This window comes from Schistocerca piceifrons, chromosome 11, assembly GCF_021461385.2.
Source record: "Schistocerca piceifrons isolate TAMUIC-IGC-003096 chromosome 11, iqSchPice1.1, whole genome shotgun sequence".
Taxonomy (NCBI): domain Eukaryota; kingdom Metazoa; phylum Arthropoda; class Insecta; order Orthoptera; family Acrididae; genus Schistocerca; species Schistocerca piceifrons.
Window position 1 is genome coordinate 69,909,977 of NC_060148.1, and position 144,179 is coordinate 70,054,155.

A 144,179-nucleotide genomic window follows, 5' to 3' on the forward strand; every position below is an offset into this window, starting at 1 on the left:
ATTTATAAGCACAGCGTCATTGTAATTGTCCGTTTATATAATACTGACGTATTACAGAGCGGTGAACTGGAAAGAATTTCTGTTACGATGATGACGTGAAGGCTTTTCTTAGCTGTTGTTAAATCGGAAAAACGTACCATTTCTTACCGTGTTTGCTGTGGATGTTGTTTCAGTCTGTTCCCCTAAGTAAATAAATAAAAAAATAAAACAGAAGATGTACCTCGAGCTGGCAAATCACTTCATCGTCTCGCTAGTAGGGAGACCTCCGGGTTGAAAACGGAGATTTAGCGGTTGAGAAAAGTTTGCTACCGTTACTAACTAGAGACGCTTCCTTAGTTCTGATATAAAGAAGTACACATAGCGATAGGTGAATGACATACACAGAATCGAATGACGTCGTTAAATATACTGACACGAAGCGCCATTTTTTTTTCTTTCGTGGGGTTTGTTCATGCAGGAACAAAGAGGTACTATAGTTTTTTTTGACCAGAAGACAACATAGCTTCAATTGTTACCAATTCTGACTGAACTGGAAGCACCTAAATACTGCGTCAAAAACCATATCTGCACTGGCTCCAAAACTTTACGAGTAGCCGGAAGTTTCGATGTTTACATCGAAGCATCGGTCTGAGCCAAACAAGACTCGTAGTATGCATCATTCATAGAAATGTTCTCGAGTACGGCAAACGCTTTACTACATAAAATTCATTGTATCACTGACAAATTAAAAATTCTAATAGAACAGAACAACTCTTGTACAGCAGCTGTGTTTCCCGTAATCGGGTCACAGTTTTCAAAGATTACGTACATGTACGATGCCCGCCAATTCTAGTACAGTTTTCTAGTATGGACTATTTAACCGCAGCAGAGAGTGGAGAACACATTTGGTAAAAGCAGATATTAATTATATATTTCTTCTGTGCCGTCATCAAGGCAACTTTGATACTGATACGTGGCCGGAATGTGTAAGATGTTGCAGCAATACATCGCGGATGAAGGTGCAACTACAAAGTTAACACTTTGGCAGCAGAAGTTGCGCGATACGATTGTTGTGGTAGAAAACGAGGCGATGGAAATTTGTGGGTTTGGCACTTGTAACCCGCCGTGTTTCAAACGACCGGCTAGTTTATTCGTTATAAAAGTTTATTAAAGCTGTAGCAGAACAAAAAGTACGCCTTTTAAACACGTAAACTTGATAATAGGAGGAATCTTTCAAAACGCTAAACGTATCATCTTAGTGAGGAGAGTATGAGGGCAAGCTCTGGCGACGGTATGGGCTGAACACGTGGGGTTTGAGAGTTGGTCGTAATAAACAGGACGCGAGTGCCAATGTTGTAACGTCCCGGTTGTCTATCATGGAACGCGATGTGTATGGAACACAAGTAAATTCCCTAAAGTAGGTGTCTACAGCTGCATACGCGTTTTCACGGCTGGGTTGACAGTGGTGAGTTGTCGGTACTGCTTAAGGTGCAAGTGCTTGCCGACCACGACAGACACACGTGAAACAAAAGTCGTTGCAGTTTGCCCACTGACGGAGCGCTGAGGAATGTCTGGACAGTCTCTTTCCGAAGAGAGAATTTCAAGCCAAACGACCGCACACGCTACGCGGCCAACGTATTCCAAAATCCTTGGATTGGATGAAAGTAGGGATGAAGGCTATGTCGGTCGTCAGATCTAAAACTCTACGAGTGGCGAAGATATTTGACACGACAGAAAGTTAATCTCTGACCCACTATTATGAATTTATTCTACAGGTAACGTTTTCTGGTACATCTCGCTTATTATCTCGATAATGTGTCGATATCTGTACTGGATGAAACACAAGTCATAGCTCTTTATTCCGTGTAAAAATCGGAGATTACGGATGCTACTTCTTGAAGCACAGTGCCACACGTAAGATGGCTATGTGCTTCCCGCCAAACCGCTATTCAGTCTTCCGCGGAAGCGGCCAGCTAAATGAGGCGCAGTGCAGCAAGAACAGGAATTCCTCGAATTGTTGCAGTTTTGTCGTTTGTTAAAATAAAGAGTTGTCAGGACAGTGTTTGAAAAGTTTGCTGTCGTTCCACCTGGCCAAACGTAACAAGGATAGTTATCGCATTAACATTGCGAATCTTGGGGAAATTAGGTTAATTGAAATACAAGAGGAGATGTTGAAGTCAGTGTTTGATTGCACGCATTGATAATGTAATTGTCTAGTCCACTGGGTTTCGAACATCAGCATAGCAGGGGTAGAGGCAGGCGCTGAGCATATGTGTGTCTGTATGGTCGAACGTATGAAACGTGGTGTGTGTCCACAGCTTCACACTCGCCAGCGAGGAGCGGATGACAGAGTCAAGCACCGTAAAATGAAGCTTTCACTGTCTTCGATGTCGCGATCGGCGCTGATCAGCGGCAAGACACAACAATATCGCTGACGCAAGCTTTTTCCTGTTTGCCGCCTCTTCGGTGGATTGATTGTTGGCTTGAATGCGCTGTGTCTCCTCTCATGTGCAGTGTGTAAAGGCCCTCAGCGGATCGTTTTCCATCTGTTACCATTTAACGAATGCAGTTTGTGGGAACAGAAGGTGAACAGCTGAACACAGTGCGACGAAGTAACACAGATTCTCACACTGGGTTTAAATTTCACACTGATAAAAAACAAACGATGCTGTCAACTGTTTTATTACATGTTTACAAGCCAGTGGCTGGTAACATATCCGATCATTCTACGTACATGATTAAGACTTCGCCTTGACTAGAGGAATTCTTCTAGGCATTATACGTCTTCAAAATCATGGAGTGTAGACACGTCCCACCCCTTTCCGCTACGCCTATTCCGCAAAGCGCATACCCAGGTGAGCATAATAAAACGGCATCACATGAGTTAACTGGCTTGGATAAAAACGTTTCGACGGTATTTTTAGACGATTTCTATGCGTGTTTTCCGGAAGTATTTCTCACACAATCGCCTCCTTCTCAATAGTGTAGGGTAACATCAGCTGGAGGCAGCTGTGGCAAGAAGGCCAGGCCATCCATGAATGTGCGGAGTCCGAAACAACACAGTCCGGATGCTTACAATGGCACAACTGGCCAGCGACCAGGAGAGCGATTCACACGTGGGAAAGGACACGTGTCTCTCGCAACTGGAGGGATACTAGAGGTTCTGCTGTGGGTAGAAATTAAAAATTAAATCGGTGCATCAACTACGGATTCACTCTGATTTCGACGATGAACATTTTTTTCCCGTTTTAATTTACTTCAGAAACCGTCAAATCTCGCGGGAGAGCTAAAACCGCCAACGTCCCGCGATGTTGACAGCAACAGCAACAGTCGCTCGGGCGGCGCCAAAGCTCTCTCAGTTGCAGGAGGCGGAAGATTAACGAAAAAATAAATGCAGCTTGAACATTACCACTATCTGCATTTGTGATTAACGTCGAAATGTGGTTCAGAAATGGTTCAAATGGCTCTGAGCACTATGGGACTTAACTTCTGAGGTCATCATCCATGCCCGAGGCAAGATTCGAACCTGCAACCGTAGCGGTCGCGCGGTTCCAGACTGAAGCGCCTAGAACCGCACGGCCACACCGGCCGGCCGTCGAAATGTGCTCGTAATCAGTACAGTTAAGTTATGCGGATCTGATGCTGGTTTCGTGATTTTATGTGTCGCGTGATTGCGTTCCATTGACGTGGCGGAATATAGGCGGACGATGGGCGTTGGAGTCGCTCAATGACATATGTGTAGCGTATGTGAAAAAGTGAATAATTTAAGCGGTGCTGGCTGAGCGAAGTTTGCCTTCCAGCAACGTTATACGGGGTGAAAGGAAACAATTTCACCAAACGTGCAGGGTGGAGTGACGTGGGAAACATAGAAATTTGAGTAACGCAACTAAGGGTCGCAAATGCGTATTTTCGGCGCTACAGGAACGTAATTAAAATCTGACATAGGACGTCTTGACTCAAAATGAATGGTAATTGACAGAAAATCTACCTGGAACACAGACTTTCGACTAACCAGTCTTTAGGTTGAGAACAAGAAAAAGTTAAAACATCACATGTACGTTTATCATACTTAGCCGACCTACCAGACAGTACTTCTTTAGAAATGAAGACAGTAATATGTCCATGTTTAATGTTTCAAGATGTCTAAGAAAGGTCAAAGCAAATGAAAAATGAGCCACTACTTAATTAACGTAAGTATGTCGTAACAGATAACGATAGTCGCCTTCTCACGAGTCCATAGAACGCGCTGGAAACGGCAAAATGACGGAATGCGTTGGTAGCGATATACAACTTCAAAATTCAGTAGACGGTAGGTACGTGAAAGAAAATGCGATACGTTTAATCAAGGTGCTACTATGTAAGATGTAAAATACATTTCTTGATTACAAAAAGTCCTCGACCGAAGTAGTAAATGTATAAATGTCGTGACAAAAGCGTCTGTCACATTATTATGGGGTAACATATTACGAGTCCCTACAGCATCGGTATTAATGAAACGAGAGACAATGCATGACTGGGCACTTCCCAATGCACTGACAATGAAACACAACTTTTAATGGCGTTGGTCGTATTGCTCCTATCATAGAGACGAATTAATTTTATAGTTTCTGGGATGTGAAAGTGAAGACTCAGAGACCGGTGAATACTATGACATCAACTACTCTCTGTACCTCGATGTATACCTGCGACACAGTAACCTATGGTGCCCAGTTACCTCATTTGTTCTATTTCTGTACGGTTTTGACTGTACTGAAATTTGGCTGAAGTCCTCTATGTAGGTATCTAACACCAGCTGCAAGTTTCCATGTTTGTACTGAGCAGTCAAAATGAACGGTACGGCAAAGGCGGATCTCAACATTCAGATGAAATTTTGGAAACCGTTTCTCACTAATCATGTACTTGCATGTTAAACGTTAATCGTCTTTGCTAGGGTCAACAAACGTCGACGTCCCGAGCTTCATAATTTTTACACGCATGGTTTCTGCAATCCAGCTGTCCTTGACGAAGCGAACTTATCAGTCTCTGTGTAATATGAACAGGAGACATCAACAAATAGTGCAGAGTACGGATTACTGACAGACGCGCGATGGGCACTGCTGCAAACACATTTCACCAAAAGGCGTTAAGCGTTTAGGCACGGCGACAAAACTTCTCAAAGACTAAAGACCCATCCAGACCGCTGTGCACAGAGTCAGGGGGTGTCTTGTCACCGGCCACTGTTTGCCGTGGCCCTTGGCCCTAAGCGAGAGGCAGGCTGTGGTTATAAGCACATTTCCAGGATCGATATTACAGAGTTTGCGTAATAAGACAGAACAGCCATTGGCAGATCGGTTTGCTAAGACGGCCCTATGTACTACGCAGTAGCAGTCCTACTATTTGACGTTCACAGAAACAGAGTACCAGATACGCTTCCCTACGTCATTATTTCACTGAGAAAGCGGTGATTCAAATACTAGATAAGAATTCTATCATCGCAAATGTCCCGCAGATGGGTTTCTCTCATATTGGGCAATGACTTCGAGACAGTCTCGTAGATATACAAGTCGCGCCGATTTGTGGTACAGCTTTGCGATGTCGACTGTTGAAACACGACGGATAGCACGTTTAATAAGAGGAAATAAAAATGACAACTTTGTTTTCTTAGTTATCAAAAAAATTGCGGGTTTGTTTTAACATATAGCAAGAATGTGAAACCGACTACGGTAGAATATCGAGACGTGAGACGCTGCAGGAATAATACTAGCATGTTGCCAACAGAGAGCACGTGATCCGTTCGTCGAGGCGAACACAAAGCCACGAGGAGCGTCAAGTCTTGCGCTTGTAGGCCGGTGAGTTAAAACACGATCGGACAGATGTCTACCATTTACACGCTTTCAAAGTGTGTTAATATCTGTACCAACAAAAAGAGTCGTAATAAATGGGAAAAAAATAATCTGTTCAGAAAAGCGTGATCTTTTTAGTGTACTTAATGTATTGTTCTAGTGAGAAGCTAAAAGGCCCTGCTCACTCGATCCCAGGGCTAACATATGTGGCAGTGCAGAACTGTTCGTAAGGAATGAGACGCCGGTCTGGATGTTAGGACGTCGCCATAGGGTATCAGCAAGAGACGCCTGCCGTTGCCTTTAGTTAATGAAGTACTATCCAAGAAAATAAAAATAAAAATAAACTGCACAGATACTCACTAAACTCTTGATAGTACGAGATAAAATAATAAAAACTTTTTCTTTTCGCGTCGGAATGGAAAATGCCATAACAAGGACAACATATCAAGCAGTCAGCTCCTAGAAAACGAGTAAGGCCAGAATAATTACATGTAGGCGACAGAGTAGGAAACGGTTACATACAATCGGCTGAGATGTTTTTAGAGTGTATCGAAGCCAGAGCCAGACGAAAAGTAAGCCCTCGAAATTCCTTAACTTCCGACAACGACGGAGCTCCTCGGATGGTAAATGTATTGTCCTTGTGTGGCCAATAATAGACCAAGGTCTGTCGCTTCCAGAATACTTGCGAACTATAATAACCAGTTTTTAGGCTAGCAAATTCGTCTCAGATGCTGGTTTGACGGCGGTGAGTTTTCTGCTCTGCTAATGGTGCATTTGCTTGCCGTGGGCCAAAAAAAAAAAAAAAAAAAAAAAACACATGGGAAAACAGTGAAGATATTACGAAACCTCAATATGTTTAGGACGACATTGCGAGAAAACAGTTAGTAATAAATGTAAAAATTCGCTGCATTGTTTTAGGCAATATTAATTACGTTATTTATATTCAGTTACAACCAAGGGACATCAGTTCCGTGAAAAGACAGGCCGCAGAGATGACAATGTGCGGCAGCGACTTCTACCGCCACGCCGGCTGTTGTCTTAGCGTCGAGGAGCTACAAAGGATCTCCGAGACCTGATGACGTTTAAAGCATGGTGGAAGCAGCGTCGCAGACATCGTCACTTTGTTTACCGTTTTAGTGAGTTTGATGGGGGAGGGAACCAAACAGCCGGGTCGTCGGATTAGGGAAGGTCGGGGAAGGAAGTCGGCAGTGCCCTTTCAAAGAAACCATCTCGGCATTGACCTGAAGCGATTCAGGAAAATACGGAAAACCTAAATGAGGATGGACGCATGCGGGTTATAACCGTGGTCCTCCCGAGTGCGAGTCCAGTGTGCTAACCGGTGCATCACCTCGTTCTGTCTACCGTTTTAAGCACATTCATTTTATCGAGGAATGAGTGCGGATCTCTTGAGATTGCGGGCAGCACGTCATGTGTAACGGTGCCGGATGACAAAACATCGCTCGAACAACACTGCTCACGTTTGCTTTTTCTCACATACGTCACTGAATGACTTGTAGAAGAGATGTCCGCCTATGTTAATCCACGCCACTCGAACGCCAGCACGGGTTCCACAAAATCGTAAAAGCAGCGTCGGATTCACAATGACACGGTACTGACTTTGAACTCATTTAATCGCGATCGCAGACCGTAGAAATATAGAAGGTTGAGTTTATTTTTCCGTTAATTCTCCGTCTCCTGCGGCCCACAGAGCTTTGTCGCTGCTTCAGCGACTGATTGTTGCTGCTGGCGCTCCACAATATTGGCAGTTCATAACATTCTCGCGAATGATGGCGGTTTTATGGACAAAATGAAAACGGGAAAAAATTATAACATATGCACAATCACCAGTCAAACTTTACGTTTATCCAAGTTGTAAGCGAGTAAACTTTTAAACTGTAAATTACCTGGGTGGGGCACGCCTAACTGTATCTAGTCTATATAAACCATCATTTAGAGTTAGGTCTTCTACACACAAACTCGAAAAGGTATCGTTCCGTCCAATCAAAATTACTCGTCGTATTCTTGAATGAAAAATGCTACTGACTTCTACTAATGACTTGTGGTGTCATACTTGCATAACACTTCCACCTTTCGACAGCAAACGATTGTGTACTACTTTAAACACTCTGTCCGCACATAAAGGCACTTCAATATTTCGCAGTAGTAATGGGCGAACTATAAAGATTTATCGCTTCTTAATTATCATGTCGGCATTCTCATATGTAATGTGAGCTTCGAGCACTGGTTTGTTAGCATGCAGTGTTAACGTTTTATTGCTGTGAAATAGCGGTTAAAACTCGATTCAAGACGTGGAAAGTGAATCGCAAAAGTCGTCGTTCGTTCCAACAGGAACTACCTACCGTATTGATCACTAGAAAATGATATTAACTGATATAAGCCACAATAATCTACATAATCGTTCTCTTTCCAAATCTAATTGGTTTGTAGGCTCATCATCGTAGAATGAGGAAAGACAGGAACTAACGAATAAGTACCCGACAAAAATTGAATGTAAAATTGGTAATAATCATTCCGGTCGTAACATAGTATTATAAAGATGGTTTAAATTGATTATATTGATACCTACAAAATATACTGGTGTTCGAATGTGATGATATGCTCGATAAGGCGAAATAAATGATTAGATACAGCGAAACACGAGGCGCGTGCTCCAGGGAGACAGGGGTGCCATGTGACGTCACACGTCCGTCTGGGCTGCCGCTACGTCTGTAGCGGACATCAGCCGCTGTGGCCGCCATTAAGACTTGACGGACGTCTCAGCTGCCACTGCGGCTCTATGGTGGCAGACATCTGTAGCCGAGTCTTAGTATTTTGTGCTCGTTGATCTTGGTTGCCGCCAAAATTGCAGCATTCATTCACACTATGCAGTGCGTAATTCGGTTCGCCCTTTTACTAAATGTTCAGTTTATAAAGTTAAATATGAATTACATGCAGAGGTAATTGTAAAATCATTCCTGTGTCGCAAAAGGAATTACTGTGGCAGGAGGAATTATTTCCTGGATGATTACATGATAGACGAAAGACTGCTGTCTCGTGTGAGCATTTTGCTCATTCCTTACCTCAGAAAAATACGAGAGTGGTAGTAGAAACAGTCAACTTCGTCATGAATTACTGGCTCGGTAATGTGTAGTTCATAAGAAATAGTGTAATTTAGTTGCATGTGACATGAAACTTGGCAAGGACGATAACTTTAGTGAATTTGTCTTTGGAGGGCCCAACTTAAAACCTGGGTTTGTGTAATTGATGTTAACTCAATCGCTTCACAAAGCTCATCGTTCAAAATTGTCACCGCATTAAACTAACAGAAACGTACTGTTTGATTCCTAGTGGCCCCGTCCGTTACTTCTTTGTTTTCATTGCTTTAACAGAATCCCAGTTACTCCGGAGTAACCATGGACGTAACTGCCTTCATCCCGTGGCGCTAGCAGTAACAATCGACCGCTGATGCAGCGACAGAGCTCTGTGGTCTCCGGGAGACGGAGAATTAACGGAAAGATAAACTCGGCTTCTACATTACTATGATCTGCATTTCCGATTAATGTCTGAATGTGCTTACAATCAGTACAGTGTCAGTATGCGAATCTGGAACTGGTTTCGTGATTTTGTGGATCGCGTGCTGGCTTTCCAGAGACGTGGCGGAACATAAGGGGGACAACCTGGCTGGGTGTCATTCAGTGACATACGTGTAACGAACGTATGAAGTGAATAACTTATACAGTGCCGTTTGAGCGAGTTTTGCCATCCAGCACCGATATACAGGGCGTGGAGAAACCATTTGACCAAGATTGCAGGGCGGAAGGACAGCATGTAGCATAGGCATTTGTGTATGGCAACTAAAAGTCGTAGATGTATATTTTCAGTGGTGCAGGAACGTAATTGAAATCTGACATACGGAGGTCCTTGTTCAAAATGATAGGTAATTTACAGAAAATGTATACGTAAACAGAACGTTCGGACTAAGCAGTCGTCACGATGGGAACAAGATAAATTTAAAGCATCACTAACACGTCTAGTACTTCTTCAGGAATGAGGACAACCACATGTCCATGTTTCTTGTTTGAATATATCTCAAAAAGGTCAAAATTAGTGAGAAATGAGGCACCACTTACTTAACATGAGTATGTATAGAAAATGTTCAGACTGACCACCGTTTTCATGCTGGCATTGTGGTTCAAAGATTTAATTGCGACCTGTATTTTCTATACTCAGATTCCTTCATTTGATACTGTCTTCGTCAGACTGGTTTTCCGCGCCCTGTCTATGCCAGACGATGCATTACACTCTGTTGTTCGAATTCTCACGAGTCCAGTACACTTAATCTTTGGTAGAAAGTGCTAAGAACGACAAAATGGCGGGAATACGTTGGTAGCGACTAGTAACTTTAAAATTCAGTAGACAGTAACTACGTAAAGGGAAATGTGACACTTATAACGAAGCACTACTGAATTAGACGTGAAATACGTTTCTTGATTACAAAAAGTCCTGTAGTAGAGTGGTGGACGCAGAAATGTCGTGACAAGAGTGTCTGTCACGGTATTGTAGGGCAATACGTCACGCACATCCCTAAAAATGTATATTACCAACAAATCAGAGATCCAAACAGTAGATGTGCTTGTCCCGCACTGGGGAATGATTTAGAAAGAGTACATAGATATACAAATGGCACTTACTTGCGGGACAACTCTGCGATGCGACACGAGGGACAGCTCATTCAATAAGAGGAAATCAAAATGATAACTTTTGTTTCACGTGATAATAAAAAAAATTGTCAGAGCGTTTTAATATATGGCAAGAATATGAAGGACACTAAGGCAGAATTTCGAGGTTGGTCGAAGGTACGGAAAATGGTGCGAGTCCAAAGTTTTACACTGGCCAGCGAGCGGCAAATAACGCATTCAGGCACCGCGAATGAAGCTTTGGTGGCGTTCGATCACGCGACCGGCTCTGCCCAGCAACAGGACAAAAGAATATGGATGACACAAAGTTGTAATTCTAATTTTCTACCGCCTTCTCAGTCAACTGCTGTTTGTCTCGAACGTGATCTTTATTCTCACAGATGCAGTGTGTCAAGGTCCTGGATAGATCTTTTTTTCAGTTGCCAGTTATTAATGGAACATGTATAAGTAGAGAAGCAACTGCTGGACACATTGCCCCAAGAAAGGAAACAGTTTCTCACACGGCGTTTAAATTCCGCATCGGCACAAAACAGGTGATACTGTCGACTGTTTTTATTACATCTTCACAATCGAGGCCTGTTGACAAAATACACGCTGATAATACATAATTATACGATTAAGATTTCGCCTTGACTCAAGACGAATCTTTCTAGCCGTTAAAAGTCTTCATAACCTTGGAGCCTAAATACGTTACACCTCTTACCACGCATTGTGTGTCATCCAGGTGAGCATAGTTGAATCACATGCGTTACCTGGCACGGATAAAAATATTTTGACGGTATTTTTTGACGATTTCCATCCGTTTTCTTGTAGATTTTCTCACAAAAGCTCCTCCCCCTCCTCCTCAGAAGTTTAGGATACCATCAGCTGGAGGCAGCTGTGACAGAAGGCCACCCATGAAATGTGCGGACTGCGAAACTGCAGTGTCCGGATGCATTAAAACAGTGCAACTGGCCAGCGACTAGGAGTGTGATTATGACATGTGGGAATGGTTACGCATCTCGTAAATGGCAGGCGACGCGACGTTCTTCTGTGGGCATATTCGAAAAACTTTTCCCGCTTTCCTTTAGGCCAGTAAACCGCCGTCACTCGCGAGGGAGTGGACCTGCCGACCTTTCGGAGCGCCAGCAGCGACAGTCAGCAGCTGAGGCATTGGCAAAGCTCTGTCGGCCGCAGGAGACGGAGAACTGGCGGAAAAATGTATTCGGCTTAACTGTGTATAGAAGAGTGGCAGGGGTAAAATACAGGGAGCGAAAGGCTCTTTACAATTTGTACAGAAACCAGATGGCAGTTATAACAGTCGAGGGGCATGAAAGGGAAGCAGTGGTTGGGAAGGGAATGGGAAAGGGTTGTAGCCTCTCCCCCATGATATTCAATCTGTATATTGAGCAAGCAGTGAAGGAAACAAAAGAAAAATACAGATTCCTAGTAGTATGGACTTTTCGGACACGTCGAGGAGCGGACACCAAACTTCGTACGAGAACCTTGAAATGATAAATTTCTTCTCTATTGTCATCAAGGCGACTTTCATACTGAGCTGATACGTGGCTGGAATGTTTAAGAAATCACAGTACTACTTCGCAGAGGAAGAAGCAAACTACAACGAAAACTCTTTGGCAACAATGGCTGTGCGATTCGATTGTCGATGCAGAAAACAAAGCGAGGGAAATTTGTGTGTTCTCCTGGCGATCGTTTAGATGTAAGCCATTTATACGTTTTGATAGTAAAAGCAGTAGCAGTACACCATTTAGATGCTAAAACTTCATAATAGGACAAATCTTTTGCAATACTAAACGTATAGTCTTAGTAAGAATACTGTAAGGCCGAGCTCTGTGGAAGGCAGGGGCTGCACGTGTGGCGCTGCAGAGTCGGCCGAGATAAACAGGGCGAGTGTGTCCGTGTTGTGACGTCACGGTTGTGTACCACGTAACGAGGCCTGCCGCGATGGGTACAGAACGTGCGTACACTTTCCAAAGTAGGTGTCTACATCTGCATATTATCCGTTTCCCGGGCTGCGTGGGCGGCAGTGAATTACCAGCACTGCTTACTATGCAAGTGCTTGCAGACCGTCTCAAACACACGTGAAACAAAAGTCGTTACAGTCTGCACCGTGGCGGAGCACTGAGGAATGTTTGGACACACTCTTTAAAAAGGGAGAATTTTAACCCAACTGACTCCACAAGCTACGCACCAAACCTGTTTCAAAATCGTTGCATAGGTAGAAAGTACGAATGCGTGTCGGTCGTCAGGTCTAAAACGCTACGAATGGCGAAGATTTTGAGACGACAGGATGTTAATCTCTAACTCGGTATATTAATGTCTTCCATCAGTGACGTATTCGGTACATCACGCTTCATATCTCGATACTGTGTCGGTATCTGTACTGGATTATGCAGGGATCATAGCCTCGTATTCTGTGTAAATTCGGACATCACGGATGTTAGTTCTTAAAGCATAATAACACACCTCACACGTACTCCCGATGAAACGGCCAGAAAACTATATGCTTCACGCCAAACCAATTGTGTGGAAGCGGCCAGCAAAATGAGCCACATTCCAACAAGAACAGGAATTCGTCGTATTACTGTATTCTGTCGTTTGTGAAAATAAAGAATTGTCAGGTCAGTGTTTGGAACTTTTGATGTCGTTTCACGTAGCCAACTGCAATAAAGACAGTTATCGGATTAACACTGCGAATCTTGGGGAAATTAGCTCAACTTCATTACTACGTGTGTGATACTAATACAACAAGGAGATCAGTTGTTGAAGTCAGTCCTTGATTCTACCTATAAATACTGCAGAATGAAATTTCTATAAATACTGCACTGCCTTGGTTTCGAACCTCAACACAGTAAGGATAGATGCACGTGCCTTAATATGTGTATCTCTATGGCCTAAGGTATGAAACGTGGTGTGCCGGCCGGAGTGACCGAGCGTTTCTAGGCGCTACAGTCTGGAATCGCGACCGCTACGGTCGCAGGTTCGAATCCTGACTCGGGCGTGGATGTTTGTGATGTCCTTAGGTTAGTTAGGTTTAAGTAGTTCTAAGTTCTAGGGGACTGATGACCTCAGCAGTTGAGTCCCATAGTGCTCAGAGCCATTTGAACCATTTTGAAACGTGGTGTGTGTCCGCATGCGCCAAAGAGGAGCGTATAACGCAGTCAGGCACCGTAAAATAAAGCCTTGGTGACTTACGTTCTCACGATCATTGCTCTCCGGCGACATGACAGAGTAATATCGCGGACAGAAGATTTTCTGTTTTTATCGCCTTTCCAGTAAATTAGTTGTGACCTTCACTGCGGTTCTCGTCTTCACATATGCAGTGTGTAAAAGCCGACGATAGATCTTTTTTCTTATCCGTTACCAGATCCAAACGCAATCTGTAGAAACGGAAGGACAACAGCTGGACACATTGTACGAAGTAAAACACGTTTGGGTTCGATTCCCGGCGGGGTCAGGGATTTTCTCTGCCTCGTGATGACTGGATGTTGTGTGATGTCCTTAGGTTAGTTAGGTTTAAGTAGTTCTAAGTTCTAGGGGACTGATGACCATAGATGTTAAGTCCCATAGTGCTCAGAGCCATTTGAACCATTTTTGCCGGCCGAAGTGGCCGCGCGGTTCTGGCGCTGCAGTCTGGAACCGCGAGACCGCTACGGTCGCAGGTTCGAATCCTGCCTCGGGCATGGATGTGTGTGATGTCCTTAGGTTAGTTAGGTTTAACTAGTTCTAAGTTCTAGGGGACTAATGACCTCAGCAGTTGAGTCCCATAGTGCTCAGAGCCATTTGAACCATTTGAAAACACGTTTTGACACTGCGATTATAATCCGCGTCGATACGAAACACACGACGCTGCCAACTTCTTTATTATGTCTTGACAATCGATGGGTGGTGACTACATATCTGCTAATCCTATGTACGTGTTTAAGGTTTCGCCTTGACTCGAGAGGAATTTTTCTAGCCATCATACGTCTTCAAAACCGTGGAGCTCCATCCCTTATCGCTACGCATACTCCGCACAACGCACGTCATGCAAGTGAGCATAATAAAAGTATCACATGCGGTAATTGACTTGGATAAAAACGTTTCGACGTTATTTTTTGACGATTAGTATACGTGTTTTCCGGAAGATTTACTCACAGAATCTCCTCCTTCTCAGGAGTGTTGGGTAAGATCAGCTGAGACAGAAGGTTATCCATGTAGGTGCGGAGTGCGAAACAGCACACTCTGAATGCATTACAATGGTACAACTACCAGCGACTAGGAGTGTGATTCACGTGTGGGAATGGACACGCATCTCGCAATTGGCGGGCAACGCAAGATTCTGCTGTTCCTAAATATTTAAACATTAAGTCGCTGCGCCAATTAGGGATTCACTATCGTTTCGATGACGAACACTTGCATATATATTTTCCTCCCGTTTTCGTTTATCTCAGAAAACCGCCATTACTCGTGGGAGAGCTAAAATTTACACTGATGATCGTGGTAGTAGCAACAATCAGTCACTGAGGCAGCGACAAAGCTCTGTCGGCTGCAGGAGACGGAAGACTAGCAGAGAAAGAAATTCAGCTTCTACATTCCTACTGTCTACTTTTTAAAATTTTTGTCTACTTTTTAAAATTTTAAATAATTACACTCTGCACAGTGTAATTATGAGGAGCTGATGCTGGTTTGACGGTTTGTGTGTCGCGTGCCAGCGTTCCAGTGACGTAGCAAAATATAGGTGGACGATCGGCGTGGGAGTCGTTGAATGACATATGCGCAGCGTATGTAAAACATTAAAAATTTAAGCAGTGCTGATTCAGCGAAGTTTGCCATCCCGTATCGTTGTACAGGGTACATAGAAAATATATGATGAAAAGCGTAGCCTGGAAACGCTGCAAGAAACACAGAAATTTGAGAATAGCATTTAGGCGTCGCAATTTGCACATTTTCGGCGGTACCGGAACGTAATTAAAATCTCCCACACGGGCATCTTGGCACCAAATGATGGCTAATTTACCGAAAATGTATACCTATGAAATGACTGATAAAAATAAATGCAGCGGACACAAGAAGACTTGGTTGCCAAGTGACGTCACACGTCAGTGTGGCCTGCTGCCGTCTCTAAACGCCGCTCAGCCGCTGTCGTCACCGTTAAGACGTCACGGAAGACTCAGCTGTCACGACAGCCGTGTGATGGCAGACATCTATAGCCAAGTCTTTCTATTTTTTTGCTCGTTTATCGTTGTTGCCGAGAAAACTGCCGCATTCATTCACGCAATGTAGTAGGCCTACGTAATTCAGTTTGGAAGGTCACATATGAATTACATGTAGAGGTAATGACAAAATCATTCATGTGTGGCAACAGGAAATGCTCTGGCTGGAGGTATTGTTTCCCGGGTGATAGCGTTCTAGACACAAGACTACTATCTCATGTGAGCGTTACGTAAGGAAGATACAACAGTAGGAATAGTAACAGTCAACTTCGTCATGAATTACAGGCTTAATTATGTGTAGCTAATTAGAAATAGTCTGATTCAGTTGTGTGTAAAATGAAATGTGGCAAGGACGATAACTTTTAGTGAGTTTGTCTGTTGCGAGCGTAACTTGAAACTTTGATTTTTTTAATAGATAAAACACTTTATCTTTTAAAATTCTCGTCGCATTAAACTAAAAGAAAGGTACTGTCTGACTGCTAGCTGCCGCGTTCGTTACTTGTTTCTGTTTTCATTTCTTTAATAGAATCGCAGTTACTCCAGAGAAAGTCAGAATCTAACTGCCATCTTTCCGTGGCGCCTACAGCAACAATCGACCGCCGATGCAACGACAGAGCTCTGTGGTCTGCGAGAGATGGAGAATTAACGGAGAGATAAACTCGGCTTCTATATTACTACGATCTGCATTTGCAGAACGTGTATACGTAAACAGAATATTTGAAGAACAGGATAAATTTAAAGTATCACACGTGTATCGGACTTGGCTGACGCACCATGTTTCAATTTTCAAAATCTCATAAAAGAGCAAAAATGAATGACGGATAAGCATCCACTTAATTAACATAATTATCTGTAGCAAATGTTCAAACCGACCACCGTTGTCATGCTGACATAGCGCCTTAAATATTCACGTGCGGCCTCTGGCTTCTACATTGAGATTCTTTCATTTGATGCCGTCCTTGTGCCCTACACTTTTGGTCAAATTGTGTTTCCGCACCCTGCATATGCCAGACGACGCGTCACAGAGGGTTGGTCGAATTCTCTAGAGTCTAGTACACTTAATCTTTGATGGAAAGTGTGGAAAACGGTAAAATGACGGAATGCGTTGGAAGCAATTTGTAACTTTAAAATTCAGTGGATGATAATTATGATACGTTTAAGAAAGGCGCTAAGGAAATAGATGTGGAATACGTTTCCTGATTACAAAATGTCCTCAGGTAAAGTAGTAAATGTACAAGTGTCGTGACAAGCGTATCAGTCGCGCTGTTATGGGGCAACACGTGAGACCGCACAGAGTCAATATCAATGAAAGTAAAGACTATGCACCGTCGGTCAAGTGCCAAAGCATTGAAAACGAAGCAAAATTTTTAACTGCGTAGGTCATATTGCTACCATCAACATGAGTAATGGCGGTACTCTTTTTTATATTCTGTGGTTCGGTATTGATGACTCAGAGGCTGTTGAATACGGCGATATTAACTTCTCTTGGTATTTCAATAAACATCTGAAACATGTGGACAACAATCTATGGAACCACGTAGACCTCGACCAGAATTTAATATTTTCTATGATTTAACACCTAGCCTGGTTACTGAGCAGGTAAGGTGAACGGTGCGACAGATATGACGTTCACACGGGACACAACATTGACAAGACGAAACTTTGGGCAACTGCTTTTCTCTAGGCATGTTTGCTTATGAAACGTTAGTCCGAAGAAGCCTCTATTTTGCGAGCTTCATAACATTTACGCTCATAGCCTCTGCATTGCAACTATCCTCGGTACAGCGAACTTTTCGGTGTTTCCGTAATATCGAGAGGAGACATTAACAAATGGTGGAGGATACGGACTTGTTACGGACGCCAGTGAAAACATGGGGAGCAAGAGGAGGTTGCACATAAACGGATGTTCAAAAGTATCCACGTCCGTTAAAGCGTTGGAAGGTGCTGTATTGAGCGACAAAAGTTACGTTTACTGGTGCACGGCTGTGAACTAAGTGTAGATACAGGTTGCGCACTTATTTCTGTTGCGGCTTTGTGGTACCAAGTATTCAAACACGATAGAGAATGGCCAGCATACTTGACAACAGGTTACAAAAAGGATAGCTTTACGTGTTTCCACATTGTCAAGAAGACGGGTACTGGCCTGTTTTTATACACGACCGGAATGTACAGGAGACCACAGCACCACTTCCGGGAAGAAGATGTCACAGCGATGTAAACATGTCGTCTACTCGGCTCGCGCGATCCTTTTGCACAATCACCAGACAGAGCGATTAATAATTATATTAGCTGGCAGCTGTAGCTAGCAGAGTTGAAACCAGTCGGAAAGATGTCCGCCGTTTACGTTTTCAAGGTGTATTAAGCGTATAGTAGAGCAAAAATGAGACACATTGAAATAGAAAAAAATTGTTTCTTCAGTACTTTAGTAATAAGAATGTGAGGCCAGGGTCACTAGATTACAGGCGTGGCTTGTTTGCCAGTGCAGGATCGTCGGTAATGAATGACTCGCGAGTGTCGATGTTGCGACGTCTCCACAGTGTATCAGCAAGAGACGCCCTCCCCAGACCTGAATATGTGTAACATAACTGAAGCGAAGGGAACAGTCAAGTCTGGGAAGAACGCCATATTTCTAACATTTTCCCTCGTTTGCCACTTGCCTCATCTAAGTGTAATACTTTGCCTAGCGTTTTACGTAAAAATATTTAGAGTACTGTTACCAACAAAAAATATAGGAATACAGACTTTTGTATAAGAAAAGGGCTTCACATTTTTCTGTCGTCAGAGATGCCGCAAAAATCAGATTTCCCAAAAAAAAATTCAATTTGTGCAGCGGCTATTCTACGGGGCAGTTGGTCGAATCATTTGCGTCCGGACGTGGGGGAGCAGCGTCGCAGACGTCGACACCTCGTCTGGCAGCACGACGACAGGACATGAATCTTTCTAAAGTAATCCTGAACAGATATAAAAGTTTAACTCGACAAGAGCACGGACAGCGTCTGACGCAAGAATGCCGTCGCGAGCGACTCCGTTCCCCGTTGTAACGGAATTTTAGGCGCACAGCTGTTTCCGCAACAGTATATTGTAAACACTGCGTCATTTGAATTGTCCGTTCATCTGATTCTGACGAATTGCAGGGCGGTGAACTGGAAGGAACTGCGATTACGATGAGAAGTTGAAGGTTTTTCTTAACTGTAGATTAATCGGAAGAACGGAACATTTCTTATCGTATCTTCTGTGGATTAGGGGAGACCACACTATGCTGATTCAGTCTATTCACCTATGCGATGAAATAAAAAAAATTAAACAGATTTACCCCTAGTTCGCAAATGCCTTCATCGCCTCGCTAGTACGGACGACCTCCAGATTCAGCCGTTGACAAAAGTTTGCTACCGACGCTTCCTCCTTTCCCAAACAGAGCAGGGCACACAGCAAGAGGTGAATAACGTACACAGAAATGAATGACTTCGTTAAATATACTGATGTCCGCTGTCTTTTTTTTTCCTTTCTGCTCTCACTATAAAGCTACGGCACAAGAGTAACACACACTGTGTGACGTGGTGGTTGTACGTGCAGGAACGGTAAAGTATAATCTGCCGGAACCAAGAGGTGCTATCAGTTTCTTCTGACCAGTAGACAAAGTAGCTTCAAATGTCACCAATACTGACTAAACTGAAAGCAGCAAAATACTTCCTCCAGAAGCACATCTTCACTGGCTCCAAAACTTTAATAGCAACTGGAAGTTTCGATGTTTACGTCGAGGCATCGGTCTGAAAGAAACAGAAGTGCCGTAGTATGCATTATTCGTGCAAATCTCCGGGGTACAACAAACGCTTTGTTACGCAAAAGTCAGTGTATCAATGACAAATTAAAACTTCTAGTAGTAGACAGTGGTTCTAGTACGGCAACTGTGTTTCCCGTAATTGGGTCACAGTTTTCAAAGATTACGTACGTGTATGACTGGCGCCAGTTTCTACTACAGTCTTCTAGTAAGGACCATTTAAACACGACGGAGAGTGCACAACGCGTTTTGTAGAAGCAGATATTAATGAGTAATTTACTCTGACTCTTCATCAAGGCAACTCTGATATTGATTTGATACGTGGCCGGAATGTGTGATATGTCGCGGAACTACTTTGCGGAGGAAGATGCAACTACAACGTTAACACGGAGGAATCTTTTGGAACACTGAACGTATCATGTTGGTGAACAGAGGATAAGGTAGGGGCTGCATATGTAGGTTGTGACAATCTCTCGTAATAAACAGGACGGGAGTGTAGAGGTTACAACGTCACGGTTGTGTACGCCATGCGTATGGAACATATGTAAATTTTCCACAGTATGACTACACATCTGCATATGCGTTTCTAGGGCTGGGCTGACCGGTGAGCTCCCGCGCTTGCCGACCATCAGAAAGACACAGTTTTCCCACTGACGGATCACTCAGGAATGTTTGGACACTCTTTCAAAACCGAGAATTTCAACCCAAATGACAACAGCACACGCTACGCGGCAAACATTTCCCAAAATCCTTGGGTTGGATGAAAGCAGGGATGTTGGCTGTGTCGGTCGTCATTTCTGAAACTCTACGAATGGAGAAAATTTTTGACACGACAGAGCGTTAATCTCTAACCCACTATTATGAATTTACTCTACAAGCAACGTTTTCTTCTTATCTCGATATTGGTTCGTCATTTGTACTATATAAAGCACAAGTCGTAGGTTTTTATTCCGTGTAAATATAGGACGTTACGGATGTCACTTCTTAAAGCATAATGCCACACATGAGACTTAGTCGTGAGGAAATGGCCAGAAAACTATATGATTCCCGCCAACCGATTCTGTGGAAGAGGCCAGCTGAGTGAGCCACAGTCCAACAAGAAGAGAAATTCGTCGCATTCCTGTAATTCTGCCATTTGTGAAAATAAAGAGTTGGTAGGACAGTTTTTGAAACGTTTGCTGTCGTTCCACATGGCCAAACGTAACAAGGACAGTTATCGCATTAACGTCGCGAATCTTGCAGAAAGTAGAGTAATTGAATTACCAAATGAGTGATACTAATGCAACAAGATCAGTTGTTGAAGTCAGTACTTGATTGCAGTTGCAGATAGTGCAACCGTCTAATCCATTTGGTTTCGAACCACAACACGGGAAGGATAGATGCAGGCGCCGTGTATATGTGTATCTCTACGGTCGAACACATGAAGCCCGGTGTGTGTTCACAGATTCACGTACGCCAGCGGGGAGCACATAACGAAGTCAGGCATCGTAAACCAAAGTTTTGGCGGACTTCATTCTCGCGATAGGCGCCACCCAGCTACACGACAGAATAATAACGCTGAGGCAAGCTTTTTCCATTTCTTTGCCTTCTCAGTGAATTAATAGTTGACTTGAATGCAGTCTTCCTCCTATCATGAGCAGCGTGTAAAGGCATTCGAGAAATCCTTTCTTATCTGTTACCATTTAACACATCGATACAAAGAAATGATGCTGTAAACTTTTTAATTACGTCATCGTAAGCGATGCCTGATGACAACATATTCGCTAATTCTACGTACACGACTAAGATTTCTCCTTGGCTCTAGAGCAATTTTTCTGTCCATTATACATCTTCAAAACCATGGAGTGTAAATACGTTCCAGCTCTTACCGTTCCACGTATTCCGCACGACGCGTGTGATCCACGCGAGCGTAATAAAACAGCATCAGTGAGTTATTTGGCTTCGATAAAAACGTTTTGACGGTACTTCTTTACGATTTCCTTACATGTTTACCGGGAGATTCTTTCACTCAATCGCCTCCTTCTCGGGGGTGTAGCGTAACATCAGCTGGAGGCAGCTGTGACAGGCCATCCATGAATGTGCCGAGTACGAAACAGCACAGTTCGGATGCGTTACAGTGGTACAACTGGCCGGCGACTAGGGCTGTGATTCACATGTGGGGAAGGACACACACCTACGCGAGTTCTTGCTGTGGGTAGACATGCGTCAAGTAGGGATTCACTCTCATTTCGATGATGAACACTTGCATCTGAATTCTTCTCCCGTTTTCGCTTATTTCACAAAACCGCCATTACTCGCGGGAGAGTTAAAACCGCCAACATTCCGCGGTGCTGGCAGCAACAATCGGTCTCTGACGCAGCGACAAAGCTCTGTCGGTTGCAGGAGACGGAAAATTAACAGAAAAATAAATCCAGCTTCTACATTACTACTGTATGTATTTGTGACTAACGTCTAAATGTGCTGACAATCAGTACAGAGTAATTATGCAGATCTGATGCTGGTTTCGTGATTTTGTGTGTCGCGTGCTGGCTTTCCAGTGACGCGACGCAATATGGGCGGGCGACCGGGGTGGGAGTCACTCAGTGACATATGTGTAGCGTACGTTAAAAGTGAACAATTTAAGCAGTGCTGGTTGAGCAGGGTTTCGCCATCCAGCATCGTTATGCAGGGAAAACGGAGAAAAAACGTCCTACGAACAGGTGTCCAGAAATGCACCATCGCCACGGTAGATGACACTGACGAACGGGAATTCCTCCGACAACGTGCTGCGTTTTCCTTGTATATAACAGGCCGTGTGATTGACGCAGCCTGTTGTATACACGAAGCATTTCCCAACAATTTTAGTAAGTAGTCTCAGTGCATTAGAATAGGTAGACAGAGGCTACCACTCACAAATAAGCACACAGTTATAAATGAAGGAGACGTTAGGAAAGAGAAATACTGGCTGTACCATATCAGATTTAATGACATTTAATATTGTCATACCAGGTAGAGTCCATTGTTATTGCTGGGTTTAATGCAGTGTAGTGTGGAAACAGTTATTTGCGAAAAATACTGAAGGAGGCTACAGCGAGGATTCTGAAAAGGGAGACTGTTCATTGTTTCTCCTGGCCAGATTCCTCTCGGCTGCCGAACACAGCTCTAGACCTGCAGGGATGTTGGTTGGGTCCCACCAAAGAAGTATCCTGTTCTTGAGTATGGGGAGCGTCGTTCCATTGCAAACGAAACAGACGAAGAGCACTGGTCCTTGCACCATCGTAACTAGATGCATATAGTACACTACCTGCGCTATTCCCTGAGCTTGGTGGAACCCAGTTCTAATAATAATTCCTGTTCCACTTAATATAATGGCCTTAACTGACATAAAAAGACATTCCTTCTTTGAGGCAAATTTCTTGTTATCAACAATTTCGAGTTGCCGCATGGAGCACCGATTACGTAGGTACATGTATCCAAGCAGTCCGAGACAAACCAAATTGAATGCCACAGACACTGAAATCCCTGCAAGGACTACCATACGACTGTAGATCAGGTAATATTTACTCGTCTTTTCCAAAGCAACAGCTGCCACACATACTATACTCCACGGTATAAGCACACACAGCACCTCACGACAGAATAACTGGCTTACTTCAGCAGGTAGTAGCTGGTTAGGAAGCCTGAGATGGCGAACACAAGAATACATCTGGTAGCAGAATGAGTTCAGCCAGATACAGCTGAGAAGTGTGAGGGCGCTGTCTATCAGCACTGCTGTAGGTAAGTCAGGGACGCCTGCCATACGATACACGACCTCAGAACACAGGATCTGGACTATGCACGTGATCTGAAAGGACAAGAGTATCTTTCCAGGCAAGTTGCGTAACTGGGGAAGATACATGTATACTCCGGCAGTCGAAAAACGGAAAATGATATTTATCAGTATAAATGAGATTTCTAAAGGCTTCAAGCTGTCTATTTTGAAATCCTTGTATTTCAAGGTGGCGTTGTTTAAACTGTTCTTGTAGTTTAGTGTTTCTTCTGTTAGCTTTTGATAGAGCATCCTGTTAGTACTACGGAATACTCCAAATCCGAACCTAGTGAACGTACAATTATGGGAAGTCCGAATGACGGAAAAGTCGCGACACTTTAGCAACAGAATAGCTCTGGAAACAGAGCAGATGGCGTCTGTAGCGTTCGACTGCAGACATGATTGATCGTCAGGACTATTGAAATAGCAGCGAGCATCGTGCACCGACTGTATCATACTAAACGGGACGTCCTGACAAATGCCGTACGAGTTGACAGCCATCCAGGCCAGCAGACAGAGGTTGACGTCCACCCTCTGCGTGTAGGCCAGGTAGCTGGTGACGGGTATGTGGGGCGACCTCTGCACCACGTCGTCCCACAGCTGCTCGCGGCACCGCTCGCGCTGCTTCACGGCTTCCAGTGGCAGGTCTTCCAGCGGACACGTGGGGTGGTCCAGGGCGTTCACCAACAGCTGCACGCAGTCAGTGTCCACGGAGAGCGTATCGTGGCTTCTGTCCTCCAGCTGCCACTCCCCGTCTGCAAGAAAACGACAGCAAGTAGGTGGTGGCCGTACACTGCAGGCAGCTGAATCCAAAGTCTTCTCTGGATGACGAGCCTGGGCGTCGTTTACCCACATTACCCAGGTTCAGTTACCCAGAACTATGTAAGGCGGCATGTCAACACAAAGTAGGAGTATTAAGAAAGACAGATATCGTGTTACTATGCACGTCTATTTCATCTACAGGGTGTCCAAGAAGTCCCTGTATCGCTCTTGACATAGTAAAAATGAGGAAGTAAATAGGTTTTATTGATAGTCCTGCACTGAAGATGGCAAAAAAACAATGTTATCAGAATTATATTTTTGTTTCAGCACTGCAGTCTTTGAGTTCCGAATCCATGGACCAACAGTTATCTTGTAAAGGAGAGATTAGTGGAGGATTCGTGGGTGCATGAACATCCGCAGATAGGAAAACCTATGTAAGGTATGATGAGACCATTTGCCTCAGTCCCCCTCGTAAAGTAGCCATGCCTGATTGAGATAAATGTCCTGTATTTTTAGGCTGTCTCAAAAACATACCACATATTGGAAGCAATAAAAAGTGACAGGAAACGTGTGTCACCCACTCTTAATCAGATTAGCAGTCTCCAATGAAAATAATTTGCAAAAGAGCAGTTGGACTTCAAGCATCTTCTTCAACAATGCACGACCACACTGAAAAAATATGAATACGAAAGGATTTAGGCCCATGTTTGTTACTGAATTATCTGACAATGGTGTAGAGCAACGATTTGTAACCTACTGTACTTTGTTGTGGCGACTTGTGCCATGTCTCGCTCAAGAGTGTTGTTTACTTATAAATGTGCCATATACCACTGTTTGCTCAGGAAAAATATTGTTTTCTTGTCTAAGGGAAGTACCCATTATCAGCAAGAGTTGCAAGGGAACCTACCTCACCTTATGTGGGTCATTGTGTGATCAGAATACCTGTCAGGACCACATTCTCTTGAAGTTTGCATGAATGGGAACTTCCATTTCTCTGTACAACAGAAGTTTTCAGTATCTCAGCTCCATGACAAGGCAGTCACGGATCTTGTGTGGTTGTAGAAGGAAGGAGCTTGAGTCTCGTTTCGTTGTTCAGATGTGTGGGTTTCTTAATGAACAACTTATTCTCGGATTCTATTTGGTTCTGCAACATTTAAAGACATATTAAAATGGTTACCACGAAATCCCAACATTACCACCTCAACAACCTTTTGAAATCATCATGACAAACTTTTGATCTTACCACACAAGTAACTGAATATGAAGAATAATAAAGCCGCATGTGGCTCAACGTTGAAAGATTAATGGAAAATTGACACAAGTGTTGAGGAAGTCTTTCTAAGCAGAATTACTAGAACGATCCGCAATAAAGCAAGGGGGACAGCGAGACACATAGATATCTGAGGAAGGTGTGATCGTCCATACACTGATCCGTTGGATACGTATTTTTTTATATCTAACTACGTCCATATAGAATATACTCTTTTGACATAACTCCATTGGCGTCCTGTACAAAGAAATTGGATGCAGGCTGAATTCTCGACTTTGTGATATTTCACTTTCCTCCGTGAACTTAGTGACCCCACCACGCAGCGTAAAAAAAAGTGATGGAGCATATTTGTCACCAGTTTATTTCGTTAGCACGAGATTGTCGAGAAAAAGCACAACAAAATACAGTAACTGACGATTTTGGAAGTACCTTTACCACAATGAACGATTTACTGTTAATACTCTGTTTGCATACATTCTAAAGCACGGAGAAAAATGTAATTACTTCGTCTCACTCGTACCTAGTGTAATGATAATAATGCAGCAATAAATGCAATTGGGACATACATGCCTCATCTGCTGAGTGGATGAATGTGGGATTACAACTCCAGAGATTTGGGATTCAGCCATTGCTCCAGAGATTCCTTCTGTCACTTATCTCTTCTTTCACCTCTGACATTGATTTATGGAAATCGAAAATGTTGGAACTGTAGAATTGTTCAGAGACCCAATAATTAACTGTGTCCCACAATTATTAACTGGGTAAGTTAGTTCAGAAGTAGGAAGACGGCGAGTGACGACAACCTGCAGTAGGACAGTGGCTGACGAAGCACTGTGGTGACCAAACCAGGCCTCAGCTTGATGACGGTTTTACCTACTGCATTCTGAGAAGTCCTGATGGTCGTTTTGCTCGAGCACTATTCCTGTTCGGAGTACAAATCAAAGGAGAATGATACTGATATGCTACACATCATCCAATGTATACAGGGTGAGTCATCTAACGTTACTGCTGGATATATTTCGTAAACCACATCAAATACTGACGAACCGATTCCACAGACCGAACGTGAGGAGAGGGGCTAGTGTAACTGTTTAACACAAACCATAGAAAAATGCACGGAAGTAGGTTTTTTTACACAAACGTAAGTTTTTTTTAAATGGAGCCACGTTAGTTTTGTTAGCACATCTGAACATATAAACAAATACGTAATCAGTGCCGTTTGTTGCATTGTAAAATGTTAATTACATCCGGAGATATTGTAACCTAAAGTTGACGCTTGAAACCTCCGACATTCAGTTGCGTCTTGTAACAAACACGGGCCACGGTCGGCGAGCAGCATCTGCAGGGACATGTTTACGATGACGACCGTGTTTACGAGTGTGGCTGTAGCGCACTGTTGTGGTTTGGTATAGCTGTCGCAATGTCCGCATGTAGCGCTTGCTGCTATTGTTATTCTGCATTCGTCTCCGCACGCAGACCAACTGTAGTACACCGTGTTACCAGACGTCTGTGATAGTGTAGTGTTGTAGGAACTGTGACCATGGTGTATTCGAACTCTGAAAAGGCGGAGATGATACTCATCTATGGCGAGTGTCGACGAAATGCAGCTGAAGCTTGCAGGGTGTATGCAGAACGGTACCAGGACAGAGAGCATCCAACGCGCCGCACATTGCAAAACATCTACCGCCAACTGTATGCAACAGGTATGGTCGTACCACGCAAACGGGTCTGTAACAGGCCCATCACAGGAGAAGCGGGTGCAGTTGGTGTGTTAGCTGCTGTTGCCATGAACCCACACATGAGTACACGGGACATTGCGAGAGCCGGTGGACTGAGTCAAAGTAGTGTCATGCGCATACTGCATCGTCACCGCTTTCACCCGTTTCATGTGTCGCTACATCAGCAATTACATGGTGATGACTTTAGTCATCGAGTGCAATTCTGTCAATGGGCATTAACAGAGAATGCGTTGCAGTTCTACCTGTTTACCGATGAAGCGGGTTTCACAAACCACTGGGCAGTGAATCTACAGAACATGCATTACTGGTCCGTGGACAATCCTTGCTGGCTCAGACAGGTAGAGCGACAGCGACCGTGGACTGTAAATGTATGGTGCGGAATCATTGGCGACCACCTCATTGGTCCTCACCTCACTGCAGGGGCCCAAACAGCTGCAACATACATCGCGTTTCTACAGAGTGATCTGCCAACGTTGCTCGAAAATGTCCCACTGGAAACGCGTCGACGTATGTGGAATCAGCATGATGGTGCACCTGCACATACCGCAATTAACACTAGGCTGACCCTTGACGGGATGTTCGACGGGGGTTTCATAGGACGTGGAGGACGCATAAATTGGCCAGCCCGTTCTCCTGATCTTACACCTCTGGACTTCTTTCTGTGGGGTACGTTAAAGGAGAATGTGTACCGCGATGTGCTTGCAACCCCAGAGGATATGAAACAACGTATTGTGGCAGCCTGCGGCAGCATTACACCAGATGTACTGCGGCGTGTACGACATTCATTACGCCAGAGATTGCAATTGTGTGCGGCAAATGATGGCCACCACATTGAACATCTATTGGCCTGACATGTCGGGACGCACTCTATTCCACTCCGTAATTGAAAACGGAAACCACGTGTGTGCGTGTACTTCACCCCTCATGGTAATGTACATGTGCGTCAGTGAAAAAGACCAATAAAAAGGTGTTAGCATGTGGACGTAATGTGCTGTTCCAGTCTCTTCTGTACCTAAGGTCCATCACCGTTCCCTTTGGATCCCTACGTAATTCGGTGCTCTCCGATACACACGATCGAACAGCGGAGGAGTGTTACTCAAGCGTCAACTTTAGGTTACAATATCTCTGGATGTAATTAACATTTTACAATGCTACAAACGGCACTGATTACGTATTTGTTTATATGTTCAGATGTGCTAACAAAACTAACGTGGCTCCATTTAAAAAAACGTATGTTTGTGCATTTTTTTATGGTTTGTATTAACCAATTACACTAGCCCCTCTCCTCACGTTCGGTCTGTGGAATCGATTCGTCAGTATTTGATCTGGTTTACGAAATATATCCAGCGGTAATGTTAGGTGACTCACCCTGTATAGTTCATTGGCGTGTTCAGCGCAAATGTATACCCAGTAAGACGAATAAGTTCTGAAAGATTCTTATACACCGGCACGTTCTGTGAAAGGCCGAATGCACGACTTTGTCGTAAACACTCCATTTTCTTTGTTATTCATTCCTCTCCCACCACATTATCGCGTGGTGCGCAAGCTTCGGACACTTTGCTGCTCTTCAGCCTATCGAAGTTAGGCCAGTATAGTTTTTATGGGAGAATGAATAAAATGATAGGTTTCAAAAAAATAAAAGACATAGCGTTTCTACATAAACACATGTACATTGAAGTTGATGATGGTGCTATGGTGAAGATAAGGCTCTTGCTTCTGGCAAGTCACTGGCAGTCAGTTCCCAATAACTACTACGAGGGTAATACAGTATGATGCAGGTGCCGGCCAGAAAGGGTGTATGTATTCAAGGTGTTGGAGTGGGCTGGGAAGTATGATTGACAAGTTGATGTGGGTAGAAGGAGGTTGAGGGAGGGATGACAGTGGTCAGGAGGCTGGAAGCGGGATCATCTACATATTGAAGAGGCGTAGACGCTAGGATTATAGCTGGTTGGAGGAGTAAGTGTCTACATACTATTCTGGAACAGGAAGAACTAGCCAGCTGAAGTTCCGCTCGAATAGGATACAGAAGTGTGGCAAGTGGAGGGTGGATATGACATGTTGGTATAGGCGCGCCAGAAGCCTAGGTATCCAGAGGATAGGCGAGAAAAAGTGCTTTTGTTCCCCAAGTTTATGGGACGTTTACAATTTGTGACAAAGTCTGATGAACTTCAGAAGAGAGGGCAATCTAATCAGCTGATAGAGGTTGCGTCTGAGACTGCAGATATGATACAGAATGCAAGGTGTTCTAAGACTGTAAGGAATGGTAAATTTTTGAGAGTGCTGAGATCCAAGCTATATTGGCGAAAGTAACACTGGGGCCACTAAGGCTTTTGGAAAGACGAAGGAAGAGACAAGATCAGGGGTTAACGTCCTGTTGGTGAAACAGCTATTAGAGCATAACCCAGAATTGGGAAGAACGGGGAAGCAGGACAACTGGGTCCATCCATAGGAACCGTCGTGTCATTCACCTTACGCTGTGTAGGGACATCACAGAGAAACTAAATTTGGTCGAAAATCAAGTTTGTAGCCACCAGCTTACCACAGCATCGCCTCGTTCAGTGGGTTTTTTCCAAGTACAGAGGATGGCTGGATGATGGAATCCCCACATTGTAGAGTTTGCTGTTTTCTTAATTTGAGTTTGTTGTAGGATGGGGTTCCGTGATTATTCCAAGATATAAGAAAGTGAGAGTCCTCTGCCCATGTCAGCAGAGAGGAATGGAGCAGCAAGTCCACCGCCTTACTGCAAGCGCTTATCTTCCTCCACGTAATTGGGCACTGTCCTTGCATTGTGAGAGAACTGTGACTCGAAGTTATCTGTTGAGTGTACATGACTATAATGGATGCGTTAAGAGCTTAACATCCACTTCCGACACACATGTTGTTGTGTCATGGTTTTAATAAATTTACAAGTACATTAATGAAACAGTCAATGAAAAGAACGCCTTGTTGTTTGGAAAGCGATAAACTTATTTTTAACTCCTCGCGGCTGTGACTGTGGGAGCACGTATTAATTGGGGTTCAAATACGCAGGAGCTGCTGAAAACACTGAGCGGCATTACAGTGCAAGTCTGCAGACGATGAGCACTGAACGTTTACTACAACTGTGCCAAATATGTGTCTGTTGTTGGCCCTCGACTCTCTGTACGTGCATGCTTGGCCTAGGCTTGACTGAGTGACGTTACGCCGACACTGCACTCTGAAGGCAGAAAATTCGTCGCTTCCATGCAGTCGTCATGGAACTGTTGATACCCTCGTAGACAGAACAGAGGCTGGACTCTGGCAGAACTCGTACCAGGCACTGGCACAACTGGAAATACTTGTCGTGTGTGGCGCCTCGAAGCTACAGGAGGCGTGGCTTACTGCTTCTTTCTCATAGGCGGTGGCGATGCTGCTTACGTGTACAGCATCTCTGCGGTGGTCGATTGTCGATTTGCTGCAGGCGAGTATCGTCGACACCACATGTGTCACCCTCAACAGTGTCACAGGCATCAGTGTATCATGATACACTGAGGAGAGGTAATGTAATGTAGAACACTGACACGAGGTCTGGTGATGAGAAACTTTATGCTTCAATTCCTCCTCCCATTACTGGGGAAATACCAGCAATGCAAATTTCTTCCATCACCTGGATTCGAACCAGCTTACTTTTGAAGAGAGTACCACCACACAGTCATGTTTATGTGTGCCATGGTGGAAGTTAGGGAGAGAGAAATGATTGGTGGTATTTATTGTAATAATTCCTTGGGTTTTTAACAAAAGTGTTTTTGATGTAGCAGAGGCTACACCAAGAGGTGAAGTTATCGAGGCAGATGGAGATATGCTGTTGAGTAAGATTTACAGTGACAAAAGAAGCATGGTGTGCCAGGCAAGGAGCTATACAGTAAACATAATTCATTGGGACACCTGGCACTTGCCAGTTTCCTCCCACAGATCTGAATGTGCGACTATTGCGGAATATTTCGCCAGTGGAGGAGTCATCATACCACTTTTCAATTGTAGGCCACATGTCCTGTGGACAGACACCAGTGGTTCCCATTACCTTCTGCATTCTCATGCCTTTGAGCACTGCTGACTCTTCAGGGTTTTAGGAGCAGTGGAAAAAAGTGCCTTGAAGCTCTATCCTCCCATCCATCATTACTGACGATTTTTGTTCTAAATTTAAGCAGTAGCGAGGTTCGAACCTGGGTTCCATGACGTTTTGATTAGTATACAAAGACACTACCCTTAAATCGTAGGGGAGCCGTCGGATGTAAACTAGCGTACAGTATGATATCACACAACTTGACTAGAGCTAGTAGGAAATAACAGTTTTGCTTCTCTCTCTCTCTCTCTCTCTCTCTTTTTTTTTTAAGGAGGTCGAAAGTAATGGAGTCATGAGCAGCCTCTCATAAGAATTTCCTGAAATTGTAAGACGTCGTGGTCTCCTTCATTGCTTCCATATTCCGCCCCCACAATCATATTCTGCACATCAAGGCGCTTCATTCGAGCCCAAACTCGATAAGATAAAGTCAGTATTGTATGAATTCATGTAAACGATATGCAGATAACTAATAAATCGCAAGTGCGCACCGTGGTTGAAATACCCGAGGCTGGCGTACACACACACACATTCCAGACTCGACGGTCACAGGAGCTTCTAGCTCGAGAGAGGCAACTGCACCCCAGGAGGCCGGTCACAAGCTATCTACGTCGGCCAGTGACCGCCTGTAGAGCAGACAGCGTTAGCCCTAGTGAAAGGACGACCCCGTGTTCGGCTTAAAAGCAAATTCCGCTACATTGTGTGGGAGCGGCCAGCCTACGCATTCTTTACACATAGCACGCAGTTTCAGAGATTTTCACAGGGAGACAGCAAACGCCAAACACCGATACTACAGATTTCCGGATTGGTCACCTTAAACAAAACGTCATTCTCCCGTTTTAGAAGAGCAATGCTGACTGGCAGAGGATATTTCTGACGCCTTGAGCTGAAGGAGTAATGGAAGAGATCGAAAGATATACCCCTTCACGTCTGGCGTGCAGAGGGGCCGTTCCGTTGTCGCTCTTGGAGCGAGAACACATAACGAGAGCGTGCGCGCTCGTACGTGTACTCAAAGAACGAGGAACAAGTCTCTCCTCAGTACTTCACTGGGAGAGCACCTCTGTCGAGAGCGAATCGAAGTGCAACTGTGTATTGAGTCCTTGCGATTAAATGTTGTTCACTGTGTTGGCCGCCACACTTATTGTGCGGTGAGAACGGACTGAGTAATAGTTAAACGCCTGCGAGCGAATTTTTGAGTGGCATCGCGGTGGACTGGTTATCTGACCTGTGTACCACGCCAATAGCTAGACTAGGGGCGAATAGGAGTCCTCGACTTCATCAAGGCGTAGGGAGAGTTTGATTGGCGAAGGTCAATCCAGATAGAACGAGAGTTGTCTTATTTGTCGGCAGCGAGCGGCGCAGACAGCAGTCATCGCAGCTACAGCTCTTGCGACCCCCACATTTCCTCCACAACAGTACCCTTCACTGCATATCACACGTGACAGCCTCCACTGTACCTAGCAGCATTCTAACCGATAATTATTCAAGTTGAGTAGGTGCGGCTCTCAGCCATTCTGCCAAGTCAATAACAATCTTAAACTTTGTATAGAAATTTCATTACCGAATCCTATCCTTAAGAGGTAACTTCACATTCTGAAAAGAACCCACAAATAACGTGTTCAATTCATAACTAAAAGTGCTATTGTGATTTCTCAGAATTTTTGCAAAATAAATAATAATTTTCGTTACTTTCATGTATATCTTACACTAACTAGCACTACTCCAGTACCCAAGTATCCCACTAGTTACGTAAGACATTTTGTGAATTTTTGTGTCATTTCCTTACAGTGGACGACTCCGGAAGGTATTTATTGCTGAAAGTTATTCAGGCATTTCTCTTTAGAACTTTAGGAGTGTCTGTCTGACTTCTGTAGTAGTGTGGGGGTGGAAATTGCATCTTGCAGGGGCCAAAGGGTAAAGGGTACATCTCAGATTAATCTGTTGCGCAGGATGACAGAATAGCACCAACCCACACGCTCACAAAATGTGTGGCTTTATAGTCTTGTGTTGTAAATGCTATATTTAATTCGTTTTGTGGCGTTATAGACAGGTATTTTAAACTGGGACCAAGAGATATGGTGGTCGTATTTGTGTGACATTGTATGTACCGAATTGTCGAGCAGTCATTAGATACAGTGAGTATATCTTTAAGATATGAAGCACTGAGTCTGCCTTGTTGAGGTTGTTTGGTAATGTGTGGTTGTTATGGATGAGAGGAGAATGAATCCTTTTTCAATAGATTGTTCAGTTTATGGAAAATGTGGCAGTGTTTTTGTTCATGTGTATCACCAATCCCAGGGTTTCTGATCTGCAGAGTGAGGTGCTGGTATCAGGATGTCTCACAAGCACCCATTGGCAGTACCATCTGATTCTATGTTGTAGCAATTATCTGTGCTTTGTAGAGTGTATAGTGACTGGGACTGTGTTACGAAACTGTAACAATTTTCATTAAAGTATAGTTGTAGCATTGAGATTACATGTGACCGATGAAGATCTCGTTGGAGCTGAGGGAGCAGACATGTGGATGGAATGCTATGCTGCTGCTTTGTCTTGATGTTTTATGTGGCGAAACAAGGTTACGTATAGGTTTTAAGCTGATGTTTTGGTGTGGCTGAAGATAAAGTTGGATTGCTTTTTGGAACAAGTGACTTGGATGTTAAAAGTGGAAGGTGACTGTTGGTGTTGTCGTCATCTGTTGGACGAGAGTAGAAGGCGAGTGAATGTTGTGGAAAAACTGGATGTCTTTCATGTTAGGGATGCGACACAAAAAACTGTTGAGATGATGACGGTGAGCTCGACTGATGGTGTAGAACACTGTGGATCTGAACTCAATATATTTGATGGTGAGGATGCAATGCATGTAGTTGTTGGGATGCAGAATGTAAGTATAGTATCGTGAATAATGCGTTTACATTATATTTATTAGATCATTCGAGTTGAGGCTGTGTAGATGATGCAGTTGTGCAAGGATTGTACATTTGGGCCCAGTTAACATGGGTGGTTTTACGAACTTCCAGTATGCTGCTGTAGTTTGGGTCAGCAACTTCTGGTAATCAGTGAACGAAAAACCGTTCCGAGGTTTTGTTCATTCGATGAGTTATCTGCATGCACTGTAAATGTTCATTGCACGTTTTTGACATCTTCGGAAATGCCATTTTCGACTATGTTATGGTGATTTGAAAATGGGTCTCGGTCCGAAACAAATCATCGAATGAATAAAAAATAAAAATTTGCAACTTGGACTGGTCTTGTTTGTAATTGGGATAGGCCAGGTGGTTCTGCGATACCGGGTCAGATAGTCGTCACACAGGAAGTATTTTTGACATCTGTAGCCTCGGATTTGCGATTTAGTTGATTTTACACAATGGCAGCGACAGCAAATCAGGACTCAGTTCCTGATACGTTGGTCTGTTGTGGGCAAGCATCTAGTTCTGCTGGACAGTGATGCGTTAAACAGCCGACAGTAAAGCACCACGGTTTTAATAGTGGCGAGGGCAACTCTTTCAGACAGGGCCGTTGTAGCAGCCCGCTGGATGTCGCAAGCCATCTCCAACATCGCCACGTGCTCAGAAGAGATTCGCACCCGTTTCTTCTTTCTCTCCCCCTCCCCCTCCCCCCCCCCCTCCCTATCTCGACCGAACTGCCACGCCACGATCTCTCCGATCTCTCTGGATTATCATGACAACATTCCCCTGAAGATATCTTCAATGTCGGGCTTAAAGTTAGCTTCCAGACAAACGGTTAGTTGTCCACAACTCTGTAAGGTCTTGTCGCTGCTCATTCTTTAATATCTTGTCGCCACTCGTGAGGAATTGAAACATCAACTACAGCTCACACGTTTGTTCTCGGTGTCCATAACAGTTTCAGTCATAGTTATAGAGTTGCTGCCGAGTGCAGCTGAGTCTAGAAACAGATGGGGTAAAAGTCTGCCTGTTTAGTAACTTGTTAACAATGCGTATTTCCGTTTATGTGCCACTATTATTCTTATGAGTGTCTGGAGTAAATTATCGGCTGCAGCCGAAATTTTGTAAAGACCGTTCTTCGCAGTATTACAGTCCGTGGTTCTAATATACGCATATTCTTATGATGACTTACTTCTTTATGTGTTGTAACCCTTTTCGACCACCTTAGTTTTTTAATTAGTTGGTTTACTACCAATTAGAACCCTGCAAGTTCGATTGCCTGAAGCGGTCAAGAGTGACAACGGCAGGCATAAATAATTTTTCCGCTGAGGGAGCACAAGCTCACTGTCCCCCCTTCCTCTCATTTAAATGGAGGTACTCCCTACCGAACAAGAAGCTGTCAGAGAGTTACAAAGAAAGAAATGGACGATTACAGCTCGTTTCATGTCTGGTGCACGATAGATAGATGATCGAGTAAGAGATAAAGTCCAGCAACGAGAGTAAAACAATAAATTTAAAGAATATAGTGATTCGAACAAATAGAGTTCTTTAGCAAACAGGTGCGATAGCTGAAAATACAGTGTTTCCTCAGTCCTACTACAGTTCATAGTATTAACACTTGTAAGGATAATATTAGCAGTGTATCTGATACAATTAACTGTTCAGTTACAAATCGAAATATTGTCCGTCAAAGAAAATTAGTAAATACGAACAGTATCATGCCAGGATCATAGATGAGAAATGTAGAACACTACACGTTACAGTATTGACTAAACATTAGCTTGTCTGAAGCCGTTAAGTTGCAGAAACCATTCGCCATTTTTAAAACAAGCCTTAGACTAGGTCTGAAAAAAAAACTACGTGTACAGAAGTTTAGAGCGTTTATAGAAGATAAGAAGGAACACTTTTTTATATGAGGCACGTGTCGCACATGTATGAAGGTCTTATCTGCACTGGCGTTCAGAGACGGAGTTCAAAGTGCTGTGGGATGGGCCCTGTTTTAGAGGTGTTGCGTGCCTCCTACGGGAGGGAGACGAGTTGTTCAGTGTACCAGACACTGGCAGACTCCCCAGGTGAGGTGGTCGCCTGTTAGGCTGAGGATGCAAACATTATTTGTGAGACACCCACTTGTTTCGAGTGTGTTGCACAATCATTAGCAGCCAGATGGCACTTGAGTAACGTCTCCAAAACATCACACAGCCTCTGTACATCGCCGGCATCGAAACCTTCACGGGCCACGAGCAGCTGGGGGTACACCTTTGACCTTTGTGTCACGTAAACTTGTCATAGATCCAGACGGAGAGTTGCCGGGGAATCTGAACACTGACTTTGGAAAGAGCACCAGAGATTACCTTGCGTGGCATGCAAAATCACGCAAGAGCTAAAACTACATATTCAGAAGGATATTTGAATTTCATTCCTCGAACAACTTGAACACTTGTCAGCGCATAACCGTGAAGTGGCCGGGCCCCAGTATTAAACTTACCTACAATCTTTCCGTAGGATGAATCGATGCGCTCAGCTGCATGGTACCAGTAGAAACGATGGAAGGCGTACAGTTCGTCAGCGAGGCTGAACATTTGCGACGCCTCTGGCTGCCGCTCCTTGCACAGCGCACTGTAGTCGTCGTCAAAGGAGGGGCTCCACGGCTGATAGCGCAGCAGGCGTTCACTCAACAGCGGCCGCCTGTAGCACACAAGCTGCCAGGTTAAAAGTTGAAAACCTAGCATGTATAGTTTATGCAAGAACGTACAAGTATCCAAAAATGTGTGTGAAATCTTACGGGACTTAACTGCTAGGGTCATCAGTCCCTAAGCTTACACACTACTTAACCTAAATTATCCTAAGGACAAACACACACACACCCATGGCCGAGGGAGGACTCGAACCTCCGCCGGGACCAGCCGCACCCCATGACTGCAGCGCCTCACACCGCTCGGCTAATCCCGTGCGGCTAAAAGTATCCAGAACGGATTTCCACTCAGCAGTGCATAAGATACTTCCTGGTAGATGAGTACTGTGTGCCAGACTGGGACACAAACCTGGAACTTTTTCATTCTTTAAAGGATGCATAGAAAGACAGCAAACAAACGCAAACCCATTGGTGCATTTCAGCGCATCGAGATTTCATCTTTAGATTTCAGAGCACTAGAGTGAGATACCGATTGTAACTATTTCTTGCAGATCATCCACTCCGTTCTGTGCTACTATACCGTTTTAACTGGTTTCAGACACATCAAACAGCAGAACTGCAGCGCTTTCCGCAGAATACCTCTTTTCTTTAAAGAAGAATTTCGTATTCATTGCAAGAGAGTGAACATGTGATATTTATGTTAAGGATATGAATGAATTGTTCAAATTTGTTATAGATGATTTTAGACGCTGACATGTACACATGTCTGTCATGAGCTGAAGCACACATTACCACTTGGAAATGGCTCAATAGGCCGAAACTGCAATAGTAAAACAAATAATTTTTAAAGTCAATGGCGAATATGACGCCCTTAAAAAGATAGACATAGAGCTGGGCAGGCAGGAACCGAGAACCGCCGTCACAGCCTTACTTCCGCCAGTACCTCAGCCGCTGCCTTCCAGCCGTCACAGAAGCTCCCCTGCACGGCTGGCTGGACCAGCGCTCCCGGAAGGATGGGCACTGCAGTGACCAGAGGCCTCGGGAGTTGCTTCCTGGGAGAATCCTCACTCTGCAGTGGAGAGTGCAGTCACTTGAAACGTCGGGGATCCGACACACGGCTCTGACCTGCCAGGGAGTTTCCTATCTGCTTTAGGTGAAGTGACATCTGCGATAATTTTCCGTAAAGACTGTTGTTGTTGTGGTCTTCAGTCCTGAGACTGGTTTGATGCAGCTCTCCATGCTACTCTATCCTGTGCAAGCTTCTTCATCTCCCAGTACCTACTGCAACCTACATCCTTCTGAATCTGCTTAGTGTATTCATCTCTTGGTCTCCCCCTATGATTTTTACCCTGCACGCTGCCCTCCAATACTAAATTGGTGATCCCTTGATGCCTCAGAACATGTCCTACCAACCGATCCCTTCTTCTGGTCAAGTTGTGCCACAAACTTCTCTTCTCCCCAATCCTATTCAATACTTCATCATTAGTTATGTGATCTACCCATCTAATCTTCAGCATTCTTCTGTAGCACCACATTTCGAAAGCTTCTATTCTCTTCTTGTCCAAACTATTTACCGTCCATGTTTCACTTCCATACATGGCTACATTCCATACCAATACTTTCAGAAAATACTTACATCTATACTCGATGTTAACAAATTTCGCTTCTTCAGAAACGCTTTCCTTGCCATTGCCAGTCTACATTTTATATCCTCTCTACTTCGTCCATCATCAGTTATTTTGCTCCCCAAATAGCAAAACTCCTTTACTACTTTAAGTGTCTCATTTCCTAATCTAATACCCTCAGCATCACCCGACTTAACTCGATTACATTCCATTATCCTCGTTTTGCTTTTGTTGATGTTCATCTTATATCCTCCCTTCAAGACACCATCCATTCCGTTCAACTGCTCTTCCAAGTCCTTTGCTGTCTCTGACAAAATTACAATGTCATCGGCGAACCTCAAAGTTTTTATTTCTTCTCCATGGATTTTAATACCTACTCCAAATATTTCTTTTGTTTCCTTTACTGCTTGCTCAATATAGAGATTGAATAACATCGGGGAGAGGCTACAACCCTGTCTTACTCCCTTCCCAACCACTGCTTCCCTTTCATGTCCCTCAACTCTTATAACTGCCATCTGGTTTCTGTACAAGTTGTAAATAGCCTTTCGCTCCCTGTATTTTACCCCTGCCACCTTTAGAATTTGAAAGAGAGTATTCCAGTCAACATTGTCAAAAGCTTTCTCTAAGTCTACAAATGCTAGAAACGTAGGTTTGCCTTCCCTTAATCTTTCTTCTAAGATAAGTCGTAAGGTCAGTATTGCCTCACGTGTTCCAGTATTTCTACGGAATCCAAACTGATCTTCCCCGAGGTCGGCTTCTACTAGTTTTTCCATTCGTCTGTAAAGAATTCGTGTTAGTACTTTGCAGCTGTGGCTTATTAAACTGATGGTTCGGTAATTTTCACATCTGTCAACACCTGCTTTCTTTGGGATTGGAATTATTATATTCTTCTTGAAGTCTGAGGGTATTTCGCCTGTTTCGTACATCTTGCTCACCAGATGGTAGAGTTTTGTCAGGACTGGCTCTCCCAAGGCCGTCAGTAGTTCCAATGGAATTTTGTCTACTCCGGGGGCCTTGTTTCGACTCAGGTCCTTCAGTGCTCTGTCAAACTCTTCACGCAGTATCGTATCTCCCATTTCATCTTCATCTACATCCTCTTCCATTTCCATAATATTGTCCTCAAGTGCATCGCCCTTGTATAGACCCTCTATATACTCCTTCCACCTTTCTGCTTTCCCTTCTTTGCTTAGAACTGGGTTTCCATCTGAGCTCTTGATGTTCATACATGTGGTTCTCTTATCTCCAAAGGTCTCTTTAATTTTCCTGTAGGCAGTATCTATCTTACCCCTAGTGAGACAAGCCTCTACATCCTTACATTTGTCCTCTAGCCATCCCTGCTTAGCCATTTTGCAGTTCCTGTCAATCTCATTTTTGAGACATTTGTATTCCTTTTTGCCTGCTTCATTTACTGCATTTTTATATTTTCTCCTTTCATCAATTAAATTCAATATTTCTTCTGTTACTCAAGGATTTCTACTAACCCTCTTCTTTTTACCTACTTGATCGTCTGCTGCCTTCACTACTTCATCCCTCAGAGCTACCCATTCTTCTTCTACTGTATTTCTTTCCCCCATTCCGTTCAATTGTTCCCTTATGCTCTCCCTGAAACTCTGTACAACCTCTGGTTCTTTCAGTTTATCCAGGTCCCATCTCTTTAAATTCCCACCATTTTGCAGTTTCTTCAGTTTTAATCTACAGGTCATAACCAACAGATTGTGGTCAGAGTCCACATCTGCCCCTGGAAATGTCTTACAATTTAAAACCTGGTTCCTAAACCTCTGTCTTACCATTATATAATCTATCTAATACCTTTTAGTATCTCCAGGGTTCTTCCATGTATACAACCTTCTATCATGATTCTTAAACCAAGTGTTAGTTATGATTAAGTTGTGCTCTGTGCAAAATTCTATCAGGCGGCTTCCTCTTTCATTTCTTAGCCCCAATCTATATTCACCTACTACGTTTCCTTCTCTCCCTTTTCCTACACTCGAATTCCAGTCACCCATGACTATTAAATTTTCGTCTCCCTTCACTATCTGAATAATTTCTTTTATTTCATCATACATTTCTTCAATTTCTTCGTCATCTGCAGAGCTAGTTGGCACATAAACTTGTACTACTGTAGTAGGTGTGGGCTTCGTATCTATCTTGGCCACAATAATGCGTTCACTATGCTGTTTGTAGTAGCTTACCCGGATTCCTATTTTCCTATTCATTATTAATCCTACTCCTGCATTACCCCTATTTGACTTTGTGTTTATAACCCTGTAGTCACCTGACCAGAAGTCTTGTTCATCCTGCCACCGAACTTCACTAATTCCCACTATATCTAACTTTAACCTATCCATTTCCCTTTTTAAATTTTCTAACCTACCTGCCCGATTAAGGGATCTGACATTCCACGCTCCGATCCGTAGAACGCCAGTCTTATTTCCCCTGATAACGACATCCTCTTGAGTAGTCCCCGCCCGGAGATCCGAATGGGGGACTATTTTACCTCCGGAATATTTTACCCAAGAGGACGCCATCATCATTTAATCATACAGTAAAGCTGCATGCCCTCGGGAAAAATTACGGCCGTAGTTTCCCCTTGCTTTCAGCAACTACTGAAAAGGCTGCTGCCCCTCTTCAGGAACCACACGTTTGTCTGGCCTCTCAACAGATACCCCTCCATTGTGGTTGTACCTACGGTACGGCTATCTGTATCGCTGAGGCACGCAAGCCTCCCCACCAACGACTGTATGACAGCTGAAAGCGGAACTCCCACAGGAAGAAGAGCTCTATGGACAAACGTGAGTGTACCGTCAAGCAGGTCCACTTATTCAGTCCCTTTCAGCCAATCCAACGGCCAAGGACAGCGCGATACGATGACTTAAGCTATTTCACAACCGTGTTTGCAAATACCAAACATGTGTTTTCATTTCACAATAGGTCTTTCGTTTTACTCGTTATACCCTTGTCAGTTGTGGCATTTTTATAATGTTTCTGCTTACATCCGGCAGTGTGCATCCCACCATCTCACACTGTTATGCTCGACGTGCAGAAGTACATGTCTGCTGACGTAAAACTTGACAAAATGACGCTTCACTACTGCATACAAATGTTTGTTTACTTGGCTCTGAAACATTCGCTCCGACTCGCTTCGTGATTGGTTGGTGCGGGTGTCTAGTTTGGCAGTGAAAATTATCATACAGAAATTGTTGGCCGTAAAACTCTGTCCTAAGGTCAGTGTTCGGTACATCGATTCGATGCATCTGTGTCAGGTACATCTTATGATGCGAATGGAGCCCTCAGAATCGGGTATGAGACAATTTTTCCTGATTAATCTACGACTGCATTCCCTATAGCCCATCAACGATGGAAAGTTTCTGTACTGCCAGATACAATGCAGAACAATCAGTACTCCCTGTACTCCTTGTAGTATGGTCCTTGGTTATCACTGTTACTTGACAACGACGTTGCCAATTAAAGCATGAAGCTGCATCATAATGAGTTCCGTGTGATGTCTGGGTCCCCAGTTTGACCGGAAAGCAGTCCCTCCCATAAGGCATGTGGTGCCATGGTGCTAAGGCTCGCAAATCATTTCCACGTGTGCCCGCATCTCGTGGTCGTGCGGTAGCGTTCTCGCTTCCCACGCCCGGGTTCCCGGGTTCGATTCCCGGCGGGGTCAGGGATTTTCTCTGCCTCGTGATGGCTGGGTGTTGTGTGCTGTCCTTAGGTTAGTTAGGTTTAAGTAGTTCTAAGTTCTAGGGGACTGATGACCGTAGCAGTTAAGTCCCATAGTGCTCAGAGCCATTTGAGCCATCATTTCCACGTGACGTACAGCAGCACGCTGTTCTGCTTGGAGGTACAGTACCACACCTACTACACTGACAAGCTGGGACTCAGAACCCGTGCCGTGATGAAAATCATCATTTCTACGCCCCAGATGCAGGATGTACGTGCATATTGACAATGATCTGAATAAACATTATACCGAGATTTGGTTGGGGAAGATTTTCGAGAAAGGGCTGTTTTTAACATAATGGAGCCGTTCATTCCATAAGGCAACGAAAGAACGGATTTAAATGCAGCAAGGAAGTGAACAAACAATATCCACTGAAACAAGCTCTAAAGAAAATCTCGAAACTTCTGGACAGTTGGGAATGTACTACACAGCTATAATGATACCATATTCAGTTTAGGAGCAAGTGCGTTGCAACACAAAGTGGCAAATCAACAGAGGACGCAATAAATACTCGCCACATGGAGCTGGAGTGTCGACAAGCGGGGCAGACCGCTGCGACGGAAGTCAATCGTCGACAATTTGCGTGCAGAGGCAGGGTCTGTGTGCTATAGGCGGCTTTGGCCTGTAGTGCTGGAGCCATTACCAAGGCTATCATGCGAGTCCAGTAATGAAGTGGATTGGAGGAATTTAGAAATGACCGACTGTAAATGGCGATACGTGAACTACAGAAGAGACACGAAATGGCGCGCTGCCTGGACTAGGAGGGCGGTACCTAAGCTGCACCACTGCCGCTGGAGCTCTGTGGCCCCTCATGCGTCTTTGGTCATCGCCTTTGTACTGACATCCAACAGAAGGTAAACACGCTGGGTCGTATGAACAAACAAGACGACGTTCTCTAGGGAAGATTCTCGGAGCAAAAGGAAAATCTCTGAGAAAGCTCTTACGAGCAAAACATTCGAAGCCATAATCTGTGACGAGAGGGTTCCTTTTTCTCACTACCTCTGCTCCCTGCTGAGTTCTCGGTGTGCGTGGTCTGCCGTGTCCGGCACAGAAAGCACGTGCAGTGTCACGTGTCATTCAGCTCCCTCAAACGGGCGACCTGTCTGGAACCGGCACCAGTGTGTTGCACTACGTTTCATTTTGTTTATTTTATATGCGCCAACAAATTATTAAGACAATTACGTACAGCTTACGAAAATGCATTTTCTTGAGATGTTACCGAATTTACAACATACGGAAAACTTTTCAGTTACAGAAGTTAGGCGAACATTATGCGAACGAAATCTTAAGATTACATGACTTTTTATCTACTCCAAGCCGGAACTCTGTCAGAGTTCTCTAACACGAGATAATTTTGGTTACCATGGTGAACAACTGGAAGTGTCAGTGACACCGTTGTTTGGTGTAGGCCTACACCGAAGTTTTCTCGTACGTTAGTCTGAAAACTTAGGTCTACTAAAAAGCAGTAAGAATGTTTTAATTTTTACTTCTTTTGAAAGGTCGTCCCCTCTTCTTTGGTGATTTTCTGGAGGGAAGTTCACCAGGCAAGTAATGTTCTTATTGTGAAACCCATATAAACTTCTACAGTGTCTCTGTTCAGCATTTTCTTGGGCTACATATATCTTTCATTGCCTTCGAAGCAGCATGAATTCTGCCATTACTGTCAAAAAGTATGTAAAACTTAACCTGAACAGAACTTACTCAGCTCAAAGAATGCTAAAGAGCTCGTTTCAATGTTTTCCGATTGTGAGAAGCTCCTCTAGTTTTATTCATACGTAATCGGAGAACATTCTTTGTCTTAAGCAACATCCCTCACCTTTTTACTCGCGATGAGCACGTTCACGGGTGGAGTATATTCTCTGACTCGCTTTACTCATGTTAACCTCAAAATGTCCTCCCAAAATTTCCAGTACGAAGTATATCCTCCGTTTTACTGACACGCCCCACTACACTCCGCCAGCACCTCAGCTCTCACATGGACTCTCCCAGTGGTTCTTCGCCGATCATCTCCCACCCTTCGTCGTCGTCTTCATTGCTTCACCACTCACAGAGAGCCGTAGTCTGGCAGCCCCATCGCCACTGCCTCCGTCAAATGCTCCACCACCGTCGCCGCCACCTGCGCCACCGTCGACTCCTTCTCCAGCAGCGTCGCTGGCTCTGTCGCCATCACCGTCGCCAGCCCTCATCCGCGGCCCGCCCCATCGCCCCCACCACTGCCGGAGCCAGAAGTTCCAACCACATCCACATTCGTCACCGCCGTCATAAACTCCTGTCAATGTCCTTATCTACACACAACTGGGGCCACCTATTACACTACAAGCCCCATGCATGCAGTCACAAGACTCAAACAAATGAAATAGAATAGATAAAACATCACGATCCCAAATGAAACCAAGCCAAAAGTGTTTTCACTAAATTTACGGACATGAAACCAATAATTCCTTTCAACTATCGTCTTTTGTATCTACATCTACATACATAATCCGCAAGCCACCGTGCGGTGCGTGGCGGAGGGTACCCTGTTCCACAACTAGTCGTTGCCTCTCCTGTTCCGCTCGCTGACAGAGCGAGAACAGACGCCTGTCTATATGCCTCCTTAGGAGCCGTGATTCCTCGTATCTTGTCTTCGTGGTCCCTACCAGAAATGTATGCTGGCGTCATTAGGATCGTTCTGCAGCCAGGTTCTCTACACTTGTTTTCTTCGAAATGAGTGTCTTCTTCCCTGCCGCTGCTCACATCTGTTACTTTCCCCTCTTTGGGGAAGTGTGAGGGGGAGTTTGTAGCCTTTCGGCTTTTACTCCCCTGTGAACGTGTGTGTGTGATCTTTCTATAGTTTTTTGGTGTCTGTGACTTGTTGTGAGTGAGTCTGGTACTTGCCTGAGGTAGGCGAAGAGATTGGTGTTATGTGGGAAGGAACTGGATTAGGGATTGGGTATTGGGATTTTCTCTTCGACTTAATCGTCGAAGATCGTCATAGGGCGCTTATGCTTATCGCGGGACACGTCATACCGACCTAGGGAGTGGATGAGTGCGTTTCCGGATCTGGAAGAACCCTCATAGAATCTGCTGCTGAACTCCAGAAGCATATACGTAACACTTGCATGCTGATCGAACCTCCGGTAAGAAATCTACCTGCTCCCCCTGAATTGTTTCGATGCCTTCTTTCAATCCGACCTGGTGCAGATCCCAAACACTCGAGCAATGCTGAACGAGAAGTCGCTCTGGCGTCCTACACGGGGTCTCCCTCACACACGAACCACACTTTCACAAAACTCTCCCAATAAACCCAAGTCGACCGTTCGCCTTTCCTACCAGAATCCTCACACGTTTATTCAATTTCATCTCGCTTCGCAACATTACGTCCAGATATTTCAACGAAGTGACTGTGGTAAGCAGGACACTTGGAGTGCCGTATCCGGATATTGCGGGTTCGTTTTTGCTACTCATCCGCTTTCGTCTACAGCAAGAGCCGCCTGCCATTCATCACACCAACTAGAAATTTTGTCATCTTGTGTCAACCTGCAGTCACTCAACTTATTCCATGTGCTCGTTCTTCCGTTATCACCCCGCAATGGGACACCGTGTCAAATGCTTTCGAGAAATCTAGAAATATGGGATCTGCCTGTTGCCCTTCATCCATAGCTCTCAGTACATCATGCGAGAAAAGGAAAAGGTGAGTTTCACAGAAGCGATGCTTACCAAAACCGTGTTGATTTGTGCACATAAGCTCCTTAGTCTAAAGAAAGTTGATTATGTTCAAACTGAGAATATGTTCAAGGATTCTGCAGGAAACAGGTGTTAGGGATATTAGTCTGCAATTTTCTGGGTCCGTTCTTTTACCTTTCTTTACTTGCACTTTTTTCCATTCGCTTGGTTCTTAGCGCTGATCGCAAGATTCGCGGTAAATGCAAGCTAAGTAAGGGGCCAATGCCGTACACTACTTTTTGTAAAACCAAACTGGCATTCCACCTAGGCATTGCCACTTATTTATTTTCAGCTGTTTCAGCTGTTTCTCTACGCCAGGGGTACTCATTACTATGATTTCCACACGGGACTCTGTGCGATGGTCAAACGACGGCACGTTTGTACCATTCTCCTGCGTGAACGATTTCTTAAACGAGGAATTTTTAACTTCGGCCTTCCTTTTGGAGTATTCTAGCGCCAAAGCAGACTGGTCAACGTGTGACTGAATAGAAGCGTTGGATCCGCTTAACGATTTTGCAGAGGACCAAAACTTTTTCCGGTTCTCCGGTGGTAGCTGTTGTATGATTCGCGCAGAGATCTTTTCACAGACGCACGAATATCTACAAATCTTGCTGTCCTCATTTGCGCGTTCTCTTTTGAACCGAGAATGTAACAGCCTTTCGTTCCTCAGCATTTTCCGAATTTTGTTATTAAAGCACGATGAGTCTTTTCCGCCCGTACTCCACTTAGTAGGCGCATACTTTTCCGGATCACGATTTACAATCTCTTTAAACTTTAGCCATAATTCCTCTATGACCATAATTCTGGAATTAAATGATTGTATTTTATTGTCTAAGTGAGACGCTGACAACTGCATATCAACTCTCCTAGCGTTCTTGACTGATTTACTCACTTTCGTAACCATAGTCGCTATGATGACATCATGTTCACTAATCCCCGTCTCTATGCTGACGCCATCGATAAGGTCCTGCCTGTTTGTGCTGGCTGACGAACTAGCTGCTCAACACAGTTTTCGGAAAATGTATTCAAAAGTCCTTCACAAGACTGTCTGTCTGCACGACCTGCAGTGAAGCCATAGACGTCCCAGTCTATACTCGGTAGGTTAAGGTCACCGCCAGCTTGTGTCGCGTGATCTTGATATTTATGCAGTGCTGACTATTTACCTTCATTGAATGGCTCCAGCGGAGTCGGGTGGGTGGTAAAAACATCCAACAACTAATATGGTTTCACCTAGTCCTGTTATGTGCGACCACGTAACTTCACTATTGCACTCAAATTCAACCTCAGTAAAGAGAATATTTTTTGTCAACTGCAATAAACACTTCCCCTCCTACCGCGTCGAATATGTCTTTCCGATAAACATTCCAAGACTCGCTAAATATCTCAGAGTTTTTTTACTTAGGGTCTTAGCCAGCTCTCAATTCAAGAATAATTTGAGGCTGAGAACGTTCATGGAGGAGAGCAAATTTGGGAACTATGTTACAAATACTTCGACAGTTGACTGATAAAAGTTTCAGAGTCGAACTAACTTTACTCTGAAAGCTATCTGATTTCCCTAAAGGTGTACCAACTGGCGAGTGTTCATGAGAGTACCTCAAACTACTGGCTAGCCTGAAACCCCCCACGTGCACTCCACAAGTACTCTGCTATCCGATCAGCTGCTTCCTTTGTGTAGTGCACCCCTGTCTTGAAATCTACCCATCTCCGATTTTCAGTTCACCTTCCCAACCACTGTTACCTTCATTCCCACTGCCTGACACAATGTCGATAGTTTTATCCCGTCACACTATGTGCATGTGTCCGTACACAGTGAACCGGTAACCCACTCACAGTTCTGATGACAGATGTGGAGTAGCAAACCGAAAATCCCCACTCAATAAACATCGTGGAGTAACAATACCGTTCCTCAAAAACAGCTCCAGTTGGCTGCAAATCATGTTCAATCATCCTGCATAATACTTTATCCTGCGTGTGTATTGTACCACCCTGACCGTGATCTGTGCTACTGCCTGTCTCTGTCATCATCCTATAGCACATAATTTCGTTCCTCACACTGACCACTGCCTGTCCACAGCTGTTTACCTACATCAATTCTCATGATGAACTTAATTGTGGATGTCGGTTGATCACCTTCGTTTCAGAAGACCTAGTCCATTTCCCAGACACACTCATCCCAAAGTAGCTCCCCTACCGACATCTTCAGATATAACTGCAGAAGTCTTTCATCCTATTGATAGCAATCACGACTGAGTCTAATTGTCCATTCTAATCCATGTTTTCCACCTCCATAGCTACCTCACAATAAGCCACCTAAAAGAGTCCAACAACAAAGCCACAAGACCTGGGGTGCCTGCTGGGAGCTTGCCCATTCCCACACAGGAAGCCACCTGGTCACCCTCCATAGTGCCAACGTATCTCCTACAATACTCTATTCCACGGCCCCATATGTCAACCACTCGAGAGACTATTCCGCTTTCCTCCCGCTCGCAACCTCCAGTATTTACGCTCTATGCTACGGACTGATTTAAACACACCAACCACAGGACAAAATATAAGAACGATGGCTATCCGCTTCCTGCCCTCTGCTGACGTCTTCCCATCTTCCCTCATCGCTGCTTGGATTTTTCCTCCATCTATTGAGATGAACATGACTTGTGGCCTCTTTTCCTCACCGACTGGATGCCAGTATCTGGACTAGAGTCGCAACTAGACGGTATTACCGTAATTTCTCCCGAAGTGTTTTTTTTTTTTTTTTTTTTTGTCCCGAATAAGACGAGGACACGCTCACTTTTCGTGTCAGGTTCCACATCATTGTTTTCACAAATTATGAAAACTTCGGAAGTATGTGTAACCATCAATACTTCCTCTAGTAAATGCAGTAGCATCGTTTTTTGTGTCAGTTTTCTCCGCTGGTCTGTTACGTAATACGTGGCACATTTTAAGACACAATGCGAATCAAAAAATCGAAGGCTAAACGGAGTCAAAAACCTTTGTAAATCACGAGTTTCTGTAACCATGTCCTTCACTACTGCCTATTAGTGCTAGTTCTTTACTCCATTCTGAATTAAATGACCCCTATGTTTTCTATAACTTTAATGAATACTTTAATGGATAAAAGTGAGATAAACTCCAATAAACCATAGTGAGTGCGACAGACATTTGAGTGTACACTGGTTTATACCTGATTATCAAGTCCCCTGGCCCGTCCTTGTCTTCTTCCACCTCGTAGTGCTCCACCTGTTTGCTGACTAATTGCATGTCATGTAACCATCCGGTTAATTTCGTGCGCAGCATGTCTTTCACACGTTTCATGTCCTTAATCCAACCGTGGAGTTGCTGATCACTTGCGTGGTTACCCTGAGACACACAGAAAATAGTTCAAATTACGTTCATAACATCCACAAGCAGCAGCCTGTCTTAGTATACAGTTACATGTAGCACTATTACTTGACACTGAAATTACTGCCAGCACATGACTGTAGTACATTCAGTTTTGTACAGGCATAAAAACATTACTGCACAGCAGATGCCTAGTGGGGTTTTATTAAATAAATACATTTCTCAAACTGTGACATCCGATAAGAGAGGTGCAGATATTTCTTGGTAGTTGACATTACAGACGTCTGAATGTATCAATGTATACTCCCGTGACGATGTATCCAACTGAAATGCTCTGGAGCTGCCAGCAGCGTCGAGTTCCTACGTGTAAAGCCACATGGCGTGGCTGGAACTCTGACGAGATTCTATTCAAACTTTTGAACGATTTTCGAAAATAGAATGGCCAGACTGTTGACAAATCCGTCAAAATCCTACTCGTTACCAACGCTGTGAGAAACCTGAACACATGTTATGACCTTCTACAAACGCAACGATAGACATCAGCCGCTCTATATCTGAACCATTATCTCAGTTAATTGTGCACACACGAAATGTCAGTTCGACTCAAAATTTTGTAGCGTTTGTCTGTTGCCTGGCTGATCGCTTTTGCCGAAAATTTGCGTTTGTTGCTCGTCATCTAACACAATGTCGTCTGTATCTGAACACGTCTCGAATATTGCAGATTTGATGGTATGTATTGACTGTCCAAGTGTTAAAATCATTTTTTCTGGATCATTTTCGGGTACGAAGTTCACATTTGTGTCACATATTAAGGTCTATGCTCCTTTGGCGTTGTACAAATTGTAGGCTTCTAAGTCAATGCAGTAAAGATATGGCCATTTAATTACACATTTTCATACTTGAAAAGTCACTCACAAAAATCTATAAGGCGCTCCCTGTTGATTTAGAATCATGACATTTTGGAAGAAGCCAGATTTCACAGTGCAAATAAAGGAAAAAAATCTTAAAATCCATAATTGGTAACTATTTAACCCTAGAAAATACTTTTCGTATTATTTTTTATCAGTCTGTCTATTTATGTGTCCATCTGCTGGGAATCTTTTTCTCTGGATCAGTTCTGGGTATCATGTTCAAATTATGTCACATACAAAGGTATCGGACCCTTGGCGGCGTAAAAATTGTAAGCTTATAGCTGACTCCAGTCAACAGATACGGACGGCCGTTTATGTCTCGTGTTTTGATAATCGAAAACTCACTCATCGAAACCTGTAGGGCGCTCTCCATTGACTTGGAATCATGAGATTTGGCTACAACTAAGTTTTCCGGTACAAGTAAAGCAAAAAATCTGAAACTTGTTAACTTGTAATTATATCACATAAAAATGTTTTCGATTTGGACATACATTGTATTCATCACGAAAGTATAACATACGAACATTATTGCATGCAAAAACAAATTGTATGTTGTATTCATGATTTAGTACGTAAACAGAAATGTGTTATTAAATCTTCTCTCCCTACATACATAAACTAAAGTCCTCTGCTTGCTTGTTCTTGATTGTTTGGGCTGGGCTGAGGAAATAACGTGGAATTTTTGAACCGATCTTGGTATTCCTGGGACCAGAATCTTGCTAGTAAAGTTAAAAAAGTGTCGATAACAGGCAAAAATTATTGGGAATCTTGATTCCCAGGATGGAGAGTTTGTACAGAACACTGAAACAGGTGACAGTAGTTCCACAATAGATTATATTGAGATAGGGAACCAACACTCGAAAGTGCATATTTATTGTGTTAAGGACATACACAGCATACACCACCTAACAACAATGTAGCTCATAGCAATTCTTCTAAGCAACGACTGTCAGTCTCAATGAATGCATGTATTGCAATGATGCCTGCAGTTCTTCACACTCTGGCAAAGGTCTCGGACGTCCGCTGTGCACTCGAACGGTAGCAGCTGATAAACAGTGTACACACCTGACCACCAAACGGACCTACTGTGCACAACTCGGCTCGTAGCACTCGAGCACCGCAGTGGCGCATTAACCTGTGCCGCAAGCACACCACTGACCCTGCTGTCAGCTGTCCATCGCATCAGATAGCTTGTGTCGTGTTCATGGCGAGGTGTGTTGCTGTGTACAGTGCACAATGAGTAATCAAAGATGAAATGTGCAAGCACTGCGACGAACGGATTTTGAGCCCTATGTCTGCTTGTGTCAATCCAGTATCGTTCACAGAGCTGTACTGTCCAACTTCATACAGTTTGTATTGTTTGTGGATGAGGCCTCATTCATCCGTGATGTTGTTTTCAAAAGCCAAACAGGCAGATCTAGAATGAGGACAACACCCACGCCACCCATATGGGAGGCCAACAGCAAAGATTCTCAGTCAAGGTATTTTAGGGCATTATCCAAGATCATTCCACTTTGATGTTAATGTTTGCAAGCACCAAGCACCTAAAGAATACTCACACTCATTGTAGTACTGGATAGGGGGGTCTTATCTGATGGCCATGGGATCGCTGGATCTTACAACCCTCGACTTCATTCTCTGCGGTTATGCCAAGATGTAGGTGTACGAAACACCTGTAGATACAGCTGAAGACCTGCTTGCCAGGGTCCAAGCTGCCCGCCTCCTGGTACAACATTGTTGCTCACGGGCGAGGCCTCCACGACGAGTGCGGCCGCTTCATGTTTACAGATGATTGAAGATGTAGCTGTTGTCACACGCGTCGACTCAGTCTGTGTTTCGACAAGTTTCTACACAGTTGTCACTTCTGCCCAGCTGCTCAGAACAATAAAGTGTGACATGTCTTGGAAGACAGTAGCGTGATTGACTCGATTCCACTATCGCAGTAGCCGCCACGATACAGGAATGACCTGTGAGGATATGCTGACGTCACTCCGAAACTGTGATCACAGAGAGAGCGTCATGCACGTCAAAGGTCGTGAGGTGGTGGCAAGAATGTGGGATATTTTCAAGAACACTGCCATCCTGAATTTGGAATCATTCAACTGTATGTCAGTCAGACACCTTAGGCAAGTGTACGGTGGTGGAGAAAAAACGGATTTACTTGTGTTGCAGATATGTGCAAATATTATTTTCTTAATAAAATTTTTGTATTTATTTAGATACTCTCGAGCTCATTTTTTACAGTTCTTTTGTCAGCTACGTTTATTTACCAGGTGACATTTACACTCTTTTTGGAGAACTGTCGAGATGATTTCCGAAGTTTCTGCAATGTGTCACTCAAAACGTAACCGATCAGCAGCTACTTGCAGCCAGCATATTCCATTTCGCGCATTTCTGTCACAGCACAATCCCACTCGTTTAATATGTGGAAGTTCTTCTTCTTACGAGAAATAAACCCGTTTGTGCTGCCTTGCGTCCACGCTTGGTAAGTAGTGAGAGTAGTAGCAAGTTGTGAGGGGCGTGTTCAAATGTGTACCAACACGCTGGGCACTGTCGCAATGCGCTATGTGTAAGTAATGTTAGTGGGGAGAGAAAAAGCGTGATGGATTGCGACTTGAATTGCTGATCAGCGCGCGCTGCGTGGCTGAAGGGGTTTGTAAACAGCCCTGCGGAGGGCGACCCGAGTCTCGCTCCCTCTCCGACTGCCAGCCAGCCCTGATATCGGAGTCAAGCGCTCGTGCGGTATCCGTGACGACGATGGTGACTGCAGTCATGGCCACGCACGTTGGATAACAATGATGACGCCGCACTGCTGTCACTGTTTACCGACGACGGTGTGACGTCATTCATCATGGTCAGCTTGGCTGAGGATGAAAGCAACTATACATATTTTCTACAGTGTTTTTGTTTATACACTACTGGCCATTAAAATTGCCACGCCACGAAGATGACGTGCTACAGACGCGAAATGTAACCGACAGGAAGAAGATGCTGTGATATGCAAATGATTAGCTTTTCAGAGCATTCACACAAGATGCTAACATGAGGAAAGTTTCCAACCGATTTCTCATACACAAACAGCAGTTGACCGGCGTTGCCTGGTGAAGCGGTGTTATGATGCCTCGTGTAAGGAGGAGAAATGCGCACCATCACGTTTCCGACTTTGATAAAGGTCTGATTGTAGCCTATCGCGATTGCGGTTTATCGTATCGCGACATTGCTGCTCGCGTTGGTCGAGATCCAATGACTGTCAGCAGAATATGGAATCGGTGGGTTCAGGAAGGTAATACGGAACGCCGTGCTGTATCCCAACGGTCTCGTATCACTAGCAGTCGAGATGACAGGTTCAAATGGTATAAATGGCTCTGAGCACTATGGGACTCAACATCTTAGGTCATAAGTCCCCTAGAACTTAGAACTACTTAAACCTAACTAACCTAAGGACATCACACACACCCATGCCCGAGGCAGGATTCGAACCTGCGACCGTAGCAGTCCCGCGGTTCCGGACTGCAGCGCCAGAACCGCACGGCCACGGCGGCCGGCCGAGATGACAGGCATCTTATCCGCATGGCTGTAATGGATCGTGCAGCCATGTCCAGATGGGGACGTTCGCAAGACAACAATCATCTGCACGAACAGTTCGATGACGTTTGCAGCAGTATAGACTATCAGCTCGGACACCGCGGCTGCGGTTACCCTTGACGCTGCATCACAGACAGGAGCGCCTGCTATGGTGTAGTCAACGACGAACCTGGGTGCACGAATGGCAAAACGTCATTTTTTCGGATGAATCCAGGTTCTGTTTACAGCATCACGATGGTCGCATTCGTGTTTGACGACATCGCGGTGAACGCACATGGGAAGCGCGTATTCGTCATCGCCATACTGGCGTATCACCCGGCGTGATGGTATTGGGTGCCATTGGTTACACGTCTCGGTCATCTCTTGTTCGCAATGACGGCACTTTGAACAGTCGACGTTACATTGCAGATGTCTTAGGACCCGTGGCTCTACCTTCATTCGATCCCTGCGAAATCCTACATTTCAGCAGGACAATTCCTGACCGCATGTTGCAGGCCCTGTACGGGCCTTTCTGGATACAGAAAATGTTCGACTGCTGCCCTGGCCAGCACATTCTCCAGATCTCTCACCAATTGAATACGTCTGGTCAATGGTGGCCGAGCAACTGGCTCGTCACAATACGCCAGTCACTACTCTTGATGAACTGTGGTATCGTGTTGAAGCTGCATGGGCAGCTGTACCTGTACACGCCATCAAAGCTCTGTTTGACACAATGCCCAGACGTATCAAGGCCGTTATTACGGCCAGAGGTGGTTGTTCTGGGTACTCATTTCTCAGGATCTATGCACCGAAATTCCATGAAAATGTAATCACTGTCAGTTCTAGAATAATATATTTGTCCAATGAATACCCGTCTATCATCTGCATTTCTTCTTGGTGTAGCAATTTTAATGGCTAGTAGTGTAAGTTATTCTTATGGGTTCTACTTCTTCTTTTCTAGGTGTGAGCAGGCGTTACTCGCTGTGGGATCTGAACCCAGCAGCTGATAATGATGATGACGATGATGATGATCTCTGGGGGACGACTTCGATCGTTCAGAGGCAGATATCGCTTATTCTACAGTATTAAATTTTTTGTTTGTTATTTTTGAGATGCTCTAGTTTGTACCCAATGCGATTATCGCTGTTTTGACGCGACCACCAGCTACTAGTTCTTTTGCACCTGTGTTTTCGTTTGGGCTTGTCCATATTCTTTCAGACACATTCCCCTGCCGACGTCATGCAGCTCCTCTAGTACCCATGCTGGATATGCCCTTAATGACAAACATGCCTGCTGACGATGAGTTGCTGGAAGTGTATTCCAGTAATGAACACAACAACAGTTCTGTGTGTAAGTACTCAGAATTTATTATTATTATACGAATACGGATTTTTATTTCTCCTTCCTTAGATACTTATCAACTGCGTCTCTTTCTCCTTCTCGTGTGCAGAGTTATTAGGAGTTCGACGTGTTGTCGCGGAGAAGAGCATTGTCCAAGTTAGGGGGAGAGCTGTCGTGACATCATGGGGTGAGTCGATACCAGAGTGGTCATACTGAGTCACTTTTCTGAGGTGCAGGAAAGGGAGTCCTGTAAGACACTCAGCTGTATACCCTACCTTGATTTATGTTCATAAGGTTTTGATCAACTTATTGTGGGGTTCAGTTACATCTCTGTTCAAAAGTATATACCGCTAACAAAAAGCATGTCCTAATGCCCGGAATAATGATGAGAGGAATTTAAATTGATTTCCATGGTTGCTTCTCGCTAGCGATAGAAATTAACCAAAAAATTCAGGGCATACAGATACACAACAAACACCAGATGTCCACTGGCGTTCTAACTTCTCGTTTATGGCCGAATGTAGGAGAGCCATAAGAAGAAGACAAACATTAACACGCTGTGTGGCACATCGACAAAGAAGTCGAGCGTAAATTAGGTGGTCCCCTCTTCTTGTCCATATTAACCGAGAAACATCCAAAAAGTGTAGACCTGCTGCTTATCTCTGAAGACGATAAGCAACACAACGTTTGGATAAAATGCATGTCCCACCTACGTTCCTCTGAAATGAAAACAAAAAAGGTGCAAGATATTTTTGCTGTAGATGTCTCTAGTCGTTTACCAAGAGCATGTATCTTGAAAGGCACTTGATTGACTGCTAGAGCCAGGAAACAATAGGTGTGGAAATGCTTATCAAGGATAAACGGTTCTCGAAGTTTAAGAATGCCTGTCACCAACACTTCTGTCCCTTCGTCGTTTACGTCGATTTAGAGCGCCTCCTAGCTCCTGTGGTACAGTGTGAACATGGTGCCTCTGCCTCCCATATCACTGTCACAAAATGATGCATACGATATGTGGCTAGCCATCAAGTTCCGTGCACTAAAATTAAAATCTTATGTCAAGGGGATAGTGCGAAATGGCTGCTCACTGAGCTTGAAAGTCTTGTCCGGGATGTTTATAACATTTATAGTGAAAACGTCCTCATGACCAACGTGAAGGAAATGATGCACTGTACAAGCAGGCAGCTGATCGCTATACCTGGGGACTGTGACTGGACAGAGGTGAGGAAGCTCCCTGTAGAGACTGTGGCCACGTAACGGGGAAGTCCCAGAGTGCAGCTGACAACCCATGTAACTGTAAGTACCAACTGCCACAGCACACAGCCATCTTTTCCACAATTTCAGTGAGCATGATGCCCACTTTCTAGTTCAGCACTTTGACGAGTCTGGGTAGTAGGATGATGAGATCAGTGTCATTGCTGACATCGTTCACAAATACATGCCGCTTCCTGGATTCACAACGGTTCATGCTCACGTCTCTTTAGAAATTTGCTGAACCAACGCGTCCTGGAGATATTCTTAGCAAAGGGAGCCACATATCTCGATGATGTAGAGTTTCAAGAGTTTCAACTTGTGACGGAGAAGGGGTCTTTCCATACGAATATCTGGACTCTCTAGTAAACTAAGAGGCATTTCCATAATGAATGGAAAGAACGGGCACTTGGTGAATGAACAGCAGGACTTCGGCATCTCTGATTTATCAGAACATGTAAAATGATGAACACCATGTACATCTGACCGGCAACATCTTCGAGAAGTTCTGTAGCATATGGCTGAGATTTCGTGGGATGCCATGTTAAGAAAGACACAAGCCAGCAGCGAATTCTTGACCAACGTTGAGATGCATGTCTTCCTGGAACATGCGGTCCACAAGTGACTTTGCCAATGTGTGCGCAGGTATGCCAAGGCAAATAACTTGCAAATAATCGAGGGGGAGTACAGGTTGTCTGACGATTTCAGTTTCATCCTTTACCTGGATGTAAACTGTCTCTCAAAGCAAACCATGCAACAAAGTCTCCCTTTTCAAGGGCTCTCATGGATGTCCAAAGCGGAAATCACCAGACTGAGGAAAGAGATCAAATATATGGCCGCTGATGCTGTTGAGGGATATGTCCTAGAGGTAGAGCTGGACTATCCCACAAGTCTGCATGACAGACACGGTGATTTGCACAGCCTGAAAAACTTTCACGTTCAGGGACTTCAATAGGAGCCTCCTCTAGGGCATTGGCGCTGCGCCACAAATGCTTATCAGGAGACATTTCGATTGAGGTTATATACTGAGGTATATACTGCAATTCCAGCTGGAAGCAGGGGTGTCCTATCACGATCACAAGTGGTTCATCGGGGGGCATAGGTGTGGAAATCTGCTGCACCCAGACTATTTACTGATGTGTCTGGGTGGGTTTATTTGTTAGTAAAAAGGTAAAAAGGTGTTCCATTTGACTGGGTGTGTGTGGAATACTTTGATGAGCTGTTTGTCACAGTTCTGAGTGCATGTTTGAGATTATGAATGTTTCATTGTACACTGGGTGCGTCCATGTGTGTGTGTGTGTGTGTGTGTGTGTGTGTGTGTGTGCGTGAGAGAGAGAGAGAGAGAGAGAGAGAGAGAGAGAGAGTTATATTCCGTGTGGAACATGTACAATATGTTTATGGTGCGTGCGTGTGTGTGTGTGTGTGTGTGTTTGTGTGTGTGTGTGTATTGTTTTTGAGCTGCCATTGCTGTTGCTGTTCTAAGTACAGGGTGTTTCAAAAATGACCGGTATATTTGAAACGGCAATAAAAACTAAACGAGCAGCGATAGAAATACACCGTTTGTTGCAATATGCTTGGGACAACAGTACATTTTCAGGCAGACAAACTTTCGAAATTACAGTAGTTACAATTTTCAACAACAGATGGCGCTGCGGTCTGGGAAACTCTATAGTACGATATTTTCCACATATCCACCATGCGTAGCAATAATATGGCGTAGTCTCTGAATGAAATTACCCGAAACCTTTGACAACGTGTCTGGTGGAATGGCTTCACATGCAGATGAGATGTACTGCTTCAGCTGTTCAATTGTTTCTGGATTCTGGCGGTACACCTGGTCTTTCAAGTGTCCCCTCAGAAAGAAGTCACAGGGGTTCATGTCTGGCGAATAGGGAGGCCAATCCACGCCGCCTCCTGTATGTTTCGGATAGCCCAAAGCAATCACACGATCATCGAAATATTCATCCAGGAAATTAAAGACGTCGGCCGTGCGATGTGGCCGGGCACCATCTTGCATAAACCACGAGGTGTTCGCAGTGTCGTCTAAGGCAGTTTGTACCGCCACAAATTCACGAAGAATGTCCAGGCAGCGTGATGCAGTACTTGTTTCAGATCTGAAAAATGGGCCAATGATTCCTTTGGAAGAAATAGCGGCCCAGACCAGTACTTTTTGAGGATGCAGGGACGATGGGACTGCAACATGGGGCTTTTCGGTTCCCCATATGCGCCAGTTCTGTTTATTGACGAAGCCGTCCAGGTAAAAATAAGCTTCGTCAGTAAACCAAATGCTGCCCACATGCATATCGCCGTCATCAATCCTGTGCACTATATCGTTAGCGAATGTCTCTCGTGCAGCAATTGTAGCGGCGCTGAGGGGTTGCCGCATTTGAATTTTGTATGGATAGAGGTGTAAACTCTGGCGCATGAGACGATACGTGGACGTTGGCGTCATTTGGACCGCAGCTGCAACACGGCGAACGGAAACCCGAGGCCGCTGTTGGATCACCTGCTGCACTAGCTGCGCGTTGCCCTCTGTGGTTGCCGTACGCGGTCGCCCTACCTTTCCAGCACGTTCATCCGTCACGTTCCCAGTCCGTTGAAATTTTTCAAACAGATCCTTTATTGTATCGCTTTTCGGTCCTTTGGTTACATTAAACCTCCGTTGAAAACTTCGTTTTGTTGCAACAACACTGTGTTCTAGGCGGTGGAATTCCAACACCAGAAAAATCCTCTGTTCTAAGGAAGAAACCATGTTGTCTACAGCACACTTGCACGTTGTGAACAGCACACGCTTACAGCAGAAAGACGACGTACAGAATGGCGCACCCACAGACTGCATTGTCTTCTATATCTTTCACATCACTTGCAGCGCCATCTGTTGTTGAAAATTGTAACCACTGTAATTTCGAAAGTTTGTCCGCCTGAAAATGTACTGTTGTCCCAAGCATATTGCAACAAACGGTGTATTTCTATCGCTGCTCGTTTAGTTTTTATTGCCGTTTCAAATATACCGGTCATTTTTGAAACACCCTGTATGTACACACTGAAAACTTCTCTCTCTCTCTCTCTATGAGTTACTAATAAGTGTTTAATAGACATTGGAAATTAAAAAATTACCTTATTCACAAAAGAATGTGTATATTGTAATGAATCAATTACGAAATAACAAAACTGTTACGTATATAACAAATACGAGAAAAAATGGAAATTTAAAAGCTTTCAGTTGTTTTCACAATACAGTTGTTCTTCTTTTTCATATTTTTTGAATGAAATACCTCCTTTATCAGTTTTATATTGATGGCAGGAGCCAGAGAAAAATAAATCCTTTTCGAATACAATATTTTTTAAATTTACATACATACATACATGGCCGACCGGTTCTAGACGGGATCGCGATTTATCGCCTCCAATTCGTATTTGCGTAAGTAGAGCTTTGAGGATGTGCGCCAGGAATACTGCACGCGTTTACGTGTGTGTGTGTGTGGGACGTGCGTCATGTCCTCGCTGTGACAGCATGCAGTTAGCGGTCAGCGGGCAGCTAACATCCCGTTTGCGGTCTGAGCCGCTTCGCGCTTCCGACAGCCCGGCTGTGGGCGTCACAGCAACACAGGGCGAGGGAGGCCAGCGAGCGACACGGGCCGAGTCCACACAGTAGGGGGTGCAGCGTACGGACCGACCCAAAATCACTGTAGTGGTGACACGTGGCTGCAGTCGACTCTTACCGATACGTCGATAAGCAGTACAGAAAACGTAAAATAAAATGCAGAATTTCCCTCGTTGTGCAGGAGCAGTGAATTGGAAGGTGCTGCACACTTTTGTATCGGCACCTTCCAATACGTTGAATCCGTCGTCCTTGCTATGGCGCCACTGCGCTTTCTACCATCTAGACCTAATCTATGCCGGCCGGGGTGGCCGAGCGGTTCTAAACGCTTCAGTCTGGAACCGCGCGACTGCTACGGTCGCAGGTTCGAATCCTGCCTCTGGCATGGATGTGTGTGATGTCCTTAGGTTAGTTAGGTTTAAGTACTTCTAAGTTCTAGGGGACTCATGACCTCAGAAGTTAAGTCCCATAGTGCCCAGAGCCATTTGAACTATTCTGACCATACATACATACATACATACATATTTGTGCACAGTATTATGTGAGAGCCCAGTTACCAGGGGCACAGGGTCAAAATCGTAAGCTGCGTCGCTACCTGGGCCACAGCACGCTTTGCCGAACTACTCTGCAGGGCTGTAGTGAGGAACCACGAGAGGAATTATCTCGAATACGAATACCTCGGGACTGCTGCAGTGTCTGAAGACTCAAGTTTAATTCAGAAAGCAAAGTGTGTCTTTAAATCGAAACTATCTGTACAACATTGGTTTCACGGAATAACTTTTTGCAATTACACTTTTCCTAAGCAGGTGCAGTGTATGATCAACGAAGCGTATCTGCACCGCAAATGTAATAAAGAAGTCGTCCTTTAAACATTCTCGCAAGCTGTGAGGTACTAACTCTACAAAATATTGGATACGTATCAGGTAAATTGCCCTTCCTGCAGTGAAATGCATGGATGATGGTAACGAAAACAAGATGCAATGACAGGACATGACACGATGTCGGCAGAAACCATCCTTAAATGCGGAACCCGCAACTATCAATCTTTGAAATTACCATCCAGCAAACATCCGTAATATTTATAGGAAAAAGATTTAATCTACTCAGAACCTTTTCAGTTCACTAAAACAGGTATCGCCTAATTCTCTTCTCAAACGATCGAAATTGAGGCTCACATGATACTTTAGGGACTGGCACGTTGCTACATACGCCACCAAAAGTTACACAAAGACACAGATCATATTGCGTCCTTTTGCTTTCCATGTATACTACTTTCAGAATCCAAACAGTCATAATGTGCAGTGGCCATTCTATGTGTTAAGGTTGGGTTGTTTGGGGAAGGAGACCAGACAGCGAGGTCATCGGCCTCATCGGATTAGGGAAAGATGGGGAAGGAAGTCGGCCGTGCCCTAAATCAGAATGGCCGGACACGGGATTGAACCGTCGTCCTCACGAAATGCGAGTCCAGTGTATGTGTTCACATAGCTTTTATCCTCGGTAGTGGGAAAATCACTGGTGGTAGTGTTCATAAATCACAGACAGAGAATTCAGACTCGATAATGGTTCGAGTTACGCCACGAGACACGTGCAGAAAGGCTAACGACTGAGATGGATGCTCTCAGAAAGCAGCATCCGGTTTCAGGTTAGTCTGGCACAGATTTTCATTGGCCTTGACGCATTCACCAGATATTCCGCTTGTGACTGTAGCAGCACAGTGCCTTTAACAAAGCCACTCGCTGGCGCAACACGCGCTAACTGGTGGACCTCAACTGCAGGTTGATGCTGATGGAGACTTTAAATGCCACACTGAGACTCTAGACCACTCTCCACTGAATATGAAGCTAACATGCTTCAGCTTGTAAAGCAGGATTGGATGCAAAGTTATCTGAATCTGTAAGAGAAGTAGCTAGCAAATACGAGAAAAGAAAGATACAGACGATTTTCTTCGATCTCTAACCATTCCGAGCTTAGCCTCCCTGTATCATAGCCCCAAAAGGCTCACAGAAGTAGAGGTTGGTTCAGAATTCTTCCAGAAGGTTAGTATTAGAACTGGAGAGCCAAAGATAGCTACAGTGTGAAGAAGGTAAACTCGGAAACACTCTCCAAGAACTGACCAGGTGGTGTGTGTCATTTTCTCACCTCCTGTACGTATAATACAGTTTATAAGAGGAGGAAAAAACTCCACTTACCATACGTTCGAATGCGAGGGGAACCAACAGCTGTGACAAATGCGTCGCACCGTGTGAGAGCAGCTGCGCGAAGTCCCGCCAGTAGCTGGAGAGGCGTTCCCGGAAAACAGCCGCCTGGACCTGCAGTTCTGCACAAGACGGGAGACGACGGACTGATGAACAAGCCAGTGGATCAGACTTCTGTAGGAAGCACAGCTTTCCCTCTCTGCCCCCACAAAGTGTATGCAGGTAGCATTTACCTTTTGAAACTAGATCAGTATGCAATGTCAGTAATCGTATGAGTTACAGCACGGACACCTTGACCGGACGTTACAAAGCTCATATTCCAGCGACAGATTTAAAGAGCACATCAAGCAAAGAGAGAGGAGTACCATCACCTAACGTAGATCCAGTAATAAAAATTAAGAAGTATCAAAATACCTGAAGAAGTGGAAATATACAACTATTTCAAAAATCACCCACACGGCTTGCCCAACAATAAGATAGATTTAAGAAATAAGAGACCTCGAGATAAATTCCAGTCAGTTTTACGTGCTAATAATAGAAAGCAACATAAATGAGAATGTATAATTTAGCTATTTAACTTTGACTTACTGACAAGCATAGGACGTAACGATTTGCACAGGATCGTGTCTATGCTGGTTTTATAATATGAGTAGTCTTTACGACGTTTCCTGTGAGTTGTATGATATGTATGGAAATGAGAAAGAATTATGTCCACTCATACACGTTTTTATAATTAGGGTGTATTTATTTTAACATAAGTAATATATTTGAATAATTCAGTAAAAAAATGAATAAGGTGTTTTGCAAGTGTAGCTGAAAAAGCCATTCTCGGCCTAAACGTTCTAAGGGCCATGGAAATGTATGGCCACATTTGTACTGGTACAGTACCTTACATATTAACAGTACATTTTGCAATTACATGGTGATACACATAATGTTCTGTAATTTGTGAGAAGTATCTCATCACATGTCTTTACGTCATTTTTGTACTCCTTTTTCTTTTTATTTGTCCAGTGGATCAATTCATGTACGAAACTTGTTGTGAAGGCGATTTATGCCTTTGTGATGTTAATATGGTACAAAAAATACACATGTATATATATATATATATATATATATATATATATATATATATATATATATATATATGATTATTACTGCCATGTTTTTATGAGCAGCCAAGCTACTGTAAGCCTTTGACGATGGATACCATATGTACTATTACGCACTATCACAATAAAGAAATGTCTTATCTTATTTCTTTACACCAAATGCTTGTATCGTAAACAGAATGCCAAATTTTGTTAACAAATGTAAACACGATATTAAGATACTCTGGTATAAAACGTTTACTGTGGCATGTACAATCACTGCTAAGAGCAAAGAAGAAACGACTTGTGAATATGTTCCCCACCAACCGCCTCAGTTGTCATATGAACAACATGAACAGTGGTTAGAGGGGATTCATGTTAGTGATGTTAACATCAGTAACAATAAATTTACCTGATGCCATTGCTATGATCCTTACGCTCATCTAAAGTTGATGTACAGTCGCAGTTAGGAGACTCAGCATGCAGAGACAACAGTGAGATATACACACGTCAGAAGATTTGTAAATTTTGACACCTCCAGTGGCCCGATGCAAGTGATGTGCTGTTTTTAGCATTTTTTGTAATATAACTGCCTCATGTGTGGGAGGATAGTGGCGTTCTATACATGCCATCTGCACTTCACTTTTAGGTTATTGCTGTATACCTGTATAAAGGGCATAGGATCGAAAATGCAGTCGTGAAAACAAATAATGTTACAGTTAATGGCAGACACAACGTCTTTAAGAAAAATACTGCATTATTTTTATGCCCGTGCCAGATTTTTGGCATTTCGTTCTTATGCGAGCCTATTTTCAGTACAAAAAAGACATTGCTACAGATGGAGAATGATGTGTGTACACGATGTTTGTTCTGTTCCTAATGCTATTGGAATTACTCATCGCAAATCGCAAAAGAGAAAGTCCAAAGAACGTGCATCTTAATGACTTTGTAAAAAAAACGAATCATCGGCATGAGGGACTTGAGAGCATCGTACCGACACATTACACTGGCATCTGGCTGTAGGGCAACGACTGCAGAATGTATAGCCACGGGTTGGGAGAAGTTCACCAGCCATCACAGACAGACCGATGTAACCTGGGTTGAGATCTGTGGCTACCACTGACACCACACCACAAGCAGCACAGTGTAGGGCGCTCTGTGGTGTTCAGCGGCGGGAGTCGCTTTTGCCTGTGGCGGTCAGGTCGACGCTGCTCTGTCCTCAGGTGGCCTCGTGAGACGTCACGGGAAGCAGCGGCCGTCGAGGGGCCTACCTCTCCAGCCCACAGAAACAGACAGGGGTCAGGAAGACTCGCGATCAAATCATGTGGAAGGCATGTGGAAGAGTTCTTAGGAATTTCGAAAATTGTTCAGAAATTTGGAAGCCAAATTATTATTCGAACTGGTTCTCCAGATAAACAATCAGTATCTCTTGAAAATATCATTCACATAGTTCTGTATGTTCAAGGACACATAAGTGCGAGGACATCCACACAATTACCTAAAGCGCTCTCACACTCAAGTTGCTGACAAGAATATGTATATAACAGGAAAAAGTAGATTGAGGAAGTGCTAGATGACGATCAATTTGGTTTTAGGAAAGATAAAGGCATCAGCGAAGGACTTCTCAGTTGGCGATTGATGATTAAAGCGAGACTTAAGGAAAATCTAGGCATGTCCGTAGGATTTGTAGTTAGATAAAAATCGTACAATAATTTAAAATGTTGCAGGATTTCCGAAACTCTAAGGAAAGTAGGTGTAACCTCTAGGGAAAGAAGGGTTACGTGCAATTTGTACATCAAACAAGAGGATAAAGTAGGAAGACCAATAACAAACAGATTAGGTTAGGAAAGGTAAAAGACATACATCTAATCGCCCCTACGATTCAATCTGTACATCGAAGAAGCAATGACGGAATTAAAAATGGGGTTCAGAAATGGAATTAAAATTCATGTTGAAAGGTTATCAGTGACAGGAATAGCTGATGTCATTGCTGTTCTCAATGGAAGTCAGAGGTAACAGTAGGAGATGTTGAGTAGAATGAACACTCTAATGGGTAGACTCTATGAATTAAGACTAAACCAAAGAAAGATTAAATTAATGATGTCTAGCAGAAATCGGATCAGTGTTCAACTTGTCAGAATTGTAGACGAGGATCAAGACGAACTGAAAGAATTCTGCTACCTTGAGGACAAAGTAGCCAGCTGAAGTGGCCGTGCGGTTCTAGGCGGTGCAGTCTGGAACCGCGAGACTGCTACGGTCGCAGGTTCGAATCCTGCCTTGGGCATGGATGTGTGTGATGTCCTTAGGTTAGTTAGGTTTAACTAGTTCTAAGTTCTAGGGGACTAACGACCTCAGAAGTTGAGTCCCATAGTGCTCAGAGCCATTTTAACCAAGGACAAACTAACTCATAATGGAAAAATGAAAGAGAACATAAAAGAGTAGAGAAGAACATTCAAAGAGGATGTTCACGGCCAAACGAAGTCAACTAACATCAACTGTCAGTTTTGTAACAACGAAATCAAACAATCATTGATAAAATTATTTAATAGGACAGATAAAAGAATCGACTCACGAAGCAGCGGTAGAACACACATAGAAACTGTTGTGATTGGCAAGCTTTCGGAGCCAGTGGCTCCTTCTGCAGGTAAAAGGGTTGAAACGGAAGGAAGAAGGGTTAAGGAAAAGGACTGGACAGGTCTAGGAAAAGGGGGAAAAGGGGAGACTTACCGTACAAGATGAGAAGGAATGTTGGGGACCGCATCCAGGGAGCTTAAAGGTGGAAGATAGGGTAATATACAAGACAGAGATTACTGCTAAAACATTGATCTCGAGTTAACAAGAGTGTGTCCTCCTATAATAGCCCTGTAACTGGCAAAACATACTCTATCAAAGGGAGAGCCAGCTGCGAAAAGATACAAGTCATATTCCAGCTACTACGTAAACACTGTTTAGCCTTCTACATAGGCATGACTACCATCACATTATCAATTAGGATGAATGGGCATAGGCTGAGGGTATATACTGGTAACTCACAATATCCTGTTGCAGAGCATGGTCTACGACGTGACATTCGTGACACCAGCGCCTGTTTCACCACCTGGATTCCTCCCCCAGGCACCAGTATCTCAGGACTCCGTAGGTGAGAGCTAACTCTAAACGTGTCCTTGGTTCTCGCCATCCAGCTTTTTATCACTGTAACTACTCTTTGCTTCACTCCGTTTCAGTTTCCTGCATCTTTCATTGTCATTCCCATCTATTTTTCACCGCCCCATCCCACCGTTGTTATGTACAATGTGCTTACCTTCTCACTCTTAATAACTTGTGATCAATGTTTTAGCAGTAATCTCTGTCATGCATATCACCTTGTCTTAAGCTCTTAGGTTTTCAAATCTCGTCCGATGCAGTCCTTTAACAATTAGTCTTCCCTTCTCATCTCGTACAGTAAGTTTCCCCTGACCCACAGTTCTGGGCGACTTTCCCAAAATCTACGCCTTAAGTTTTGAGCACAGTATTCTGTGAAAGTGAAACATGGACAGTGGGAAAACCGGGACGGAAGAGAATCGAAGCGTTTGAGATGTGGTGCTAGAGAAGAATGTCGAAAATTAGATGGACTGATAAAAGAAAAAATGATGAGGTTCTCAGCAGAATCGGTGAAGAATGGAACATACCAAACGCTTTGGTAGGAAGATGGGACAGTATTTTGTTCTTGGTCATGCAACCTTATTGTTTCCTCTTGGTTCTTGTACGTATTACCCGTCTTTCTTTGCAACTTACTCTTATTTTTCTCAATATTCCGAACATTTTGCAGAATTTTACATTTCCGGATGCTTTTCCTTTCAGGGCCTATGAATGTGTCCATTTTATTTTCCAAGTTTTGCTTCCCGCATCAGTTACAATGTCAGACGTGCCGCCCTCTTGTGCTATTAGCCTTCTGACAGTCAAAATGATCGTCATCTATCATATCCTCTATCATCTTTTCCATTCCTCTGTATATATTATTCCTGTCGACAAATTCCATACATGAGGTGTTATGCTCATTGTGCGGTAGGCCTCGCAACTATCTGCTTATACCTTCAGGGTTGTATCTAATGCTATAGCGCCATTCTCGTATATTCTAGACGCCAACATCAATAATTCTTGGTTGACACTTTCGCCAATTATTTGCTGATCAATTGCTGTGTTTTTTTCTGTTTCCCAAGGTTTCTTTTCCGTTAGCTCCTTATATCTATCTTTGTTTGTCCAATTCCTACGATGCCCTTTTCATAGGTGTCCATTTCTGTTCAAATGAACTGCCTGTGTGGTATTCATCAACGTAATATCTACAGCCCAAGAGAAATTCAAATGAAGTTCGTGATTGCTTTGCACTTTTGTGTCCCACTCCTTTCCGCATTTTGTTCTTCCAGACCATTCTCTTAAACTTCAATCCACTCTTCATCGCAATTCAACTGACATCTGAGCTTATGTCTGGGCCTAGGTGTGCCACACAGTCGAAGAGCAGGATTTACAAAACGATAGATTTCGACTTCTAGCCGTAGATAATCGGACAATTCTTCCCATAAATACAGATGTACGAGTATTAACAACAGTCTCGCCAGGACGTAACCTCAGATGGAACTTTCCTGTGCCTCGATCCTTTTCGAAGCATACCTCCCGTGGGGAAGCGAGAGTTTTCTGTAGCTACCGACGGTTGCGAGTTAAAACAAAGAGCGACAGAGGGAGAGAGAAAGGGACTCCCCTCTCTTCCACTCCGCTCCAAGGCCAAACGTTGTGTGCAATCATGACTGTTTGTACTGAAGCAATAATGTTATGTAATTGCAGTACGTAAAGTTTTGATATTTTTATCATTGTGTAATTTGTTAAAAGAAAGGTGAACAAACATGTAAAAGTAATGCATCCACAGTTTGAAACAGTTACACTGTTTTACATCTAAGTCAACTTGAAGATGCAGAGCTACAATTTTTGTAGTATGTGTATTCTGATATAAAGCACAACATGTGGAATTTATGAAACCCCATACATTAATTTCTGTCATCAGTGATAATACCTGCTACAGTTGCAAAATTGTACATCAGCAGTTGATTTTATCACTGGGATGTGTATCAACAGTTGTGCATGTCCCATCAAGAGAAACGTGTGTTCTTATGTGTCTCCACTGTTGTTGTTGTTGTTGTTGTTGTTAGCAGAAGTAGTATAATTATCACCACCGTAAGCTGCCCGTGTCCTTCGCATGTCGTAATGTTGGCCCATTGAGATGTCAGGTTATACACTCCTGGAAATGGAAAAAAGAACACATTGACACCGGTGTGTCAGACCCACCATACTTGCTCCGGACACTGCGAGAGGGCTGTACAAGCAATGATCACACGCACGGCACAGCGGACACACCAGGAACCGCGGTGTTGGCCGTCGAATGGCGCTAGCTGCGCAGCATTTGTGCACCGCCGCCGTCAGTGTCAGCCAGTTTGCCGTGGCATACGGAGCTCCATCGCAGTCTTTAACACTGGCAGCATGCCGCGACAGCGTGGACGTGAACCGTATGTGCAGTTGACGGACTTTGAGCGAGGGCGTATAGTGGGCATGCGGGAGGCCGGGTGGACGTACCGCCCAATTGCTCAACACGTGGGGCGTGAGGTCTCCACAGTACATCGATGTTGTCGCCAGTGGTCGGCGGAAGGTGCACGTGCCCGTCGACCTGGGACCGGACCGCAGCGACGCACGGATGCACGCCAAGACCGTAGGATCCTACGCAGTGCCGTAGGGGACCGCACCGCCACTTCCCAGCAAATTAGGGGCACTGTTGCTCCTGGGGTTTCGGCGAGGACCATTCGCAACCGTCTCCATGAAGCTGGGCTACGGTCCCGCACACCGTTAGGCCGTCTTCCGCTCACGCCCCAACATCGTGCAGCCCGCCTCCAGTGGTGTCGCGACAGGCGTGAATGGAGGGACGAATGGAGACGTGTCGTCTTCAGCGATGAGAGTCGCTTCTGCCTTGGTGCCAATGATGGTCGTATGCGTGTTTGGCGCCGTGCAGGTGAGCGCCACAATCAGGACTGCATACGACCGAGGCACACAGGGCCAACATCCGGCATCATGGTGTGGGGAGCGATCTCCTACACTGGCCGTACACCACTGGTGATCGTCGAGGGGACACTGAATAGTGCACGGTACATCCAAACCGTCATCGAACCCATCGTTCTACCATTCCTAGACCGGCAAGGGAACTTGCTGTTCCAACAGGACAATGCACGTCCGAATGTATCCCGTGCCACCCAACGTGCTCTAGAAGGTGTAAGTCAACTACCCTGGCCAGCAAGATCTCCGGATCTGTCCCCCATTGAGCATGTTTGAGACTGGATGAAGCGTCGTCTCACGCGGTCTGCACGTCCAGCACGAACGCTGGTCCAACTGAGGCGCCAGGTGGAAATGGCATGGCAAGCCGTTCCACAGGACTACATCCAGCATCTCTACGATCGTCTCCATGGGAGAATAGCAGCCTGCATTGCTGCGAAAGGTGGATATACACTGTACTAGTGCCGACATTGTGCGTGCTCTGTTGCCTGTGTCTATGTGCCTGTGGTTCTGTCAGTGTGATCATGTGATGTATCTGACCCCAGGAATGTGTCAATAAAGTTTCCCCTTCCTGGTACAATGAATTCACGGTGTTCTTAATTCAATTTCCAGGAGTGTATATAAGAGAGTGCACTAATGCCTTAATTTTATCAGGTGGAATAAACGCATAAAGAAGTAAATAAATGTACACAATGTGCCAAATTCCGCTACTTTTTATAACGCACTTTACACTATTTCTAAGGACACGGGCTCTGTCGTTTCTTGCAACTCTTAGTGTCTGTTTGCTGGGGTTGGCATCGTGTAGTGGATCCCCGTACGCTCTGTAGCATATGGCATTAAAGGTCTAAAAATTTCGTAAAAGTTACAGTACCTTCCTGCATTGTCACTTTTATCGCAACGACAATGAACGGGAGTCTTAAAACGTCACGTGTCTCAGATCTGTGCTGAAGTTTAGTGAGCGAGCAGTCTAGATCGCATCACATCGCATAGTGATTTTTTAATCGGGACCTGTGCGCTACCTTCATGCTGAGTGCCCTGGGGACGCTCCCAAGACAGCAGCCGTGTTCACAGGCCACGTGGACACGCTCCTGGCTGGACGGCCGAACACTCAGCCGTCCTGCCGCATCCCGACATGCCCGCTAAGCCATCCGGTCTCAGCCTCACAGCAAATGTCTGGCTCCAGCGTGTGGACAGCGGCGGTCTCAACGTCCCTGCGGTCTGGCGGCTCTACGGGACCTGTTGAGTGACGTCAGCTGAACACGACACAACTGGAGAGACTCGTGGACTCTCTTTGTCGGCCAACTCAGGCCCTTGTCGAGGCTAGAGGCGGTGTGCTCTACTCCTGTGTCAGCATGATCTCTCCTTATCTGACATCGAATGAAATCTGTTCTCAACCTTCATGTTTATTACTTGTAACCTTCCACATAAACATAACTAACTCGACCTTCTTTTGTAAGGAGAAAAACGTACACTTGCAAGATCTCAACCCTAGATACCAAACACCAGCCCACTCTTAAAATAAATGGCCATACTTAAGATAATACTCATTTCAGACGTCTTGAGTGCAGAGTTTTTAGAGTTCTGTAGGTGCAGCTTGACTTCCACTGGCTGCGCCCCACTGCAGCTGCCTGATGCACGAGTGCAGAGCACTGTGCAGCGGGGTGACGTCCAGAGCCCTCAGACCCGCTTCACGTCGCAAGTGTGGGAAGACGTGTGTGGAGCCGGTCACGTCTGCCCCATGTGCTTCGAAACTTTGTTCTTCGAGTAGAACACATGTTATTTAACATGAAAAACGGGTAAGCAATATGAGCAGATAGTATTTCAATGCCATGCGCATATATTGTCAACACTGTTTAGCAATATTTTAGGACATATTCTGCAGCAGTTTTTCATAAAACACATGCACACACACACACACAGGTCTCTGTTACGGACAGAGGCAAGGTGAAATCTGACAATATTACTTCTTCAAAGCAAGCTTCCTAAACAGTCAGTTGGTGATTTTACGTCTCCGTCGCATTGTGCCAATGAAGTTGTTTGACGACAATGATCGTGGTGAAAGGGTATCGTCATCATTGTCACCGCCATCCTCTCATAAAGAATAGTCTAACGTCAATCAACTATTCTTCTCTCCATTTAACGGGTCTTCTGTATGACTGCCGCAACTAAATCGCAAGGTACAAATAGTAGCACAAAGAAACGCTCATAGAGTTTCTTTTGCCTCGTGTAAGAGTTAGTCGAATAGCCACATATAACGGCGCTTACCGGTCACAACTGTCGCGAGCTTTGACGTTTAAACGTGGCAATTTGACCGTCACTGTATACTGCTCCTGGACGTGCCACACTGTCGCTTGTCGGTTCACCGGCACTATAAACGCGAACCTCTTACTCACCGTACCGCACAGTAGTTCGAGCTCCGACAATGGGCGAACGCAGCGGAGCGTGCCAGAAACAAGTGGTACACGAGCGTTGAAAAGCTATGTGGTCAGAAGGTCTTAACTGCGTACGGTCATAATCGTGGCGCAAATCTCCGCGCGACATAGACAGCTGGGGCTCACACCTGGCAAGTGTGCGTTTTGTATGTGAGACCAGGTTGGTGATCTTCTCTTGTTAGATGCAATCGGTTGTGATTAGGTAGCTGTTTCTTTTCTCCAGTGTGATTATTATTTACTTCTGATGTTTTTATTTCTATGCACTGTTATTAGGACTGAATTTTCAAATGTGGTGCAACTCCATCATCATGTGTTCATAAGCATCGACGAGAGTTTTTATAGAATACCTAAATGAGCACATTACACTTTATTTAACAATAACGAACTTCCAAATAATATACTCACCAGGTTCATTCCTCCACTTAAACTGAAGATGACGCCGCCTCTCACATCTCACCCTGCCGACCACGGCTCTTGTGATGCGCCGAACAGCATGCACTGACTGGGACAGGATATGATGCCTCAGATCAGCCGCTTGCAGCGTTGTCATGTTCCATTCCATGTTGTTCAACCTTTCAAAATAAAATGGAGTCAGCTTATGTGACAGATGATACTCTGAAACTTGACTGTATTTTGTAGAATAGAATAGTGAAAACTAAACTCAACTTGCCTCTCTCCAGCTTTTACGTTTCCCATTGATAGAGGTCGCCAGCCCATTAGAGACGAATCGAGGTGTCAGACAGGAATTCTGGCGTAAATTAAGGCTGGCGAACTGATCATTTCTGATGAAATACAAGAATTCACATACAAACATGCAGCCAGAACTATGATTGGACAAGCACGGCAGACCGCCTTCAAAGGCACGGAGTGGGCACTCCCCCACAACATGGCTCACCGTCTGCTACTTGGCGCCATAGTCACGAGCAGCACTTCCACTATAATACCACGTTTTCAAGACGCTGCCATGTCTCTCCTGTGCCGTTTGGATGAGGTTGAATCTTGGTCTTTCGTGACAAGAAAGACCATACTGCGCTACCTTACTCAGTTGGACTGAATACTTATTGCACCCTGTCTTAGGAATTAGTACCTTGGCATCCTTGATTGTGAGGTTAGCAGGGACAAAATGTGACAGAACATGCAACCCCTAAGTGGGAGCTGTTGTAGCAATGTCATTAATAGTCAACATGGCTCCTTACGTCTTAACTGTATGAGTGCCATTCTCCCACGCTTTAGCACAATATGCGACAGCTCAATAACCAAGAGAAATTGCAGCGTTGTTTTGTTTGTCTACATTTGCTCCACAGTTTTTTGCAGGAATGTAGTGCAGTTGATTTAGAATAGAACCAAACGACTTTCACAGGTCCGCGCAGTGCTGCATAAATGACAGTGACAGGAAGAGGGAGGCACCAAGGAATTAAGGAAGTAGCTGCAGGAAATTTTGGTCCTATTCAGGGGCACATATGACTGCCTGTGTATCATGGAGGTAGAACTCTGTGGTCTCAGTTCCACTTGTGTTTTGCTGGAGTCTCTGTCTGTAAAAGTACTCCCTCAGTTTGGTGTCAACTCGGAGGCTCGTCGACACAATCAGTAAGTAGCCAGTTCCACACGATGAATGTGATCACTAGGCGACAACTACGAACAACAATAAACAACTACCTGGGACCTTGGAGTGCGAAGAAATTGCCTAAGGGGACACGTGAAACGGAATCTGGATCAGTGGAGTGGGCTTGTGTTCACCGGCGAGTACAGATTTCGAACGTCGACTGGGGATCGTCGTACAAGGCTGTGTAGGTGACCAGGCACCGGTGCAGGTCTCTATCCATGGGTTCTGCTGTGGGGCGGGACGGTCGTATTTTGGGGCTGCTGTTATGGTAATATCAACAGTAGCAGAAAACAGTATAACGGGAGTAGGATTCTTTAGGAAGGTAGAGCAGAGAGTGTGTTACAGTGAACAGTTCAGTGATACAGTTACGCTTATCACAATCGACAGCAAACCAACACCGACAACGATAGTTCAGATACTACATGCCGACGTCGGAAGCTTAAGATGACAGAAAAAGTATATGAAGGTACTGAAAGGGTAATACAGTACGTAAAGGGAGATGAAACTCCAATACTCATGGGCGACTGGAATGCAGTTGTAGGGGAAAACGTGGAAGAAATGGTTACTGGAGAATGTGGGGTTGGGATAGGGAATGAGAGAGAAGAAAGACTAACTCAGTTCTGTAATAAATTTCGGCTAGTAATAGCGAATACTCTTAGTCGCAAGAGGAGGATGTATAATTGGAAAAGGCTGGGTGATATGGGGAACTACAGTTAGATTACATCATGGTCCGACAGAGATTCCGAAAAGATATAGTGGATTGTAAGGCATACGCAGGAGCAGATATAGACTCATATCACAATATAGTAATGATAAACAGTACATTGCAGTTTAAGAGATAAGTCAGAAAGAATCGATACGTAAATGTGTCAGTTACAGAAGTTCTAAGGAATGACGAGATACTCTTGAAGATCTGCAAGGCAATGGATACAGCAACAAGGAATATCCCAGTAGGCAGTCCACTTGAAGAGGAATGGGTATCTCTGAAAATGACAATAACAAAAGTTGGAAAGAGAAACATAGGTACAAAGAAAGTAACTGCGAAGAAACCATGGGAATTAAAATAAGTAACTGAAGTATTTATTTTATTACCCATGATGAAAGAGGGAAGTTCAAAAATGTTCAGGGAAATTCAGGAATACAGAAATGCTAGTCATTGAGGGATGAAATAGACAGGATGTGTAGGAAAGCTAAGACGAAATGGCTGCCTGAAAAATGTGAAGAAATCGAAAAAGAAATGATTGTTGGAAGGACTGAGTCAGCGCATAAGAATGTCAAAGCAACCTTGAGTGAAATTGTTAGCAAAGGGTGCTAACATGAAGAGTGCAGTGGGAATTTCACCGTCAAAAAAGGAGGAGGAAGTGGATATATGGAAAGAGTACATTGAAGGCCTCCATGAGGAGGGAAGATTTGTCTGATGTGATAGAAGAAGAAAGAAGAGTCGATTTAGAAGAGATAGGAGATCCAGTAATAGAATCAGAATTTAAAAGAGCTTTGGAGGACTTAAGCTCAAATAAGGCAGAAGGGATAGATAACTTTCCATCAGGGTGTCTAAAATCATTGGGGGGAACTGGCGACAAAGCGACTATTCACGTTGGTGTGTAAAATGTATGAGACCGCCGACATACCATCTAGTTTTCGGAAAAATATCATCCACACAATTCCTAAGACTGCAAGAGCTGACAAGTGCGACAGTTATCGAACAGCCTGCTTAACAGCTCATGCATCCAAATTGCTGACCAGAATAATATATTGGAGAATGGAAAAGAAAATTGAGGATGAGTTAGATGACTATCAGTTTGGCCTTAGGAAAGGTAAATGCAACAGAGAGGCAATTCCGACGTTGCTGTCGGTGATAGAAGCAAGACTAAAGAACGATAAAGTTACGTTTATAGGATTTGTCGACCTGGAAAAGGCGTTGAGTAATGTAAAATGGCGCGACGTGTTAGAAATTCTGAACAATCGGGGGTAAGCTGTAGGGAGCGACGGGTAATACACAATATGTACAAAAGCCAAGAGGGAATAATAAGAATGGATCACCAAGAATGAGGTGCTCGGATTAAAGAGGATGTAGGCAGGGATGTAGTGTTTCCCCCGTATTTCCAGTATGTACATCGATGAAGCAATGATGGAAATACAAGAAAGGTTCAGGAGTGGGATTAAAATTCAAGTTGAAAGGGCATGAATGATACGATTCGCTGATGACATTGCTATCCTGAAAGTGAAAGTGAAGAAGAATTACATGATGGACTGAATGGAATGGACAGTCTAATGAGTACAAAATATGGATTGAGAATAAATGGAAGAAAGACGAATGGAGTTGGAAGTAGCAGAAATGAGAACAGAGATAAACAAAACATCAGGATTAATTGTCACGAAGTATATCAAATTAAGGAATTCTACTACTAAGGCAGCAAAATAACCGATGACAGATGGAGCTAGGAGGACATCGAAAGCAGATATGCACCTGCGTAAAAGGCATTCCTGACCAAGAGAAGTATATTAGTATCAAACATAGGCCTTAATTTGAGGAAGAATTTTCTGAGAATGTACATTTGGAGCAGAGCCTTGAATGGTAGAGAAACATGGACTGTGGGACAACCGGAACAGGAGAGAATCACAGCATTTGAGATGATGTACTACAGACGAATGCTGAAAATTAGGTCAACTTACAAAGTAAGGAATGAGGAGGTTCTGCGCAGAATGGAAGAGGAAAGGAATATGTGGAAGGGACACGATGATAGGACATCTGCTAAGACATCAGGGAATGACTTCCATGGTACGAAATTGGAGAATACATCCAGCAAATAATTGAGGACGTAGGTCGCAAGTGCTGCTCTGAGGTGAAGAGGTTGGCATAGGAGAGGAATTCGTGGTGGACCACATCAAAAGAATCAGAAGACTGATGACTCAAAAAAAAAAAAAAAAAAGGAAAGGTGTCTAACGTTTCGTCTCCAAATGCTGGAGACATCTTCAGAGGCTAAAAAGGCTCAGGCAGCAGTTTGAAACTTCTACAAACTCTACAAGCTGAACTGTTTGTCCGGATCCCTGTGACGTCATCAGACGGCTGCTTAAGAGCGCAGAGTCACGAGTGCGTGCGTTGTCGAGCTTCTGCTGGGGAACACTTGGCGCTGGTTTCTGTATTCAGCACTGAGGCCAGCAACTAGTCTAATTTCTCTCATTCTTCTTTCCGTTAAAGTGGCTTTCGTGCTTTGGAATTTGAATGCCTTCTCTGTAAATTCAAGCACAGTAATATTGGTTCCGTATCGCAGAGACGAATTTTTAGTTTCCCTGGTCCCAGTGGATGTTCTGCAACTGCCGATTTATTGCTATTTCGCAGATGACAACTGCTCTTCTGTTCCTTAAGCAAGAAATCTTTACTTCTCTTTGCACTACACATGTGTGCTTGACTGTGTACGCAAGACAATTTATATATTCCTCCTGTGCCAAGTGCTGGCCGTACATTCTTTACAGTGTTCAAAACATTCACGCTCCTTCGTAATTGGTATAAACACTGCATCAATACTATGTATTCCTCGTACTCTGATCATGTGAACCATGACTGCTTTTACGAATGGGAGTAAATCTTTGTTTCTTCTTCGTGAGAAGCTCCATACCTTTATTGACTTATTGCCCTATTTATCTCTTTCTCAGATTAATCATTTATTCTGAAAGTAGTGTTTAAATGGTCGGAGCGTTCCTCCAACTACTCTGGTGACACATTATTTAAGCCCAGCCCACCAATGTTCTCATCACTGCTCTTTTCAGTTTGGGACAATGACTGGAATTCTTGTGAATGTATCAACATGTGTCAGTGAGGTTTTTGCAGACCTTCTGTGCCTAACATATGTGGATTTTCTAAGTAGCCGTACATTCTAAAATATTTCAACTTCTTTCTCTTTTTCTATACTGGATTTTATATTATAACTAATATCATTCGGAAAGTTTAGAAATTCTGAGTTCTTTTTGTCCATGAGGCTATATAACGAAGTATGAGTGTCATCAACATAACAAAACCAACGATAGGGATTTTTCTTGCTCGGCTGATGAGCTGTTCCTTCCAGTTTCACAGCAGGACTTCTTTGGTTTTAATTTGTGGTACCCTTACAACACAGCAGTTCGTCTATGCTGTTCTACACCCCGTTTTGCTGCCTTCAAGGTAAGCCATTCTTGGCTAACTTTTTTTCCAAAATAATGCCCTCTCGCATATGGGGAGAGTTTCTACTATTTGTTTTTAGACTTGCCAAACCCTACCTTGGCCAGCAAGGTTGCCAGACTTCTTCCCAATTGAGAATAATTGGAGCAATATAGGCAGGGACGTCCTACCAGGTCGGGATTTTGACGATCTACCGCAGCATTTGGACAAAATATGGCATGATGTTGCTCAGGGAGACATCCAACAACTCTGTCAATCAATGTCAAGATGAAAAATTGCTTACATAAGGACGCATTATTGACTTCCTTAACTTGTTAAGCTTCCCTCTTGAATAAGTCATCCACTTGTTTGTCTGCTCATGTACAGCACAACTACAACTGTCTGTATCTTTCGGATATTTCCTTCACGGAGTGTTCCTTTTTTTGTCTAGGAGTGTAAATTCCATATGTGACATCGTTTTATTAAGAGCAACTATAGTAAGCAGTAATAGAACTTCTAAGTGGGCTAATATCTGATGGACATGAAGAATTCTATTTTTTGTATAATGAACTGAACCTTTTTTATACGTCTTTTTTTGCTACAGAGGTCTGTAGAAGACTGGTCAGGTATTTGGCAGTCACGCTTGTCGAGCAGTCCACAGCGCTAACAACTGGTCTTAATGGAATGACGGGTTTGTGAATTTTTGGTATACCACACAATCTTGATGGGACCAGTTCTGATTTAGTAAGACATTTCTAGTTGGTGAGAGAAATCGAAGAGGCTTTTACTAGCTGATGCGTTACCCTAAGTACTGATCTTGGGAGATTGCTTTTAATCTCACTGTACCTTCATGGTTGTAATACAACGCAAGTTTTTCTGCAGTAGGTTCATTATTTCATGAGCATTGTAGCGTTGCCCTTATCTGCTGGAAGCTTTAGAATACATCAAAATTGAAATCTCGGATAGGTCTCTTTCCACAAGTTAGTGTTGTGTCATTGTTTATTGCCTTTGGTGGTGCCTCCACATTTAGGAGACGAAGTCTTAGGCACAGAAATATGCCATGGTCAGTGGCCGAATACCTATTAAGCAAAATTCACCAGTAGGTTGTATTTAAATTAGTTATCAGTACGAATACAGGTGTTAGTGTTTGTAGGAATTACGAAGGAAACGAGGAGTGTAGAAATGGGGTGGCCAAGATATTGGCTCACGGGCCATGCCCGGGCACAAGTGCATTTGGCTCATTATATACATCTCCCCAATTAACATTTATTAAATTTTCTCTGAATTGCTCAATAAACACTGGGTTGAGCAACCTTACAGTTTTATTTCATGGTTTCTGAACTGTACACTTTGCTGTGTTTTCTAATTTAATCAATTGTACATAATGGGCTGATAATCCATTTATCAATGGAGAAGCATTTGTTAGTTTTACACCCTCTTGCTGTACAAATACATTATCTATTAGAGCGCTACTGCCTTGAGCTATACGTGTAGGGAAATTGATAGCTGATTCTATGTTATATGCAATTAATAACACTTACACTTTTCCGATCTGAACTGGTTAGAAAGTTTACTTAGAAATCATCACAGATTAACAACTTCCTGTTTTTGGCTGACAGCGTAATAGGTCATCTACATATGCTAACAGATCATTTACTTTATTTTTTATTCCCCTGATATTCTGATGTAAGTTGATACTACCGTTAGCTTCATCCCTATTTACTGTACATGAAGCTTCTGTTATTCTATTTTTCTTGAGTGTTGCCTGTTTGGACTTTGACCTTAACATAAAAAACCTGTCTACCTGGTCCCATTAACCACAGGGGCCACCTTCTTGTGACTGAGCCTCCCCCTTACAGTGTCTGCTAATAGAGAAGCTGACTCATCTTTCCCCTTCCTATTTAGGTGCAGGCCATGCGTAGTGTGTCCTCACCTACCAGTAATGTCAACAGGAACATCGCATATGTGAGGTTTTGGGGGTATCTGGAACATCCCGTTCCTCCACTACTTCAGATAGCAAACCAGAGTGTTAACACGCCTTACAGCAGTGTTTACGCAGGACCGAACATGGCGCTGAAAGACCTCCACAGACACCACATTTGTGTGGCCAGTTCATGTTCCTATTTCATCCAAGTCTCTCGCAATAGTACAGCTTGGATTCATACCGCAGGCTGTTTCCTGCTGCCCCAACTGTAATTTCCTGGTCTCCCTAGCATTTGTTTTCACAAAACTTGTGAGCTGGTACGCTGCACCTAACTCCTCCTGAAGGTCCTGGCCTTGACTGTTAACTAGAAGCAATATTCTTCTTTTCCTATTCTGATTTGATCCCTATATGTCTTTTTTCTTGAAGCTAATATTCTGCTTCAAAATACATTCAACTACATCTGGATGAGGGCCTTCCTCCACTACTTCAGATAGCAAGCCAAACTGATTTACTAACTGAATTTCGAAGTTTTTTCAACAGTTTCTCTTTTTGCTTCTACCTTTCCCGTCCCTGTTTCTTCCCTTAGCCTACATAATTCCAAGTCCTCATTTACTAATTCAGCCTCAAGGGCACAAATTTTTGCCTCCTTTTCAGCGAGTTTTCTGTCCTTTCTACATAACGTACGTTGCCATGGAGAGCGTCTTATCTACCCAGTTTCCTCGCCGCTACATTCGCCCCAATAAACCATAACCTACACAGTCTACACATCCCCGCCTTCTGATTTCTACAGCAAACATCGCATTTGCTAGAGATGTTTTGACAGAAAAATTTACACAAAGGAAGAGGAGAACTTGGCACAAGAGCACTGATGTTACGTAACCTGTATTAATACGCAATGAAGCGCTAATGTAAACAAACTTTTAAAAATCTCAAAAACTTTATAATACTACCCTTGTAATTCTTTCTAGGTCACAACGTATTCTTCAAACTCCGTATTTCCTTTAACACCAGTGATAGGGAACTTCACAGTCTTTGTCAGAATGTGTCCGTTCCAGAAACGCGATTTTCTTTTTCAATCCATCCCCATCAAATGAGGAAAAAGTTACCTTGCAGTGCAATACTGTGGGCAGTGTGCAGTGAAGACTAGTTAAAATGTGAAATCTGCACTAGAGTACACATGTTTTCATTTTCGTTCCTGCATTCCTTTTTCCGTCAAAAAATTAAACGCTAGCAAGTTTTAAGTCGTTCCAGGTATGTCTCTCGACAAAACCTACGTACTTTGCAGTACGATATGAAGTCTCCATAGGAATTGTTCAGTTTCACTGAAAACCGTTGCAGCTGAAAACGGAAGATGCGTGTGACTTCAGCAATTATACTATGCTTTCTTCCAATTTCGCCGTGTACCAGAGGCCTGCAAATTTAGCACAAAGTGCTTTTTGATGTACAAAACAAGGAATCTCGTCTGTCGACATTCGTGATTTTATCCTGTTTCATTGTCAATCAAATCTTTAAACTCTTTCTGCATATTCCAGAATCCGAATCAAGAGCAGTTCTCCACATGAGTAACCTAGAGGCAGATATCCTACGATTTGTGAGGCAACTTAAATCACTTAATAACAGCAAGTCTTCCGGTCCGTACTGTATACCAATTACGTTTCCTTCAGAGTATGCTGATGCAACAGCTCCATACATAACGACCTTATACAACCGTCCGCTGGACGAAAGATCCGTATGAAAAGATTGGAAAGCTGCACAGGTTACACCAATATTCAAGAACGGTGGAAGGAGTAATCCAGTAAATTACAGGTTCATATTATTAACTTCGATATCCAGTAGGATTTTGGAACATATATTGCGTGTGAGGACTATTAACTACCTCGAAGAAAACGGTCTATTGACACACAGCAAAGACGGATTCAGAAAACATCATTCTTGTGAAGCGCGAAGTGTTGAGTGCTATCGACAAGGATTTCGAAAAGGCCTTTGACACTGTACCACACAAGCGGCTTGTACTGAAATTGGGTGCTTATGGAATATCAGCTAAGTTAGCTAACTGGGTTCGTGATATCCTGTCAGAGAGGTCACAGTTCCTTATAACTGACAGTCATCGAGTGAAACAGAAGTGATTTCTGGCATTCCTCAACGTAGTGTTATAGGCCCACTGCTGTTCCTTATCTATATAAATGATTTCGTAACAATCTGAGGAACAATCTGAGATCCAAAAATGCAAAACGATTTAGAAAATATATCTGTATACACTCCTGGAAATTGAAATAAGAACACCGTGAATTCATTGTCCCAGGAAGGGGAAACTTTATTGACACATTCCTGGGGTCAGATACATCACATGATCACACTGACAGAACCACAGGCACATAGACACAGGCAACAGAGCATGCACAATGTCGGCACTAGTACATTGTATATCCACCTTTCGCAGCAATGCAGGCTGCTATTCTCCCATGGAGACGATCGTAGAGATGCTGGATGTAGTCCTGTGGAACGGCTTACCATGCCATTTCCACCTGGCGCCTCAGTTGGACCAGCGTTCGTGCTGGACGTGCAGACCGCGTGAGACGACGCTTCATCCAGTCCCAAACATGCTCAATGGGGGACAGATCCGGAGATCTTGCTGGCCAGGGTAGTTGACTTACACCTTCTAGAGCACGTTGGGTGGCACGGGATACATGCGGACGTGCATTGTCCTGTTGGAACAGCAAGTTCCCTTGCCGGTCTAGGAATGGTAGAACGATGGGTTCGATGACGGTTTGGATGTACCGTGCACTATTCAGTGTCCCCTCGACGATCACCAGTGGTGTACGGCCAGTGTAGGAGATCGCTCCCCACACCATGATGCCGGGTGTTGGCCCTGTGTGCCTCGGTCGTATGCAGCCCTGATTGTGGCGCTCACCTGCACGGCGCCAAACACGCATACGACCATCATTGGCACCAAGGCAGAAGCGACTCTCATCGCTGAAGACGACACGTCTCCATTCGTCCCTCCATTCACGCCTGTCGCGACACCACTGGAGGCGGGCTGCACGATGTTGGGGCGTGAGCGGAAGACGGCCTAACTGTGTGCGGGACCATAGCCCAGCTTCATGGAGACGGTTGCGAATGGTCCTCGCCGAAACCCCAGGAGCAACAGTGTCCCTAATTTGCTGGGAAGTGGCGGTGCGGTCCCCTACGGCATTGCGTAGGATCCTACGGTCTTGGCGTGCATCCGTGCGTCGCTGCGGTCCGGTCCCAGGTCGACGGGCACGTGCACCTTCCGCCGACCACTGGCGACAACATCGATGTACTGTGGAGACCTCACGCCCCACGTGTTGAGCAATTCGGCGGTACGTCCACCCGGCCTCCCGCATGCCCACTATACGCCCTCGCTCAAAGTCCGTCAACTGCACATATGGTTCACGTCCACGCTGTCGCGGCATGCTACCAGTGTTAAAGACTGCGATGGAGCTCCGTATGCCACGGCAAACTGGCTGACACTGACGGCGGCGGTGCACAAATGCTGCGCAACCAGCGCCATTCGACGGCCAACACCGCGGTTCCTGGTATGTCCGCTGTGCCGTGCGTGTTGTAAGTAGGCCGTTTAGGTTTTTTAATTGGTAATGCCACCTCTGTACGAAAATCGCTGGCTGTGCTGTGTGCAGTCTGTGGCCAGTTTGCATTGTTGTCTGCCATTGTAGTGTTGGACAGCGGCAGCTGGATGTGAACAGCGCGTAGCGTTGCGCTAAAAATATTTTATGTCAGTTTAAGCACAGTCATATATAAATTGTTCAAAGGGGACGTTTCATACGTCGACCCTTAGCCTAGGATACCTCACTGGAATCTTCTGATTTTTCTTGTAGTTTGTGTAATTAGTGTAGATTTTGTTTATTGCTAGCGCGTAATTGTAGAGAGAATCTCCTTTGTAGTTGTAGCCTTTCATTGTTGTACAGTAAAACAGTTGTGGCATGCATGTAGATTTGCACCAAGTATTTCGCAGCTGCGCTGGCAATTAAGTAGACATTATTTCCATTGCTATGTTATTTTATTTTGCTCTTCAAATTGTGCTTTTCTGTGTTATCGTGTGAAATATTGTGACAATTATGGCGTGTGAAAAACGTAACACTAGGCTCCAAACTAAACTGAGAAATAATAGTGACGACGAGCGTAGCTTATCAGCGCCGCAGAGTAATGAATTAACTAATGTTCAAAGTAGTAATTTGGTAATTGCGCATAGGGAAATGGAGCGGGCGGCAAAGAATGGTGTAGACAGTGAAACAGGTAGTGAACAGGGAAGCGTTATCGATCGATTGGTCGGCAACAGCTCGCCTCAGGAATCAGGAATGACAGAACACAATATCGCAAATACTGTAGATTCAGGTTTTGGGTCATCACCGTTTTCTCAAATAAGTCAAGACACATTTTCTGCTTGTCAAAATGTGAATGTTGCCGGTGCAAATGCACTGCCGAAAAGCGTAGAGAAACAGATTCCAGACACTAATACATTATTATTGCAATTAATGCAACAAATGGAACAAAATCAGAGACAAATGGGACAAAATCTTAAAAAGTTAGACACAGTGGAACAAAATCTTAAAAAGTTAGACACAGTGGAACAAAATCTTAAAAAGTTAGACACAATGGAACAACACCAGAGACAAACACAGCAACAGTTAGATGCAATGGAACAAAATCTTCACACCACGCTTGAACAAACACGTGAAGATTTAACTAACGAGTTACATCACATTGAATCGAAATGTCAAAAAGTCTGTAATGACCTAAAAACACAAATTTTTGAGCATTTCCAACCTATTTTTTCGCGTCATGAAAATGCACTACAGAATCACGAAGCAGCCATAAAAGAACTGCAAACTATTGTTCATGAAAATCATGAGACCTTGCAAGCAAAATTTGACTCAGTTGCATCTACCGATACGGTTATGCAACTTGCAAAAACTCAGGAAAACTTAAAGGACACAGTAGATACGATTTCAACACAAATGGACACTCTGAAACTTGGTTCAGAAAAACATACAGAGGAAATGATTTCACTATCGGATAAAGTAGCCGAACTTTCAGATCAGTTCACTAACTTATCTACAAAGGTAGATGATGTTCTGAATGACACAACACCTGTAGCCTTCACGGATACTGAAGAGTATGAACAAATTAGAAAATTCAAACAAAATCATAATCAAATCAATACACAGTACAAAAGAGAAATCCGGGAAGTGCAAGATCAGTTGGCACAAGTAGTACAAGAATTACTTATTTCAGAGGACACTCGCGCTCCAGTACGGGAAGAGGGACATAGAAATACGGAACAGACACAAAATAACAACACAGGGCACTTCGGAAATTGTGAAAGAAGTTGGCAAGGTACGCCGAATTTTGAGATGGAACCGCCGAAACGACGTAACAATGACCGACATGCGACTTGCCGACATGATGATTTTGACTATAAGCTGTTCATTACTACACGTAAATTCAAAACATTTAAGAATTCTGGCAACGACATTCATCCACAAGCATGGCTCCATCAATTCTCGCATTGTTTTCCTCCCAACTGGTCATTAGAGCACAGATTAGAATTTATGTGTGGCTACTTAGAGAATGAACCAGCTGTAAGAATGCGATCGGTCATTCACGATTGCCACAGTGAAGGAGAATTTTACCATGCCTTCCTCTCAGCATATTGGTCTCAAGCCACACAAGACCGAGTAAAACATGGTATCATAATTATGAAACATTTCGAACAATCTGAATTCTCCAGTATTGTGAAATATTTTGAAGACATGTTGCATAAGAATCAGTATCTTTCAAACCCATACAGCCCCTCAGAACTCATCCGCATTTGCTTAATCAAACTGCCTGAACATTTACGACATATTATTTTAGCAGGACGTTGCAAAGACGACATTGAAGCATTTCAGGGACTGTTACAAGAACTGGAAATCGACCCAGACAGTCGCGGGATGCGAAAACAGGAAAACAATCACTACAGGTCACATCCGTCACAATTCCGTGACGACAGAAACAATAACTGGACACGACAGGTCTATTCTTACAACGCAAATCGTGACCAAAACAGACACCACCCATATGACAACCACTGGCAGAGTAATAATAGTTACAGAGAAAGATCGCATTTCCGTAGTAATAACTATCACAGAGACAATCAGAGAAACAGACAATATGACAACCAGAACTATTATTATCGCGGGAGACAGAATAACTTCAGACGCAACAGTTCAGCGCGCAGTTACGATTCCGGGAGAAATTCTCCACCACGTGACCGACAAGAAAGAAACTATGGAATCTACCGACATGACGACAGACGATATGATCGTAACGACAGACCTGAATTGCATCAGAACTGGCGGGATTCAAACAGAGCAGAGCCTTCTCGGCAAGGCGAATTTGTAGAAGTTAGGTCTCCTAATCCCAATAACGACGCGCGCCAACAAAGAGGCAGACAATGACTCGCGCCGCAGGCAGCCACCTGCGCCGGCTGGCTCAGGAAAAAATTACATAGACGCTAACCTTGAGAAAAATTCCAGTATTCTTTACCGACGTATACCGCACGATAACCGGGTTGATGTTGAAACTCTGAGTACTACGAAGAGTAAAAGATTGTACCACATTTCAAATGCAAAACCGTTTATTGAAAGATAATCTGCTTTTTAACTTTGTCTTTGCCATATAACTTTTCCCTTTACATTACATACATACAACAATGTTTGAAGTTAAATATCCAATCAAGAACCAAGAGAACTTATTTAAACAGAAATGACGAATGCATTGTTATAGTGAACAGACGCCGCAGTGTTATTGTGTGTGTACATTCTTGTTTGTTAGTTACATGATTACGTAACGACTATAAGGCTTACATACTTAGAACATATACTGGTACTGCTAATGAGATTTTAATGCAACATTTTGGTTTACTTGAAAATACATTCTGAATTTAAAGTGCTTTCTGAGAGATACCAGATGACACAGAGGTTAGTTATGTGACAGCTACACGATTTTTATCACGACGCTACTAATGAGTGACAATTTACAATGTTGCTTTTGCGGTGTATCTGTTTTATTTCTGCACAGTTTTTCTGTTTTATTCTGCAAAGTAAAACATGTTTTAGTAGTAACTTTTGTGGTATAGCTACAATGAGATTGCCTTTTCCGTAGCACAACAATACGTTACAGCACAGTACTTTCTTCATCATGGCAATAAGCGTAATAACTAAGATATCTATACATAAAGCATTTCACTTTTGTTTATCATGAGGTAAGTACATTGACTTCTGCAGAACTTAGCTTTCGGAGGACGATAAGTACGACACTTCCACAGAATTATCTTACAGCAAGACGCACATTTAGCGCTACAGGACACGCATTTGAGTGATTAATTTTGTACTTAAAACATTTATTTTTTATACATTTCATTTCATTGCTGTAATCTGTAACACCTGAGGGTATAATTACATTAAACCTCAGGGGGGTACACGCCTACTTTGTGTACCATGTGTTTGGCAAGCACAAGGAGCCCTAGCTAATATGGTATTTGCTTATACAATTTAACACATCGGTACCATATTTCTCTAACACACAATTACACAGCTATCTGATCATTTAACTGAGAGAGACAAACATTTATTTTACTACATCAGTGACACATGTTTACGCAATTACACAGTTGGATAACTTCACACTTATGAAACTGTATTTTGTCTGTACTTTGTAAACTGTTCATATTTTTCGGAACCATTGTGATACTATGAGAGCTTTGAATGATGTATTTGGTATGAGATCATGATTTTTAAAGTACGTTTGAGGTAGCTGACACTTTTGACATGAGCAGAGAATTATTTTAGGCTTAGAAATTATTGGAGGAAGTTACGACGATTTTGAGATTTGTCTGACGTGTTATGATGTTATTATTACGATGACGATGTGTATTATGTTGTTGAGGAATGTTTATTATGCTACGTATTTCTCATGATGAAATATTGAAGAAGTGTCGACGAATATGTATATGTGTAATGAGGTAAGGAATGATGAGTGGTGTTTAGGGACTCTGATTTGTGAAAGGGATGTTGGAAACCAAGAAACGTACTTTAAGAGTTATGAAATGTGTGTGTATATGCGTGAATGTATTACAATGCAGACGAAAATTTTTTTGGACACTGTTATATCAATGGCATTTTGTTTCTACAGATTTGTAACGCAAATTCTTGACCTGTGAAATATTTTTATGTGAGACTGTCTCTGTAGCGGAAACTGCTGTCGTAAATATTTCCGTAAGAAAGTTAAGTGACCACCTGCACGTAATGCGTCGTGGGCACCCACCTGGGCGACAGCCGCCCGAAAAAAAAAAAAAAAAAAAAAAAAAAAAAAAAAAAAATAGCCATTAGGGTGTGCCTTTCCGGAAGCCTATACCCCCGCTAATGACATTCCTTTGTAGAGGGCATCGCTAATGCGACACGCTCGTTACTTGAAAACATATGATTTTTTGTAATGCGTTGTGGGCACACAGCTGTGTCAAACACCTGGAGAACAAGCCATTAGGGTGTGCCTTTCATCGCTAATGCGACACCCTCGTTACTTGAAAACATATGATTACTCGCACTTTGTGCTAATTACTGCAATGCTTATGAATTGATGGGAAATATTCGTACATCTGCACACCTGATTATGACAAGTGTCTTTCTCCGAGAGTTGAGTGCTACTGCCTTCGAAATGCCACATGACTATTGAATGATATTTTTATGCTTTGCTTTTCATAGTTGCTTATTTCATTAAATATCTGGTTTCCAGCTGTGTTGCAGCATTAGTTTTATAAAATAAACTTAGATGCATTTGCTAATGTGAACTCTTTCTGTCAACAGATCTATTAAATAATTATTTTATGATCCACATTCTTTAAAAAAGGAGCACTTGGAAAGGAAAGAACAATAAGAAGGAACTAGTAACAGTAACACATAATTTTCTTTTCAAGTACATGGTAATATTTTTTTTACAATAAGTTGTTGTGGTGCACCACTTTAATTACGTAGACATTAAGATGTGAATATACATTTCCCTTACCTGCATTGTTGTCTTTAGTGTAATGTTTTTTTTTTCTGCTTGAGCTATGTCATGTTTAGATATAAGTTATTTCTGCTGCTATTTGCCAGGCATAGTGCTACTAAATTTCACTTTGTATTACTCTGTTAAGCTAGTTTTACTATTGATTTATTTTTATTGTTGCTGCACATTGGCTCATATTAGTTGTAATTTTGCATTTTATCTGTTAATTTAGATTTGCTGCTGCTTGCTTTGCAAATCGGCATTTTTTTGTCATTGCTGTTTGTGATAATTTGTTATGTGATGCTGCATTGCCTCGTCCCTTAGTTTAGCATCTGAGCTCAGTAGATTTAAGTTAGCTTAAGAGGGGGTAGCCTCTAAGAGAATGAGATTCGATGAATTGGAAGAAATGCATTGAGAAGTTATACAAAAAAAAAGTACAGAAAACAGGTTTAGGTAGGATTTTCTTGGAAATAAATGTTGAGGTGAGAAATGTGTGAACATATAAATACAGTAAGCATGCTTAGATAGAATTTTTTTGGTGGAAACAAAGGATGAAATAAGAGGAAAGATATATGAAGTTTTGGGTTGGACTGCAGTACCAAATGTTACACTGAAAACGAACCCTATCCTTTCCTATTGGTGTTATCCCACTATGTGTTTGTGTACCCTTGTGTAGTTGTTTTCTTCCTGTCTCTGTGTAGTTTCATAGAATTTTTTTCCTCTTTTAATATTAAGCTACATTCACTATGATGAGGAATACTGTTATCCTCAAATATAATTGGCATTAATAATGTTATTTACTTTGTAAAGATGTTAGACATTATTCATTCTGTTTAAATGCTCATGTGTGAAGTTGATGTTTCGCAAGTTATTCCGATCTTTTATGTATGTACTCGTGTCATAATTCCTGTAACATTGATGTATATGTTTATTTCTATTCTTTTGTAAAGCCCCTATTATCTACAAATGTTATCTGTATTATTATGTTTCAATGATGTTTTCTGTATCTTTGTAATTGTATTCTCATGTTATAAAATTGTACTTGACACCAGTTCATCAAATTAAGTAACTTGTGAGTTACATTTCACTGCACACGTTTCCATTGGTCATAGTATATGGACAATATGTGAGAAGTTGGGACTGTTAGTGTTTGCACGTGTGTTACTAATTCAGCAAGGGACTGGATAACAGCATTGCTGGTTCTCAGGACAATTTCAAAAACTTTGTGAGTGCACAAGTGGTGGTTTATGGACTTGCTATGTTCTCCGCAAGACTCTTCGATGTTGAATGTGCACCTGCACAATCGCAACAGATGGCTGCTGGACATTTCTACAAGGGCTACAGTGGGTCTGCACCTCTGGTGGCCCACCAATACCATTATCTCTACAAGGACTACAGTGGGTCTGCATCTTTGATGATCCACCAGTACCATTATCTCTACAAGGACTACAGTGGGTCTACATCTTTGATGATCCATCAATACCATTATTTCTACAAGGACTGCAGTGGGTCTGCACCTCTGGTGGCCCACCAATACTGTAATCTCTACCAGGACTACAGTGGGTCTGCTCTGTGATGACCTACCTACCAATACTCTTCAAAATTTCGACTGACTCTGCTGTGGGTTTGCTCTGTTGTGGCCCATTACCTGTATGCATGTCAAGAGTCAGCACTGTCTTTCCGTTGGAAGGACAACACTACTTCTTCAAGACTGCATGGAAATCCACTACTTCTGTGTGCATTTTCTTTTACTGCTCAGACTTTGAGAATAACTCTGCATTTTTACTGTGATGAACAATGTGGACTGTCTTTATGGACTGTGAGAAATTTTTAGCTTTTGACCAACATTGTATCAATAAGTGTGTGCATTTGATTTCTTTGTTATTGTAATTATGAAAATTTTTTTTCAAATCTGTATTGGCCACTGCCCAATACAATTTGTAAAATTTTTTGTGGGGAGCATGGGGGCTATGTAAGTAGGCTGTTTAGGTTTTTTTATTGGTAACGCCACCTCTGTACGAATATCGCTGGCTGTGCTGTGTGCAGTCTGTGGCCAGTTTGCATTGTTGTCTGCCATTGTAGTGTTGGACAGCGGCAGCTGGATGTGAACAGCGCGTAGCGTTGCGCTAAAAATATTTTATGTCAGTTTAAGCACAGTCATGTATAATTTGTTCAAAGGGGACGTTTCAGTGTGATCATTGCTTGTACAGCCCTCTCGCAGTGTCCGGAGCAAGTATGGTGGGTCTGACACACCGGTGTCAATGTGTTCTTTTTTCCCAGGAGTGTATTTTGGAAAGTGACAATTGATCATAGATAATGAAGTCCTCCATATGAGTGCTAAAAGAAATCTGTTAAACTTCGATTACACGATAAATCACTAAATCTAAAGCCCGCAGATTCAACTAAAACCCTAGGAATTATAATTACGAGCCACTTAAATTGGGAAGAACACATAATGTTGAGGGCGAGGCAACCCAAAGACTGCGATTCATTATCAGAATATTTAGAAAATGTAAGAAATCTACTAAAGAGACTGCCTACGCTACGCTTGTATGCCCTCTTTTGGAGTACCACAGCACAGTGTGGGATCCTCACCAGATAGGGTTAACGGAGTACATTGAGAAAGTTCAAAGAAGAGCTGCACGTTCTGTATTACCCCAAAATAGGGGAAACAGTGTTACTGACATGATACAGACTTTGGGGTGGACATCAAAAAGGCGTTTTTCATCGTGGCAGAATCATCTCACGAAATTTCAGTCACCAACTTTCTCCTTCGAATGCGAAAATATTTTGCTAACGCAGACATACTTAGGGAGAAACGATCGTCGTAATAAAATAAAGGAAACGGGAGCTATCAGGGAAAGGTATGGGCATTGGTTTTTTCCTCGCACTGTTCGATATTGGAATAATCGAGAATCGTTGTGAAGGTCATTCGATGAACCCTCCGCCAGGCACTTAGGTGTGATCTGCAGAGCATCCATGTACATGTACATCTAATGTCGTTTCACAGTAGATATGCACTGCCTGTATTGTATATGAATTGAGAAACCTCTTCGCTCTCTTCTGTCACTGCCACTCATTTTAAAGAATCGCGACGGTAGACCGCTCGACTGCCTCCTTCGTGCAGCCACTGGCCCAGTGAACCTCCATCGTACCGAGATCACACAGCGAAGGGTAGACAGCGCTGACAGCGCGAGTCTGCCGAAATCGAGAGACTTGTGCCGGCCGGAAGACGCCGCACCGCGACGCCGGACGAAGCGCCGCGCTCTTCCGGGCGCCTCCGAGAAGGACCGAGCGGAGCCGAGCGGCAGGCAGGCCGGGCCCGTGGCCCAGACACGCTGCACGCGTGACTTGAGGCACGGCGCGGCCGGCCGTGATTATGAGCCTCTACCCAGCTGCGGCGAAGTCATTCAGTCAACTCCTGAGGCGTCACCGGTGGCCACAGGTTGGATGTAAGATTTAATACTTCACATATGTTCGTTCCATATTTTGCAGGAAAAAGATGTCCATTTTTACAAGTGACAAACAGCAAGCGTGTAAAACACAATGCATCAGAATAACACATATTAAAAGCATAATATTGCCAAGGAATACAGCAGTATCAAGAGCCATCAACTAGAGATAATTACAGATAACACTGCAATATATTGAGAAATGTCATTAGACCAGCTGATAGTATCAGCTGTGAGAGTAATATGTACATATATGAGAATAACATCAAAATAAGCTGGTATATATGGTTCAAATGGCTCTGAGCACTATGGGACTCAACTGCTGAGGTCATTAGTCCCCTAGAACTTAGAGATACTTAAACCTAACCAACCTAAGGACATCACACACATCCATGCCCGAGGCAGGATTCGAACCTGCGACCGTAGCGGTCTCGCGGTTCCAGACTGCAGCGCCTAGAACCGCACGGCCACTTCGGCCGGCCAGCTGGTATATAACGAGGACAATGCCAGCCGAGCAGCGGAAATCTTCGGTTATCTGTTTACTGAATGTCGTAGTGTGAAGGCGTTACTAACGTTAACGGGATTTGCAAACGTTTAAATAATAAAGTCTTGTACGTCGAAGAAAGTTCAAACTCCTGCGCCTCACTCACCTCAAATTGCTTGTAACACCATTTTTAATGTTGGCAACTAAAGGTAAAGCTGAAGGATGCAAACTGTAAGGAAATGGAAGCAGTAATTACAAAATAAATAAGGGTGCATGTGCTTGAGATCATATATTATTTGGGACAGTATATATTTCTATATCATGCACTACCGCTTTTGCGTCAGTCACCTCGCTCGTGAAATTTATTTTTTCCTGCGCGAAAGTAAATATTCAGTCATAAGGCTGTAAAAATAACATGTTGGTAATATCTAAATCAACTTCCACTTCCATACTCTACAAACCCCTGCGAAGTGCGTGGTAGAGGGTTTTTCCTGCAGTAGCACGCACTGGACCGTCTCCCCGGCCACTTCGCTCCTGTGCGCCCTGTAATTAGTGTGCCCTCGTCTTTGCCGGCCCTACGAGAGCGACAGCCAGGCGTCCGTCTTGTATTCTCAGATTCCTCGCTTCATACAGCTTCTTGGAATGTTGTGAGTAGGTATTCATCTTGAGGTGATTTATCTCGTCTTTGATTTAAGAACAAAAATTTGAAAAGATTCAACCTTGAACAAACACGGTTTCTTCTCTTTTTTACCGATACGTATTTCGGCCATATTTCATTATCACCAGCGGGTTTCCTTTATTCTTCTGCAGAGTAAAGAGTAAAATATCGCATTGCGATACGCATATTTTTGGGACTGTGGAAATAGCAGACAGGGACATCAGCAACAGCATGTGCCATTAACGCATACATACTTCTTAGAACGTTTCAAATGCAAATCTACAATTCCAAAATTATACGTTTCCCCGTGTAACAATATATTCTTTCTAGAATGAAATTTTCTCTCTACAGCGGAGTGTGCGCTGGTATGAAACTTCCTGGCAGATTAAAACTGTGTGCCTGACCGAGACTCGAACTCAAGACTTTTTCCTTTTGCGGGCAAGTGCTCTACCAACTTCTTTTATTTTCTTTTTTTATGAAGAGGAAAAGAATTTTTCGCATCCACCCACGCGCGAACCCACGACCTTCCGTATCCTATTCCCGCGCGCTAACTACATTTTTTTTTTATTTCTATTAGGAAGGTCACAGGGCGTGGTCACACTCCGCACTGGCAGTGGGGTCTCTTCACGGCACTGCCGGTGCGTCGAGGCCCAAACCCCTCCCACCCCTTTTCTCATGTCCCCAGTTGGGTCATAGCACTAAGTGTGCAGAAATCTTAACGCAAAATTCCCATTCTCCGATGTAAGAAAGACAAGGAAACCTCTTCTCTGAGTAGGAACTGAACACTTATAAAAACTTAACAATTCTTCTTGAATCACACAAATACTTTGGAAGTCGAACACGAGTAACTCTGAACAAAATGTTTTGAAAAAACTCTTCGTGTAACATAGAAGTTTCGGAAGCAAGGTAATAGTAAATAATAATAAGAACACAACTGACTTTTAATTTTCTTCTGTTCGTTCTCGTTCAAGGTGTTGTAGTGGTGCCACATATTTAACCGACACCCATTCTTTCAAAAATGATCTTCAGCATGTTGCCGTAGTGCTTCTTGTGGTTGCGATACGTGCTGATTTTTGCGTATTCACACTTCATGTAAACGCGGAATTCTATCTCGTTGTCCGACCCAAGTTTGTTGATGACATAACTAACATATTTTCCCAGTAACCAGCTAATGGCGTTCGTTTTTAATTTCGGAATGTATGTCATGTCTGGTCTCAGGAGAAGTGATTGCGTTATATATTCGGTCGAGGATCGGTGAGAAAGGCGCTTTGTTGCCTGCTCCAAATCCAGTTATTCACACTGCCGCCACAGGTGAATCTATGGGTGAGTGTATCCGCCAGATTGCGTTTTCCACAAAGGTGTGTCTGGTTTAAACCGATCCCATATAGTCTCTCGTTGGTGCTGATGACATTGTTAACTGTTTTGTACCATGCGGAAATAGCGTCTGCAGATAGCCCGGCATAGTTGATGTTCCGCCATACAGCTTTCCAGTCACAATTAGGGAATTTCTTTTCAGTTTTGTTTCTGCCCTCATTTAACTTCCTTTCAAGTATGATGTCGCGCGTTGTGATACATGTGTTGCTTCTGATTTCGTCACTAAGGTAACTTGCTTCGAGGGAAAAGTCCCTCACATACTGCAGACGGGCATTAATCCTTCGCACATCAATCGGTGCTTGCAGGCTATGGGGTGTCACAGCCTCAAAGAGCTTTGAGGTTATACATTGTGGAAGTTCTCTGAGTATATGGAAAGCTCGTTTGAGGAACAGAGCAGACGCTTTATTTCGAATGTCCACCAAACCGAGGCCCCCGTTTCTGACATCCAGTATAACGGTAGTCGCACCAACCCTGAATATGTCTCCTCGCCATAAATAATTGGTAACAGTGGACATGATCCCTTTCCCTACTAGTTTGGGGATTGGAAATACCTGTGCAGTGAAATACGCTTTAGACAAGATGCAGGAGTTCATGAATCTGACTTTTTGCACCTGGTCCACAGTTCGATGGATGTTCTTCATTACAGCACCATGAACTTTCCTCCTAGCTTCCGTCCATTTAAAAGCAGCCATCCTCAGCGGACATGCCATTAAGGTTATTTCCAAAGTTTTATGTCTGTTGTTTGTTTTGCCCATGCCAGTCGGAGGTGATCTAGGCCCCGCAGATTCAATATTTTACTTTTGTTTTCATTGGTTGTCGCTCCCGACGCTAGACAATACTTTTGGATTTCGCTTTCCAGTGTAACTGTCTCCTCCTTATTCCTTATCACAACACCCACGTCATCAGCATAAACTCGTATGACGGTTTTCTCACCACTCAATGTTATGCCTGTTAATCTTGCGTGGACAGTGCGGAGAAAGGGTTCTAAAGACACGGAAAATAAAAACATAGATAAGGGACTGCCCTGTGGAACCCCTCGCCTTATCTGTATGGGTTTAGATGTTTGGCCATTGATTGCTATTTTCGCATTTATACCTGTTGCAATATTTCTTAGCATGTTGACAATCTGAGGATGGAAAGCCATTCTTGACAGCGTCGCAAAGAGGTATCTATGACTTACGCGGTCAAAAGCTTTGTTGAAATCTATAAAGATTAAAACACATTTTATACTTGCCACTGACGTAATTGCAATGAAGTCTCTGTATGCAGATAGACTTTCGAATATCGTTCTGGTTGGAGAACAAGATAAATGATGACTCAATATTTTGTTGGAAAAGGCACGGAGTCTTTTGTTGATAATACGCGAAATTATTTTGTAATCAGAATTTAGTAGCGAAAGAGGCCGATAATTGTTTAAGTTGGTTTTGCCTTTACTTTTAGGAATCAGTACTATTTTACTTTCCTTAAACTCTGCAGGGACCGCTTTTCCGGTCAGGACCTCATTCGCCATGGAAGTGATCTTGTCCCCAATTATAGACCAGTAGCGGGCATAAAAATCCACAGGGAGGCCAGCAAGTCCCGGAGATTTTTTGAGAGGTGAGTTACGCACTGCCTCATGCACTTCATCTTTAGTAATAGGTGACAGGATGTCAGCGTTTTCTGTTCCCGACAATTGTAGACCTAAAATAGTGAGAAAGTCCTCGAGAGCTGCATCGTCCACTGTGTTAGGGGCATATAAGTTGTCATAGTACCTGTGGACTTGGTCCAGTATTTCTTTCTGGCATGTGAGCCTTGCACCAGTATGCGTCTGGACTTCAGCAATAAAAGCTTGACGTCTGTTTTCAGCATGCCGCACCAAGTGATACAGAGAAGCAGTTTCACCAGCTGCTACTGATGTGGCTTTCTATTTAATTTTTAGTCCCTCCATCTGTTGCTGTTTAATGCTTAATAACTTGGCTTTTATTTTTTGATATCATTCAGACGAATTACGTCATCATTTGCCTCTTGATAAAAGTCTCTTAAAACTTTATAATAAAACTCCATTGTATTCCTCAACTCCCTGCGCCTCGCTACACTATACTGCACGACAACTTTCAGCAACCTTGGTTTAGCCCTCCTAGTCAGTGACTGTTGGGTGCTTGTCTGCTGTGCGGAGGCACATAGTCCACGTTACTCTTATTTTCTGTTCCAGTTCTTCGTCAGTTAAAACAGACATACTCAAATTCCATTGCCCTCTGAATCGACGGGTTGGCTGTACACTTAAATTAAAGCAAGTTAAAAGTGTACTGTGATCGCTAAAATACACGGGAACAGTTTCAACGTTTAATAAAAAATTTTTCAAATTTGGTGACACGTAAATTCTATCTAGTCTGCTGCGGGAGTGGCTGGTTATATACGTGAACTCGACTGATGTCGGGTGCTGAAGTTCCTATACATCTTTGAGTTGTAGATCACTTACTAACTTTTTTAACTGTGGCGAGTAGTTGAAATTGGGTTGTTGATCTTTCTGGTTTAAAACACAGTTAATATGTCCACCTAATATAAGAGAACACGGATTTTTCCTCAATAAATAAATTAGTTCATCTTGAAAAAACATCGCACCATCCAATTTATGGGAATTTCCTGATGGGGCGTAAAGGTTCAGCACAGTCATATCGAAAATTTTTATGCCTACGGCTCTTCTTGATTCTAGTCGTTCGATTTCAGTCACCGGAATGCCTTCCCTTATAAGAATGGCTGTACCGATATTGGCTTCCGTAGAAACACTAACCATTCCAAAAAAGCCTGGGATCCGAAATGTCGTCATCGCAACTTCTTGTAGCAACGCGATATCTGTCCCAGACTGGTACAAGAATTCTTATGATTCTGCCAATTTGAAGGGTGACTGTATTTTATTAATGTTAATAGTAGTAGTGCTATAAACTTGCATCACAGACATACCAGAAGAAGCTATTTGGGATGAGGATCGGTATGATTATAGCAGCAACGTGCTTCTCCACAAGTCACGATCTTTACAAGCTGTGTGCCCATTACATGCACTAACTTCATAGAAAAATTTTTACTGCTTTTAAAGAAAGTGCTTGAAAAGAAAATTATCCTGAAATCCTGACAATGCATTGCTATAAGTCACTGTGGTCTTTCTCTTTCTCCTCGTCACTGTTGGCCCTGATGACTTCATATTTAATATTCTTTTTCTTGATGTCTTTCTTCTCTGGTGTGGTTTTCGCTTGATGACGCGTGACAACAAGACCTGGTTTCGGTCACAGCCTCCGACGGTGGCCGTCTTGCGCAACGGCGGTGGCTTGCGAGTCGTCAATATTTGGCTCCGGGGTGTTGTCGTTTGCGTTGTCTTGCTGGCGAGGCGGTGATGCTGGTTTATTTCCTCCTTCGGCGCGGTGTTGCGCTTCGGAGCCAGCAGGTTGTTTACTTGGTACTTCCTCGTACTGTTCGCACTGTATGGGCTGTGCACTCGATGCGGTTATTGCAGCTGTGACCTCAGGCTCAGGGTCACATTTCCGTGAAAGGTCACTACCAGCTGCGTCACTATCTGTTCGTGGCGGTATAATTCCTTGTGCGGAAGTGGGAGCCAAATCGACCTGCATTTCATCTCCTTTTACCACTTCCAACAGGACTTGGCTTCGGCTTCCTGGCAACGGGTGTTTCACAGGAAGAGTCCTCATCAACATTTTTTTCAGTGTCCTCTAGAGGACGCTTTTTAGTGGGAGTCTCGCTGTCACGGGACGGGATTTCAGCAGTTAATGCAGGTTTTAAAGACGGAAAGTCATTAACATTAAGTGCAACATTTTCAGAGGTAGTAACAGGATCCACGACAGCCGCCGCCTCTGTTGTATTACTGGCTGGCAACAAATCGTTGAGTGTTAATTTCCGGCGTTGCGTAAGGTTATTTGTTAGCACAAAAACACGGCAAGGGCAGTCCTGACGGAGGTGACCAGACTCGTTACATACATGACATGTAGGGGTTTGCCCTGAGTAAATAACATGCGCCTTGTGTCCGTCAACAACGATGTGGGAGGGAATGTTTGCCTTCACTTCCATCTCCACGGAGCGAATGCCGTTAAAGCACTGCAGCTTGAAATTCGAAGCCCACCTTTCGTTGACTATTTGCCTGACAACCCCACACTTTGAATAGACATCTTTAATTTTCGAGTTGTCTACTTCTATGGGAATATTCAAAACCCTAACATTTCTAATTACAGACTCGGAATTACTGAGTTTTACAGTACTTTTAGTATATCACGGTGTATAAATTCCGTTTCATAACCAAATTTTTCCAGAAAGCGGTCTACACTCACGGAATCGTTAAACTTTACAAAAATGCAGTATTCATCAGAGTCTAGCTGCATGGTATGAGCAGATTCAGGATGAAGCCCAAATTCCTCGGTAATCTAGTCGTGTATTTCAAGTGCAGAGGGCTGTACTCGACGGGTGTACTTGTCGAAGGTGAAAATCACAGTGTTTTTTCTCACGGAGTTTGCCATGGTGTTCTGCAGCGAAGAAATTTCGGACAACGCCGAAATCCCAACAGCAATAAGTAGAAAGACGACATGAACGAAGACCAATAGCTCAATTTATAACACTTAATTCACGTGCAAAAAGCCGATAAACAGTCACGAAACACGAAAACACTGGCGTAAACACTGAACGTTCACGGAGCAAACTCGAGGAGCGTGCGACCGCGGCGACAGCTAAAGCCAGACTGCTGGCCACGCGAATTGAGCTACCCAAGCACGACTCACGCCCCGTCCTCACAGCTGTAATTCCGCCAATACCTCGTCTCCTACCTTCCAAACTTTACAGAAGCTCTCCTGCGAACCTTGCAGAAACTAGCACTCCTGGAAAAAACGATATTGCGGAGACATGGATTACCCACAGCCAGGGGGATGTTTCTAGAGCGAAATTTTCACTTTACAGCGGAGCGTGCGCTGATACGAAACTTCCTGGCAGATTAAAACTGTGTGCCGGACCGAGACTCGAACTCGGGACTTTCGCCTTTCGCGAGCAAGCGCTCTACCAACTGAGCTACCCAAACACGACTCAACGCGGTACTGGCGGACTGAAAGCTGTGAGGACGCGGCGTGAGTCGTGCTTGGGTAGCTCAGTTGGTAGAGGGCTTGCCCGCAAAAGGCGGAAGTCCCGAGTTCGAGTCTCGGTCCGGCACACAGTTTTAATCTGCCAGGAAGTTTGAATATATTCTTTGTTCGGCAGAAAAATGAAGGGAACCTCTCATGACGGTAAAGCTTCGCCGAAACATGGATGGGTGAAAAAGAAGAAACTGTGTTTTGTCTAAGGCAGGACGTTTTCAAATAACTTTTATTTACAGGTAGGCTTTAAGGGAATAATTGCGAATGCTAGTACAGGTTTCTGTGTTTCGTACATCTACGTGTTTCTGTAAACCGACTGATTCCAAATATTACTCACTGGTATGGCAGGTGTAGGATAACTATTATCTGCTTATTTTTTAAGTGCACAGTATTACGTTTACAAACAAGTAAAGGAAGTTTTCGGTCTTCACTGCAGTTTAACTCTCGATTGAGCGCGACTATGCGTAAAACGCGCCAACCGCAGATGGCATTGTCTTGTCCAGTTCTCTGCATAATAAATAAAAAAATTGCATTGCTGTTATAAAATTGCCATTATAGCTTCTGCTAGCTCAGTGGTAAGTTGTGTTGTCACACGTCCAAGTGAGCAGCTGAAACGTATAATAAACAACGCGTGTGCCGTCTTAGAATACAAGGTACACAACGCGCCCAGTCGTGTAAGTGGCGTTCCTTTCACTCTCATCTCGTTACTTTTTGTCCACAAGCGGGCCCTGCCACCCTGTACAGCCCACAACAAAGCTGGCCGACAACGAGGAGGCTGCGTGGCCACTCGACGAGGATCCAGGGTTCGACACCGAATCAGGCAAGGAAATTGGCGATGACGCTGAGGAAGAAGAGGAACAGTCTGCCACACGACGTGACCGAGGTTCGGATCCCGAACGGGAACACAATTCAGACGATGACCGCGAACAGTCGCTCTCCGCTGTTTATATTTTTATTAGGAAGGAGAAAAATGAAAATGGAATCAATTATGCGCTAATGTAGTCATAAAGACAAAAAGAAAGAATATTCTAGAAATATTTCCTGGGTCAGAAAGTGTATCCAGAAAGGTCATAAGTGAAATGGACAGTACTTAGCCTGGAAACGATTGACAAAATATTAAGTACACACTCTTCTGTACTCAGTCTAAGAAAGAAAGTGTACAGTATTCAAGAGAAAGGGGTGCTAAAAACACTACAGAAGAAGAAATAACGGCATTACTGGGATTGCTTTACCTCTCTGGGATTACGCAAGCCAGCCACACTAATGTTGTCGTACTGCGGAAACCAGATGGCAGAAGTATGGAGATTACGGGAGATGTGATGAGCTATAGAAGACTGCTGTTCCTTTTACGTTGCATCCACTTTGACGACAAAAGCTCAAGACAAGAAGGGAGAGCAACCGATAAACTTGTTGCAATAAGGCAGTTATTACAATGTGACAAATGGAGGGGTCTACATAGTCGATCAACTGGGAAGAGCGTATTCCATAGCATGGGTCACCAAAAGATGGCTACTGGTCGTATCCTATTCTGTAATCGATATAGCTGGAATAAGAGCTCAAATCATTTTCGACGCAAATGAGGTAAATCCAGAAAAAGAGCATTTTCGTTGAAAGACTTAGCATTTTCCCTTGAGAGGTTTCAGCTAGTCAAAACAGATAAGGTTGCTTCACTTTCTGTCAACGTAGCAACTTTCCTACAGAAAATCAAAGATCCGTGGGTTGAAACAATTGGGTAGCCTGCCACCAAGGAAAGAGGACGGCGTGCTACATGTGGACGAGAGAAAAAGAAAAAGCACCTCTACTACCTTAAGTTGCAGCTCAGACCGCAGCTTTCTTTAGCAAAAGGCATGGGAGAACAGCGCTTACACGTGAAAAGTTTCAAGTAGTTCTCGAAAATGCGTAAGACAGTTAACAATGCATATAGAAAGAAATTTGTGATAAATGACACTCTCCAGCTCGAAGGTTAAAATCTTATCCAGATGTGATTAGGTACATGCGGTGCTTTTGCTTTGAGGTAGTACTTTTGGACGTGCTGATAGCCAGTAAAGGAATATTTCAGTGAAATGGTTTAAAGAATTTACTTCAAAGGCCCAATGAAATCCTTACAAGTTTTCTCCCAGAGCAACTTACGCTGTGCCTACGTGACAGAAGTTGCCTGCCTGTGGCAGTTCTGTCCAGTTGAAGCCGCCGACAAGAGGCGCCTTGAGCCCTGTGCTGAGACTGCTGGTGGATTCACGCCATCGGTTTTGCCCAGTAGCGTGTGTGGGATACAGGTCACGTGTGTGGACACTGGAGCACTCTGCAATGCAGAACACTGTTGCTTCTCTCTCTCGTGATCCAGACCTCGAGCAGAACAGACTTGGCAGACGTTCCATGAACGGCCACCAACATCAGTTAATGTGAATCGCCTCCCCTTCCGTTGCCATCTTCAATTAGTAGTTTGGCCTCCTAGAATGGCCTAAACCTGGTAACTTCCGTCTCTAGGCGCGCCCCTTGCACAGTGTGCACTGAAATATATTCTCTTTATTTTAGCTATTTTCCTGTACTGTCATTCGACGGCAGCCCCGGATGCCCACTTATAAATCCTGACTGCGCGACCTCCTGTGCGTTGTCGTCGCGAGCAACATGTCCCCTCCTTCCCTGACCATGTTCACTTTGTTGCAGACAACTACACCGTCTGTGCAGTGACTGTTAACTACGTCTGCCAGATCATTAACGTCCGACATGTGCAGCAGGAGCCCAGCAGCTCCCCCGCGACACGCCTGCCCGTGAGCAGGTTGACAACTGAAAACATGTATATAGAGGCATGTGGACACCCATAAGTCTAGTTTAACGAGGATGAGCAGACAGTTGGCCGTGAGGTCATGGAAGGAATCATCTGGGAATTTGCCTGAAGTAATTTAGGAAGATTACGAAGTAACATAATCAGAACATCTGGTGGGAATTACACAGCCAGTATCATCCTGTATACAAGGTCAGAGTGTTATAAACAGCGATTTGAAAAGCTCGTAAACCGTTTGTCAAACAAGGACACCTGATCCGTCTATTGTGACTTACACTTGCTACTGTTTGCCCAAATCATTCCAAACAAATGACAGGAACATCATTGTCATCCTCATAATCGTCATATCAGCCTTTTCCCGCGTCATGTGGGGTCGGCGTTGTTTTGCCAGATCCTTCTCTTCCATAAATTTCTATCCAGTGCTTCTTCTCTATCTTTTCTCCCGTAGGTCTCCTGCTACCTTGTCTTTCCACCTCAGTTTCGGTCTTCCTCTTCTCCTTGATTTTTCGATTTCTAGGTCCAACTCTTCTCCACGCGTAGTACTCCCCTGTTCTCTGCACGTGTAAATACCATCTCAAACTACTTTCTTCGATCTTCTTCCCTATGGGCTCCACTTTCACTGTTCCTCTGGTTTACACTTTCCTTAGTCTATCCTGTCGTGTCACCCCACTCATCCACCTTATCATACTCATTTCAGCCACTTCCATCTTTTTCTCTTGGACTTTTGTAATTGGCCAAGTTTTTGCACTATACAGCATCGCAGGCCTCACCACAGACTTGTTAAACTGCAGCTAACCTTCTTATCACACAGTACTCAGCTCAGTTTCCTCCAGTTCATCCATAACTATTTATCCTCTGCTGTATTTCGACCTCCAGTCCTCCATTACTTTTTATGTATGAGCCTAGGTATTTAAATTTCTTGATCATCAGCTGTTCTCCTTGCAGATTAATATATAGATTTTTCGCATCCTTTGTTGGTTTTTCCTCTTCCCGGCATAAATCCAAACTGTTCTTTACATACGTCGGTTTCTAGACGCACCCTGTTTTCAAATATCCTTTCCAAGATCTTCATTGTGTGGGACATCACTTTTATCCCTCTATAATTGCCCTTATATAGAAGCATACTGCTTCTCCACACATGCGGCGTTCTTTCTCCTTTCCAGATCTTCTGCATTAGATCCCAGAGAATGTCAGTACCCTGTTCTTCCAGACTTCTCTATGCTTCTATTGGGATTTGGTCAGCTCCTAGGGCCTCCCGTTTTTCATTTTCTTCATCGCATGTTGCACTTCTTTCCTACTTATACTTTGGGTCACCCTTTCATTTATATCTCCATACTCATACTTCTCTCATACATTTTCCTTATTCAATAGCCTTTGAAAGTACACCCACCACCTATTCAGGATTTTCTCAAGGTCGTATAATACTACACCTGATTTATCCTTTATCGGCCTCACTGATGTTATATCCTTGGTCGCCTTATCTCTTGCTTTAGCTGTCCGTAAGAGTTGCTTGTCGTCCTGTCTTCTTTCCAGCTCTTCATACGCGTCTTCCAAGACAGGAACATGCATACCAAAATGCCGTGGCTGACATCTTATCATTCCGAGAACGAGGTGCCGGAGAAAAGAAAATGTCAAAACTGAAGCTGTGAGTACATGTCGTGAGTCATGTCTCCATAGAATAATTTTATTTGGAACTCATTCAGATGGTTTTTGCATACAAAAATGGGAACTGTGAGTCCTTCTGGATGCAAAACGATTTTGTTGTTTAGTTATTTATTCGTCAGTCTAGTTTCATTAATGGGTCATGGGGTCTTTATATCTAAAACGTGCAGGGAATAGCAGAGTTATAAAACACTGTAAAACATTATTATATGTGTACTGTTTGTTTTATAAATACTGTTTTCCGTGAGTACTTTCATAACACATTATTTATTATACAGTACGGCATGTTTTTAAGATTGTTGTTGGTGTTTGGGGCATATTTTCTGTGTGCCTCTGTTGCCGTTTTTCGCGGCATAGGTTTTGTCATCTGCAACTGTATGAGCGGCTATTACTAAACAAATACAAAAACATTAACTTATGTATGTCACCGTTACACAGTTGGGATTGCCGTAGTGTTGTGGATACAGTTTTGATGGTACTCAGTTGTTACATAGTTTCGCGTGTACTTACGTTTGCTGCAAGGCTTTCAGCTAATTTTACACACAGAAAAACGTAAGTTTCGCACTTCGTTCATAATACAAAACATTACGCCATCTTGCCATTAGCATGTGTCGCGAGAAATGTGTCGCATGTTACAAGGACGCTATGAAAATTGTAGCGAAATTTCTGACTACTTCTGTTGTTCGTTTGTGTCTTTTTGCGTGTGTGTGCATTCTGTTATGTGTAGATCACTTTCGATATTAGTAGAGGTACAGTTTTTGTTCATTGGGTGTCTTGCGAAAGTGGAATGTGTGCTGTCACTTTTTAGGACTCTGTGTACTTCGTTCGGATATTTTTGATTGTTTCTCCTATGGGTTAGCCCTGATAGCAGTTACATGTGAGCTGGTATATTCTAGCATGCTGAATTTTTCTGAGATTCTTTTGTCTGGTCTTAGCCTTTTATGAACTATGTTGTTTGTTTAGAATGTTATTGGGATCCCTTGCTTTTTCAAGATGTTTCCAGTTCTATGTGATGTTTTATTACTGTATGTCAGTGTGTACCATATGTTTCCGTTTCCTGGAGTGATGTGATCTGCTGTGTTGTCTGTGTGTTTGGCCTGTGGGTTTTCAGATTCTTTGCTTGTTCTTTTGAGTGGGTGGCCACTATTTTTATGTTTCATATTTACCTTGCTGTTGAGCTTGTTTATGATATCGGTTTTGTAGTCATTTTCAACAGCAATTTGTTTGATTGTAAATGGTTCAAATGGCTCTGAGCACTATGGGACTTAACTGCTGTGGTCATCAGTCCCCTAGAACTTAGAACTACGTAAACCTAACTAACCTAAGGACATCACACACATCCATGCCCGATGCAGTATTCGAACCTGCGACCGTAGTGGTCGCGTGCTTCCAGACTGTAGCGCCTAGCACCGTTCGGCTACTCCGGCCGGCTGTGTTTGATTATATTTAGTTCCTGTGTGTACTCTTCAGTTTAAGACGTGTTCTGTTTATCCTGTGGAGCATGGGTGCAAAGCTGGCATATTTACTGAATGTATGGTGGTTGGATGAGATATGGGTAGCAGTGGTTGTGGATGTGGGTTTTCTGAAGATGGAAAAATAATGTTGGTGCTTGTTTCTTGTAACTGTAAGATTCAAGAAATTTAGATTCTTTTTTTTTTTTCTCTTTCCTTTGTGAAGTGGGACTGAGGTAATACTGTGTTGATGTTACTGTGTAGCTCTTCAACTGTATTGTGTTTCATCTGTAAGTTAATTGTGTCATCCTCGTATTGGTACCAGTCAATTATTTTGTACTCATCTTGTTTTAAAAAGTTGTTGAATATTGTGTTCTCTATACGATCCAAGAATATGCCTACTAATTTCCCACTGAGTGGAGATCCCATGGTTAGCCCCTCTTTTTGCAAACAGAAGTTATTGCTGAAAGTGAAGTAGTTTTGTTCAGTGATTAGACTAAGAATGGATGAGATTTCATTTATTTGTCTTTGTGGGAATTTCTTGTACTTTAGCTGTTGTTCTATAGTGTTTATAGTTTCTTCTGTGAGTATATGTGTGTACATGGATGTAATGTCAGAAGATACAAGTTTTGCTGTTGGGGGGATGTTCTTAATTTTCTCTATTATGTCTTCTGGCGTTTTGAAGCTTCTGTTGTTTGTGTATGTGTATGTTTTCTCTAGGAATGTGCACATGTGTCTCTCTGAAGTCCACCGCTGGCCTGACTAGAATGAGAAGTTTGTGGACCTTTGGGAGGCCTGTTAAGAGTGGAGCTCCAGGATTCCTTTGTATCATTCTTTTTGTCTGGTTCTGTGTGAGGATGTGTGTGATGTTTTGTATTAATGTCTCTGGGTTCCTTTGATATCTTTGTGTTGGATAATCACTTAGGTTGGTCATTTTATTCTATCCCAGAAGTTTTTCTCTTCATACCAACAACAACAGAAGAAAATTATTACATACAAAAAGCAATAGTGAAAGGGAAAAACGTAATAAACGAAGAAACAACACTTTTCAACGACACAATCTTCACTGCTCTCAGAGAACTGACGCACGACACACAACAGAAAGCACACACTTGCAAAAGAACCACTCGCCCATCAGACAGAGACACATAAATGAGGAACGGAAGTCGTCAGAACTCGTGCTTAAATTTTCATAACCTTCTTGCAACGTGTGATACATTTTTCAAGAGACACGCCAGCGGCAAGTTGGCGTAACGTTATGCATTATGGAAGAAGTGCGACGGTTATGATTTTCTGTGTATAGAACTAGCTGCAAGCCGTCCAGCGAACATGAGTACACGAGAAACTACGTAACAACCTAGTACACACCAAAACTGTATCCACAACACTACCGTAATCCCAACTGCATAAGTCTGACATATGTAAGTTCACGTTTTCGTATTTGTTTACTAATAGTCGCTCGCAAATGACATGATTTATGTTGAGAAAAACGGCAAGAGAAAAACACAGAAAATATGCCCCAAACACCAACAAGAATCTTAAAACCACGGTGTAATGTATAATAAATAAGCTATTATGAAAGTACCCACATAACACAATATTTAAAAAACAAACAGTAAACATGTAATAACGTTTTACACCGTTTTATAACTGTGCTATTTTCTGCATGTTTTACATTGAAGGCGATATTTGTCTCTGAAACTAACATGGGCAATGAATAAATAAATAAATGAACAACAAAAATATTTTGCATCAAGGCAGACCGACAATGCCCACATTGTTGTTTATATCTCGGTACTACAGTTGGTGTGAGAAGTGTCCACAGAAGGAGGAGGACTGGGTTTGAGTGCCAGCCTGACACGCAGTTCCCACCTGTCAGCAAGATTCAGGTTTCAGATTAGTGAGAAATAACGTTATCTGTTATCATTACAATTGTCGTAGTTATTTGTCGCTGTCATTGTTAGTTCGGAGACCGGTTTGATGCCGCCCTCCATGCTACAGTATCCTGTGCGAGCCCCTCCACTACTGCAGCCTGCATTCGTCTGAACCTGTTTGCTGTACTCACCACTCGGTGTCCCTCTACAGGTTTTTCTCCCCACACTACTTCTCCATTACCAAACGGACGATTCGCTGACGTCCCAGGAGGTGTTCTGTCAACTGATCCCTTCTTTCAGTCAACTTGTGGCATATTTTTTACTGTCTCTAATTCGATTCAGTATCTTCTCATAATGGTTTAATCTAAACACCTATTCTTCAGCAGTTTGCTCTAGCACTACATCTCAGTACCTCATATTCTCTTCTTGTGTCTGCTGCTTACCATCCATGTTTCACTTCCATACAAGACTACACTCGTGACAAGTACTTTAAGAAATGACAGCCTAAACGTCAAATTTATGTTAAACAGCAAGAAAATTACTCTTTTCCAGAAATGTTTTCCAGGCCCTAGCCAGTCTGTATTTTATATCCTGTCTACTTCGGCTGCAAATAATTATGTTGCTCCCTGAATAGGACAATTCATCTACTGCTTTAGAGAGTTCCTCCCTAATCTAATTACCCTTTTGAATGTGACAGGTCAACGTTTCAGCAATCTTATTAGCTCGCTTAGTAAGATATGGATATGTTGAGATGTATTTCACTACTTAATACACACATCAAAAAATAGATTGCATCACCTCGGTTCCGAGAGTTCCGGAACCTGTACAGAAAATTGGAATAGATATCAATATAAACATCATTTCCACCCTTTTTATTGGTCAAGAAAACCACACGTTTCACGTTGTTCCACCATACAGCGAGACCTTCAGAGGTGATGGTCCAGATGCTGTACACACTGGTACCTCTAATACCCAGCAGCACGTCCTTTGGTATTGATACATGCCTGTATTCGTCGTGGCGTGCTATCCACAAGTTCTTCAAGGCACTGTTGGTCCAGATTGTCTCACTCCTCAACGGCGAATCGGCGTAGATCCCTCAGATTGGTTGGTGGGTCACGTACCGCGCTGCACGGTGTCGTGGGTCCACAGATGGACTTCGCCACGGACGTCGGGAGTGAAGTTGCGCATTATGCAGCCGATTGCGCACAGTTTCAGTTGTAACAGGAGGTCCTGTGGCTGCACGAAAAGCGTTATTCAACATAGTGGCGTTGCTGTAAGGGTTTCTCCGAGCCATAATCCGTAGGTAGTGGTTATCCACTGAAGTAGTAGCAGCCCTTGGGCCGCCTGAGCGAGGCATGTGGTTTGCAGTTCCTGTCTCTCTGTATCTCCTTCATGTCCGAACAACATCGCTTTGGTTCACTCCAAGAGGCCTGGACACTTCTCCTGTTCAGAGCCCTTCCTGGCACAAAGTAACAATGCGGACGCGACCGAACCGCGGTATTGACCGTCTAGGCACGGTTGAACTACAGACAACACCAGCCGTGTACCTCCTTCCTGGTGGAACGACTGGAACTGTCGGATCCCTTCCGTCTAGTAAGCGCTGCTCATGCACGGTTGTTTACGTCTTTGGGCGGGTTTAGTGACATCTCTGAACAGTCAAAGGGACTGTAACTGTGATACAATATCCACAATCAACGTCTGTCTTCAGGAGTTCTGGGAACTGGGGTGATGCAAAACTTTTTTCATGTGTGTATGACGGAGACATAACCATATTTGACAGAAAATGAAACTAAGTAAATGAATTATCGTTCGATGATCGACAGAGCACGAAAATAATATCACAATGGAAACATTTTCCCAATGTTGTGTTACGAATTTAATCACAACCCATCATACCTCAGCATAAGAACATGAATCCTAATCCGTGATTATGTAAATAGTAGTTGCAGAACATCAGGAACGTTTTCCTTTGCGATATTAAAATGGCATTATATGCAAATGAGGAACTAAGATTGGAAATTTGTGTATGTTCAGTGAACAGTACACATATGCCTCTAACAGCAATAACAACACTTGGGTGGCGATCGTAAAACGATATGTCTTTTGTAGAAAGAATGTAATCCACCGATTATGGTACACCATTTATGAGTGAAATTAAAAACGAACAATGTGTCCATGAATCGCCAACTACAAAGTTATTTCCCACCTGATGCTTATCATAGACGAATTAAGTGTTGGCTAAAAGTGTACAAAACGCAGAGCTTCTGGAAAGCATGAACTAATCTCATCAGACGAAATGCTATGCCTCCACTTAATTGAGCACAGAGGTCGCTTTGGAGGGCTGGATGCCGTGCTGCAGCGGAGGGACCAGGTGGTCACGTGACGCTCCACCGTTGACGTCAGTGGTGACGGTGAGGTGACAATCCGGTGTGTACATGCCAGTCGCTCGCGTGGGATGAGGGCGGTCAGTAAAGTTACACGATCTGTTGGTCTATCAATGTGGACTGTCCAAGTATCTGCAAAGAATGGTGAACCACTCGTAGTGATGTGAGGCAGTGGCGTAAAAAGATCCCAGCCGACAGGGCTGTTGACGAGTGTCACTCCAAGTGACTGGCGATCGCTTTCAAACCAGACGGAAATTGCCAATGCCTGGCAAAGCAGCTCCATCTGAATCAGCTGCCTAGCAATCGTTCGGAAGGCGGCTGCACAGACTCGACATTTGGAGTCAGCGGCCGTCGCTCACACAGACACACACAGCTGCGCGTCTCGAATGGGCCAAACCACACAGAGATGGACGGTGGCTGGATGGAGGTGCGTCACACGAGTCGCGCGATTTCGCCTCTTCTGAAACTATGTAGGTGGCGATGGGACTGACGGCCTATAGAGGATGCAGTTCAAGCCACTGGTGGTTCCATGGTGTCATAGGGGTGTTTCTATCACCGCGACTTGGATTCAGTCACTACGGTCAATGTGAACCTGAACCAGCACGTTTATTTCAATATTCTCGGTGACGAAGTGTCGCCCTATTCTCTGGACACTTGCGTTGTAGAAGATGAGACACACAGTCGTGTTCCCAGGGCTGCGTGCACACACTCCCGGTTTCACGAACACTCAGGCGCCCTACAGCACCTCGAGGCGAACACTAGACAAACCGGTCTCAGAGCTGCAGGCGTTGTACGGTACTGTCTGGAGCAGCAGCTGAGACGTGGCAGCCGACGTCCCCACACACTGGTAGCTCTGCGGGATCTGATGCGTCAGTGGGAGGCCTCGGGCAGATGCTACATATCTGAAGAAACTTCCGGAACTCTCTTCCCCGCCGAGTTGACGAAGTCTTCGAGGCTAGAGGCGGTAATACCCTAATGCCATTTCATGATCTTTGAAGCAAAAGTTGGCTTGAATGTGACTGTCTTACTATAACTTAATGATGTATGGAAAGAATGGGAGTCATGCACCAGCTAGTTTATTCGAATCCTTACCTAGGTTTAAACAGATATAAAACTTTCTTCCTAGGAAGAAGTAGTAACGTGTGTAAATTTATTCTGTGAAAAGAGAAAACAGGTCATAAAGCTCAGTCAACACTAAAATGACCCATATAAATGCTAAGGTATAGCCACATGGCTTAATGAACAGTAAAGCAAGGTAAAAGTGTAAATAAACATCTGACGTACCACTGGTTGGCTGTACGATTCGTATGGCTTCCATAATTTTACTGTTGCTGACTGCTGCCATGTTAGAGATTTTAATTACGTATGTACAGCAAATGTTGTGGAGTATTACTGTAGCGTGATGGTGCAGGGTGTCGACTCTATAATTGCTTCTTTCGAAAAGTAATTAATTTAGCCACTTGCAGTGTTTATTGTTCACTTTTGAACTAATTTACAACTAACAACGATATCGAGCTACAGCTGTTGTCATCTCAAACGACGCTGTACTTTTATTGATTTTTGATAATACGGTTGGGAAATAGGAATATAAATTCAATTTTAGTAACGCAAGCAGTCTCGATGAAAAGCTTTTATTGTTAGTTACCGCTTTCAGTCTTTGACTGTCATCATCAGATCATTTACTGTCTGCTGTAGCGACATGCGGAGACAGAGAGCGGAGAGAGACGTATGCCACGAGGCACATTCCATTGACTGCTCGGTGGAAAGTGTCAACAGAAGAGGCGGCGGCAGAAGGTAATAGCGCGCTTCGTCTTTGGGTCTCATAAATGTGCCCTTATTGACAGATAGTTAGTATCGCAAAATAGGAAAAGTAGGTGACAGCATTGAGAATAAATTTAAAGAAAGAATTAGTTGTACGGTCAGTAGTAATGGCGTCGAGTGGTCTACATACCCCGGTACAGAGCAGGAGTCGATACAGTCGTCAGCGATCCGGCAGTCGAGCTCCTCGATGAGTTCGAAGGATTCGTCCCACGTGAGGCGGCGGAGCTGCGCCAGGGCGCCGGCGCACCCACCTCCCTCCGCCGCTCCAGCTGCTGGCGGCGGCGACAGTCCGGAGTCCCTGAGGCGGTCTGCCAGGCGCTGCAAAGCTGACCACGCGGGGGGCGGCTGCTCGAGGCTGCCGCACTTTAACGCCGGTGACCAAACTGCAAACCGTTCTTCAGTCACCTCGAGGTCTGCACTCGTGACTCACGAGCTTCCACGGGCTACTCGTATGCACATCACTACTAGCAGCTACTGAAAGTGAAACACTAAGAGAGCTGCAGCGAACGATAATCGACACGGCGTGAGGTGTGCTGCACACTTCTACAAGCAAAAGGTCAACAAGTCAGCTGACTGTCAGCACGGCGGCCACTGCTGCGGCTCCCCTTGACGAGGAAGCGGGAAGAGCTGCGCCGACAGTACAACACTGGACACTGTGCCGTCATTCCGTATGAGCCGAAATTCTGACTGCAGCATCGCTGTGGATGATCCGTGCATCCAGGCCATGAGCAGAGCGGAGAATGCCACGTTGCACTCTCGCCCGTCTCACGGGGAGCCACTCGCTATACAATACGTAATTGGTGACACTGGTCGCATCTGTTACATTTCTGAGTCCTTGAGACACCTCGCTTGCGATATTTTCGACATCCTTTCAACAAAGTAATTTAATGTCGCATGTCAGGCATGCTGTTCTGCCCCAGCTTGACAGAGTTAGCACCGCTACCACAGGAGCGTGCGATGTACCTGGCTAGGCGCAGACAGTAATATTTAAGTCGAAATCACACTTATCGTTAACTGGTTTGATTGGCGAGATTGGGAATAAGACATATGGACCCGTGCTCATAAACCTTTGCAGAACGCCAGAGCAGATACAGTCTTACGTTGGTGTCAGAGCTGGCAGTGCGGGGCTGGAGAGGACACTCCAGGCTGGCCGAGAGGCAGCTGGGCTGCAGGCGGCAGGGCGCTCCAGACTGGAGCGGCAGCCGGTGGGAGCCTTTCGTGGTGACTTCAGATCTCCAGTCCAGGCTGGGCCGTGAATGACGACCCCAGACATTCTGTACTCTCATCTCCTGGAGCGCCGCACACTTAGCCTGTCTCATCACAGTCTACCCGCCAAGTACTGCGTCACAGTCAAATAACTGCAGCCAGAATAGATCGAATCCCCAATGATGTAATCGGCATACCACTCTCCTCTCGCTTTAATCTCTGGGATCCGCCTCTGAGCTGTATTTTCCTCTTAGCTGTAGCCGTGTTTACCCACGGTATCTCGTTAGGTAAGCAGCAGAGGCGCTGCCATTCGTTGTTCTGTACACTTCCGAGGCAGTAGTTGCACTTCTGTCCCTTTGTACTTGTGTGGGAACGTTCAGCGCTTACGGAGCAGGGAGAAAACAAATGTACAAATGTAATAGCTAAGTACTCATCAAATGTTGAGATCATTTTTGAAATAATCGAACTGAAATTGTCGACCGATATGCAAGTGCGGTTGACATACGGTTCCTCGCCGCAAATAAAGCAGCAATGAAGGCACTGAGTGGCAGAGAGTGGCTTTGGACTAAAAAGCGCTGTTCTCACCTGCCAGAAAGGTTACGGCAGAATCTCTGGACACACAAAAGACATTCTGCCTGCTCATTCCCTCACGAGGCTCACGTCTTTTTGAGCAAATGCGTGATAAAACCTGCAGTGAGCTAGACTGCAAAATGAAGCAAAAGGAAAGAAGAAAGCGTAATGTCTCTGTGAAGGAACAGACGGTTAGCCCGCGCAGCTACACTCGTCAGATCCGCTTCGCTAAGGGAGTCCAGCTGAGGCTATCTCGGCGGTGAGCTGACCTCGCCGGTAAACATTCTGAAAGTTCCGTACCTGCCCACTGAGACTGCTAATTCTGATGACGTCTCTCGCTGTCGGTGTGGCTACCGGGCTGTAAACATACAAACAGTCGCTTCTGATGGGACTGTGGGCAGCTGCTACTGTTAACCGAAAAATCGGGATGCCATTGCTGTATGTCTATTGTAATTAACCACTGCGAATGTTCGAGTAATGCATACCTGATATCAATGAACGTAATTGACTCGTACAGAGGGAAGTCCACGCTGCTGACCCAACATGGAGACCTCCGCCTCGTCGTGTCTGAGGGCCGACTGACTCACTTGGCGCTCTCCGTAACCTGCGACGTATTCTCGCGAGAGCCTGTCCCCGCCAACTGTGTAGCGATACCTGAAGCTTCCCGTACTGGAATAAGGCTACAGTTACGGCCAATGACGAGGGACTTTCCCTGACAATTTCTGTAACGAAAGGAAACTACTCCTATTGTGATTAAGCGAAAGTGTGTTTACGGCCGACTGGCGCGCCTCCTCCACGTACTCCCCGACCTGTGTGTCTGGCTGCAGGCAGGCCGGCCTCCCACGCAGCGGGCCACGGCCCCCACCCCCGCACTGGGCGACTCGCGCCGCGGGCCGATCGCGTTCTCCGGCCGTGGGAACACACTCCAGCCACAGCCTGGAATCTCTATAAGTTTGGAAACTCTATAAGCCTCAGAAAACAGCTGGTTGAATGTAATGGAACAATCGTCCTTCTATTCTGCCTCGTATGTGATCATTTGTTCTGCATCTTTAGTTTTTATTGTGTGATATTTTAACTTGTTCATATAGCAAGTGTATGTCTGAAAGCATTACCCGGGGACTGATAAGGTACACTTTCTCTTCTGAACCTCCGTGCGGAAGTTTTGATGATCGTTCCTTCAGCAGAGAGGAGCGAGGGCAAAGATCGCTAGAAATACACTGGCGGAAAAGAAAATCTCAGCACAAAATAAAAATTACTGTAGAGGAATGAGATTGCGGGCGTACATCGCTCTGGATGACACACCTTATAGCTACGAAGGGAACTATGAAGTACAAAACCCGCTGCCTCAGCTCGAGGTAAAGCAAAGGTGAAAAAGCCGAAGTAAGGCATCCTGCAGCTCTTTTAATGTAAATGTTTGTAAAAGTAGCATTTGGATTTCCTGGTCAACTCCTACCAATAACCCATTTTATTTTCCGTGTTTGCTGTAAGCTACGGGTAAAGACACAAGCTGGACATGCACTTGCGTGTCAGATGTGACAGCGTTCGGCGGCCCACATGTTGCCCACGATGCTAACACAACACTGGCTGATGATGCCAACAGGGGGCGGGACTGGAGCTGTCAGATGCTGTCGACAACACGAGCCTACGGAGCGTAGCTGAACTGCTTAGTTGACGAGTAACTCACGACAGTGCTACAGTGCTAGTGCTGTTAATACAAAGCAGAGCAATGGCGCCGATAAACAAAGCAAACATTGCGTTATATCTTCAGAAACAGTAGCCAAAGTCGAGATTTGATCAGAAAGGAACTCAAGAAATTTCGCTGAGTGTGAAAGAAGTGACGCATGAGTCAGTGGAATGCGTGGTGTCGTGCGAACAATGTACAAGAGGAGTGCAGTGATGGCGATACGTGCACGGCACTGGAAAGTTGTACTGAAACAGGTGTGCTGTAGTTAATCGTCGCTGCCGCACAGAGGGCAGCAGCTCCCGTTTCCAGTCAAACGTAGTGAAGGACAGTCGTTGTCCAAGGAGCGGATGCTAAACATAATCACGTACTTGGAAAATCGCAGACAGCATAGGAAAAGAACAATTACGAACATATTTTGAACAAGCCTGCAGAAATATGACCGTTAGTGTGTAAGGAAAACTACAGACATTCAACGGAGGACAAGGCACACTTGCGCGTTTCAAGGACGCTCGACATACATTACAGAGATTTCAAAAGAAGCAGTGGATGCTTGCATGACGTCAAACAGTGCTACAGCAGTGTGAGACGTGAGATAATGAAATTTCGAAGAAAGCGTCAACTTGACGATGCACAGTAAACTACAGGATCGACCGAAATATTTGTAGATGAGATAAGCAAATTTGCCCCGTCGTTGAGTAAGGAATTTGTTTTCAACTGCAGCCAATCGGCATTTGAAGAGGAAACGTACATGAAAGGGACCCTGGAAATTAGAGGTACCAAGACAGATCAATGAAGATCATCTATTATCAATTCGCATTCGTATACAGTTATGCCCACTGATTAACCAGATGGTAAATTGGCTGGAACGCTATTTATTGCTCTGCGTCCTTTGATTCTTTCTCGTGTGTGTAATTTTGGCAAGAGTCGTAGGGAATATTTACGTCACAGGAAACAAGAGTGGGAGAACAGACGTAAGAGAACTACAGCTATTGTATGATCATTGCTTATGGCCAATAGCTCGTCAAAATAGGTGTTTTTTATTGATTCCTAGGCTGCGCATACAAATCATACTCCTAAAGAACGAGCTACCGCTCCTGGAAAGTGTGTGACATAGCAGTTCGTACCACCTGGAACCACCAGATGAATAGTACCTCCAGATGTCTGTCTTTTCTGTGCGTATGAAACATATTATAACACTACCTGCAGCAACGCCTTAAAGGACAGCCAGTTTTACGATAAGCTCCACGACAGGCTCTTTCGCATTCGGTTGCACGCCATCACTTTCCATCAGTTCACGTCACCCTGTTACACCAATGTCATTTCTATACGTATTCCTTAAGAGTGGATACCTAGCTGAGCGTCCTCATAATAAACGTAGTCCTTCACTGTCAGGCAGAAAACGTATAATTTTTAATAACAGCGTATGTAAGCCAAGCCGCCTGTGAGTGTTTGATAAGTGGACTGTGCATAACGTCTTATGAATCCGTACAGCACGAAAAAGCACTTACTGGTATGGAGACAGTAGTGGCGCCATACCACAAATTCACCGTCACTGAGACCCGAGAGTTTGGCCATGTGCCTGCAGACGCACTCTAGCACCGAGTAGGTCCCGTTTGCTGCAAGCAGAGCCGCCACTGTGGCAAGTACGCCCGCCGGCTGCATTGTCCGCTGTCGACACTGGGGAGCAAACAGAAGCAGTGCGCGTCGCAGGGAGCGCGCGCTCAATATGACGGCGGGCGCAGCGGAAGTCTGCCGCAGGACGGCCAAACCACGGGAAGCGTGGCGTGACGCCTCTCATCCGGATGACCGCCGTATTTCTGTTTGCCTGGTGAGAGTTCACGAAAGTCATCGAGTAAAACGTAAGTGGTATCTGCCCTTCCTCACGAAAGGCGTTCTGCTGTTCCTAATCTATAAAAACGATTTAGGAGGCAATCTGAGCAGCCATTGTTTGCAGATGATGCTCTCTTTTACCATCTAGTAAAGTCATCAGAAGATCAAAGCAATACGAAAATAATTTAGAGATTGTACCGGTGCGATGCGTAAAGTGGCAGTTGATTCTAAATAATGAAAAGTGTTATGTCATCCACAGGAGAACTAGAAGGAACCCGTTAAATTTCTTTTACTCGATGAGTCACACAAGTCGAAAGGTTGCCGTTTCAGCTAAATGCCAAAGTATTACAATTAGGGCCAACTTAAATAGGAACGATCAAATCGAAAATCTTGTAGGGAAGACTGTGTTTTGTTTGCAGAACACCTAGACAAAGCGACAAGCCCACTAAAGAGACTGTCACTTAGTGATGCTAGAAGAACCCTCCGCCACACACCGCCGGGTGTCACGCGGAGTAATGGTGTAGATGCAGATGTACATCTACAACTCCACACATACTCCGTAAGTCGCAATATGGTGCATGGTGGAAGTTTCCTTGCACCATCACTAGTCATTTCTTCCCTGTTACGCTCGTAAATACAGCGATGGAAAAGCGACTCTCTTTATGCCTCCATCATCATCATCAATCATCTGCTATATTAGCAGGTCCTTTGCCTCTCCATTTTCTGCGATCCATTGCCTCCTTCTTACGGCTGCTGTATGTTGTACCGTCTATTACGTCATCCAGTATATGAAGTGTCCTCCTTCCTCGCTTCCTTTTCCCTTCTACATAAACTTCTACAACTGTTTTTATCAGTCCGTCATTCTTTATTAATATATGCCCAATCCAATTTCTTTTTCTTCTCTTTATTACATCTAGCAACTGTCTTTTCTCTCCCCCTCATCTCAATACCTCTTCATTTATTACTCTGTCCATCCAACTTATTCTTTCCATACTCCGCCATGTCCACATCTCAGAGGCCTCTAGCCCTTCTCGGTCTTTATTCCTCAAAACCCATGTTTCAGGCCATACAGAAGAACACTCCATACAAAAAATGTTATCTTTTCCTCAGTTCTCTGTCCACACTGCTGCAGAAATCTCTCCTTTTCTTATAAAATGCCTCTTTTACCATTGCTATCCTTGTTTTCATTTCTGTGGTGCACTTCCAGTCGGTGTCTATCCTTCTTCCAAGATACTTAAAATTTAGCACCTGTTCTAATATTTCTCCATTCAGCACAATTTTTATTTCTTTATTTTCTCCTAGTGCCAATACTTTTATTTTCTTTGTGTTAATTTTCATTCCATAATGGCGTCAATGGTGTCCACTAAATCCTGTAATTCTCTTTCCCCTGTGGCTAGAAGGACCATGTCATCAGCAAACCTCAAACACCCTACTCTTCTTCAATTTCTACTCCTTTGTCATCTAATGTGCATTGGGCAATCATATTTTCCAAGTAGAGATTGAAAACGTTAGGTGATAGACAGCATCCTTGTCTTACTCCTTTTCCTAGTCCGATCCAGTTTGTACTTTCTCCTCTCACTTTAACTGAGGCTTTTTGATTAAGATATAATGAGTCTTTTGGTTTTCCAGTCCACTCTCTTTTCTCTCATTACAGTCGCCAACTTGTCCCAAACCACATTGTCAAATGCCTTTTCTAGATCGGTGAAGCACATTTAGAGGTCTCCTCCTTTTTCAATAAACCTTTCTCCCAAGAGTCGCAGGAGCCCCACTGCATCTCTGGTGTCCGTATTCCGTCTAAAGCCAAACTGCTCCTCGCCAAGATTCTCCTCCATTAATTTTTAAAGTCTCTTATTAAATATTCTTAACATCATTTTGGCTGCATGTGAAATGAGGCTGATTGTCCCGTGCTCACTGCATTTCTTGATTCCTTGCTTTTTCGGTAATGGAAACATCAGTTTTGTCAGAAAGTCCTCAGGCCATTCACCACTGTCACATATTTTATTCATAACCTCAATATTTCCCTTATTTCATCTTGTTTCAAGCATTTTAATATTTCTCCCGGCATCTGTACCTACTGCTTTACCATTTTTCATTGCAGTTATGCCAGACATTACTTCTTCCATTATGATGGTTGGGCCATCCTTTCTGGTCATCATTTACACTGTTGAGTAATTCAAGTTCCACAGTTTCTGGTTTGCGATCTGTGTCATATAGCTCTCTTAGATATTCTTTCCATCGCTGGAGGACATCGTCACGATCTTTGTTCACTACCTCTTCGTCTTTACTCAAACTTTCCATACTAGCACTTCCTGTTCTTTTTTAATCCCATATCATAGTCTTTACTCTGTTCTACAGTAAGTCGTATCTTCCCTTCCTGTCCAGTTCTTCGATTGCATTACATTCCTCTTAGCCATTTTTTCCTAGCCTGCTCTGTTTCTCTTTGCAGTGCATTATTTAACCTTCGGTCCATCATTCTTGCATCTTCAGTGTTCTTGTTTTTAAATTTTTTTCTCTCCTCCACATACGAAATCATTTCTTGTGTGACCTAACGTTTCTTTCCCCTTTTCCGTTCTACATATCTTATGTTTTCCTGTCCTGCTTTAATGATTTCTTCTTTCAGCATATGCCAGTACTCGTTGACGTTATCAGGTGGTTCTTTTGTTTCTTAATGTGTTTAGAAACTCAAGTGACAGCATTTGTTCTTTGTTGGATCTTATCTTCTCTAGATCCCACTTCTTCACCATGACTCCACAGACACCCTAATTTCTCTGTTAGTGCTCCTTAAGCGAAATGGACGTTGACGTCAGTGAAATCGTTCTGCAGTCAGCTTCTAATGTCGGTTCTCTAAATTTCCTCTATAATTTTCCTAGAAGTAATATCGTGTTCGCTACAGGGGTTCCTGTTTTCGTTCACAAACCACCTGCATAATACTAGCATGTTGTTCGATCCTGGAGGTAACAACTCTGGCTGCACAGTTAAATTGCTTCGACGTCTTTCCTTTATAAGACCTTGTGCGGATCCAAAACACTCAAACAGTGCTCAAGAACAGATTCTACTAGTGTCCTATATTATGTCTTCTACAAATGAACCGTTCTTTCCTAAAATTCTCCTACTCGAAGTCGAGCATTCACCTTCTCCGCTGCACCCTTACACGCTCATTTCATTTCACATTGCTTTGCAACGTCACACCTAGATATTTCATCGACGTGAATGTCAAGCAGCGCGCTGCTAATTCTGTATTCGAATATTTCTACACTTAGATCTAACTATAATTCATCTTACCAACTAGAAATTTTGCTTAAGTCATCTTGTACCCTCCTACAGTCACTCAACACTTATACGTTCCTGTACACCACAGCATCATCAGCTCATCCTGTCTGTCAGATTATGTTCTGCCGCACTCCTGGCGATACCTTTGTCTCTCATGAGCACTCGCTGTCGAGTGCAACGTAACGGGTTCTGCTATTATGAAATTTGCGTTCCACTCCCATATCTAGAAACCTTTTCTGCGTTCATCCGCTAAGAGACTGCAGTGAGGCACAGTATCACAGGACCACAGTGGACTGCGAGCGAAATCACTGCCTCAGGATCTGTCAGTACTTTTCTTCCGGTGTCATATTACAGCAGACACATATCCGTATATCGCCTTCCCATCCACTCACCCTTCCCTCCCCACTCCAATCCCCCTACATTCCCCTCCCCGACACTGTTCTCGCCCAATAAAGATCATTTCAGGTCTGTATAAAGTAGTGAAAAGAACGTCACAAAGTGCAGTCAGCAGGGATGGGCCGAAAAACCAAAGATACTCGGCAATACGTATGTATTTTTACACCAGGCCAATGAACTCCAACTGGAATGCAGCAACAAGCCACAGAGTATCTTCCAGATTTATCAGACCTGCAGTCTTTCAACTATTTCACACAGAGATCAGAAGTTCCTCAAGTCGGCAAGTCTCAGTTAAGTTGCAGAAGTGTACTGCTTATCACCAACACATATACTGTGACTGTTAGTCTATCTAAAAGCGTCAGTGTAGGTCCAGAAATAGAAAACTTTCGACGTGTTTTTGGCATCACAGGACTATCTGTGCAGCATGAGGGAGTATACAAAGAAGTAGATGACAACAGAGTGCGGTGCATTACAATCACCAACTGACTTTAAAATGTATGGGAGGAGTGTTTCAACAGTGCATATCTACAGGGAAGCTATGACTGGATCAACTTCAGGGGATATGCGCATTTAAATAAAACATTCGAGTGTGGAGAATTTGGATGATTTATACTGCACCTTAGCGACTGCTACAGACAGACTGAGGTGCTGGTATCTGAATGTAAGAGGAGCAGTGTATTAATGCATTTATTCTCGCTGTACCAGGAGAGCCTATTACTATCGAGTTCCGTGAAGTAGAATGCAGGGGTGGTATGTCTACTAATACATATGTTGAGGCACTTGCTCGACAGAACACTATACAAGCTGAATTTTTTAGTCTCATATGAAGCAACGTCTGGGAAAACATTGCTCTACACAATGAGTATAAAACGTACATATGTAAGTAAAGAAAATACAGAATAAATTGTTCTCTCTGCCTCACTGCGTACCAATCCCCACCCGTGTACTGCACATAAACGTGCCATGAGCCAGTGCTTACTCGGGAGTCTGCAGCAGCGTGCGCGAGACGGGGCAGCGGCGCACGTGTCGGCCGGGCAGTGCTGTGGCGAGCTGCCGCCGCGGGCCCCACGTGGCCACTGGCTGGGCGGGGAGCCGCCAGCCCGACCACCAGCCCACCTCCACAGGAGACCTGCAGAGGCGGGGCCGCAGCCAGCAGCCAGCAGCCAGCTCCCCAGCCAGCCAGCCAGCCACGGCCTCCACAGCAGTGCTGGCGCCGCAGCTGGTGAGGCCAGCCAGAGGGGTGGCACGCCACAGAGAGTGACCGGCACCAGTCAGCACTTTGATGTAAATGCTGAATTACGTGTAGTTACTGTAACTCAGCGGCAGTCTTTTACGAAGCTGCTGTGACTGTACATAATATTATTAATTGCTGTTTATTTATCTTGAAGTTTGCTACTGAACACACTTCATGCTTTATAGGTAAAGGTGTATATTCTAGAAGAAAATACATGTGTAATACAGCACATTGTAAATAACTAGCCACATCTTACAATACTGATTTAAGGAAATCAAAAATGGTTCAAGTGGCTCGGAGCAGTATGGGAGTTAACTTCTAAGGTCATCAGTCCCCTAGAACTTAGAACTACTTAAACCTAACTAACCTAAGGACATCACAAACATCCATGCCCGAGGCAGGATTCGAACCTGCGACCGCAGCAGTCGCGCGATTCCAGACTTTAAGGAAATCCTCCTTTTCCATCATTTACATCTGGCTGGTCATTTATAGCGATTAGTTTCTTTTCTCCGAAATAAGAAAGATATAACAAAACAATAACTAATGGTTACTAACAATCTTTTTTTGTAAAAAAAATGATCGATGTGTATTTTTTAATATATTTATTTTCTATACCATTTAAGCCAGCCGGTGTGGCCGAGCGGTTCTGGCGCTTCAGTCTGAAACCGCGCGACCGCTATGGTCGCAGGTTCGAATCCTGCCTCGGGCATGGATGTGTGTGATGTCCTTAGGTTAGTTAGGTTTAGGTACTTCTAAGTTCTAGGGGACTGACGTACTCAGATGTTAAGTCCCATAGTGCTCAGAGCGATTTGAACCATTTATATCATTTAATCACATATATAATTTCACATTTAATTCCATATACATTTTTAAATTAATAAACTATCTGCTTTTTCCGTTTAATTAGGTGCCATATTTACATTTAATTCCATGTAGAAATTAAAAACTAATAATAAGCACTCTGTTTTCCCAGTCAACCACTTTTTCTTTTCTAATTTGTTTTTGCCTGTACATAATATGCGTAGGTGAAAAAAGAACCAGACATATACACATGCACACATGAAGGCACTGAAGAGTAAAAGAAATTTGTTCATGTGGCACAGACTTGACTAATGTCTGAAGTAGTGCTGGAGGGAGCTGACACCTTCAATCCTGCAGGACTATGCATAAATCCGTAAGAGAACCAGAGGGTGGACATCTCTTCTGAACAGCACGTTGCAAGGCGTTCAAGATATGCTCAATAATGCTCACGTCTGGGGAGTTTGGTGGCTAGCGGAAGTTTTTAAATTCAAAAGAAAGTTCCTGGAGTCACTCTGTAATAATTCTGGACATGTGGGTTGCCGCATTGCCCCGCTGGAATTGCCCAAATCAGTCGGACTTTACAATGGACATGAATGGATGCAGATGATGAAACAGGATGCTTATGTACGTGTCACCTATCAGAATTGTATATAGACATACCAGGAGTCCCATGTCACTGCAACTGAAAACGCTCCACACCATTCCTGAGCCTCCAGCCTCTCGAACGGTCGGTCCCGCTGCTGACATGTATTCATAAGATTGTCTCCATACCCTCAAATAGTCTTGTTTGAGGCACAGCTCAATGTCCTAACGGATTATCAGAAGTTGCATAACTTTTGGCGCCAGAGGTAACTCCATGTTAATGTCTCGTTTGTAATCTGTGTCTAGAAATAGGCCATGGAAAATCGCGGAAGTAGTTTCAATGAAGAAAGTCCGATAGATCTACTTGCTTCCTGGATGTTCTGTAAGAAGCCTTTGAAAAGCTGGTTGGCGCCAAACTTTCGACTCACCGGCTTCTGAGCGGCACAAACTACTGGCAGCTCGCTTTCCGTGCAGGGAAGGCCACTAAGAGTGCCGCAAATGCAGTACAACAACTTGTCTGTGCAGCCGCGTGAAAACACGTGGTGGGCGGCCAGGTGGGTGCCTCGGAGGCTGACGGCAGCTGACGGTGGCGGCCGGCGCTGTCCTCTCAGGCAGTGGGGGCTGACCGCTCACTGCCGAGGTAGCCGCCACGGCGGCGGCATCGTGCTAAGCGTCCTGGAAGACCGGCGCGAGTTAACAGAGCTATCAGTGACTCCAGCAAAGGCTGCACTTTCTTCCTTTTGCGAGCCCGCATTTGCACAGCCAGGGTCCGCCGTCTGATGATTTTCTGCGGACCTCAGTGCTCCCTCCACTCAGTGCACTCGGCCCCCGCCTCACCGCGGTGTCTGGCTGCGCAGCTGACGTCACGGGCAGCGCTGCCCGTGCACTGCCGCGTGGAGGTCTCTTGTCATCTTTTGTGTAAGATACAGCTGTAATCACTTCTCGAAATTATAATACATCAAATTTCCAAATCGAAAATTATAAAATTTTTAACTTTTGAGAAGAGAAAAAAAGCAAAGTGGGAATGATTGGTAGTTGTGGCCTCAACAACGCTGGTGAGGAATGTGGTCTCAGAACGTGTCCTCGAGCCCGACCTCCCTGGGCAGCGCCTCCCATTATTAGTTTACCACATGAGATATTTCACAAAATGTCACGAGACCAGTCATCTGTGGCATAGCTGTTCCAATGTCTAAATGTAGTCCTGGGAAGATAGAAAAGACGATAGAAAGAAGCACAGAATGTGGCGAGGTATCCAGAAGTACTTACCCTCCAAGGTCGGCTTGATGGTATTACTTGCAGTAATTACCATCCACCAATTTACCCATTGCTCACAAGCCACATTGGAGAACGTAGTTCATGTTTTCCATTTGAATTGATCACACAGCACTAAGCAAACTTTCCACAGCCAACAACTCCCACTTGTTCCACAGGGTGTAAACAAACCAAAGAGTGTGGCTAAGGCTAATGTTCAAAGATTTACCGTTTGGACGGAGCTTATCTTTGGTCAACAGTAGCATTCTAGAAAATTGCTAAAAAGAAAGAGTGTGTCAAAAAGGACTTTCTAGCTTTGGAATGATACAGAAATATATTGAAATGTCTTACAGAGTCGGTTGATGTGTTATTTTGTAGCAAAGAAGCTCAAGTTTCACATAAAAGTGTCATTTCGTTTCGATGTTACTACCATCTATGATGCGGGATACACCCCACTGGTAGTCAGCTTCCCCTTCCCACATTCCTTGCGGCAAATCGGGCGAAACTTGAGCAACGGCAGCGTAGATTAAATTTTTCAGGTCGGCGGAATTGTTTGCTACGGGAGGAACATACGCACGGTCTTCAATAAAACCACCGAAGAGTTATTGCAGAGTTCGTTTCATGGTACCAGGACACACAGCGGGCACGCTCCATACCAGTGAAAGCAGCCATCATAACTGTGCACAACGCTGGCGTTCCTGGTGGCGGAATGGGGCACTGATGGACTGAAGTACATGCAGGTTGTTTGCTGCATAATCGTACACCTACCGATTCTGTAAGTTATCTCAATACATTTCTATATCATTCTAAAGTTGCAAATTCCTTTTTGATTCGCCCTGTACGTGTCTATTTGGATTACATTCATTATAATTAAAGTCACATCTATTGGATTACATGGCACAGAGAGAGTCTTGTAGCTTTAAATGATGAAGTGTTGTGATTCGAAAACTATATTTGCCGAAATCGCAATTGATCGTACAGTGATGACTAGTTTCCGCAAATTTGAACTGCCATTTTCTAAATATTCTTCCTTAATACATAATAATTATAACCTAGACGTCTGAGCTTGTAACCCCACACCCTGTTTGAGTTGCAAACCACTGTCGCCACATCAGTAGTAGAGCTAGAACAAGCCTACAGGGCTTCCACGGACATTTCTGTGTGAAGTTGTCTATTTTAACTACAAGTTACTCGTGAATTAATGTCTATGGCGAGCGTGGACTAGAGGTGGAAGATGGACGCTGATGATCTCATAGTATAGGATTATTGTCTGCAAATGTTGCCACTCTTGGTTGCTAATACGCTGCCAGAAAAAAAATGGTGCTTTTGGAGGTTAATAGGTGACTCAAGATTTATTGTTGCAATGGTGCATATGGAGTACGTGAAATGATAACACATAGAGACGAATAGCACACGCGGTTTGGACGAACCAGGCATCGACCCAACCTGAGACATCCATACTAGCACGTGGCGTAGCCACCACAGGCGGCAACACAGGCGCTGACTCTGTGATCCAGTGGGTCGTACAGCTGGCGAATACAGCCCTGGGATACGTGATGTCACGTAGTTGTGTAAGAGTCCTCGCTTGACACGTCGCACCTGTCACTTGTCGTCCCATCATAGCCCACACCTGCTGGACTGCAGAGGAGTCCAGAGATCTTGCCAGCCAGGGAAGTTGCCACACGTCTTGCAGGGCCATTGAGTTTGATGAGCAGTATGTGGACGAGCATTATCCTCTTGGAACAACGCACCATCTTTCTGTTACAAGAAAAGCAAAAGGACAGGTTTAACAACATTCTGCATGTCCTCTCCAGGAACGGCACAGTAAGGCCAGTGTGTTTCGGAAGAGCACACTCTTTGAGGTAGCACTCACCAGCTCTCCTTCGTATGCACAAACGACCGTCACTTGGATGCAGGCAGTATCTGCTGCCGTCGCTGAAGACCAGGGCGCGCCATTCCTTCTTCCAGGTGAACGAAGCCCTGGCGGCAGCAGTCGAGCTCTCCACGTCGATGCTGTGGTGTGTGTGGGTGTGTGTGTGTGTGTAGGAGGGGGGGAGAGGAGCTAGAAGTGTGGGTGCCAACAGTCTCACTGCTAATAGGTGGTTCGCAACAGTTTGTGTCTAGTCTCACGAGCTGTGTTACCTGTGCTGTGGTAGCTGTACGCCCTGTCGCCGCTGCCCCTGGAATAAGACGATTCTGGCGGGCGTCAGGGCTGCGTGGGCGTGCAGGAGCTCGTCTGCGAGTGCGAGAGTGACCACGTGACCACTGACAGCCGCACAGAGTGGCGCAGCACGTGCAGCTTATGCGGCAGTTCTGCAAAAGGACGACAATTTGACCCCTTTCAGGTGTACGAATATATGAAATAGTTATGAACATGATTGGGGATAAATTGAGTTTTGTGAAAAGAATATAAGATTTTTGGTTGGTTAATATTACGAAACATCCTGGTCTGGTAGAAAAAAGCAAGAGATTGTCAACAGACATTCAGGCAAAAATTATCTAGCTAACGTGTAGTTAGATTCAAGGCTGACTGTAGAGGAAACATTTGGACTCCACAACGAAAATATTTGATCTTGATTTGTCCTGTGAACATTCTAATGAAAATATTCGTTTTGATTACTTGAAGAGCATTAGTCTGCCCTTTCTGTCTTTAATAGGTACTGAATTCGATGTTGAAATAAGTTTCATTGAGTGAACAGCGTCGATACAATCTTGCAAAGTTTAAAAGTAAGCGGCGGAAGGGCATTTATGTCTGACTGATACTATGTACTATGTTCCAAAAGGAAAGAAATGATAGCTGTTCAGATATTTACTCCCAACACGGGGTTGATGCCTCAATTCAGCATTATTTTCACCTTATTTCCTTACTGTATTAGTGAAAGAAGCAGTACAGAAAACGAAAAATGGAATTCAGAATTTCCATCGTTGTGCAGGAGCAGTGAATTGGAAGGTGCTGCACACTTTTGAATCGGCACCTTCCAAAACGCGGAATCCGTCGTCCTTGCCATGGCGCCACTGCGCTCTCTGCCATGTAGACCTAAATCTATGGCCGGCCCGTGTCGCCGAGCGGCTCTAGGCGACTGCTGCTGTCGCAGGTTCGAATCCTGCCTCGGGCATGGATGTTTGTGATGTCCTTAGGTTAGTTAGGTTTAAGTAGGTCTAAGTTCTAGGGCACTGATGACCTCAGATGTTAAGTGCCATAGTGCTCAGAGCGATTTTGAACCTAAATGTATGGCGTGACACGCTTTGTCACTTACATGATGTGAGTCTCTCCATGGGCATCATGCCAAACACCAACAAATATTCTAAAATAAATTTCGTCTGATCCGAATAGCTACACCCATTGGTAACCGCTTCATTAGGTTTTAGCTGTATATCTACAGATATAAATAACTGATTTATAAATTTTATATAAGAATATAAGGAGAAGATTAAATCGATTAAGTAGACATACAGATATCAGAGTAGCAAATTTTACCTGTTGATTATCAGTGCAACGGAGAATACAGAGAATCTGTGGTACCCTCATGTCGTTTATGTACGAAGTAAAATATCCGACAATGTACACTAAATTACTCCAATGCCTCCACCACCTACACTGTTTGGCGGAAAGACCCTCGCCGCCGTGGGGCGGCGTGCGTGCCTCAGTGATGCACACAGCCGTACTGCAGATCCAACAACGTGGAAGGGGCGTCTAAGCAGGAGCCAGACCAACATATGGTTCCCGTAGAGGGGCAGCAGCCTATACAGAATAATGCTGAAGGTAAGATGGGTAAATTCAGTTCTTAACGAAAAGTTACATAATCGAATGGATGAAACATATAGAAGGAATCGACTGACAGCAAACGTCTTCAAGTATCAAGGAATCGTTAGTCACGTAATGGAACAAAGTGTGTGGTAGAACAGAAAAAGCAAACAACCTAACAGTGAATGGTTGGAGCTATCAGGAATTCTTTACGTCATTAGCTACAATTGAAAACACTACTAACAGATATTAGCATCCATAGGTTTAATATTGATTCGCAGGGCAATTTGAGACACATTGACCATGATATCCACTCCTTTAGATTACGAACGACTGTGCAAAGAGTGTTACTAAAATAATGGTCAACGTTTTGCTTCGAGATAGAGATTTTCTTCGGTCAGTCCCAAACTATTCTACCTGTGTTCTTCAGAAGTACAGTGCAATGTTCTTTCGGACATGTATGCATATATGCACGCTTGCATGTCCGAGGAAACAACGCATCGTATTTCTGAACAACACAGGCACTGCAGCATCGCATTTATCCGTCGATACCGGGCAAGCGACTGTCAGTTAACATGTCTCCCCTGTGCGGGAATATACACAACGTGTGTACGAGTGCAGGGATGGCAGACACACTGTTGAAGACATAGCCGAGTCAGGGTCCAGTGATGAAGAAAAGCAAGTGAATTTATGCTAATGGGCATGGTTTTATGCGCCATTTCGTCACATAAGTGTTTGAATGTCAATTAAATAGGTGGTAGAACACTGGTATTTTTTCCTGTATTGGTTGGTGAGTCAAACTTTACATTTTCTTTTCATTTCCTTCCCTGTTCCACTTTCTCCTAAGCGTGAATGTGGCGTTCCACGTTCGTTCGTTCAGATGACAACAGCAGACAGTAGAGCGGTGTAGAGTCTGCATTTCGATAGAAGCACAACACAGCGACAAAGAAAAGAAGAGGGAATTATCTTCTCACTGCGTGATAACACAATGACTACTGCAGCGCTGAAAATTAATACGTCGCATAGGGTGAGAACAGTAACAAGCGCTAGTGTTCTGTCTATTTTATATGTTCATATTGTAACGATTGTTATCAGGCCTGTCTTTGTGACCGCCATTTGTGTTGTGTGTACATGTGTGACCGGTGGTAACATTTATGCTTCAGGTTTCACCATGCAAATTTAATGTGTGTAATGTATCGACAAGAAGTGTAAGTAGGACGTAAGTGTGTAATAAAATTTGATAGCAATCTTTCTACAGCATAAACACAGTATGGTAGCAGTGGATGGATTATAATATTTGGGATCAATCTTTGAGATAAATTATCTTCTAACGTAATTCAAGAGTTCAGGACTCCTCATTCGGCGTTCATCTGAATGCGCTATTAGCCTAAAAATGTTGGCCGGGGAGTCTAGATATGCCTGTAGATGTTGATCTATTGAATTTCCAGTTAAAACGTGACCGTTGAATTTTATATTGCTGTTAGATATTTCGGGGCTGAGATTCTACAGAAGCAGCGTCTCACTACCACATTTTTGTTAATGTGACGTGGAGGACTGACTTTATGGCAGCTGGTGAGCAGTCATCGCAGCAGTCTTCTTGAAAGACGGTGTTGCTTCGTCTTAGCCTTCCAGTCCTACGGTGGCGGTGGCGTCCTTGTGGTAGCACGCTGTGCGTGGCCTTCTGTTCGCCGATGAGCGTCAATTTCGTAATGGATTTAGTCACTGACCAGGGCAGTCGCTTTCCTGCAGTAGACACGCTACAAGATAGATTTACCTGTTACGGTCACGAATCGAACTGGCTTGAAAAACTATAAGCATCCCCAACCTTATCTGGTGAGACTGCCTTTTTGGGTGATATTCCCTTGCATTCAGCCTCCTCCTACTTGCCAAGGGCAAAGTCAAACACACTATGGTCAGCACAGTGTAGATGAAGAGTCCGTGTGGAACCACTTGCGTTCTACCATTTCGTGAGTACTGCACACTGCAAGTGTCTGCGCCCGCGCGGTGTAGCGACATACTTGCCAATGTGTTGAGCCTTGCATTTTGTCGTCAGGGTATCGGTTGAGTTAGCCAGTCCTTGTTGTATTCTCGTCATGGCCCGTTTCCAGGTATATTAATTCACAGTTTATCAAATCTTTTGACATTCTTGGTCTCGTTTCAATTTAAAAAAAAATAAGAAAAACGTCTGGAAACGGAGAGTGACAGTACCATGTCTAGCTAACTACGATATTGTTTTATTCTCTTTGGAATAGAAAATGTGTAATGAAGTTTAAAAAAAAAGTAAAAGTGATAGACCGTTTAGCTACGAATCGTAGGATCATAGGATCTAATCCTGCCTGTATAATTTTTCCAGTCTGTTAAAAAAAGAAAAATAAGCAGTAGGTGCTCGATCCCTTAGTTTACTAAGCACTTTAAAACCTCCCGTAATAAGATTACAAAAAAGTGGGTTAGGGTCTTCTATTAGTAATAAAAACGTGCTGTGTCGCTGGTTCTGACCTCGGCTCTGCTTAATTTTTGAATAAAAATGAACAGCAATTGCAGCTGAAGACTTCTGGCATAAGAAGTCAAGTCAGCCTCGTTTCTCCAATGGCCTTGTCAAAGACGGAAGACGGTGGACAGCCGATGGTAGTTCAGGACCCTCTCTTAGCCTAGGGGTGGGAAAGTGCCCCTATAAGACGGAAGAATCAGCAGTTATCAACAGTATGAGGATGCAGAAGGTAATGAGAACCACTGCATTAAAGACACATAAAGTGTATCAACAGGAAATGTGGCATGTAACTGAAAAAGTGTCATGACTGTCTCTGCATTGGCAAAATATTTCAAACTAATCCGCCATTCGGATCTGCTGGGGGGGGGGGGGGGGGGGGGGACTGCCTAGGGTGAGGAGACCATGAGAAAGAGACTGATTATCCAGTGAAAGGGTAATATTCTACGAGTCGGTGCGTTGAACGTCAGAAGACTCAAAAATGAAATCCTAAGGCTCAGTACAGATATAGTGCGGGTGAGTGAAGTAACTTAGAGCCTTGGCATCTGACACTCAGCCAGCACCGTCTCTCCTCAAGCCCAGAAAAAGTTTTGTAAGGGTCTATGTAAACAACAACAACAAAAACCAAAGGCTAGACGCGTGGAGAAGGAGGGCAGAGACTGCTCCTCTAGACTGGAGACAACCTCCCGGTGATAATGAGAGCTGGTGTACCTGGAAGTCCCTCAACAGATTACGAGCTGGTGTTGGGCGGCGTAAAGAAACTCTTGAAAAATGGGGATACGCTAGAGGACCCTCACCTTGTGAGTGTGGAGAGGAGGAGATGATGTCTGCGAAACTGACGTCTGTACCCGTCGTCATGCACTGAAAAAGATTTTATGCTGGCCAATTCTAACGCTTTGGGCGAAGACAATTTAATTCATGTCTGTTATTCCATACTTAAGTATATTTATGAATTTTCATTTATGTACAATTACTTCTAACAGTATGCTAAGTGTAATGCTTTGAACGTAGCTGACTTTTGGGCAAAAGCAAGTTAATTATACATCTCTTTGTCCATTTCATGTTTACATGTTAATGTCCATGGTCTACTTACATGTTTTGTAACTATTAATTTCTGTTAATTCCCTTGTAATTCGTTCCCTTAACACGAACAAAAAAGTGAAGTGAAATGGAAGGAAGACAAGGGTTTATGGTCTGGCGAGTGTAGCAGTAGAGAAGTTGTATAACAGGTTATGAATAGGAAGACAGGTCACGGAGTGAGCTAGTGTGAATAGTCATTGATATGGTTTTCCTCGTCAGAATCGGCAGCAAGCCAATACCTACGACGATAGTTCAGGTATACTCGCCGATGTCGCAAGCAGAAGACGAAGATATAGAGCAAGTATGTGAGTGTATTGAACGGGTAATTAAGTATGGAAGGGAGGTAAAAATCTAATAGTCATGAGGAACAGTAATGTGTTTTAGGGGAAGGAGTAGAAGAAATTTTACGGGACAATATGGGCTTGGCAGTAATAATGAGAGAGGAGAAAGACTGTGTTCTTCAATAGCTTGCAGGTAGTAATTGCGAGTGCTCTGTTCAGTATTTACGAGTGGTAGAGGTAGGCATGTATTTGGAAATGATTGGGTGATGTGGGGTGATGGCCAGGCAGAGATTCCGAAATCAGAGGAGACATGGGATCCAGTACTGGAATCAAGTACACGCAGAAGCTGATGTAGACTCATATCACAATTTAGTAACGACGAAGACTAGACTGAAGTTTAACAGTTGGTCAGGAAGAAATAATGCGCTAAGAACTGGGATACACAAATACTAAGAAATAAAGATTCAATTGAAGAGGAATGGACATTAATAGAAAGAGGAACTACACAATTTGGAAAGAGAAACATAGCTAAAAAGTAGGCAACTGAGAGGAAACACAGAGAAGGTAACAGAAGAAATACTTCAGCTGATTGACGAAAGGAGGAAGTACAAAAACGTGCAGTGAAATTCAGGAATAAAGATATAGAAGTCATTTAGGAATGAAGTAAACGGGAAAAGCATGAAAACTAAGGCAGAATGGCTGCATGAAATGTGAATAAATCGAAAAAGTGATATATAAATGTCAGAAGGACTTACTCAGCAAATAGAAAAGTCAAGACAACCTTCGGTTATATTAAAAGGAAGGGTGGTAAAATTAGGAGTGCACTGGGGATTGCAGTGTTAAATGCAGAGGAGAGGGCTGAATACAGTATCAGAATCACAAACAGTTATAAAAATGTAAGTTGGCGTTTCTACTTTCGCCAAATGAGCTATTTCAGAATTGTGCTATCAGAATGAAGAATGTCGTCTGAGATTGGTGTTTGGCGCAGCACAAAAGAGGATGTAGACAGACCGAATTTTAGTACATGTAATTTGCATATCGCGGTTCGGTAGTCGTTTTATGGTGTATGCTTGGTTTAGAAAAACACAAACTTTTTTTAACGTTTGCAGGAGCCGCACATGTAATCGATAAGAAAGAACATTTTAAATTAGCAATAAATCACGCCAGTGACGGATCAGTAACACACAGAAACGTTTCGACTTCCCTGCTAGATACGCTGAAAATTAAAGTTGTTACACAGTGAATGATGAAATTAAACACGTGAACTGGATTATTTATAATAAAACAGCATTTAAGTAACTCAAGACAAGCTAGTATGTTGTAATATTACTACAATTACAGTCCCTGTTGCTCACATTATGAAAGCTGGACAGCAGAAACACACGTGTGAACACTCTGGCTTCTCCTAGCTGGTCTCAAAAAATTTGAAGGCCGCGCCGTCTTTTATTACACAGATAATACAAAGAAAAACTTCGACTCTGTGGTCACAATCTTAACACAAAGGTTCTAAAAAAACACAGTTACTTTGAATGTGGGGTGTTACAATGCCCCCTGAATAACTACGATACAATGCGTAGCTCCGTTGTGAATAGTCATTCAGCCTTTACACACCGGTAACAGATGTTGATAGGTACATTCCTCTTTCTTATTCGACAAAAACACTTGCATTAAATGTACAGTTAATCCCAGTGAAGTCTTTGGCACGGGCTTGTCCCTCATCAACATGACGTGAGTGACACAAAGTTCACCAGTTAATAAGATTTCCTTGGGACACTCGCAGAGCACACACATTGTGTTGTCTTCGTGGTCTCACCCCACAACCATTCATCACTCTGTCGTATTTTATCAAGGGAAAGGCTTGGAAATTGTTCATAGCGTAGGAATAATTTGACTTTATACACATTCGGACAAAGTTGAATGTTTGTTCCCTGTTTGCAGAATAATTTGCTTATCTGCAAGACTTACAAGTTTTTGAGTTCACACGAATATCAGGTGGCCGGATCTCTTGTTTCGTCGTAAGCTTATAAGCGTGTACATTTTATATTATCAATAATGTACAGTGCGGCCGGCCACGGTGGCCGAGCGGTTCTAGGCGTTTCAGTCTGGAACTGCGCGATCGCTACAGTCGCAGGTTCGAATCCTGCCTCGGGCATGGATGTGTGTGATGTCCTTAGGTTAGTTAGGTTTAAGCAGTGCTAAGTTCTAGGGGACTGATGACCTCAGATGTTAAGTCCCATAGTGCTCAGAGCCATTTGAACCATTTTTTAACAAAAGTCCGGCGACAATTGGAATTTTCGGCTGGCGCGCAATTTTTCGAGCCGTACGACCTGGATCGCGCATGTACGATACTTTACGGTGACGCACGGACATTACGACCCACCCTTCGGATCATGCTCCTTAAACGCTTACTTTTGATAAGATTTCATCTTTATTGTTATTTTAGTTTTTACGATTTCTTTAATTTATGGCAGTTTATTTCACAAATACGATTCTGAGCAACCTACATGTCAGTCTGTCTGGTCGTGCGATTACCCAATTTCCTTATGCTGCAGCTGCGTAAGTAAATTTAGGTCATTCCCCGTGGTGAATCCGCTGGGGAACTGAATGCACTGACTGCCTCGCAAGGTGCGCAGTGGCTCGCTCTTACGGGAGTGAAATCCATTACAGTTAAGTCACTGGTTCAGGTGAGGGCAGTGAGCTATCTATAAGGTGTTAAGTAGTGCAAAACGATCTCAGTGGGAATAGAAGACAGTGATAGAGGTTCTAGTACTCCCAAGAAATGTACAGCGGCCTTGTTTAAATGTAAGATTGGAAAACAAAAATACGGAAAGTGTGGGAAACGCCTCGTGACTGTAAAGGTTGGTTCGGCGCTATTGAATCGTACTCAGAAAGGGCTGTATGTAGCATCTGTAACGTAAATGTTGTGACTGAATTGATATGTGTCAAAATACATTTTATAACTGAAAATAATGTCAAAAAAATTGAAGTGGTGTCGTATAAAAGGTAGACAATTTCGAGTACATGAGCAACAAATGATGTGTCTTTAAATAATCATGCCCACGTTGACTTGGCAGGATTCCTGGCAGAACAACCTTCGTTTCTTTCTTGCAAAATCACCTGGACGGCGTAGTTCACAGTCGCTTTCCTGATTCTAAAATTTGTGACGCTACACAATTGCGTTGAAAAGGAAATTTGGAAATTTGTGATAAGTTCCTATCGAAACAAATTGCTGATGTTATTGGTCCCTAGGCTTAGACACTACTTAATCTAAGTTAAACTAACTTATGCTAAGGATAACACATACACCCATGCCCGAGGGAAGACTCTAACCTGCGGCGGGGGGTAGCCGCCCGAACCGTGGTAACGCGCCTCAGGCCACGCGGCTAACTGCGTTGAACTAAATCTTTCCAGATCATAAATAATGTGATAGCAGAGAGCCATAACAACGTAGAACGAACTTGCAGGAAAACTGAGACACACGAGATTCACTGTTTTCACTGATGAGTAAACAAAAGTAGAATCTGTTAAAACGTCGTGTGTTCTGGTTTGATATTTTGTTAACGACACAAATAAAATTGAAAGTATATTTTGGAACCTTTGTGAAATTTTAAAACATTGTGAATTGTGATAAGGCAAACGAAGGTGCAACAAGTAAAAACCTTTTTCTAATCTAATGCTTTCATTTTCTGAGTACAATGTTTCTGAAAACAGTATTACAAGATTTGCTTCTGGTGATGGCCAGTTATATGATGCGATTGAGAAACTCTGTTGCTACTCGGTTAACTGAAAAATGTCGTGGACTAATTATTCTCAAATGCATATTTCACATTCTTCACACGTGTGTCAGTGGAGCTTGTGAATGTCTTTCCTGACACTTTGAAGTCCTAGCTAAGAACCTGCATAACCATTTTAAGGCTAGTGTTAAGTGACACGACCTGTCACAGACGTGGCCTCCATCCAGTATACACGTACTTGCCATTTAAGGCCATGTTTCGCCTTTGGCGGAAAGCCACTGACGCAGGAACGCGTATTTGCGTACCGACGTCATTGCGGATGTGCGCCGGGAAGCTCCACGTGTTTACGTGTGTGTCTTGGAACAGCGGACACGAGTACTGACGTCATATCACAGCTGTGACCGCAGGCGGTTAGAGGTCTGCGGTCAGCTGAAATCCTGTCTGTGCTCCAAACTGAGTCCCGGTTGCGACAGCGCGGCTGTGGGCGTTATAACGTAGGGCGTGGGAGGCCAGCGACACGGACCGAGACCGTACAGTTTGGGGCCCACCGTACGGGCCAACCCAAAATCACTACAGCGGTGACACTTGACTGCAGCTAACACTTACCAGTACATTGATAAGCATTACAGAGAATGTAAAATTAACTTCAGAATTTCCATCGTTATGCAAGAGCTGCGAATCGGAAGCCGCTGCACACTTTAGAATCAGCACCTCCCAAAACGTTGAATCCGTCGTCCTTGCCACGACGGTACTGCGTTCCCTGCCCGCTAGAGTTCTGGCCCTGACACCAACTCATTTCTTTTCCTGGGGTTATGTGAAATATCTTTGTCCAAAACCATTCCACAACACAAATCGCTCACTTCTGATGCATCAATTAATCCACATACGCTTCTAAATGTATGTTACGAAATGTTGTCGCTTACATACTGTCTGTGTCGGCAAGGGCTTCATACAAAATACCTATAAAGAATCTAAAATAAATTTTCTCCTTACGTAATATCTATAACCACTGGTAATCGCTTCATTCTGTTTTAACTGTGTACCTAGATATACAAATACTTAATTTTATATTAGAATATGAAGAGCACTTGCCCGTGAAAGGCAAAGGTCTCGAGTTCGAGTCTCGGTCCGGCACACAGTTTTAATCTGCCAGGATGTCAGCGGACACTCCACTGCAGAATGAAAATTTCATTCTAGAAATATGAACAAAGACTAAGAAGACTTAAAGGATTCAGTAGACGTATAGACAGTCTTACCTGGCGATTATGAGCCCAAGGGAGGAGACAGAGAGCCTGTGATACCCTCATGTCATTTATGAACCAAGGAAAATATTGGACAGCGTAGACTGCAATACTCCAGTCCCACCTCCTCCTCCACAGTTTAGCAACAAGGCCATACAGAGGTGGGGTGCCGTGTCTGCACCAGTGGTGCAGACAGCCATACTGTAGATGCAAAAACGAGGAAGGGGCGTCTATACAGCAGTCAGACCAACATATGGTTCCCGAAGGGGGAGGCAGCCTATTCTTTAGTTAGAGGGGACCAGTCCAGATGAGTTTCAGAAGGTCTGGCTATGCCCACACACCCCCCATACGTTGTTATTATGGGAGGATGATGGCAAGCATACAACAGTCATGCATTCATCGTTGTAGAATCTGAAATTTGATACAGAATAATTCTGAAGATAGCTAAATCGAATACATAATCAAGAAGTATAGGATCGAACTAATATAAACAACAGTGGCCCTGTCTGACCAATTGAAGGAATCGATTGATAGGATACATCCTCAGGTATCAAGGAATCGTTAACTAGGTAACCGAAGGAAGTGTGTAGTGGTACAGAAAAATCGGAAAAGTAAGCACTGAATGGTTGGAGATACCAGCAATTCCTTACGTCACTAGGTACACCTGAAAGCATTACTTACAGATATTAGCATCCATAGGTTACATCTTGGTGCGCAAGTCATTTTGCGACACATTGCTCATAATTTCCAGTGCTGTTGATGTTTTCCTCAGACCACAACCGAGCCGGCCGCGGTGGACGAGTGGTTCTAGGCTCTTCAGTCCGGAACCGCGCGACTGCTACGGTCGCAGGTTCGAATCCTGCCTCAGGCATGGATGTGTGTAATGTCCTTAGGCTAGTTAGGTTTAAGTAGTTGTAAGTTCTAGGGGACTGATGACCTCAGATGTTAAGTCCCATAGTGCTTAGAGCCGTTTGAAGGATATGAACCACAACTGAAACGTGTCCTATGCACGTAAACAAACGAAAGCAATGTGACTAAAATAATGGTCAAAATTTATTCGTCGGACGAGAGCTTTTCTTCGATCAGTACTATACTGCTCTACATCTGTTCTTCAGAAATACAGTGCAATGTTGTTTCGGACTCGCATGCATTTATGCATGCATGCATGTCCGAAGAAACAATCCATCGTATTTCTGAACAACAAAGGAACTGCAGCATTGTATTTATGCGCCGGCATGGGGCAAGCGACTGTCAGTTAACATGAGTTGTGGGGCAAACTATGTGCTATGACATGCTGTATTGTTGCCAAATTTATTCAAGATGGAGGCGATGACATCATCCAAGATGGCGGCATGTAGACTTGGCAACAGCGCATGACGTCATCCAAGATGGCCGATTTTGGCGGGAAAATAGGCCAACTGTGCTATGTCCACTAACCTAACCTCCAGAAAAAATGGCGGGAATTTTGAATTTTGGCGGGAAAATAGACCAATTGGGCTATGTCCACTAACCTAAGCCTCCAGAAAAAATAGGCGCGAAATTCAAATTCCAACAGGATAATGAATGCAAAACCGTACTGGCCTTTATTACCATTTATCATTTATTATTATTATTTGCCTGCCTCCACTAACATAGAATCAAGATGTCCAATATCTGCAGTCAGAAAATCATTTCCTTTACACTCACTACAAAAATCTGTCCCAACTTCAAATTCCAACACCATAATCTATCACATGTACGAAATAGCCCACATTCCCACTCACTTATATTTTTTTTCACTGCTTACCTATCGTAACCATGTCAAATAATAATAATAATAATAATAATAAGTGGCACTTGTACTAACATAAGTCACCTCCTGTGAATTGGCAGGAAAGGATGATGCAAGTCTTTATTTCAGTAAGTACGGTCGTCACTTGTCCTCCGTCTCACTTAGTACACACATCTTGGAGATGGCAGCTGCACCCAGTGCGCTCACCACGACATTCACACGAGAACTGGTTTAGTTGAAATCGTCGCCAGCAGAGGGTCCTACTCCTACCTGCCACGGTCGCCACAGGTAAGGGAGCGACCGCATACCCCCACGTTACGGCCGGTCCAGCGTTCTCGTCAACAACAACAACATATTATCCCAGACAGGAGAGTCTACCCCCTGGCCAAAGAAGCATGTTGAAACCTGCATATCTCTAGGAAAGAAAGAAAGCCATGCCACATGTTTCCCACCAATTTTCTTTCTGCAGGACACGTTGCACCCTGTCCATACCTACCTCACGACTGCCCTTGTAAAAACTTGTTTTACTCACACTTGCTGACATTCCAACTGTCCGTTGCCTACACGTTTCCCGCCAAAATTGTTTTTCCCGAACAAGTTAGTACCTGCCAAGACCAACCGTTCACCATCTACCACGTGTATTTCTCGGACAAAGAATGCCATGCCACGCTTTTTGCGCCAAAAGCTATTTCCTTAAGACTGGAAACTTCCACAACAGCATGTGTGTTCGGCCCTAACTTAACTAATCACCCTATTCTCATTATCCGAACAATATCCTTTCATTAGCAACACACTCCTGTATACAAGAGTGATTGCATGTCCCTAGTCGTGTGCACAATCAATTTAATATAACATAAAGTGCCCATCACTGTTTAATTGAATCGACCACTTAATTAACGTCTCTCGTCCGAAAATGCAAAGTCCACCTCGACCTCAAATCAATTTTCGTCCACCTGGACGAATGAAATAGTTAAACTCTCTACTGACCACTATGTCCCTTTACCGATCCATGTTTATTCGTTAACATGTACTAATGTGTACTCCACTTCTAGCAAACAAAGCCGCTAACCTAAGTCACCTTTGCTTCTCTCTCTCGTGCCACAAGCGCGAGGCCGCCCACGTCACAGTCGCCAGCTTTGTACACTTGTCTGAAATACTCCTCCGTAAATATTCTAACTATGAACTGAATACTGTTGTTCAATCCACGCGATCTAGAACATGGCCACAGCACGCCTTCCAGTACCTAACCCGAGAATATCGCTCGCTAGTTTACCGCGAAATACTGCAATCCATCGCGCGCTCGTAGCTAATCCCCTCCGCAAGACGATCTAACGCGAAGTTCGCAACTCAAATCCACATCTACACAAAATAAGAACTCAACAAAATTTTATATAAATACTTAACTTTCCCTTTACCAAGAAAAAAAAATAGCTAACGATAATCATCTCCATACTTTTTAAATCATGTCCTTCAGCCTTACTAACGCCATTCTTAATACCATGAACATCCAGTTACACCTATATACCATACTTTTAATAATAAATCACCCATCTCAACACACTTTATGAACTCAAGTCCTCAATTCACTCTCCATTCTAAATACGATCAATTACTTTTCTATAATTTTATAAAATGCTCAGCCCTCCCTCATGTGCTGGAAGCATCTGCATAGTTCAGCTTTCAGCCACCAGAGTTGTTAGTGAACTCATTCACGTAAGGAGCCACCCCCTGCTCATCTTTCTCACTCGTCCATTGTCGGCCGCATCGTTCGTTTTTTGTTCTAGGTGACTGTAAGTCCTTATTGGATGATGGACTCGATGAATTTTTTGAGGGGGCAATAGACTGCCCAGATCAATTATTCGTGCCCTGGAGTCAGTGCCAGAAAGGTAATTACTCACTCTCATTACAACCACGTTTGTGTTCGTTAGAATTAATCGCCATAGACACTGTACTTATTTAATTTTATCTCTACAGCGGTCGACTCCCAGCTTGCAGTCGCGCGCGTGCCTGTCCCTGTCGTGGCCAAACTGGACCGTCAGCAACGCCCGCGGGGACGTACCTCTCCGGCTAGAACGACCCTCGTCACTGCGCGCAGAGCTGCATCTGCCATCGCCGAGGTCACGCAGCCTGGCGCCTGCCGGCCGCCACGTGCATCACCTGCGCCTCCAGCCGCTACCAAGGTCACAGAGCACGTCCCCGCCTGCTCAGACTGGTCCCTCACAGCAGCCAGCACGTGCACCACCACCACCATCGTGTGAGGTACAGCACGCCTCACCTGGTTATAGCTCTAGCATTAGTGATCCTGTGGCTAGTGGCAGTTCTCTCTACCGCCCTTTTAGAGAAGTAGGTCAGGTCGGCGATACCATACCTCAGTTGCAGTACTCTGCGATTGCGGACGCCTTTGAGGAGCGAATCTCGATCACTAGGATCGAAAACCGGGCAGGGGGGTACGGCGATCCTGTTGGACTCTGAAAACCTGTGCCTCCCTGTCCTAGAAACTGAGCTTCTCAAGGTCGTCCAAAATTCGCGTTATCCCGCTGTTAAGTGCAGTGCAGTGCTCTGCATTGAGTTATCACCCCCCCCCCCCCCCCCAAAGTTCAGTCTGGTGATGGAGAGACCAGCATCCATCATCTTTGGGGGGATAATGACGTGATAACGTGGAGCACATCAGTCGCCGAGTGGTTTCATAAATTCACCTTGAGTGTCATATTGGGCCGGTTTTCCGAGATGGAAGTCAATGGCTCAGCTAAGGCACTCAGCAGAATTCTACACATGGACATCCGTATACGTGTCCATGATCCCTTAAATGGAGGGTGTAGCTATATCAAGCTCCCTAAACATATACCAAATAAATATGCATGCATTTATGTCCAAAATAAAGATCAGACTTGTTTTGCATGGTCAATCCTGGCTTGTGAAAGAAAGTGTAATTATAGAGATTATAGAGCCCTCATCATCCAGGTACATACAAAGTACATACAAAGTCACATATTATAACTTTGATGGTATTGAGTTCCCCGTCAAGGTCCAGGACATACCTAAATTCGAGGCACAAAATCCTGGAATATGGGTACACGTTTATGGCCTGGAGAAGGAAAGCAAGTCAGATGAGCCAGTAGTCGGCCCCCTCCATTTCTCAAAATTTGCCAGTGAGCATGTAAATATGCTTCTCTTTTCTTAAGGTGACAATTATCACTATGTCTGGATCAAGGACACGTCCCAGCTCCTTTCCTCCCAACTACCACCTCATTGTTGTGTAAAACATATTTGTTTAAGGTGCCTTAATTATTTCTCATCTGAACAGTTATTAGCTACGCATCTAGTAGACTGTACCTCCAAGGATGCGGTACGGGTTATCATGCCTAGCCGGGAAAACAAACCACCATGAGCGGTGTGTACGCCGACTTTGAGTGCCTCCTCGCTTCTGTGACCCGCTGTGAAGGCGATCCTACGACCTCACACACTACCTTTACAGAGAAACACGTACCATATACTGCAGCGTACCAAATTGTATTGTCATATGACACCAACCTTAACCGATACAAATCTTACGTCGGGGATAATCCATCGACTTGGTTGCTCTCTCAGCTCGAAAAATTTTTACTGGAAGTTGATACACTGTACAGCGGCAACGTTCCCATTACCAAATCGAAGGAGAATGAAGATTTGTATAATAACGCCACCGAGTGTCATATTTGTGGGCTGCCGTTAGACAGAAAAGCGGAAACTCCTCGTAGGGATCACTGTCATCTTACAGGGGAATTCCGCGGTGCAGCTCACAATGCATGCAATTTGAAGTACCGATTACCTAGGCACATGCCAGTTTTCTTCCATAATTTAAGTCGGTATGACACTCACTTTCTAGTTGAGCACGTGGATGATTTCGGTTTGGAGAAAGATCAGGTCAGTGTCCTTCCTGAGAGCGTTGAGGAGTGTATTTCATTCTCCAAACGAATGACGCCGAGAATTACGCTGTGCTTCCTCGATACACTACGTTTTATGCAGGCACCACTACAGAAACTTGTTGAGACTCTAACTCATGGAGAAATGCATATCACTCGAGCTGCGTTTCCCGATGAGGAAAAGTTTCAACTTGTGACTAGGAAAGGCGTTTTCCCATACGAGTATGTGGATAGCACGGCCAAACTCGACGAAACCAGGCTACCGACATAACTGCATTCTCCAGCAACCTCACAGGCGACACCGTAACGAATGCAGAGTATGAACGTGCCGTGAATGTCTGGCGGGAATTCAATATTCCTAATTTAGGAGAGTACACAGACATGCGCTTGCTTGCGGGCGTTTTCGAGAAGTTGCGGAGTCTATGTTTGACCACATATTCTCTGGACCCCGCCTTTTATTACATGGCACCTGGGTTGTCTTGGGATGCGATGCTCAAGAAAACGAAGTGCAGCATCGAATTATTGACCGATTCTGACATGCTTCTTTTCTTCGAGCAGGGGATCCGTGGGGGGCTTTGCCAATGTCTTCATAGACACGCGAAAGCAAATAACCGACGGATGGATGACAGGTTCAAAGCATTCCTTGATTCAAGTTAGATAATGTATCTAGACATCAATAATTTATGCGGGCACGCTATGATGCAATCGCTGCCGATTGACGAGTTTACATGGCTGTCCGAAGATGAATGCACGGGATGAAGTGGAATAATCAGGGGGGGGGGGGGGGGTATGGCCGCCGATTCTCATGTGGGGTATGTTGTGGAGGCAGAACTCACATACCCTATTAGTTTGCATGACGCGCATGCTGATTTGTCGCTGTGTTCAGAGCAACTAGTTCCACAAGGAGGTTCCACACCGAAACTGATGACGCCACTGGGGGACAAGCAGAGGTACATTACTCATCGTCGTAGCCTCCAGCAATGCCTCAGCTTGGGTATGGAGCTCATTAAAATCACCTGGGCCATCTCCTTCAAGCAGTCCCCCTGGTTGAAGGAATATATTGATCTGAATACGAGACAGAGAACTTACATGTCATGTGACTTTGAGAAAGATTTTTATAAATTAATGAATAATTCAAATTTCGGTAGAACTATGGAGAATTTGATGGAACGACGTGAAATTTTTATTAAAACGTAATGGCATGGGTGTTATGCCGTAAGAAAATGCATTGCCAGACCAAATTTTAAATGGGTCACCAGTTTCAATAAGAACTTTGTTGCTGTGAAGATGGCTAAAACTGCAGAAGAGTTTACTAAACCTATCTACATAGGGATGTGCATACTAGACCTATCCAAATTCCACATGTACCGCTTTCATTATGAGTTCCCGAAAACTCATTTCGCAGATCCTAAATTACTTTATATGGATACAGATAGTTTCATCTATTGGGTGAACTGCGATCCATATGAAGTAGTTAGGTACCACGCCAATGAATTCGACACGTCTTCTTATGCGGCCGATAATCCTTATGGTAATGTTCCACGAAACAAGAATGTTATCGGTCTCATGGGTTTTAGAGTTTGTAGGTCTTTGGTCCAAGATGTATGCATATTGCACATTGGAAGGTCCCACTCAGAGACGAGCTAAGGGGGTACGGCGAATGGCATCACGAGCTCAGTCTATCGATGACTATTTGCACTGCCTACGTGGTGGTGTTCACGGTGCTGAACCGCAGCCACCGCATATGGTCAGGCAAACTAGCATTCGATCGATAGCGCACGAGGTATACACTGTGCTGCAGTTTAAAATCGATCTGTCGCCTCATGACGATAAAAGGGTCATCTGTGATGACGGCAT

The 144,179-nt window shown here is 43.9% G+C and overlaps 1 protein-coding gene across 1 annotated transcript; it reads right to left on the reverse strand.

Annotated features, from left to right (window-relative positions):
* Positions 1-23,098: 23,098 nt before the first annotated feature.
* On the reverse strand, positions 23,099-111,924 carry LOC124719705. The gene is made up of 8 exons (XM_047244910.1): positions 111,834-111,924; positions 111,390-111,642; positions 71,896-72,062; positions 61,893-62,020; positions 48,881-49,056; positions 36,496-36,695; positions 23,707-24,013; positions 23,099-23,156 (listed from the first exon to the last, which is right to left on the reverse strand). Exons 1-8 carry the CDS (start codon positions 111,922-111,924, stop codon positions 23,099-23,101), a joined length of 1,380 nt encoding a protein of 459 aa, XP_047100866.1.
* Between the last annotated feature and the right edge of the window lie 32,255 nt (positions 111,925-144,179).

Coding starts and splice junctions, on each gene's coding strand:
- LOC124719705 (XM_047244910.1), bottom strand. CDS start 111,924: ATGACGGCACAGTGTCCAGTGTTGTACTGTCGGCGCAGCTCTTCCCGC. Junction 72,063..111,389: donor GACTCCTGCTCTGTACCGGG/GTATGTAGACCA, acceptor TTATTTTGAAAG/GTTGAACAACATGGAATGGA. Junction 23,157..23,706: donor GTCCCGTTTAGTATGATACA/GTCGGTGCACGA, acceptor TTCTGCTACCAG/ATGTATTCTTGTGTTCGCCA.